General features: G+C 39.0%; 1 protein-coding gene across 2 annotated transcripts; it reads left to right on the top strand.

Annotated features, from left to right (window-relative positions):
- Positions 1-47,255: 47,255 nt before the first annotated feature.
- BARD1 (BRCA1 associated RING domain 1) lies at positions 47,256-129,402 on the top strand. 2 transcript variants are annotated; one of them, XM_058532949.1, is made up of 11 exons: positions 47,256-47,451; positions 58,277-58,333; positions 65,437-65,585; positions 78,197-79,158; positions 87,402-87,482; positions 89,385-89,557; positions 102,801-102,909; positions 109,198-109,330; positions 109,889-109,981; positions 125,690-125,787; positions 126,837-129,402. In XM_058532949.1, the coding sequence occupies exons 1-11, from the start codon at positions 47,309-47,311 to the stop codon at positions 127,167-127,169; spliced, it is 2,331 nt and encodes a 776-aa protein (XP_058388932.1). In that variant the 5' UTR covers positions 47,256-47,308; the 3' UTR covers positions 127,170-129,402. The 2 variants fall into 2 exon arrangements, with proteins under 2 accessions (XP_058388932.1, XP_058388933.1); XM_058532950.1 differs by lacking the exon at positions 47,256-47,451 and adding an exon at positions 53,568-53,626.
- The last annotated feature ends 14,777 nt before the right edge of the window (positions 129,403-144,179 follow it).

Below are 144,179 nucleotides of genomic sequence, written 5' to 3'. Positions count from 1 at the left end.
TATGAGTGAAAAAAATATTACTTGCTCTTCCTGTGACCTGTAATAATTCACAGGCAAAAATTATTGAGATTTATTTACAGTCCTGTTATTTGCCAAGAAAGGGCCCCCTTCTTTTTTTTTTTAATATAATTTTATTTATTTATTTTTTCCCCAAAAGCCCCAGTAGATAATTGTATGTCATAGTTGCACATCCTTCTAGTTGCTGTATGTGGGACCCGGCCTCAGCATGGCTGGGGAAACGGTGTGTCGGTGCACGCCCGGGATCTGAACCCTGGGCTGTCAGTAGCGGAGCGCGCGGACTTAACCGCTAAGCCACAGGGCCGGCCCCCCCTTCTTTTTTTAACACATCAGGTAAGGGTCTTTTTAATTTTGCTTATATGGTGTTATCGTTTGAGTTTACCATTTCCGTAGCATGACACAAAGATATCACCTTTACTTGAAGCATAGTTAAATGATGTCAAAATCTAATAAAATTAATGGCCCAATTCTTTCCAATTGCTCCAATATATTTCCTTTTTTAAACTAAAATTATGAGTAAAAATACCATTTCTTTTTAAAATGATTTCACATAATAAAAATATGAAGTCTAGATTAAATTGATCTTTCTACAACCATTCATTCTGCTATATTCCCTTTAGAAAATTGATGTTTCACATTCAGTTGTTTAATTTCAACTGAAATTGGAAAACCATAGCAACTTAGGCTATATAATAATAGAATTACCTCACACTGGTACAGTTTCATAGTTTTCAAAGCACTTCTCATTATTGAATTTTGTCTCAAAGCAAATCTAGCTATTATTATTTCCCTTTTGATGTATGAGGAAAATGAGGCACCAAAAGGTTAAATGACTTGTTTTTAGTTACACCATTTAATTAGCGATGGAGCTAAGACTGGCACCGAGTGTTTCTGCATCTGTTACAGAGTTCCTTCCCTCTATGACTATTCCTCGAGGCCTCATATTGCCATGGAACTGAGCCAGGAGCGTCCCTTCATCAGCTAAGCTCTAAGCTCTTCAAAGCATGGTTCAAGGAGATTATCAGTTCTTGGAATACCCTTCCAAATTCTGCAAGAGACTGTGGCAACTGTAATGAGATTGGCAATCTAGTCTTTGGGGGAATGATGACGGTTCAAGACTCTATCGGTCCAAGCAGGAATCAGACAAATGCAGCATCAGATGAATGGGTCAAGGTTAAGTCCAAGAAACAACCTCATGAAGTAGCAGGCTATAAATTCATGGTTAACGCAGTCTTTGTGGATGTTTTTCAGGAAGTGGGGTGTTCCTGGAGGAAGATCAGAGGTCTGAAGAAGAGAGAAACATTCTAATTCAGGGCCTTTTTCATGCTTCAGGAGTTGAAATAGGACTATGCAGCAGGTTCCTCTCAATGAAAGCTACGTGTGACTAGAAAATGTAAGTATTTTCAAGGCAATTAGTGCTAGGGACTAGAGGGTAGGATTTTAGATTTGTAGGGGAGGAAGAACTATTCTTCTACCCTCTAGGTCCTTCTGGCTAGTGTAAGAATTAAATTACATAAGACAGAATAACAGGAGAAAGGCAAACAAAGTTTCATTACATGGACATGGGAGAAACCCAGGAAAACTGAGTAACTCACCAAAATGGCTGAAGCTATCACCTTAAATACCATCTTCAACTAAAGACCAAGGAGGATGTTGAGGGAAATGGTTTGGGACTTCAAAGGGGAGGAAAGCAATTAATATGGAGATGGAAAAGCAAATGTTTGATAAAAAAATGTTTGCTGAGCCATCTATAGACAATGTAACCAGAGGGAGAGAACTTTGATAAAAATAGGTTTAGTAAGGATCCTCCCAGTCTATTATACCTAGAGTTATCTATGGTGATGGCCTGTCCTGGGGAGAGGCCTTTTATCTTAAATTCTTTTAGGCAGTTAAGGGGAAGGTCAAAGTTTCTTTCAGAGTCTTTTGTTCTTAAAAATAATCAAGCCAGGGACTGGCCCCATGGCGTAGTGGTTAAGTTCGCGTGCTCCGCTTTGCGGGTCTGGGGATCGCACTTTGGGGACCCAGGGTTCACAGGTTCAGATCCCAGGCATGGACCTATGCACCATTCATCAAGCCATGCTGTGGCAGCATCCCACATACAAAATTGAGGAAGACTGGCAACAGATGTTAGCTCAGGGCCAATCTTCCTCACCAAAAAAAGAAAAAAAATCAAGCCAAAGAGACACATTTTGGGGTGGCAAACTCTGATCTCCCACAGATTAAAATTAAAATTTCAAGGCCTGGCATTCAGAATTGTACAAAGTTTCAAGGCCTCAAATGTCTCTTATGACCCAAAACTGGTACCAGGAATACAGATATCCGGGAATATAGAGATTTGTGAGGGCTGGCATATCCATTCTGCTCATACAATTACAAGAAGGAGACAAGGCCTCCGCTCATGTACCAGGACTAGAGAGACTGTGCCAATATGGATCCAACAAGATGCTCTAGGCCCAAGTCAGCAAGATAATCCCAATAGCTGTGGGTAGTTATAAGAGCTATTTTCAGTAAGATTTTTCTGGAGAAGCTCAGATAGCTAAGGGACATGGGCAAGATGGGAAACAAATTTCCCAAAACTGGTGGAGATAATTTAGGAGGAGGAAGAAAGGGAGAGATTTGGCTGCTTTCAGGTTATGGGTAAACCAAAAGGGAGCTTGCATAGGAAAGTACCAGTTCAAACTTGGGGAACTCAAGTTGCTTGAAATGATTCAGCCGCCCAGCTCCAGTTGAGTTCTCCACAGGAAGATTTCCCAAAGAGAGGAAAGCCCAGTCCCCCACAGAAGGATGCACAGGAAAAGCTTCAGGCTCTGGTTAGACTCCACTCACTAATGTACAGGTGGTGCAGGCTGCGTCTTCACCGACAGGATAGGTGTGACCACCTGAGCACCAATCCCCTTGTATTCTGAGGAAAGCAGAGGAGTGCCTGGACTCTGTGGGGTGAAACAGCTTTTTTTTCTATTGTGGTAAGAATAGGTGAAGGGGAGGAAGACTATCCTCTACCCACTCTGGGTTCTTTCTGGCTGGGCTACAAATTAAATTGACATGAGACCGAATAGTGGGAGAAAATCAAACAAAGCTTTATAACATGTATACACGGGAGAGACCCAGGGAAACTGAGTATCTGGACAAAATGGCGGAGGTTTTCATCTTACATAGATTCAGGTGAAGACAAAGGAGGATGTGGGGGGTGGAGGAGTCAGTTATGGGAGATTACCAGAAAAGCACAGTTTTATGTTATTATGGTTATTATGCAGATTTAAGGTCTCACCTTCTGCATTGATAAGAGTTTCTAGAGATGAAGTCATTCCCCTCTCCTCTCAGTACAGAAAAGGAGATACCTTTACAAATGGAGATTTCCCTCACAAATGTAAATGCTTGATAAACAGAACTTTTATAAGAATGGGCTTAGCAAGGATCCTCCCAGTCTCTTGATACCCAGAGTTATGTATGGTGATAGCCTGTCCCCAGGACAGGCCTCTTATCTTAAATTCTTTTAGGCAGTTTGAGGGAAGGTCAAATGTCCTTCTTGATTCTTCTGAACCTTTATTGTCTTCGGCTTGAAATAATCCACATATCAGAGTGGCACATCTTGGGGCGGCCTGCCCTGAACCATGTCATAGGCATCTCAAAGTGGAGTACATCTGTGAGGTAAACTCTACCTTGGTCCTCCAAAATTTGAGACCAGGAAACAAGGCAGGAAGGTATTCTAGCTGGTTAGGTATTCATGAAGGTATTCATAGGTATTCTAGCTGGTTAGACTTACCTATCTTCCCAGCCCCCTCTCCCCTTACTGAAGCCAGGGAGCTTGAGGGAGGGACTGACAGAAGCCCAAGATAGCCCCTAGGGACAATGGGAGCAGTGGTGCGGGAAGAAAGCATAGAGTCAAGTGTCCAGGCTCTGGGTAATTAAAGATCCAGAGTGGGCTTAGCACCTATTCTTCCAGGCAACTTTATGTCCCCGAGCTCTTGTAATGAAACAATAAAAATGTACTGATTACCCACTTCTGCAAGAACCACTGAATACTCCAGACTGCAAGGTGGGCTAGGGTGGGGAAGACGTCCTATGGGAAGAAGTGAAAATATTTCCTGTATCCACTCCCTCGCCCATCCTAGCATAAGTGGCTGAGCCTCAAGGCTTGAGAACCACATATAAATCTTGAGTTTTTCTCCCATTCATTCAACCTAAAGGGAGAGAGTTTGCATAAATGATTTGTCAGGATAGAAATATTTTCTTAGGGGAATATATAGTACCTGGAAAAAATATTCTTTTCTTTGCAGCTGGTAGAATTCCTTTGTAGGAAAAGACACAGATTTATTGAAGAGATACCTATAGCAGGGTCTAAGGAAGTTTCCTGTTGGCCCCCAAGATTCATGAAGAAAGAAGCTAATTCTCATATTATGAAGGGAAGGGAGGGGTGAGCATAGGTGTTGGGAGTGGTGAGTTTTCAGAAAGAAAAGGACAACACATTTAGTAGCCCAACCTAACAGGTTTGGGGAAAAGAGATATTTCTAAGGGGATATTATTAAATCGTTGGCTAAATGACATAGGGAGCAAAACTCCTTCACCTCTGCTGTGAAAGTACTTGTAAATCTTATATTTCTTATTAATGCCTTCATGGAGGTTTTATTTTGTGTTGATTCTTGTAGGAGGAGCACAGAGGAACAAACTGTCTTCCAGACACTTGAGGTACCCCAGGAGAAATAAAATGCTTCAGAAACCCAGCCATTGATCCTTGTTTCATCATATGTTTATAGAATGTCTTGTAGTTTAAAAATGTCCTCATAAAATCATTACCTTCTATAAATAGGTCAGTATCATACTTTCCATTTTCCTGATGAGGAACTGGGCTTCACAGGGAATAAGTAACTTGGCCAAGAGAAAAGTCACTTGAACTTTGATTCTTTTCTCATTTAAGGCATTGCTGATTTTTTTTTAAAAGACTTTATTATTCAGAGCAGTTTTAGATTCATAGCAAAATCGAGAGGAAGTACAGATATTTCCCATATGCCTCCTGTCCCCACACATGCATAGCCTCCCCCATTATCAACATCCTCCACCAGAGTGGTACTGATACTGACTGAACACAAGGATGACATGAGGGAAGCCATGTTGTAGAAAAGAAACCATATTGTAACTTTGAATGACCTCTGACAAACTAACCCAGCTGGGTATGCACCCTCCAGGGGATCTAATTGCTCTGTAGATATTATGACCCCTGCTTGTGCATGTACCTCCCAGTTGCTATAAATTGATAACTTTGTTCTTTTGAGTTCATTAGGAATGTGATGACCCCCAGGCAGAGAGTCTATGCTGATAGCCATCAGGACAACTGAAAGATTAGGGTATAGGGTGTTGCTCTGGTCTCTGCTGCATATCCAGTAAAACCAAAGACTATCAGGAACTAAGACTAGATGTCTGCCCCCACCCTGAGACCACATGCCTCCCCCACCTGGAGACCAGCCCCTATACAACCGGCCTGTAGTCTTTGTTCTGTAAGATGGTTCTTTCAGACATTAGTCAGCCATCTTCCCTTTTGCTAGCAAGCTGTAATAAAAAGTCCTTTCTCTCCTGCCACCTTGCCTCTTGACTATCGACATGTCTTGCAGTGGGTCGCTGATCTCTCCCCCGTTGGGTGGTAACAGTACATTTGTTACAATTGATGAACCTACATTGACACATCATAATCACCTAAAATCCATAGTTTACATTAGGGCTCACACTTGATGTTGTACATTCTATGAGTTTGGACAAATGTATAATTACAAATATTCATTGTTATAATATCATACAGAGTATTTTGTTAAAAAAGAGAAAACACACCCCAAAAGGAGTCACTTGTGCTAAGCCCCACATCAGCATCAGTGAACCAAGATTTAATACCTAACCTAATTGCAGTTTCAGCCTCTCCCGGAGTGGAATTTTAAACCAATCACTCTGGAGTTTCCTGATCAATGATCCCAGGTAATCTGCCTAAGACCCCTGCTGTTCTGGCTCCTAAGGTAAAGTGACCTTACCTGAAATAATCAACTCTTTGTTTTTATAACTTCCTCATTCTGCCTGCTTCTGCCTATAAAAACCCATTTTATACAACCCCCCACACACACCCAGCCCCCTTCTATTTGCTAAATGGGATGTTGCCCACGTGATTCATGAATTGTTTAATAAAGCCAATTAGATCTTCAAATTTACTCAGTTGAATTTTCATTTTTTAACAATTTTCACTGCCCTAAAAATCTTCTGTTCCCTCCTATTCATATTTCCCCACCCTGCCTCCACAACCGCTGATCTATCATTGTCTCCATAGTTTGGCTCTTCCAGAATGTTATATAATTGAAATCATACAGTATGTAGCCTTTTCAGATTGGCTTCTTGTACTTAGTAATAAGCATTTAAGTTTCCTCCACGTCTTTTCATGGCTTTGAACTTTGATTCTGTTTTTTTTTTTTTTTGTGAGAAAGATTGGCCCTGAGCTAACATCTGTTGCCCATCCTCCTCTTTTTGCTTGAGGTAGATTGGCCCCAGCTAACATCTGTGCCAGTCTTCCTCTATTTTGTATGTGGGATGCCGCCACAGCATGGCTTAATGAACAGTGTGTAGGTCCATGCCCAGGATCTGAACCTGCAAACCCCAGGCCACCAAAGCAGAACATGCAAACTTAACCACTATGCAACCAGGCTGGCCCCTGATTCTTGTCAATTTGTTTTTGGTTGCAAGGAACAAAAACCTACTCATACTTGTTAAATAAAGGGTCTCAGTGGTGTGCTGGGAAATGTTTAACAACTAGCTTTCCAGGGGGAAAAAAAAGACCAGGATTTTTTGCACTTGCTAGATTTCCATGGTGCAAATACTTTTCATCCATGGCTGATTTCAAACTACCGGTGGTGATGTCACTGAGTGCAGAGTTGGGACAAGATGCACACAATTGGCAAGAGCAGGTAAGCACGGACTGCACACCACTAAGAGTTTTATAGTAGGGATGCAATAGGCATCTCAGGACCATCCAGACAAGAAACAAATGACAGCTAGGACTCCTTTTAGAGCATTTGGTGAGGAATCTTGGACCCTTTTTTTGCTTTGCTTTGGACAGATTCGCTGATCTTAATCATGCCTCTGGCAAGTTTACCTTGCTAAAGTACGAGAGTCCAAAACAAAGCAGGGAAATCGTGTGCAGAGTCATTAACAATGTTATCTTTCTCTTTATAGAAAATGAGTAGGGGCAAGTTGCCTCTGTTAATGGAGTACAGAGGTGGAACATATCAATGCTGTCCCATAACTCAGTGGTGTGCCACAGGAGACAACCATCTGGTGGACCACAATTCAGAAACATGCAGCATGAAGAACTAAAATTCATGGGGCTGCCCCGGTGATGAAAGTGGTTGAGTGCGCACGCTCCGCTGTGGCGGCCCAGGGTTCGCCAGTTCGGATCCCGGGTGCGTACCGACACACCGCTTGTCAAACCATGCTGTGGCAGTGTCTCATATAAAGTGGAGGAAGATGGGCGTGGACGTTAGCCCAGGGCCAGTCTTCCTTAGCAAACAGAGGAGGATTGGCAGATGTTAGCTCAGGGCCGATCTTCCTCACAAAAAAAAAAAGAAAAAAAAAAAAAAGAACTAAAATTCACAGTAGAGTATTTCTCTTTTCTAAGTTCTGGAACTTCTGTCACAGCCCAGTGACAATTCTTTTGAAATCGCCTGAGAAGGGACAATTTCCCTATTAGAATGATGCTGTGAGGCAAAACCAGAAATAGGATTAACTATCTTGGAAACTTCCATTGACAGCAATTCTGAGAATTAATTTCTGTTAACCTAGCATACTTTGGGACAAATAGTAGATACTCAATAAATACATTTGAATTAATGATTTTTCAAATACTAGCACATACAAGTATAAAATTTATTTCATTTATGACAGGATTTTAACATGGTCAATTAAAATATTTTTAAATTTCACATATAACTTGAAAATGGTTTTGTCTGTCTAATATCTACCTTCCCACACCTTTTGAGGATAATTAATTTCTCCAGTCAATGATGAAATATACACTATAAACCAGGTTAAGGGCTAGCTGATGCAAAGACAAGGGTTAATAGAACAGAGGCCTGTAGGAGCTCATAGACTAACTTGAACTTTCCGAATTAAAACCAAAAACACAGGGTACATGTGTATGGTGATGGATGGTAACTAGTCTTTGGGCGGTGAACACGATGTAGTCTACAGAGAAATCAAAATATAATTATGTACACTTTAAATTTATATAATGTTATAAACCAATGTTATCTTAATAAAAAATATTGAAAAAATATTATTTTTTACAAAAATAAATTCAAATAAATCCAAAAGTTGTGTTTTAATCATCTTAATTTTCTGTCTTTAGAAGTAAATATCTGATGGTAATGCACTTTCTATTGGCCTCCCTCCCTTATGAGGACTATAGGAGTAATTCTTGTAACGTGCCTGGCCTCTGATGCATCTGTACATCTTTCATTTGACACCATTATAAGCAGGTTACTGTTGTCAGCAACCAGACTCAATCTTGTTGTGGATGCTCTGAGACAATGTGTGGAATACACTACATAATTGTGACACTAAGTTGTGAGTCCCAAGCAAGTCTCTTCCTTTAGTTGTTGAGGATTTGGTTGCTATTACTGGCACTAAACCTCCAGCATCTCTGGGTGGCATGAGCAACTCCCTCCCTGTTGCTTCCCATTGTCTGGGGCTCATGCAAAGACTGACCTCTCCTGAGGCAGATGCCTCACAAAAGGACCCTTCTCCTCCTTAAGATCTGCCTTCACCTTCCCTCATTGCTTCTAGACCAATGACTGGGGTCAAGTCTCAGCATGGATCAAGTGGGAGATCACTGTATCTTTTAATTAAAGAAATAGATAATTTACCCAAAGGTCTTCAGAACCTGGTTAGTATGTGTCAGTAAGAACCAGGAGGGTATGCATGATATGAATTTTGAGGGTGTTGTATGGGGACTGGGGATGAGGTAGGGATAGAATATAAACTTACTAGAGAAGTATTTACTGATATGGGACACTCTCTCATGACTTAGAATATAGCACCTTGACAAGGATGCTTGGAGTCAGTCCCAGCATGCTGCTGGAAAGACTCCTTGAAGTTTGGAGGACAGGATGGTCTATAGTGGAGATGCCATCAATTCCTCAACAGACTTATTGAGGAAAGAGTCCTGATGCTCAGAGATGGATTTATCACTTAAGTCTGGAGAACCCACCAGCTGACTCTGTTACCTAGAAGGGCCTGGGCAGGCACTCTTCACTAAAACCATAAGGATGTGCTAGTGAAGGGGTGTTGGCATCATTGAAAAACTAAGTGATGGATGTCATCTCTAGGCCAGGGTTGACAGTAGGGGAGACTGATATGAAATTGAGCTTCCTAGTGATAATAGAGATGATAACATTCTGGAATAGCAGAGGCCAGGTGGCATCACTTAACTATCAGAAGTAAGGTTGACATAATCACTATAACAGGCACAGGCCATAATGGTAACCAAGGAAACTTGACCCACAAAAGATTTGTAGTCATGGTTAATTGACCAGGGTGTGTCTTGGAGCTAGATAAGTAGGCAGCCAATAACAGTTATTTCTTGGTTTGCATAAGCAAAAATAATCAAGAGCTGGAAAGCAAATGGTTGATGTCAGCCATTGCAAGGGAAGATCATGATCATTCACCTTATGTCCAGATCAGAGCCAGTTCTCAGACGTAGGGCTCATCGATCAAGAAGAAGGAGGCCAGGTTCCCTTTAAAAAGGGCTTTGCAATGCAGTAGAAGGTATATAAAATTGATATTTCACCAATCCTTCTCCGGAAGAACCTGAGGCCTTTTATCATATTAATTGTCCGCTGGAGAAGCGGTAATACCCAGACCGTTCAAGCCTGCTTTAAATAGGGTCAAAGATGACACTAACACTGAGGGACACAAAATATCATCATGGTCTATGTTAGACTGGGGATGTATGGAGGCTAGATAACAAATGGAGGTCCTATGCCAAGTCTGTCCCACAAGGAGTCCAATGAGTCCGAGACTCCCCAGGTGACTGATCATTTCTCCATTATAAATGCAAAGTTGGATATTCTTAGCAGCTAGCAGAACCTCACATCGGTTCCTTGCCTTGTTAAATAAAAGCCATGATGGCAGGAAAGGCCACATAGATGTCTCTGAATCTGCCCCGGCGACCTGGCCAAGAGAGTAAATGAAAAGCAATCTATATATCAGTTGGAATAGCAGAGATTTGTGCCATCCTCAAAGTCTTAAAAGATGGACTGCATCGTATTCTCATTTAATTCACTGGTACTGCCCCTACAAAAATCAGGTTGATCACAGCAAATAATAGTGGACCACCATAAAATTGACCAAGTGGCAGCCTTATTCACAGCTCCTGTGTCAGATGTGGTATTGCTACTAGAACAAATCAACACAGCTGTTACTGACCCAGAAAATGAATTTTTAAAAATCATTATTAGGAGAGAGGATCAAAAGCACCTTGCATTCACCTGGATGGAGAGCAGTGCACGTTCAGAGTCTTGACCCAGGTCTTTGTTAACTATCCCACTCTCTGTTGCAGTAGAATCTGAGAGGACACTCCACAGAACATCACTGTGGTCCACTGGGTGAATGACATCATATTAATCAAACTAGTAAGCCTGAAGTGGCAAATTCTCTGGATGCTCTGGTAAGTCACATATGAACTGGAAATTAGACAAACGCTAGAAACATTCATGGTACATCAGTGATATTTTTATGGTCCACTGTTTTGAGGAATGCCAGGACATTTCTTCAGTGCTAAAGGACAAGTTATTACAGCTTCTACCACAAAGAAAGATGCACAGTGCATTAGTGGACTTTAGATTTGGGAGATATTCTATTAGTTGGGTTAACTATCTCAGGTTTCTTGCTCCTTGGCGGCAAAATTCCGAGACGTGTTCCACTCAGTCTCTTAGAGGATACCCAGTAGGGCTGAGTCCCAGTTGTTCACAGTGGTAACCTACTCATTAACACTAAATCTTTTATTGGCTTTACTCCTTACCCTTCTCTCTGCACCACTCCTTACAATGCCTCCTAAGATCACCTACTAAATAATTACATCCAAATTCTTGCTCAGGATCTACTGATTGAGGGACCTAAACCAAGGTGGCCCATAAGGGTAGAAACTGGGAAAGTATTTACCAAGTTATTGCAATAATCCAGGCAGGAGATGAGGATGGTTCAGTCAGAGTGGCAGCACGGGAGGTAACTGTATGTGGTCAGGAGTGGTTGAATTCTGGATGTATTTTAAAGTTAGATGTGTGATGTTGGATGTATGATATGAGGTAAAGAAAGAGTTTATAGTAGCTCCAAAGATTTTGCCTGTGTTAACTGGGATGATTGAATTTCTTTCAAGTGAGATGGAAAAGACTTCAGGAAGAACAGATTTTCTGAGGAAGATACAGAGCTCAGTTTTGATCACTTAATTTTGAGATATCTAGTAAATATTCAAGATAGGCTTTCAAAGGCGCAACTGGATACTTGACTCTAGAGTTCAGAAGGAAGGCCCACAGAAGACATATAATGGGAGTCATTGGTATATAGATGATACTTCAAGCAATGAGATCACCAAGAAAGTGAACCTACGGAGAAAGAAAAGAGGACTAAGGCCTGAGCACTGTATCCCTCCAACTTTAAAGGGCTAGAGGAGAAGAGAAGGAACAGACAAAGGAGATCAGAAAGAAGCTATCAGTGGGATAGGAAGAAAACCCAGGAACAGAGCAACAGGGCAAAAAAGTGGTATATCAAAGAGGGTGGAGTATCAGTTGTACCAAAAGCTGCTAAGTCAGGTCAAATAAGGACTGAGCATTTACGAGTGGATTTAGCAATGGGAAGATCAGTTTAAGGCTGATGACAAATTTTTGGTGTCCAAAGCACTTAATGAATCCCGAGTTTTAATGGATATCTGAGCATTCCTGAGAAATCCAGGCTTTCTCAAGAAGATGGGGAAGGTATGCATGAAAAGAAGGAAGAACTCATAAAATGAAATTTTTCTACTTTCCAACTTTGCCTAGGATCAGCCATGCCATGTCAGCCATGTCAATTTTGCCTAAGGACAATGAAACATTGGGAATAATATGAATGACAGATGAACAAACTCCTCCTGGTGCTTTGGGGGGAAAATACAATAACACGAGAATCTCCTGGCAGTCAAGCCAGATTAATTTGCTGAATGTTTTTGTGATAGATTTTGCTGTAAAATAAATTGCATAGTAGATTCTATTGAGCAGTAGTACCTAAAATTTCCAGTGGCAGAGTATTTTGGCCTATTATAATCAATGGGAGGGCCCTAGATGCCCCGGAAATGATGGCTAGATCTGGGAAGGTGCAGCCACCTAATAAGGCAGGAAGTCGTCTGGCAGTAAGCCTTAATTGTTCAATGAGAACCGAAGAGGGATAATGCCAAAAGCCTTACACACAAAAAGCCTTACACACTCCCAGAAAGTGGAGGACAAAATAAGTCCATATAATCATTACATCCATTCTCAATGTGGCAAAAAGTTGTTCTGTGTCTAGTTTTAACTTTGGTACAAATGATGGATTTTTTTTTCTCTTATGATAGCATTTGAATTTGGTCCAGGAATTACATTTAGCTTTCTTCATCAGTGTGCAATGTCATCTTCTCTCCTCATGGAAAATACTGCCTACTTGGTTTGCATTTCTCCCTCCACCATCATTCTCTTGGCAAGAGTAACACTTGGGATAAGAATAGTATCTGCCTATAGGGTGGTTAAGAGGATCATGTGACTTAATCTAGCTAAATCACTTAGAATAGTACTTGGGAAAGAGCTTGTGTCATGTGTATGAGCATTACTTCTTATTTTTACCTTTACATGATAAGGGTTCTACCTTTGCAATGCCTACCTTTATATGGATTTCTGTTACATGTGACCACGACAATTGTAAAATATAGAACTTATCAAATCATTTTGAGAATGAATACTTCTAATTCTAAAATGTACCAATGTGCAGGAAATGATGATCATGAAACCTTCAGAAACTCTACAAAATATGCAGACAAAGGTTGAATACGAGCCACTCATGTTCGAAAGGCCTGGATTAGATCTCAGAGTCTTAAGATCTCTGAGTTTAAGATAAGCAATTGACATATCCTAAATGAGTATTTATGGCAACTGCACACTTTGGAAAAAACCAAGACACATATACCCCCGCCAACCCCACCTCCATCTCAGATTCAGCAGGTCTTGTATTTGACCCATATAGGTCACTGCTTGTTGTCCAAGCCTGGACTTTCTTTGTGAAGAAGCTTTGTTGGTAACATGAGCACTGAGATCCTTGCAGATGCTGGGAGCTTCGGTGATTGTGTAACCACGGCCCACTAGGACCAGTTCGAACTGACCCCATCTTATCAACAGAGTGATTAAAAGTTGTTTTTCAGGGGCCAAAACTGCAATTCACGTAGCCAGAGCATGCACAGATGAGAAAACCTTGACTTGACATGACACCAGAACCAAAGATTCTCCTCCATGGAACCAAAGGACCGGGACACAACCAGAACTTAAAAGTTGACTCTTATCAGAAGTGAGGGGTGTGTTGTCTAGGAAGATCCAGTGTTAAAGCCCCTTCCACACCTCACCATAAATGTTTAAAACCTTACCAATCTTAAATGCGTAAAGCCCTCCAATCAAAACCTGCTCTGCCAGAGTTTCCAAGGACCAGCCTGTTCTCCCTAACCTCTTAAATTTTGCCCCAAACCCTGAATTGGGGAGACAGATTTGAGAGCTTTGCCTCCTGTGTCCTTGTGGGCCAGCCTTGCAATAAAACCTTTTCTTTTCTCAAAACTTGGTGGCGTAATAATTGGCTTTTTAATGCTCATCAGGTAGAGAACCCTCTTTTTGTGAGGTAATAATTGGGTACAGCCATTCTTCTGTGAGCTCCTAACATCTCCCTGGGATACAGTGAGGAGGTGGAGTACAGGTCTGATAGTTCCAGAACCCCTAATCAGCAACCCTCCTGGGAGCCTCTTTCAGTTTTTATCATGTCCAGTTCCTGATCTTAGAGTCTCAGAGCCAATCCGTTTCCTTGGACTATCTTTTACAAAACAAAGTTTTCTTAACTCTGTAAGACAGCTCCAGGTCTCCCTTCAACTGAAAGCCTAGCTGGGATTGAGAAGGGTATTAGGGAGAGAAAAAATAGTTCTTGTGTTTCTGATGCATCTACAGCTATGCAAACAAAACACAAATTAATATCTCAGTGAATTATTCTGGCACATGGTAATAAAATGGACCATACGACCTCTTGCCTCTGACCTTCACACATGCTGCTTTCTCTTCCTGGAATATGCTGTTTCCCCTTCTTCTTTTCCTGGCTAACTTCCACTCACTCTTCACATCTTAGTTTAAACATCACTTAGCAAATTTGAACTATGCCTTGATTCATTATTCTAAAAAACCAACACAGATTAAAAATTTCAGGAACATAAATCTACTTGCATACGTGAAGTTCACTAGCGTAGCTTAAACTGAGGACAGGGTGGCCTCAGACAACCTGTGAGTAAGGCCAGGTTTCTCTTCAAGGGCTCCTACTTCCTTCCTGAAACCTCCTCCACTAAAGGACATCCACCTTTTAGGGAGCTGTGTGCTCCCCTCCCCTTTCCTTCACTCCTTCCCAAAGTCTTCCCACAGAAAAGAATCTCATTTGCATCTTAGTGGAAATGCAAATTGCTGTGCTGTCTCCCAGGGCCTTTGCAGGTTAAACCTCAGCAGTCTAGTGGAATAAGAGGCTCTGTTCCCAAGAAAAGTGATGTTAAGCTACAGGGAGGATTTTACTTATTTCAGTACAGCACTAAGTGACTTTGGGCCTTCCCTAACCTCTCCCTATCAGTAAAATAACACTAAATATATTCTGATTTTCCCAAAGGTTATTTTGAAAACCAAATGAGATAATGTATTTGAAAAGTGTCCATAAACTATAAAGTATTACACAAATGTCAGTGCTATTGTTAGTAAGTTCTATGAATTTAACATTCATTGGCATTCAAGGCAAATCTGGAGATTCCTTATTCATAACACCCAGGCCTCTCAGGCAAAGTTGCTGTATTCTGTTCTGCATTCAGCAGAGGCTGTAATTCCACATAGATTTAGGGACAGGTTCTGAATATTTTCATAAAGCAAGAAAGCATTTTTCTTTCAGAATAAAATGATACAGGTGTCTTACACTGATTTCTTTTAATCTTTTTGAATTTTCTCTTTTGCCTCAGTGGGAATCTTCTGAGCCTTCCTTACTTTTGTTCCAGAAGAGCATTTTCTTTTCCTATATGACTTGAAATATTTTTTTCTGTCTGACCCAAGAATTTAACTTTGATATTTATTAAAATAATTCATTTCTTCATTTTTTGTAAAAATTGATTAGATTCTCCATTATCTCCTATTTAATTAGGAGAAAAAGATTTTATTATTTCTTCTTCTTCTTTTTTTTTTGTGAGGAAGATCAGCCCTGAGCTAACATCCATGCCAATCCTCCTCTTTTTGCTAAGGAAGACTGGCCCTGAGCTAACATCTGTGCTGATCTTCCTCCACTTTATGTGGGACACCCCCACAGCATGGCCTGACAAGTGGTGCGTCAGTGCACGCCCGGGATCTGAACCTGGGCCGCCAGCAGTGGAATGCGTGCACTTAACCACTATGCCATGGGGCCAGCCCTTATTATTTCTTATAAGTGAATTACACAGGTCTATAGAGACTTATCTTTTAAAAAACTATGTTTTTCTGCCAAACCAAATGTATGTAGTTCAAATGTTAGCATACGTTACATATTTCCTGCATAGCACTCAGGCACTGTATTTTTCCTTTGATCAAATACTATGAATTTGCACGACTAAAAATGATCATTGTCTACCCATATCAAAAGTTTGTTTAAAGATTGGTCTTTGTTTAAAGTGATCTTTGTGAATCTGTTTTTCTCTGAAGCCTGAAAATAGTTTCAAAAAGCAGGCAGTGAATTATGCTAGGAAAAAAGAAACAAAAGAATCTGTTAGCTGTTTTTCTGTGAAACTGATATATACTAGGTACGAGGATGGCTGCTCATGTGGCTAGGTCAGAGGCAATGCCCTCTCAACCAAAATCCAATGAGCCACTGAGCATCTCACAGTGATGCACTTAAGCACAATCAACAAACAAACAAATAAACAAATAAATTCATCCATCCATCCACGCGTCCTCAAACTCAACTATGCACACCATCAGACCATTTACGTACTGCATAGCTCTGAGTGTCAGAAAAGAGAGCTGCAATGTCATGAGTCAGCACATTTAGACTCTGAGGATGTTGGCCATTTTTTTGTTTATTGTAGTTCATTTACTCATTCACCCACCCATCCAATGAATATTTTTTGCCACCTATTATTTGCCAGGCACCCATTTAGGTGAACAAGTGCCTGACCCAGGCTTTCAGATGAATAAGAGAGAGAGGATCTCCTGCTTTCAGGGAGATTATGATCAAGCGGGTAGAAGCAGACAATAAACAAATATACAAAACAAGATCAAGGAGCAGGAGGGCTGGCCCCGGGGCTTAGTGGTTAAGTGCGCGGGCTCCGCTACTGGCGGCCCAGGTTTGGATCCTGGGTGCACACGACACACTGCTTGTCCGGCCATGCTGAGGCCGCATCCCACATACAGCAACTAGAAGGATGTGCAGCTATGACATACAACTATCTACTGGGGCCTTGGGGAGAAAAAGGGAAAAAAAGGAGGAGGAGGATTGGCAATAGATGTTAGCTCAGGGCTGGTCTTCCTCACACACACACACACACAAAAGCAGCAGCAGGGTAATGAGGGAGACTCATCGGCATAGGATTGGAGGGCGACTCATTTAGATTAGACAGCCAGGAAGGGCTCTCTGAGGTCATGAAATTTGTTTGAAGATCTGAGGAATAAGAGGAAGCCAAGCATACAAAGAACTAGGGAAGAATGTTCATGGCCCAAGGAACAGAAACGCAACGGCCCTAAAGAAGGAACAGATTTGGACTTCTCAGTGTTTCTGCAAGAAGCCAGTGTGGCTGCAGTTTAGTGAGCAGAGGGGAGAGCGGTAGGACATGAATTAGAGATGGAAGTAGGGGCTGCATCATGAAGCTCACGAAGACCGAAGCGAGGGGTTTGAGTTTTACTCCGGTGGAAGAAGGAGCCATAGGAGAGTTTTAAGCAGTGAAGTAACAGGGTCTGTTTAGGTTTACAGTGTCACTCTGGCTGCTGTGCGGAGAATAAATTGTAAAAATGCAAGAAGAGAAACAGGAAAGCTAACAGTGAGGTTACTGCCCTGGTCTAGGTGAGAGATGGTGGAGGATGAGGGTAAAAGCAGAAGAGATGGAGATAAGTTAATGGATTTGCGGCATATTTGAAGGTAAAGCCAACAGTTACCAAAGTATTGATTAGATTAGACATTGAGGAGGAGATGAGGGAAAGAGAGAAATCAGGATATCTCTTAAATATTTGAACTGAAGCACTGTGTTGATGGCCATGCCATTTATTGATATAGGAAAGCTAAGGGAGGGATATGTTTCTGGTGGAAAATCAAGAGTTCTATTAAGAATGTGAAACCCAGGTAGGAGAAAGTAACATATCAGAACAATATATCTACCAGGTTGGAGAAAAAATATATCAATCAACGTTAGCTGAACTACAATTAAGGAGGAAAGAAACGTCGTTCTTTTAGAGTTATCTTTTTTATGCACAGAAGTCTAACAAATAGGCACAAATAATTTAATGGACTGTAGCTTGGGAAAGGCAGTGATTGTGTTTAGGTCAGAACACATGGATTCACAGGTCTTTCTATAGAACATTATAAATGTTATATTATATATATATTTATTTTCATCATGCAAGTTAGGAAATACTTTACTGGCAGAAATATATATATATTATAGAACTTGAAAAGTGCCTGATAGATAGTATATGCTCAAGAAATATTTGCTGAATGAATGCAAATATGTATAAAATATAAAATAATTATGAGTACATGTGCTTATGAGAAAAGCCACTAACTAAGCATCATGAACTATTTATAAATGTGTCTATTGACACTTGCTTGTTAGGCAAATGGTAGCAAAAAGCAAACGTGAACATATAACAGTAGGGTTCAAGTAGGCATATAGTTTGAGAACCGCTGAGATAGTAGGCTCCATTCTGAATTGGAGCCCAAACTAGATCCAGTTATCACCTTCCACAGAAATTATCTAATTTGGGACTCTCAAACACAAACATCTACAGTAGCTAGGAAGGAAACAGATAAACAAATGGGCCTAGAACTCTTAGGAGTGGTGAGCATGGGATAAACTAGAGGACACTTGGTTGGTTCCAAGGGGAGCCCTTTCTCAGCCTTCTAGGTAGTTCCCACCATGCTGAAATAGGAGTCCCATATTGCCAGATTTTTCAAGACTTTTAAATGTTGGCAAATTCCATTTTTTAGAAAATGCTGTGTGAGCCAAACAAAACATATCAACAGGCCAAATTTGGCTCTTGGACTCTTAATTTTGACCTTGGACTTAATCTTTCTGGGCCTCAAATGATATAATTAGGTGATAGTGCTATATAAAATTAACATCATTTTTTCAGTGGTTCTGAACATTTGGGGTCACAAACCCCTTTAAAAATCTGATGAAATTACGGAAAATTTCCTCAGAAAAATATTTGTATAAATGATATTTTGCATAAAATTTCAGGATGTTCATAGGCCTCCTGAACGTTGTTCATGAACTAAGTGTTCCATGGACCCAGTTTAACAATCCCTGACTTAAGCAAATGCAAAAATGAAAATATTATAAAGATGTCTCTTCTTTAACTGCCAGACCCAGATCTGTGGCTCAAATATAATAATAACGTAAAATCTTATACTGTCTACTCTTCTGTTCGGTTTTTCTCCTTGTTCTTGACCTTCTAAAATTCCTTCTATCTTTTGAAATGATAGATTCTTTATTTATGTTTTGATTTTAGTTTTTTATTTTATTGCCAGCATTTTTTTGCAAGCTACCTAAAATTCTTTGAGAAATAAAGAAAGAAATAACAACAGTAAGTTGCAATTTATACGTATAATTCTGTACCAAATAAAAAAGTAAGAGTAACTGTGAGCTGGAGACAGTTTGTCTCCAATGTCCTCAGACCTCTTTTCTCTTTGTTGGTGATTCCTCTCCCTGTCCTCCTGATTATGCTTAGCTACCTTGCTCAGAGTTCTCCACAGCTGTCCCTACCCAAGTCTCTTGCTCATAGTAGAAATCTGCGTCTTGAACCTGGCTTGGGCTGATGTCCTTAGACCCCTGCTAACGTCTTTCTCTTTCAGCAGAACTCAGAAACACTTCCTGACTGTATATCTCATTTTGACATTTATTCATACTCTGCTTTATAATGTTATTAAACATTTCACATGACTGTTCCGTATAGTTTAGGGTCTTTATAAGCCCCACAGCATTTAGCAAAGTGGGAAGCATAGCTAAACCCTTAGTAGATGTGGATTAAGTTCGATTGTACTGCTGTTGATTTCAAAGCCCATTTTTCCATTTTTTTCAAATAGGGCAAATCATTCAAAGAATGTGTCATTTTTACAATAAGCTTTCACCTGGCGATGGAATGAAACCTGGATCCACAAGGAAACATGAGGATTTGGACAGATGAAGGATATTCTTGTTTGCAAGCTCTAAGAACTAATGCTGTAATTGATTTAGCTGGAGACTAGGGATGATTAAGTGGCCATAGATCATTGAGAAATAGAAGATTAACTAGAAAATATGTTCTTTGCCATAGAGTAATAAGCTGGGAGTTTATGGTTTTTGATAATTTCTCAATCCATTTTACGTTTTTATTACATCTGCGTTATTAGAGTATAAGTTAGCAGACTTTAGCAGTAGCCTGTTATTCATTGCAAAACACAGCCTTCAAATAAATGCAAATATTGCATCTAAAGGTTACTGTTGCCAGTGTCAGATTTTTCTAGGCAACAGTTTAAAAGGCTTGACACTTGCTGACTAGCCCCTGAGCAATTTTCTCTTATTAAAAGTGCTCCTCCTCCCAGAACATAGCATTTGTGAGAGCTAGACTCATTCAACAAACATTAATTGAGTGCCTGCTATATACTAGGCATGCTGGTATGGAGGAAAAGGAGGGCCTGCCTTTGAGACAGTAGAGATACAGAGATTAAATAAAAACAAACACCTACTCCCCAACTTCTCCCCATTGTGTAATGGGGAAACAGCACAGCAAGGACAGGTACCCTGAGAGTAAAAAGGAACAGCACTATGGCCACTAGTGGACCCTGGGGGCCCAGAAAGCCTTCCTGTAAGAAGTGACAAAGCAGGTGAGTTTTCAGAGATGAGTAAGACTTAAGGCATTTAATTTTCTGACATCTATCACCCCCATCTATTAACTGTGTGTTAATTCTTGTTGAATTTATATTAGGTAAACTGTCATCTAAGGACCAATATCATCTTACCTGAAACTTTTCGTACTCAGACTACAATAGTTCTAACTGAAGTGGGTATGGAGTTATTCTGAAAACTATGCTTACCTCATCCAATTGGTGAATTTGTTGTAAAGACTACACGTATCAAATTACATCCCAGAGCAAAGATATCTGGGAATACCTTCAACCAGAAGGTGTACATGGGTATGAGTGCTATAAGGTTTCTCAGGCTTCAAGAGACGTCTTCTATTACCAGAAGCTTATTGAGAAAGACTTGTTAAATTAATTAAATAAGGAGGCCGTCAGACTGAGGAGGCTCTAATGCTGTAAGCCTATGAAAGCAAACCAAAAGCTAGCCCTGTCAATGCCGTGAGGTTACAAAATCTGAACGCTGAGGACAACCAACCAGAAACAGCCAACTAGGGGCCAGCCCCGTGGCTTAGCGGTTGAGTGCGCGCGCTCCGCTGCTGGCGGCCCGGGTTCGGATCCCGGGCGCGCACCGACGCACCGCTTCTCCGGCCATGCTGAGGCCACGTCCCACATACAGCAACTAGAAGGATGTGCAGCTATGACATACAACTATCTGCTGGGGCTTTGGGGGGGGGGAAAAAAAAGGAGGAGGATTGGCGATGGATGTTCGCTCAGGGCTGATCTTCCTCAGCAAAAAAAAAAACATTAGAAACAGCCAACTAGGTTTTAAATGTAGCCAATCAAATAATTTCTTTTCTTTTCTTCAGCACTTTCATCGTGTTCTGCATCAGCCTTTCCCTTGGCTCCTGTCAGCGGAGTGCTCCTAACCACTTCTGGTTTGTTGCTGCCCAATCGGAATAGATGTTTACTCAAATGAACTCTTAAAAATTTTAATATGCCTGTTATCTTTCAACAGTATGGAGTAATAGAAACCTATTGCCCAGCTAAGCCTCGCAAAGACTTTGAATAACGTTTCTCAATCTGGCAGCATTTAAAAATAGTAGCTTTTAAAAGAAAAAAAACTTTCCGAGTCTGATGTTGATTTAAATATATATGAAAATAAGACTAAGCCTCAACTCCTTAGGCTAATGGCTCTTATAAACTAAAATAGATACCCAAATAAAATCAACAAATTTTCAAGTTAAAGATAAATCAAAGTACAAAACTAATGCAATTTAAATTAAAAACATTAACCTAATTTGATTTGTGCTACTATTTTGGTAAAACTAGATAGAGAGATTTGAAAGACGTAGACTCAGTCAGGTTTTATATTTGCATATGTATTTTTTTTCATCTCAATAATACTAATACAGAGAAAGGCAATTCACATTAATGTATTAATACTGCTAATGCACTAGTACTAATGTATTAGTACTAATACATTAGTATTAATAATTTTAAGAATTTACTTGGTAGTTGAATACAATCAGACCTCATACTTAATGAAAATTTTGCCAGGAGCAACCCTTGAGTGTCAAATTATTGAAAATTACATTAAATAAGTACCTAAATCCAGTTATTGTATGGAAAAGAAAACATTCTTTAATGAGTATCTCCTATTCTATTTAGTACACACAGAGATGGAATGTGCACATACATCTCCATATTAGTTTCCTATGGCTGGTGCACACATTACCACAAAATTGGTGACGTAAAACAACACATATTTATTCTCTTATGGTTCTTGGAGTCAAAAGTCCAAAAATGGTTTCACTGGGCTGAAACTAAGGTGTTGGCAGGGCCAAGCTCCCTCAGGAGGTTCCAGGGGAAAATCTGTTTGCTTGCCTTTTCCAGCTTCTAGAGCTGCATTCCTTGGCTCATAGCCCCTTCCTCCATCTTTGATGTCTGCAATGTAGCCTCTTCAAATCTCTCTTTGCTCACCACCTTCTCCTCTTCTGTCTCTATAGTCAACTCTCCCTCTGACTCTCTCCTAAAAGGATACGTGTGATTGCATTTAGGGCCCACCCAGATAATCCACATAATCTCCCAATCTCAAAATCTATACCTAAATCACATTTGTAAAATCTCTTTTTTTATGTAATATAACTTTCACAGGTTCCAAGGATTAGGACCTGCATCTCTTTGGGGGCTACTATTTAGCCTACCACAATCTCCTTGTAGTGCAAGTGTAGTCGTACTGACTGTTGTGGCGAAGGGATTTTTGAGCCCAGCATGTTGTGTGATCACTCAATATTTCCAACACTTCTCTCAAATTCCCTTACTGAGAAACTGGTATTGACTTTAGTTGGCCTTTACTCGACATATAAAATGTAAGCGCAATGTAGACACAAGCATGAAATTGCATGATGGCACTCAGCTATTGGGTGGCCATCCCAGTGATCCAGGCATGGATCCCTTTATTTTTTCACACTATCACATTTTTCAGCACAGAGTATCTCTCTGGTCTATTTGTCCACCATCACGGCAATTTAGCTCCTCCCAGCCTGAGTTTTGACTTCGCCCACAGTAAGGATCCAAGTGGTCAGCCCAGCAACAGTAGAATATGTTATCTCCTTTGGACAGAGCTCTCATGCCAGGCTGCCTAGCCCGGTCTAACAGTCACGGAATAAGCATCAGCAGGTCCAGTTATTCATAAAGCACTTCCTACAGAAGCTTCTCTCAAAAGGGGGGTCCAGGCACGGTAAGCAGTTTCTCAGAGGTGTGAGTTTAGTTGCATAATTTCTTTAGTAAACGCATTCCATGATTCTATGAGCCTATGAAATACTGAGGGTCATTAAATAGCTACAACTGAAGAGATATAATAAATTCAGGGGAGAATACTCAAATTCATTAAATCTTTTTCATTATCAGTTACAGCTGTATACAAGGCTAAAAGGCTAGCTAAGTGCTTAGGGTAAAGAGGAAAGGGGGTTGAATTGAGAAAATTGTCCATGAGTTGTTATATCTTTAATGATTTCTTGCATGAGGAAAGGGTCTTCTCTTTAGAAGAAAGGAAGGAAAAAATACTTTGGGTGTAGGAATAAACGCAGAAGCAAGTAAAAGTGAGAGAATCATGTAGGAAAGACCAAACTGCAATTTGTCTGACAAGCAGACCAATTAAGTTGGAGAAAAGCAGATGAGGGGATGCAATAAAAACTTAAATTTATGAATATTGTGACTTCTGTAGTGAGTGGGAGTCTACTTTAAAATCCCGGCATCCAGGCACACAATTCAGGGTTCTTCTATCATAATTTGATGTGTGTCATTTATATTGTCATGAATTCCAAACTTCAGAGAAATAGAATAAAATGACAGATGATGTTTGCAGTTTCCATAGAGATTGTTTGGAAAAAAGACACGGCAGTTATCACAGTCCAGCATTTTCATAATCTTTTTTTTTATGCACTTCTTATGGTAATATATAATTTTTTAAAACTCCTTGGGAAGTTTTAAATCATTTTGTAATTTTTATGTACTGCTAAGTTTCTAGGAACTTACTAAATTGTGATATGCATCAACTAAAATTACTGTGTAATTGAGTTTACCGAGGAATTTAATTCAAAGCAAGACTCACAATCATTGAGAATCATCTTAAGACGATTGTTTGTAAGACGTTGTTTGTATTATTTCCCTGACCTATCTTTATATAGTTAATGCTTTTTTGTTAACCATTAGCTGGAAATTGAGAGGGACATGTGCATGAGACGTAGAATTTTTTGCCCCTGCTGGGGACCAAGATCTAAAAACTCTAATGGCCACTGTCCTTCTAATATTGCTAGAGCAGGTTTGTGGCCAAAAATATGGGAAATGTGGAATCAATAAGTCTATTGTCAGAAGTGGTCCCCATTGTTGAAAGCAATGAGAAGGTCCACAGAATATTTCTTTCTAAATAAAGAAATGACACACACACAAAATGCATGTTTCAAAAAGAGCATAATATGGACCAAATTACTAGAATAGAAAAGCATTAAAGATGGCAGAAAGCAGGTGCATCTCATCTGTATCTTTTCATTTACTGATTACCTGTTGGCCAGCAATGGTTTGGTTTCTAATGCAGCCAAATGCAAAGCAATTTGGCAATGAAGACGCTTCTTCCAAAAGCAAATCTTTTTTTGCAAAGCCAAACAAATGCATTTTATGATGCAGTATAGTGATTTTTCCTACGTCAGTTGTAAAAATAGAATGTGGAGATTTAAAATTATAAATGGGATTTTGCCAGATTGTCCATTTTAATTATTTTTTGAAAAGCAAAAGATAGACTTAAGTTTGGTTTATATTTTTTATCATCTTAATTAATTGCATAAACATGACTTGAACATTCAAATTAATCCAGAGAAACTTTCAAAATGAATCAATACATCCCTTTAATAGAAAATTTCCAGAAATGCTAATTGGTAGAGTTAGCTTTACTTCCTAGCAACAAGTCTCATACCAATGTTATATTTTTCTGACTGCAAATATGCATTATATCATAAGGTTATAATTGCATTTCAAATTGTCATAATTTACAGTTATTTTTTTCCTATGTGTACCAACAACTTAACAAAGTTAATGTCAAACCTAACAAACTGACTAATAATTTTAACCAATTTAAACTATTATAGAGAAAAGCCATTAAAATAGAGAATCTTTAGTTTGTTAACTGCTCAGCAGCTATACTTAGACAATGGGCAAGCAACAGCTTTTTCTGCTTTATTTTTTATAGTTAAATTTTGAGAAAAACAATTGACTTTCTAATGACTAGGTTTATATTCCTGAAATATATTATTATGACTTAAGGATAGCATAAAAAGATTTCCAAGCGTGCACTGGGAACACACTTCTCAATTATATTTCCTTTGTATAAAAATTTAGTCATTTATAAGATGTTTGAAAAAAACAAGCCATTCTTGATTATTCAGAGATCAGAGAGGTCTTTCTTCTGAGTTTTCATAATCAAATTCCTGCATTCATATAAAACTGTACAGAAAAGCAAAATACAAAATACTTACAAATACGTAACACAAACCTGGCCATGTATAAAATTAGTCACCACGGAAATGACACAGAATTCTCAATGCCTCACACTAGCCTCTATACTCTCCAGGGCTTAAGACATCAGTATCTGGACAATATGATGTAAAATACAATGCAATCAAAGTCAAAGTGAAAATGCAAATATTGCACAAGGTGCAAACTTTCTTGAAGTCTCTGAAAGTGATGATGGAGAACTGCTAGAATCGCAGGCGAACAAGAATTAAGCCATTCAACCACTGGAGAAGAGAAAAGCAACAAACATGATGACAAGGTAGAAGCTTCAAATGGGAATTATTTGAATATCAAAGGATTCAGAGAAGCCCTTGGGAAAATGTGGATTGAGGAGGTCACAACTTAGTGTCAAAAACGTTTCTTTGCCATGTTACACCCAAAACCAATGAATTTTTGGCTCATTCTTTGTTCCTTCTGAAAATGAACACATAATTGCAGTTACAAGCTAAATATTCTTAAGTATAATCATTTATTTTCACAATTTTTATTTCATTTTTTTAAGCTAAAGATTCATCAAATCTCTTTCATCTTCCTGTTCTTCCTCTTCCTCCTCTTCTTCCTTCTCTTTTTTTCATTCTCCTTCAGTATTTATTATGAACTTTTGGCCCCAGGGTTAAGAGGATCCCCCTTAAGCGGACTTTCTTTAGTACCAAATGGTGTCAGATCATGAGGACCTTCTGGGCAAAAACAGGGAAAGGAATGAGCCAGAGCCAGTTCACATTTCAATATTATGAAAAACACGAAAGAGAAGGCACCTTTGGGACAGAGGTAATAACGCTTATTCTGCATGGTATCATCTTTTCGGGGGTAGAATATCCAAAATCTGTGGCATTTTTCCAGTCCTCAACCCTTGACCTCTGTTAGCACTAGAGGAGAGTCTTCAAAAAGAAGAATGTGAGCAATAATATTTTTCAGTTTCTCCCTCCCTGCACACATCGTACTCACTTAGAATACCAAACTCTTCTTCAAAATAAGGTTTTTCAAGCTGTTGGTGTAAATAATCCATAATCAATCTATAAGTCAAAATTGGGATGAGTTTATTGTATGAGCCAGTTTTGAGGCCTACAGCCCGGGCTGTAGGGGAGGAGAACCTTCCCCAAGGAGGGAAGCACTTCAAAGAAGTGAGGTGCGCAGCATAGCTATGTATCATCTTGGAACAAGGACTATACGTCACATATGATAGGAATATCTCTTTTACTATAGTCACAAGATGTTTTGCGGGCACACAGGTCAGTGTTCACAAGATGAGCACAATATGTCAGTAATTAATCTTTAGTTTCTGGGAAGAAATGCTTATCTTTAAAGAAATGCCACAATGGGAGGAGGTATACATCCCCATCCTTAAGGGCATCATTCTTGGCTTTGGGACACTGTAAATGTTTAAAGCAGACATAAAATGTGTACTCAACAGGCCACATCAGCCTTTTTGGAAAAACAAGGTCAGGCTGAATTAGTTTTAAACCAAATGGCTTCCTCATACCTTGATATATCTTATTGCTTTTCATTTATTCATCAAAGCTTAAATATTAACTCCATGCCTTAATTTTTTTCTTTTAATCTCCTGGATCATCTTCCTTCTCCTGTCTCCTGAATGAAGGCAATCTCTAAGGTGCTTGTCTTTCTTTTTATCTATCCTCTTTTCTTGAATGTCCTGGAAATTAGGCATCATGTTTTTGAGTTGCTTTATTTATCACCTGGTAAACAGGTATATTTTAGAGATCTTTCTAAATACTTTTCTGACCAAAAGAAAATTGTTTTCTACACAAAAATCAAGTGTTAACAAATCAAGCCTGTACAATATGCAAAATCTCCATTCCTGTTGTATTATTATTCTTCAGTGTGTGGAAACAAATCTCTCACTTTCTTCCCTTTCATTCTGGATTTGAAATCAAATCTCTTCCTATTCAGTGTATTCTTTTTGTTAATTCTCAGTATCAGAGAATACCACCACCAGAATAAATATTCAGACTCTTCTTCACTTGAGTAATTGAAAAAGGGGATATGACTGAACAGCTCTGCTCGTCATGATTCAGGCAAGACCATTCATACAGTGAGGAATAAGAAATATTGGTACCTACCCTGCTGGTACATACTAATGAACAATAGGTAATTAGTACTTGATCTTTAGGTCTCCTCTGGTTCTAGTATAGATACATAATAAAAGTGAGTATTAGGCATAAATTTTAGGTTGAGTTTGAATCTTAGGAGGCTATCACATGTGCAAATTATATTCTTTGGATATCTTACAATTGATCTTAATAGATTATTTTAAAGAAAATCTTACCAGAGATATAGGTCCAATGTAAAATGTGAAATGATGAGGAGTGATGTCAGCACCATGGCAGAGGGAGTTGTTCCATTTGTCTCTCCCCTGTAAGTCACAACTAAATGGACATTCACTAACCAACAGAGGATTCGCTTCACAGCAGAACAGGACACCTGAGAGATCCACGCAGCCATACATCTGAAGGCGGGAGGACTGGATCCCTGAGAATTGATGGAACTGGGTGAATGGACCCCTCCCCATCCCCCACAGCAGCGATCCAGGTCACAAATCCTCACACAGTGGCCAGTATGACTGTAAGAGTAGGCAGAGACAGCCTGGCTCATGTGAAAATGCTGTTGGAATGGTGGCCCTGCTTGCAGGAGTGCTCACTGTGCCTCAGCAGCCCCACATGTGGGAATGCTCCCTGCCAAGTGGCAGCAGCTCAGTCACTATGAGGGATCCCTGCCCACCAAGCATAGTGGCTCAGCTGAGCTGCCCATGAGCAAAGAGCTGGCCCATGCACCAAAGAAAGCTCCTCTCCCATCCTGCCTAGTGCAGCAGCTTGGCCAGTCCCCCGCCAAACACAGAAGTCCCACCTGCATGAGAGCAACCTGCTGGTGGAGCACAGAGGCCCTCACCTGTGCTTGCATGCATGAGCCACCAGGCAGCTGTGGCCAGGTCATGCAAATGCAAAGCAGACTGATTGGCACAACTTCCAGCAGAGCGGCTGGGATCAGAAAACACAGCTCCCTCTTCCCAGCAGTGGCAGGGGGAATCAGCGACCTGATACTACCAGAAATGTGCTGGCAAAGGATCAATTCATCAAACACTACGAAGAACTATGGTGACACTTCAGAGCAGAAGGAAAATGACAAGTTTCCAGAAACCAATCCAGAAGTCACAGAAATTTACAATATAAATGACAGAGAAATCAAAGTAGTTGTCATAAAGAAACTCAACGAGCTACAAGAAAACTCAGAAAGAAAGTTCTATGAGCTGAGGAATAAAATTAATGAGCAGAAGGACTACTTCACCAAAGAGATTCAAGCTCTAAAAAAAATCAAGCAAATTCTGGAGATGAAGAGCGCAATTAATATGATAAAAAATAATCTAGAAACCTTAAAAAACAGAGCTGATGTTATGGAGGACAGAATTGGTGATTTAGAGGATAGACATATAGAAATGCTTCAAGTGGAGGAGGAGAGAGAACTAAGATTTAAAAAAAAAAATGAATAAATTCTTAGAGAAATATCCAACTCAATTAGGAAAAACAACATAAGGATTATATGTATTCCAGAGGGGGAAGACAGGGAGAAAGGAACAGAGAACTTGTTCAAGGAAATAATAGCTGAGAACTTCCCAAACCTGGGGAAAGAACTGGATTTACAAGTACATGAAGCCAATAGAGCTCCTAATTACATCAATTTAAAAAGACTTTCTCCAAGGCATATAATATTAAACTGGCAAAGTCAATGACAAAGAACAAATACTAAAGGCAGTAAGGCAGAAGAAAATAACCTACATAAGAACCCCTATCAGGCTTTCAGTGGATTTCTCAGCAGAAACCTTACAGGCTGGGAGAGAGAAGAATGATATATGGAAAATACTGAAAGACAAAAACTTTCAGCCAAGAGTACTCTATCCAGTAAAACTATCCTTCAGATATGATGCAGAAATAAAAGCCTTCCCAGATAAACAAAAGCTGAGGGAGTTCATCGCGACATGGTCTGGCTTACAAGAAACATTGAAAGGAGCCCTCTCATCCAAAACTAAAAAGCAAAGGTTTACAAAACCTTGAGCAAGGAGATAAATAGACAGATAGAATCAGAAAATTGCAGCTCTATATCAGAATAGGTTAGTAAACACTCAAGTATAACATAAAAGATAAAAGGAAGGAAAGCATAAAAAATCACTGTAAACACTTCAATTTAGTCACAAACTCACAACACAAAAAAGAATAATTTGTGACAACAATTATTTAGAAGAGGAAGAAGAAAGGGATGCAACCTGCTTAGGCTAATGGAAACAAGAGGCTATCCGAAAATGGAATATCTCATATATGAGAGCTTTTATACAAATCTCATGGTAATCACTAAATGAAAAATCAGAGCAGAGCCACAAATCATAAATAAAGAGAAAACTGAGAAAACCATCACAGAAAACCACCAAACTGAAATGGCAGTCCAAAATATAAGGGAAAAGAAACAATGGAAATATAGAACAACTGGAAAACAAGAGATAAAATGGCAGTATTAAGCCCTCAATAGCAATAATCACTCTAAATGTAAATGGATTTAATTCTCCAATCAAAAGACACAGAGTGCCTGGATAGATTAACAAACAAGACCCAACAAGATGCTGCCTCCAGGAAACACATCTGGGCTCTAAAGACAAACATAGGCTCAGAGTGAAGGAATGGAATATGATACTCCACGCAAATGGCAAGCAAAAGAAAGTAGGTGCTGCCATACTTATTATATTAGACAAAGCAGACTTCAAGATAAAAAAGACAATGAGAAACAAAGAGGGACAGTATATAATGATAAAAAGGACATTCCACCAAGAGGACATAACACTTATGAATATATATACACCTAACACACGAGCACCAAAGTATATAAAGCAATTAACATACCTAAGGGGAGAAGTTGACAGCAACTCTATAATAGTAGGGATCCTCAACACCCCACTTACATCAATGGATAGATCATCCAGATGGAATGTTAATAAGGAAACAGTGGCCTTAAATGAAACACTAGACCAGATGGACTTAATAGATTTATAGAGAACAGTCTATCCAAAAACAGCAGAATACACATTCTTCTCAAGTGGACATGGAACATTCCCAAAGATAGACCATATGTTGGGAAACAAGGCAAGCCTCAATAAATTTAAGAAGACTGAAATCATATCAAACATTTTTTCCAACCACAATGCTAAGAAACTAGATATCAACTACAAGAAAAAGGCCACATGCTACTGAACAACCATTGGGTCAATGAAGAAATGAAAAAATATCTGGAGACAAATGAAAATGAAAATACAGCATACTGACTCTTACAGGATACAGCAAAAGTGGTACTAAGAGAGAAAATTATAGCAATACATGTCTGCCTAAACAAACAAGAAAAACATCAAATAAGTAATCTTAAACTACACCTAACAGAACTAGAAGAAGAAGAACAAACAAAGCCCAAAGTCAGCATAAGGAGGAAAATAATAAAAATCAGAGCAGAAATAAATGAAATAGAGACTAAAAAGAAAACAATAGAAAGGATCAACAAAACTAAGATCTGGTTCTTTGAGAAGATAAACAAAATTGACAAATCCTTAGACTCACTAAGAAAAAAAGACAACTTGCTCAAATAAATAAAATTGGAAATGAAAGAGGAGAAATTACCATGGATACCTCAGAAATACAAAAGATTATAAGAGAATATTATGAAAAACTATATGCCAACAAATTGGATAACCTAAAAGAAATGAGTAAATTCTTAGACTCATACAACCTCCCAAAACTGAATCAAGAAGAAATAGAGAATCTGAATAGACAAATCACAAGTAAAGAGATTGAAACAGTAATCAAAACCTCCCAAAAAACAAAAGTCCAGGACCAGATGGCTTCTCTGAAGAATTCTACCAAACATTCAAAGAAGATTTAATATCTATCCGTCTCAAACTATTCCAAAATCCTGAAGAAGACAGAATACTTCCTAACTCCATCTATAAGGCCAACATCACCCTGATCCCAAAACGAGACAAGGACAACACAAAAAAGGAAAAATACAGGCCAATATCACTGATGAACATAGATGCAAAAATCCTCAACAAAATATTGGCCAACCGAATACAGCAATACATTAAAAGGATCATACACATGATCAAGTGGGATTTAAACCAAGGATGCAGGGATGGTTCTACATTCTCAAATCAACCAATGTGATATACCACATTAACAAAATGAGGAATAAAAATCACGTGATCATCTCAATAGATGCAGAGAAGGCATTTGACAAGATCCAATATCTATTTATGGTAAAAACTCTCAATAAAATGGGTATAGAAGGAAAGAACCTCAACATAATAAAGGCCATATATGACAAACCCATAGCCAACATCATACTTAACAGTGAAAAACTGAAAGCCATCCCTCTGAGAAGAGGAATAAGACAAGGGTGCTTACTCTCATCACTCCTATTCAATATAGTACTGTAGGTTTTGGCCAGAGTAATTAGGCAAGAAAAAGAAATAAAAAGTAACCAAATTGGAAAGGAAGAAGTGAAACTCTCACTGTTTGCAGACGACATGATGCCATATATAGAAAACCTTAAAGAATCCACCAGAAAACTATTAGACATAATTAATAACTACAGCAAAGTTGTAGGGTACAAAATCAACTTACAAAAATCAGTTGCACTTCTATACACTAATAACTAACTAGCAGAAAGAGAAGTCAAGATTACAATCCTATTTACAATTGCAACAAAAAGAATAAAATATCTAGGAATAAACTTAACCAAAGAGGTGAAAGATCTATACACTGAAAACTATAAGACATTATTGAAAGAAATTGAAGACATAAAGAAATGGGAAGATATTCTATGCTCATGGATTGGAAGAATAAACATAGTTAAAAGGTCCATATCACATAAAGCAATCTACAGATTCAATACAATCTCAATCAGAATCCCAATGACATTCTTCACGGAAATAGAATAAAGAATCCTAAAATTTATATGGAACTATAAAAGACCTCAAGTAGCCAAAGGAATCCTGAGAAAAAAGAACAAAGCTGGAGGTATCACAATCCCTGACTTCAAAATATACTACAAAGCTATAGTAATCAAAATAGCATGGTTTTGGCACAAAAACAGACACACAGATCAATGGAACAGAATTGAGACCCCAGAAATAAAACCACATATCTATGGACAGCTAATCATTGACAAAGGAGCCAAGAACATACAATGGAGAAAGGAAATCTCTTCAATAAATGATGTGGGGAAAACTGGACAGCCACATGCAAAAGAATGAAAGTAGACCATTATTTTGCACCATACACAAAAGTTAACTCAAAATGGATTAAAGACTTGAATGTAAGACCTGAAACCATAAAACTCCTTGGAGAAAATATAGGCAGTACATTCTTTGACAACAGTCTTAGGAGCATATTTTTGAATACGATGTCTACTCAGGCAAGGGAAACAAAGAAAAAATAAGCCAATGGGACTACATCAGACTACAAAGCTTCCACAAGGCAAAGGAAACCATGAACAAAAGGAAAAGACATCCCACCAACTGGGAGAAAATATTTGCAAATCATATATCTGGCAAGGGTGTAATTTCCAAGATATATAAAGAACTCATAAACTCAACAACAGAAAAACAAACAACCTGATCAAAAAATGGGCAGAGGATATGAGCAGACATTTTTCCAAAGAAGATATACAGATGGCCACCAGGTACATGAAAAGACGTTCAACGTCACTAATTATTAGGGAAATGCAAATCAAAACTACAATGAGACACCATCTTACACTGTCAGCATGGCTATAATTAACAACACAAGAAATAACATGTGTTGGAGAGGATGTGGAGAAAAGGGTACGTTCATACACTGCTGGTGGGAATGCAAACTGGTGCAGTCACTGTGGAAAACAGTATGGAGATTTCTCAAAAAATTAAAAATAGAAATACCATACAACCCAGCTATCCCACTACTGAGTATTTATCCAAAGAACATGAAATCAACAATACAAAGAGATTTATGCACCAGTGTGTTCATTTCAGCATTATTCACAATAGCCAAGACGTGGAAGCAACCCAAGTGCCCTGCTATGGATGAATGGATAAAGAAGAGGTGATATATATATACAATGGAATACAATTCAGCCATCCAAAAAGACAAAATCGTCCCATTTTCGACAACATGGATGGACCTCGAGGGTATTATGTTAAGTGAAATAGGCCAGACAAAAGCAAACAAACTGTATGATTTCACTCATGTGCAGAAGATAAACAAACACATGAATAAAGAGAACAGATTAGTGGTTACCAGATGGGAAGAGAGTGTGGGGTGAGAGAAAGGGATAAAGGGGCACATATATATGGTAATGGATAAAAATTAGACTATGGGTGGTGAGCATGATGCAGTCTATACAGAAATTGATAAATAATAATGTACACCTGAAATTACACAATGGTATAAACCATATGATGTCAATAAAATAATTGAAAAAATATATATTGATTTTTCCAAACTTGAATACTTTTACCTTTCTTTTTTTTTTGGTGAGGAAGATCAGCCCTAAGCTAACATCTGATGCCTATTCTCCTCTTTTTTCTGAGGAAGATTGGCCCGGGGCTAATATCCATGCCCATCTTCTTCTACTTTATATGGGACGCCGCCACAGTATGGCTTGACAAGCAGTGCGTTGGTGCGCGCCTGGGATCCGAACCTGCGAACTCCAGGCAGCCACAGCACAGCGTGCACATTTAACTGCTGCGCCACCGGGCCAGCCCCAATGTTTTTAACTTTTACTGTATTAAAAAGCAAGCCAAACCTTGTAAAATAATAAGTACTATATTTTTATTTAAACTTTCTTCTAGGCATTTTATGAATAAACTGTTTGCAGTAAGTAGGACATGAAGAAGAAAATAACACATGAAGCTGCTTTAAAAGTACAGAGGCTGCAGTACAATCTACTTGGAATATGATTGTACTTCTCTTTTCTTCCAACAAGCTTGGTGCCATTTTTCACCTTAAGTTTTTCCTTTAAGAAGCACATTGTTTGGAATTCATACTGCTCTCTTAGCAAGGTTAGGTTCTTTGTTGCCTTGACAGGATACGGAGGTCTCAATTCATGCTTGCATAGAACTGAACTACCACAGTATAGCATCCCAGCACTGAAACTATTTTGCAGGCTCTCTGTCACACTACAAATTGATTTTAAAATACATTTGCCTTATAAAGGCAAAACGGCATTGCTTGTGCTTAAACACTGCATAAACCAAATTTAGTGACCTGTTTATTCTTCACGCTTGCATGGACCAAGTCGTTTGCACTTCGGAATGTCCAATTGTCTACAATAATTTACTGCAGAAAAAAATAGTTTCCTATATTTCTAGAATCTCTTACTCTTTAACCTTACGAATTTGAGTGAGTCAGTTTAATCTTATATCCTTCTACAATAATGCATTTGTGTGTGTGTGCTATTACATGTATATACATTTGATCGTAGTTGTAATGTGGAGTGAGTGGCTTGTTCTACGCTTACTTAGTTGTAAAATTTAAGTAAAGCACAACAGAAATGCGTACACATTCTGACTTATTGACAAAGGCTGCAAATGTATTTCAGTTTGTGGAAAAGAAGACAATGTATTTATCTACTTTATTGGCTTATGACGGCTATATTGGTAGCCTTTGCTTTCAAAAATTAATGGCAACTTTGTTTAGAAGACCATTGTATCAAATACTGTTTAAAACTGGTATTACCGCTATTTCAAAACTGGTATGCTTGTCAACAAGTAATACTTGAAATACAAGAAATACTCATTTCAAGTAATACTTAACAATTTTTGAATAATTATAAAACACTTAGCAGAGCCGAGCTTGTCAAGATTGCTTGATCTGTGTACATGTTAGTGCTGTAATTTTATTCAAAGAGACATAGTATACAAATGAAAATAAGAGGAAACATAGGGCTATGGTTCTGTTTGATTTGATATTAAATTTATTCTCTGAGTGAGCAGATTAAACAGTTATTTTAATTCAATATTTTTAAAAATTATCTTTAGGTATGGATTTTTTTACTATATTGTACTGATGTTGTATAACAAAAATTTATCTTAAGTCTGAGGATATCTCTATTCAAATTACAGGGTTTTTTTGTCTGTGGTTCAGGTACCAGGACAGAATGAGTTAGATTATGCGATTCTCGCCCAATGCTTCAACCGTTTATCTGGCATCCTATAATTCAAGAAAGGAAATTTAATTCCTATTTGGAAATGAAACAGAGAGGAGAAATTTCAAAGCAAGTCACATTGTCTACTGATCATAATGGGAATTGTACAAAACCTTGATAGGTTTTTTAAAGAAGGTATTTTCTTCTACAGAGGCAACTGTGGTCTGACAATTGAAGTTAATAATTTTGTTTTAGTTTAAACAAATGTGGGGTTGACTGAGTACCTCTTATTTTGAGTTTAGACTAAGAGAAGTATAGTAATAATCTCTTACGTGTATGGTTTACAAACTGCTTTTACATAAGGCATTCTCATTTAATCCTCACAGCCACACTATGAGAAGGCAATTATCACTTTCCCCATTCTAGAGTTAATAAAGGGCAGCAGAGATTATAAACTCTATGAGATCAGAATTAGGTTGGTCTTAGTCATCCCTGTATTTCCAGCACCTAAGATAGCGATTGGTATATAAGCTCTCAAGAATCATTTGATGCATGAGAATAACTGGAAGGATACATTAAATGGCTTAACTAGGGTCAAAAAACTAACAAACGGGAAGTCCAGAGCTTGAACATATATCTTATAGCTCCAAGAACACTGCCCTGGTTTTGTTTTGTTTTGTTTTTTCCCACTCAGTAGTAGTTATCTCATCCCTTCTCTTTTCCCCTTACTGCTCTCCATCAAAAAAATAGATGCTCATGAATTCTTTTAAAAATATGTATACATTTAAAGTATATTTTTCCTTTGAGTTTTAAATACTCTTACCCATTAAAAATAGCTGGAAAACAAAAGGTATTTTTCCTTTTCCTGTTCTTTCTCTGTTTTAATAATTACTGCTATCACAGCATCCAAGTTCACCTAAAGCAATAAGCCAGAAAGATGTGAAAATCTTTGACATCAAGGCACTGAGTGTGAAAATAGAACTCTATTGAGAAGATAATATGATCAGAAAAATTTCAGGTAATATACTTCATCCATAAGATGGTAATTTCTTGCTTCTGCAAGGATAAGCCTGCATTTCATGGGCTGTTTGGACAGTTTTGAGAGTGGGCCCATAGAAAAGAAACCTGAAACACCTTCTAGCACCACAGCCTTTGCCCATCTTGTTCTGGTAGCAAAATGTTTCCCCTTGGTGGTAGAAAGTATGTGATATTTAAAAAAACGAAACAAAACAAAAAACCCAGAAGCCCATTGTTATCCAGCCCTACTGAGATAAAACAAACGATTAGGTTTCAAACTAGACTCACACAAATCTGAGGTCTTACCATCTTTGCTAACAATTTCATACTTTCCTAATCATTTCAAGGTCTCTGATTGCCAGTTGCCCGGCACCTTTTTTTGGGCACATGATGATGTGCTCTGGCCCTTATCTGTAAACAATAATGTGTGTAGCTACTTCACCTTCACAAAAGAGACCTACCTGTTCAAACATGAAATATCTTCATCTCTACCCTCAGTTACATAGCTTACATGGCATTTTCCAGGGAGCCAGGCCCCATAAATCCACAGATTGCAAGTTTGTTTCCATAGCAATCCTATATCCAGCTAAAAGCATTCCATAGTTAAGGATTTGTTCTTAAAATTCTCAGCCACCCAACTCCTGGGTCTTTTCACTGGCTGTCTTTTCTTGTTGCAACTCCAATCACATGACAATGTCGTTGGCTCCTCTCTCTGCGCCTTCTCATTCACCCGTCACTTCCTTTTCCCTGGCCCCAAATCTAATTTCTCTCTCCGTGTCCCAAGGAAAGTAGTTTAAACATTGCCTATAGCTACTTTGGCTTTTGTTAATATTGTCACAGCCAAGCCTCTTATCAAGGATTTTCAGAAACTACCCCACGAAAGAAATCTGGTCTGAACTATTAAGAAACTGCATTTTTTATATTCTGATTTTACACACTCATAGGTTTTATTTTTCTTCAGACAATTAGGTTATATTATAACGTTCCAGTTACAACTTTATTTATAGTTGGGGGTTGGTGTGGGAGGGAAAACTAAGCAGCACTCACCAAGGAGAAGAGTTTGGTCATAGTTAGAGAACTTGTAGGGCACAGATGATTCAGGAAGTTCCAGGAAAAAACTTAAGTAAAGAGAAAATAGAGCAAGTTTAGTTCAGAAACAATGCCCCCAGCATCAAAGGTTCAAGCTGACTTTGACTAAACCATAATATCTCTCACTTTGTCCTCATTCATTCACTGGTTAGAATACCTACTACACCCTTGGTGCTGTTCTGGGTGCTGGGGATATAGCAATAAACAGACAAAAATCCCTGCTCTCTTGGAGCATGCATTCCATAAAGAAATACAGATAATAAATTAGGAGACTAAGTTAAATACGTAATGTGTTAGCTAGTGATAACTGCTGGAAAAACATAGAGAAGGTAGAGTAGAGGAGGAAGTGTTCCTCCAAACCAGCCCCTCATGGACTTGTGATGTGAATGTAAAAAGCACAACAAAACCAAAAGACCCAATTTCATTCAACATTTCTGAGAGATACTGAAGGCACAAGGTAAGACTCAATTAGTGCAAAGTAGGTACAGATTGGGGAAAAGGGATTCCCCCTATTTGAGTAGGTCAGTGTTGGCATGGAGGACCTTCCAAGGCAGCAGCTGGAGACAGTTTTGGATGTTGTAGGGCCCGAAGGAGTGAGGATCTCAAGACCTCAGAGCATGCCAGGCTTCTCAGACAGGCAGCAGAAATCTCTGTGGGGCTCAGAATTAGAGCCTGAGAATAGGGAAAATCTGGATGCCCTATTGTAGCCAATAACACTGCGTTTGTAAGTGTGAAACACAGCCTGAGACTTCCACGGTGGGGGCAGCTGGGGGAGACACCAGATCTGAGACAACGGGTAGACTCACTGATGTGCTGGGAAATGTCACACAACTCGCTTTGTGAGTGTAATTCTGACACTTATGTTGGTTGATATTCGTGTTAAGTTGAGTGAGACAAAAGTGAAACTAGTTTGTCAACGACGTGAGTGAATTGTTTGTGGAATCAGTTTTGAATATTGAAAGAGTAAGTCATCAATTTTTTGTGCCTATTTACAATACAAGAGCTGCAGACATGACATACTAATATGTATCATTAGCATCTTCTTCATCTAAGTCTAGAATAAACAACAAGCAGAACAATATATCAAGCCCTAATTTGTAGCATTGACGAACCATGGTGTAAATACTCTTACCATTGCTGATATCAAGCTACCAAGGTGATGCTACCAAACATGGAGTTGGCAAGAATGTGCAAGAGCTTATATACTATAGCATTTCCACTATAGTGATAAAAAAATGTAAATCACACCAAGAGGATAGATAAGAAAAAGTAGTAAAATACTTAGGATGTGATGAGATTTGAATATTCTTATCTTTGCTTTAAGAAACAGTTCATTTAATTCTAAATTTACATAACATGATTTTTAATAATGGCTATGTTTAACAACTAGTATATTTCCTGCAAATTTAACATTGGCTCTGTGAGCCTGTGCAAGCAGCTACCACACACCATTGGTGGATGCCAAAACTATATAAACGTGGGTTGTTATTATTAATAATGTGACAATTATTTTCAGGCTCAGGTTGCCCTGAAAAGGCAAGTTTTTTAAAAATAATATTTCAGTCTTTTAATTTTACTCTATTTGCTTTGATTGGACGGGGGCTTTTCTTTGAATATCTAAGCAACGTATTTCCAAATATCTCTTAGGGTGCATACATGGGCAGATAACAATCTCAGCTATTATTTGTTGATTCCCTCTCAGAAGGTGATTTTTCACTGATTCCTCCCCAAATTCTAGCAGTTCCTATTTCATTCATCTATCTACTACCCATAATCGCCGCATCTAATATGTATTAGTTTGAGCCAGATAAAATTGCTGTTATCTGACCATTTTTGACCTACAAAACCAGTAATTTCATATGCTTCAGTCTAATATCTTTGCTCTAGTCAAACTGGTGCTGATGGTACCCTATAATTTGTGTCTCTGTTCAGATGATTTTGCCCATCTGAAATAATCTGCCTCCTCCCTTCTACTACTTCAAACCTCTCTGTCTTCCAAGACAACTCCCACCTCCACCTCTCCCACCAAGACATCCATGCTCACTCCAATCTTCATTAAGCAATTTTAAGCATTCTCTCCCTTGGCCTTTTGTGATACTTATATGCGCACCACACCATTGAACACTTAATTATAATCTGTCTCATATTATTTGTATTGTTTCTTATATTAGTCTTGTCTGTAACTAGACTGTAAAGTCTCTGAGGGGAGAGACTATAAGTTAAACTTCTATAACCTTACAATGCATAATTGTGCTGAAAATCAGTATGCATTCTGGTATTTCAACTGATTTGGCCCTAAACAACATCCTTTGAAGTTGAACTTAATTAAAACTAAGTGTTTTATGTTTTAAATGTAGGTGTTTAAAACTTGGGCTTTGAAGTTAGGCAGACCTGGATCTATTTCCTTGCTCAGCCACTTATAAGCTGTGTGCCCTGAGAGAGTTATTAAAAAACCTGAAGCCTCGGGGCTGGCTCAGTGGTGTGGTGGATAAGTTTGCGTGCTCCGCTTCGGCAGCCCGGGGTTTGCAGGTTCGGATCCCAAGCACAGACATACTCACTGCCTATCGGGCTATGCTGTGGTGGTGTCCCATATAAAGTGGAGGAAGGCGGGCGCAGATGTTGGCTCAGGGCCAATCTTCCTCAGCAAAAAAGAAGAGGATTGGCAACAGATGTCAGCTCAAAAAAAAAAAAAAAAAAAAACCTGAAGCCTCTTTTCCTCTTCCGTCAAATGGAGAGATAATGGCTCTATACCATTGGTAATTGTTAGGATTATATGATAAGTCTGGATTATATAGACTCTTTTCTGGAAATTTAAAACCAATGGAATGTATTTTTCTCAGTGATTTGAGTCATTCAGGGGAAAGAAAGATTATCATTGTGTATGTCTGGCTTAAGCATGAAAAGTGTTGTCATAGTTATTTTTAAGATAATGTTTTTTTGGTTTGACTCAACTTTCCAATCTCTCAATTTAATATGTAAAAATGGCACAGACATATATATTTTTGGGGGCGGGGAGACATAGATATTTTAAAAAGTTGAACCATACTGGATTCCTGTCTAGTTGAGTATCCAGAAGGATATTGTGGTTCTTATTACCCGGGAATAAATTTTTATTATTATTCTTGAACCTAGAGCTTTTTGTACAGTAATAAGTGCTAGCATTTATTCAGAACTTGTTACCAGGTAATGGCCCACTGCCCAACAGGCATAGAGGCCAATACTATGGCATCGGCTTTTGAGAAAAGAAAGGGCATTATTGCGAGGTTGACCGGCAAGGAGACAGAGGGCAAGGCTCTCAAATATGTCTCCCCAGTCCAGGGTTTGGGGTAAAATTTAAGGGGTTAGGGAGGGCAGGCTGGTATTTGGAAGTGTTAGCAGGACACATTTAGGTTGGCAGGACTCCAAACAAGACCATTTATAGTAAGGTACAGAAAGGGGCTTTACCACCAGAACTTCCTGGACAATGGACCTCTCCCTTCTGGAAAGGGTCCACCTTTCCAGTTCCAGTCGTGTCCTGGTAGTTTTGGTTCCCTGGGGGGGAATCTTTGGTCCCAGGTGTTATTCCAGGTCAAAATTTTCTCTTCTGCTCATGCTCCAGCTACACGACTTACAGTTTTGGCTCACTGCCCCTGCAAAACAACTTTAACATTCTGTCGTTGATAAGATGGGGTCAGTTTAAACTGGTCCTGTAGCTATAAACTTACTATGTTTCAAGGACTTTGCCTAAGTGCATTAGTTTATTTTATCCATATAACAGTAATGAGGTATTTTCTGTTATCCCTACTTCACAGATGAAAAAAATAGACATTATCTTTTGAGAAAAGTAACTCAACAAAGGCATATGCAAAAATATTGAGAGATTTAATAAACTATCTCTCACAGTGATTTTATAACAGTAACTAAATTTTAATTCAGCTTTCTAAACTCTAAAATGTATTGCTGAAGGGCTATTAAGGGTTATTACCAATATTAGTAAAATGAATCCAATACAAACATGACATAATTTCCAAAACAATATATATGGATGGAAAAAAAAAGCTGAAATGCACTTTGTCATTGATGATTGCTTTCAGGGGTAGTGTTATCTAGTCATTTCCTCACTTAGTCCCCTATTTATTGAACATATACTGTGGAGGAGGCATGCTTACATAGACAGGTTACCTCTCACTTGTCCTTTGAAAGAAATTTAAATTATTGCATGAATTTTGATTAAACTGATTACAAAATTTTGAAACACAATAGAACCCAAACTAGGGCCAACGCTCATTTCCGAAACGAACATTTTATGTGCAAACAAACAGCTGCTGGAATTCAACAGAATTTAAAACAAGCTGTTTGTAAATTTTACTGACAGCTGTTTTTGGTGATTTTTGTCAACAGAATTTTCCTGCTTTGCATCACAGCGTTCTTTTATTATAGTGTCCCCTCAAAGAATAACTTGCTTGCTTTAATCATGTTCGAAGAGATTTATGACTTGTTGCTTATTCAGTGGTAGAGCTTCTCAACACAAAATGTCAGTGAGCCTGTTATAAATTGCTTCTGGCATCCCTACTCTATCTTTTATTTGGCTGGGAGTATTTCCACCTGAAAGAGATAAATTCCTGCTATAACCACTTTATGTGCTTCAGTAATTACACTGTACAGAAAAAGGGGGTTTCTACTGAGGTGTCTCCTTAAAAATAGCAAGCAATAAAAGGCAGTGGAATGGGCTGAACTCTGCAGTGTGTTGCACAAAAAACAATGACCAATGAAATATCTGTGTCAGATAGAACTTGATAAATGACCAGGAAATACAGAAGATACCAAAACCTTTAAAACCACTGCTGTAGGGACATATTAATGTAACTATGTCCTTAGATTTGTTACTTTTTATCCTGTGACAGAAATTTGGCAGATGCCCAAAAGAATGGAGTTAACCTCCTTTCAAAAGCCATCTCAAAATATCTAGATTCTTCTAGAGACTTGGGTAATTTTTCAGGATATGCCAAGGTCTCTGTGACATTGAGACTGTGTCTCTATGGGCAGGTCAAAGAGACTGCAACATGTCAAAACAGTTCAGTACAATCCAATGCAGCCAATAACTTAATCAATACGTCTATGCACAACTGTACTGATCAAGAGGGGGTCCACATTAATCATTATGGCATCCATGGGTGGTGGGTACTGATTAGTTTTTTGCTGAGGTTGTTTTTTGCTCTTAAAGGAAGAATGAAATGTTGTAAATAAAAGCTCTCCAAGAGGCTGGCCCAGTGGCGTAGTGGTTAAGTTCAACGCTCTGCTTTGGTGGCCTGGGTTCGTGGGTTGGGATTCCAGGTGCGGACCTACAACACTCATCAAGCCATGCTGTGGCGGCAACCCACATACGAAATAGAGGATGTTAGCTCAGTGCCAATCTTCCTCAAGCAAAAAGAGGAAGATTGGCAACAGATGCTAACTCAAGGCCAATCTTCCTCACCAAAAAAAAAAAGCTCTCTAAGTTAACTGAACAAAAACCATAAAGCTTTTCAATATCATACCTGAACATCATGCCAAGGATGGTGTTAGGAATCCAGTGGATATTTTATTTGAGATGATACTAAAAGAAATTATGAACATTAGACAGAATTCAAGCTTCCTTTCAGAGTTATTCCATCATATTTGCAAAGGAATTTCTATAGCAGGTATCTCTGTGCCAATAGTCATGGAATGACTGGCTCCTTCTTGCTCAGAATATGTACGCTTTCATAAGAGAATTTTAAAGCAAGTATAACTGGCTTAGTGCAACTCAACAATGCTAAAACAAGTCCCCAAAATGGAAAAACGTATTGAGGGCTTATTGTGAGTTAAGCTTTAATCTATGTATTAAAGTTCAGTACAGCCCATTGTGAAGGGATTCCCCTTGGTTGTGCTGCACTACTGGTTTAGAACAGTTTCATAATTTGTAATTCTTTTCTTGCAACCACCCTAGGAGTGTGAGCTTGGTATACATTAATCCTAAATTTACAAAAGAGGAAACTAAGTTCCAAGATAGGTTAAACAACGGGCCGATGGATGCAATCCTAGGAAATGGCAGGGTTTGGTCTACAACCCAGTTCTGCTTGACTCCGGAGCTCTATGCACTTAGTCATTGTGCCACATCAGATCCCAGAAAAAATAGTACAAAGCTTATGGCTTTAACTTAGGTTAATAGCATTTTCACATAGGAAGGCTAGCTCAGTCACATGCAGAGAGCGGCCACCACACTCCTAGATGCTGTGATTTGTTCCACTCCATCAAATACCGCATTCAATTGCTCTTCATCAATTGTTTTTAAACTGCATTTTTAGGGGAGGGAACTCTAGGTCTCATAGAGGTCCTTGCAAATAAAATTTATATCTGACAAAGAGAATGCACTCAAAAAAGTCAAAGTAGTTGATCCCACCGCACGACACCATAATTAAAAGCCAGAGAAGAATGAGTGTATGGGCTGAATGTGGGAGATATCTTCACCTTCCATGGGAGCAAAGTCTGGGTATTATCTATGCCCCATTCTGCTTGTTATATATGTTTATCCAAGTGAATATGAGAAAGATTTACTAGTTTGTAAAATACTTCACACAAGACAAAAATTAGCATTTAGACTGCTTTCAACAAACCATTATACTGAGGCAGTAGATCAGGAAAGAGATCCAGGTCATCTTTGAATAGTAACACTACAGACGATAATCAAAGCAATGGGGGCAGAGTATGGAGAGAGAAGGATGGGTAAATAGGATAAAGCAAGACAATTTGTAGGCCTCAGAATCCCCCCAGGACCGCAGCGCTCCCCCAGGGTACAATGGATAATTCTGAAAGAGTCTAAGGTACTGGGAAATACTGATTAACTGAAAGAAGAGAATAAAGTAGGAGTGAAATGGACAACAAACCTAAACTTTGCTGTATTCAGGTGGTCCTTCCAGGGAAACCAAAAGAGAAATAAGATACCATTTAGCCCTTTTTAAAGTGGGGAGAGGATACTGTTAATGCTCTAAGCTAGGGCTTTACCAAGACCCTATAGATGGACTGGATTTCCCTGGGGAAGTTTTTCTCTGGGAGCAGACCTCCAGGATTTTACACTGTTGGTGTACCTCATCCCGGATGGCTTGCCCATCTTTCACCTGCACACATAAATGGACATGGGAGAAGGAACTGGCTCTTGAAATTCAGGATCCAGGGCCACGAGGAAGAGTTGGTTCAAAAACACATATCCCATCTCCACTAAAAGCAAATCATCAGCCACCTGAGCTGTAGCAGAGCAGGGTGGGGAGGAAGGAAATGGACGGGGAAGCTGCAGATGGAGAATAATCTTGCTTATGCTCTTGATGAGTTTGCTCTGACCACCATCAAACTGCTGCCGAGAATTTCATGAGCCTTGGAGAGAGGTAAGGGGGCAATGGCGGAGGAAAGGAAAAGAGGAAGCTAATAGGAGAAAGAACTTATTGTGCCAGCATTGTAATTCATTTAATAGCATGGTACAAATAGACCAGTAACAATTGTCCTCAAAGCATTTTACCAAAATGTGAAATTTTCAGTTATTTCTATCACAGAATTATGCCCTAATAAAAAAGTTCAATATTATTCTATGGTAAGTAAAGCATTAACAGTACTGATTATATATATAATCATCTTTATATTAGCTGCTATTTATTGAATTCTTCTGATGTGAGTGATTTAACATTTATCTCATTTAATAATCCCCCAAATCTACAGGATAAATATTGTTCTCTTCGTTTTCCAGATGAGGAAACAAATGCTCAGAGAACTTAAGCCTTGACTTAAATCACACAATTATTTAGTGGAGAAAGTGGGATTAGAAGTGGGACTGTCTGGCTCTTGAAATCCCCAATTTATTCCATTGCACACCACAGCATCTCTCCAAGTTTTATTTAACATTTTAAGTTTACTAGAGTTTGACTTCTCTGAGGCTCTGCAAAGAGTAAGCAGTGGCTTAACAGGGTTAATAATCAAGGATTAACTTCTTGGTTGCCTCTGAGTTTAAAAAAATATTTGATTAGTTTAATAGGTTGGTTAAAATACTCTTTAAGACCTTATTTAGTTTTACTCATTCTGCTTCTACTAACCAACTGTTTGATTTGGAAATGTTTTAGATGGCTACAGCGTGGCCTAACAATTGGAGGGGACCTGGGCGGACACAGAAATACAAGCCAGACAGGGATACCAGCAACAAGCCAGGTAAAGATGAGGCAACGGGCCTCTTGTGGAGTGGAGACAGAGAAATGTGGGTCGATTTGAAAGAAAGGGGAGAAAATGCAAGGATTTGACAATGGATTGGATAGGGAAGGTGAAAGGCTGCTCAGTAGATGCTATCTGTAAAATATGGTGATCAACGAAAGATCTTTATGAAGAAAGTAGACACTCTTTAACAAACAAAAGTTTTTTGAAATTTTACTCCAATCATATTTTGGGGGATCAGAATTTGCCACCCCAAAATGTGTCTGTTTGGCTTATTTTTAAGAACAAAAGACTCAGAAAGTACTTTGATCTTCCCCCTAACTGCCTAAAGGCCTGTCCCAGGAAGGAGCTATCACCATAGATAACTCTAGGTGTGGTACACAGGAAAGCACCTAGCAAGGCCTATTTTTATCAAATTTATCTCTGTGATGGCCCAGCAAACATTTGTTTACCAAACATTTGCTTCTCTATTTCCATGTGAATTGGCTTCCTCCCCTTTGAAGTCCCAAACCACTACCTCCTTCATCTTCTTTTGTGTTTAGCTCAAGATGGTATTTAAGATGGTGGCTTCAGCCATTTTGGAGAGTTAGTTTTCCTGGAGTTCTCCCATTTATACAGGTTATCAAATTCGTTTGATTTTTCTCCTGTTATTCTATCTCATGTCAATTTAATTCTTAGACCAGCTAGAAAAACCTAGAAGGGTAGAGGAATAGTTCTTCCTCCCCTACAATATTTTAAAAATAAACCAGAACTTTTTAAACATGCCTTTGAGCAGACATGTGTAACTAGTTAAAATTAAGAGAAACCTTCCTTATTTTTACTCAACTCTAACTCTCCACAGCTGGGGAGAAGAGCGGACAAAAGAAGGTAACTTTCTTAGGAATAAAGAGCTTGGTATCTGAGTGTCATGACTCAAGCTTTGCCAAGCATAGCACTCAACTAGAAGCTTCTGGGTTTGTGATTTTCCATCGTTTAAAGTCAGCTGAGGGCCCCTAGAATTTTTGCACCGGGAAAGCAAGGACTTGTTTTATTTTTCTTGCATTTATCCTTCCCAGCGGCCCCACAGGGCTTCCCGCCAGGAGGAAGGGGGCGTCCCCCGGACCCGCCCCCTTTCCCGCCAACATTGGGCGCGCTACCGCGGCCCCTAGCCCCGCCCACAGCCCATCACGCGTGCCACCTTGGCCCCGCCCCGCCCACAGGCCCCGCCCACAGGCCCTCAGGAGTGCCATCGCGGCCCCGCCCCTCCCGGTCCCGCGCGCCAGGACCAGGCGCGCTTCTGCGGCCGTGCCCCGCCCACTCGCGCGCGCCCCGCCCACTTGCCCCGCCCCCAGGCGCCCGCGGGCCCAGACGCGGGAACTGCTGGGCCGGGCCGGTCGTTGCCGGAGTCCGCCCTGCCTGCCGCCCTCCCGGGAGCCTTTCCCGCGGCGGCGAGGCGATGCCGGGCAACCGGCAGCCGAGGGTCCGCTCGGGGAACGAGCTGCGTGCCGCGCCCGCCGCGGAGCCGGCGGGGCCCGGGGCCTGGGCCCACAGCCGCGCCGCGCTCGCCCGGCTGGAGAAGCTGCTGCGCTGCTCGCGCTGGTAAGGAGCGACCCTCGAGGGGCGGGGGCGCCGGCTCTCGGGGCGGGCATCTGTCCAAACCCCCGCTGTCCTCCTCCCGCGCCCGCCCGCAGTCGGGCCGGCGAGCCCAGTTAGGACGATCCGCCCCCCTGCCCGGGGATCCGGGGTCAGTTATCCCCTCCCGGCCCCCTTCACATCCTTCCGGGGCGCCCTCTAGCCTTTTGCTGCCCCAAACCCATCCAAGATGGTCGTTCTCGAACCTGAGCGGGCCTGGGCATCGTCGGGGGGTGCGGTTAAAAATGTCCACCTCTGGGCCCGCCTCCGCTTTGAATCTGCACGGCTGGGGTGGGGCTAAGGCGTCTGCACTTTTTACTGGCTCCCGGGTCCTTGTGATGAAGCTAATTCCAGAACCTCGCGCCAAGGACTGCTGTCTTTGAAGAGGCCTGCAAAGTTGGAAGCAGCTGTCACTCTTGGCTGAGCCGGCCGCTTTGACTTTTCCCCGTAGTAGCTTTTTTTTTGGGGAGAGGGGAGAGCTTTGGGGACGCCTGTTGGGGGCAGATTCAAGAGATGGCAGTGTGATGGACACTGCCATTCTATTTCTCGTTCAGTTTCTCATTTCCTTGTTTTGGTTAAAAGACTGGAATGGCCTGGGGTCCCAGCTCTTAGAGATGCTGTTTATTATCATTTTTTTCCTTCTTGTTTTCCTTCATGCTGTTATACACCATAGGAGTCCTCTCGGTTCAGAATTTTCCTTACGTCTGAAGACATCATTTTCATGACTGGTACTCCTTGGCTTCTCTTTTTCCTGTAGCTCTTCCTAGTACAGAAACCAGGAAGGTTTATAAAACCCAAGAAGGGCTTGTCTCATTTTTCATTTCTAACAAAAGCTTTTATTCAGCACCTGCTGTGTGCACAGATCCCTGTTTCTGGATCAGTATCACTCTGGCAGGTTTTCTTTCTGTTTGTCGCTGTCTCGCCGCTATTTCTTTTTTGGACTTTCTTTTGATTTTTTTTTTCCCCCATCTGATTTTAAACTTGCAGAACTTAGTTGTACATAAAGTGTAAGTGACATGACAACTTTTTCTTTAAAAATGAAAAGGACTTAACTGTCACAGAGTTTTGCACTTATACTTTGTTTTCCAAAAAGCTTAAAACCTGTGACAAAAGAACATCATCTCACTACTTAGAAAAGTGGCACTTTTGCTAGAATGAGTTCATGAAGATATTCTGATTTGTGTGTGCTTTCCCATGGCACGTGGGTCATCCCTTTGAGAATAAGGAATTTGAAACGGGCTCTGTTAGTTGCTATAATAGAAGCGATTGTACTCCCACCTTAATAGTCAGTTCAGCAAAAGTTAGACGTTCAGATGGGACATTTCTGTATGGAAGGCACTAGGGCAGCAGCATGGCGCTTCACTTAGGCTGTAGGGTCAGACTGCCTGAGTTCAGCTTCCAGCTTTGACACTATCAAGTGGCCCAAGTCATTAAACCTCGCTGTGCCTCAGTTTCCCCACCTGAGTGATGGTAGTGCTGAGCTCATCCTCCTGTGAGGATTCGTTAATAATAACCAGAAATTACTGAGCACCTACAAAGTGCCACACGTGTTCTAGGCATTGGGTATTGATTAGTGAACAAAGCAGACAACCCCAATCCTAAGGAAGCTAACATTCTGTGGGAGGGAAGAAATTAAATGAAATTATACATATAAAGTGTTGAGTATGGTGGTTGTTTTAGAATAAGTGATAAATAATAGATGTCTTATAAAAATTTAAAAAAGCATCATCTGTTTGCTGAATGGTTTGGGGGGGACAAAAACAGGTGATCTGTATGAACAATTTATAGGTTGGACTGAAATCTAATAAAGCCAGGTTCATGTTTTATCCCCTCCCAAATATTTTTTCAGTTTCTGATGGAAGTGATCAGATAATAAGAGCCAAAGGACTGAAAGTCAACATCAGTAACTAGGTCCAAACTTTTAATATAACTCATCCAGTTGCCTGGAGGAAGGTATTGAATTCCAGTGATTTTTTTTTTTTAAGAAAAATATTTGAACCGGTGCTGGATGAACTAAATCTCCACTGTTTTGTTGAATGCATATTTTAACATAGGGCTCTGCAAACTTTCTGTAAAGGGTAATATAGTAAATATTTTAGGCTTTGCTGACCACGAACAGTCTCTCTTCTCATTATTTTTGTTTTTTACAACCTTAAAAATGTGAAAAGCCGTTCTTAGCTCAGGGCTGTGCAGAAGCAGGCCGCTGGCTTGATTTGGCACATAGGCAGTAGTTTGCCAAATTTCATTTTAACAGGTAAAATGTCTTAAGTTTAAAAATTCTTTTCAGTGTATAATCTTCTATCACATGGGGTATAATATTTAGAAATGATTTTGTGTTCCTCTTCGTGTCTCTCTGCACATTTGGCACTGTCTGTAGTGAGTAGAGCATGGCCATTGCTCCTTACCCATGGGGAAAAAACAACATTCTTTCCACCTCTGCCTTTACCTTAGCTGCCTGACATCATTGCTTGAAAGGAGCAACTCAGGGTGGTCTGCTTCTTGCTTTTGCTACCCACTGTTCAAAGCAGTGTCATATTCTTTGAAATTGTCAGTATGTCCTTTTACAGAGTTTCAGAGTTCTACCCAGGGGGCCAGTGATTGCCCCGATTACCCTCACGTTCAGCTAGCAGCTGTCACCTGTCTTGTGTGGCACACTGGGTCTGTTTCACAGCAAGCATTGCTTGCGGGTGAGGGTGATTGGAGACGTTACAGGGCATCCTTTCTTGACCTTTAACGTAAGTCTAGCTCCAAGGTGAAGGTGATGAAATTGTTCAAGAGGCCGCGTGTGACATTTGTGTTTAGGTCCCAGCCTCACAACCGGAGAGAAGCTATTTAAAGATTTGGAAAAAGGAGACAGGAAGACGGTATTGTTTGAGAGACCGGCAGAAAGCATAGTAATAATGTGTTCCTAAAGGAAGCCGGGAGTGATAATAGGAGCTGTAGGTAAAAGCCCAGCTGTCATATGACACTATGTTGTGAGTTACAATAATTAGGTACGTCTTCGCATATTTTTTGGGAGGGAGGGTTGGCATCTATGACAGTTGTAACTTGGAGTTCTGGCACCTTTTAAATCAACTTTTAGTAAGAAGTCAAAAAGTAATCTTGTGATTTTTAGGATAGGTGATTTTATTTTTCTGAACTTTCTCTTGCCATTTAAAAGGCCATCAGGGTTAATATTTTCTCTTCTGTTTGGAGGCAGCATAGCTTCGTGGTTAAGAGCATAGATTTTGGACCCTGACTTCAAATCCTGACTCTGATTTTGGGCAAATTATCTCATCTTTGTATGTTTCGTTTTCTTCATCTGCAAAATGAGTTAGTAGTAGCTTCTACCATATAAAGTTGTTAGGGGAATTAAATGAGTTAATATTTATAAGGTACGTAGAATAGTGCCTGTTATATTCTAAGTGCTATAGGAATGTTTGTAAAATAAAGGATAGATTTCCTGACCCCAGCCAGCGTTCAGCTTTTGCCCTCAGGAGTTTCCAGTGTTCCGAGGCATTCGTCTAGGCCAGTGATCCGTAAATGGGTTGATTACTCTCTTCGGTTTGCTCTGGTGCTGGTTATTCATTAGGACAACAAGCCATCACTGAGGCACTTTGTTAATCGTGAGATGGTGAGACATTTTCCACTCTTAAGCAGCCTACGCTTAATTATAAGGGATGAAATGTACACACGGTTCAGGGTAAATTATCGTGAAGGCCAAGGGGCTGCAGAGGAGGGTACTTGGGTGGAGCCAGTGGAGGAAAGCTTCGTGGGCTTTTGAATTGGGCCTTGGATAGATTTTTATAGATGGAGCCAGGTGAGGGATTATTAACAAATAACAATATGCTAAAAAGTAGGGCCGGCCCCGTGGTTTAGCCGTTAAGTGCGCGTGCTCCGCTACTGGCGGCCCAGGTTCGGATCCTGGGTGCGCACTGACGCACCGCTTCTCCAGCCATGCGGAGGCCGCGTCCCACATACAGCAACTAGAAGGATGTGCAGCTATGACATACAACTATCTGCTGGGGCTCTGGGGAAAAAACAAGGAGGAGGATTGGCAATAGATGTTAGCTCAGAGCCGGTCTTCCTCAGCAAAAAGAGGAGGATTAGCATGAATGTTAGCTCAGGGCTGATCTTCCTCACAAAAAAAAAAAAGAAAAAAAAAACAATATGCTAAAAAGTATTGCATAATAAAAGGGGAGCGGGTCAGGTGGGCAGGGAGTTAAGACAGGGTCAAATCATAGTGATTAGTAGCCTAACAACGGACCTTTCAATTGGTTCATATAGTTGCTTCCTAAGGAGAGCAATTCGTGTAAATTTCCTGAGACTTCAATTTCCTCATCTATAAAATGAAGGAAATGGAGTGATTGATTTTTAAGGCTCCCTTTAGTTCTCAGATTCCATAATTATTAATCCATTGGATGCAAAATGTTGTTTAAAACTTTTGATTAAAGTTTAACATGTATATGCCAGCCCTGGTGGTCTAGTGGTTAAGAGTCACTGCTCTCACTGCCCCGCCCTGGGTTTGTTTCCAGTCAGGGACCCACCACCCCTCTGTCAGTTGTCATACTGTGGTGGCTGCGTGTTGCTATGACACTGAAAGCTATGCCACCGGGATTTCAAACACCAGCAGCGTCACCCATTGTGGACAGGTTTCAGCGGAGCTTCCCGACTTAAGACAGACTAGGAAGAAGGACCTGGCACCCACTTCCAAAAAAATTGGCCATGAAAACCCTGTGAATAGCAGCAGAGCATTGTCTGATATAGCGCCAGAAGGTGAGAGGACGGCGCAGAGACTGGGCAGGGTTCTGCTCTGCTGTCCACAGGGTCACTAGGAGTCCGAATCCACTTGAGGGCACTGACAGCAACATACATACAGAAAAGGGCACAAATCGTTGGTGTTCAGCATGTATCATATATCCCTCCAAATGGTGGGATTTATTTACTTGTGTGGTATTTTGATTCTTTGACTGATGTCTGTCTCTTTCAGTTATACCATATGTTTCATAAAGACAGTTTCACAGTTGTAGCCACAGTGCTGGACACATGGTTTCTTAGTGTTTGTTAAATTAACACATCAAAGAATTTAGGTTAAATTAGGATCTCACATTTAAGGGTCCTTTGCAAGTGGACATACCAGAAGGACCTGGTTAATTCACTGAAATCACCAAGAATCCTCCATGGGTTCCTGGGGTTAATTACCCAGAGTAAACAGTGGTCAAGTCTCAGGGCAGATGTAGAAGGTACAGGTCTTTCTCTCTGGGATTTAGGGCTTGAGCCATGACATGCACAGTCCCATTACAGGCCTACACACAGCTGGTGTTATCTAGGGCTTTTGACTCTCAGAGAGACTTGCCAGACACTTTGAGCACCTTTGAATACTGTCCCCTGTAGCATAGGGGATGGTATTGAAGTTATTGGGAATAGAAGACACAATAACCAGAACTATTTGATTTGGGTATACATGATAGCTGCTGTGGCTTATCTGTCTCGTGTAGTAGATTCTATTGTAATTAGTCATTAATAATTAGATATTAATAGAATTCTATTGCCCATTTGACTTTTGGGATATTTGACTCATTGATTTATTCAATATTTATTGACACTAAATAATTAGACATGGTTTCTTCTGTTTCCCATGTGATTTACTTGAATCTGGTCTATAAAATAAGTGTACAAAATAAGACACTTCCATGTCATTATCCATATCCCTTACTTGTTAACAATTTTGTTTATTCTCCTAAAGATAAATGCAAGAAATTGTTTAATTGGCTTGGAGAGCCTGTGCATTTTGGTGTTAAATATGTTGCTCCACACTTAAAAATACCTTGGGGATTTTCTCAAATATAAGAGCACCGTGGTAGCTATCTTGCCTAGTATTAAACAGCAGTTGATATCTCATGGAAGCTTAGGGAGCCATTCAGTTAAGAAACAGGTCTGCCTCAGTATTGTAATCCCAACTGAATTTGCTTTCCTTTTTTTCTTTGCAAAGAAAGTTTTATTTGAATAGGACCTTCTTTTAAAAAAAATTGTTTGTTCTCACTACTTAGTTCTTCCCTAAGTTATAATCCTCTGACTGCACTGATCTTTCCAAATCAGCTGCATGTACAGTAACAGAAATATGACTGCAGATGGGAAAAAGAAGAGTAGCTGGATTTTCAAGGTTGGGGAGCTCAGAAATGAAAGTCAGAATCTCTTGTCTGTAGGGCTTCAATCTATTTTGAGACAAAAAAATAAAAAAAATAAGGAATCAAGCAGATAAAATATAAAATATTTAGTTTTCAACATTGATTTCCAGAGCCCCCAACTAGATACCATCTCTCTGGAACTTGAGAGCATTTTGTACCTCTCCTAAGTCGTATGTTAACTTGGTTTATAAAACTACCTGGCGATACTGTAAGCCCCTTAGGAAAGAGTGTAACACAGTAACTTTGTGTTCTCTACATGTCTGGGGCGGAGTGCAGATTTTGCATAAGTGATGGCATGGAAACTAAAATCCAAGAATTCTTGTGCTTTTTTATTTAGTATCATTTTTTGTTATACCATCTTGTACAGTATTTGGATCATGTGTTGGGCTTGAATAGTTTTTGGGGAGGAGAAAGTGTTTCCTAGGCCGGGAAGAACAGTCTGAGCAGTCGTGGGCTTGGAATTAGACCTGGGGTATTTGAGAAATGTGACAGACAGGCCTGGTAAGCACACGTAGTTTCGTAGTTTTTTTTTTTTGTGAGGAAGATCAGCCCTGAGCTAACATCTGATGTCAATTCTCCTCTTTTTGCGGAGGAAGATAGGCTCTGGGCTAACATCCGTGCCCATCTTCCTCTACTTTATATGGGATGCCGCCACAGCATGGCTTGACAAGCGGTGTGTTGGTGTGCGCCCAGGATCCTAACCTGCGAAGCCTGGGCCTCTGAAACGGAGCGCGTGCACTTAACTGCTGCGGCACCAGGCTGGCCCCGTGCACGTAGTTTTTGTTGAGTCGTGAGAGAAAAGGTTGCCTGGCTTGGGAGTTACCAGATTGTGGTACCTTTTAATATTAAATTTTAAAATATTAATATCAATTAATATTAATGGTTAATTAATCGATATTAATATTAAGTTTTTTAAAATTGGAAGTAATATATGCATATGTGAAAGAACTAAAACACCGTATATGGTCATTAAATATTTGTTAAATAAGTAAGTCTGAATCGTCTTCTTCACGCACCCACTGTTTTCTTGTGTATCCTTTGAGAGTTTCTCTCTATAAGCATGATATACCTCAGATAAGAAGATACCATACATCAGGTAGATGTATCGTGATTTATTTAACCGTTTCCTTGTTGGTAAAAGTTCAGATTGTTTCCAATCTTTTGCCGTAATAAGCAGTGCTGGAGTGAATATCCTTGTACATGTGCTTTTACATTTTTAAAATTTTTTATTAAAATTACACATGAACATAGTTGGCAAAGTCAATAGGACAAAACTGTCATGAAGACATTCTTTTGCCTCATCCTTTCTCACCCTTGAGTTCTATACTCCAGACACAGCCTATTTCATCTTTTTTATTTCTTCAAGTTTTTACTTCTACATTTCCAAATAATATGTTTTTATTGCGATTTCTTGATTTTTTTCATTTAGACATTATTAACTTTCTAACTTCCTACTCTGAAAGATGAGTTTTTTTATTACTTATTATCTATTAACTTTCTACCATGGAAGATGACTGGATACAGAATTGGAAGTACAAAATAATTTTCAATCATTATTTTGAAGGCCTAGCATCCTTTGTTACCCTTGAGATGTCTTATGCTATTCTGATTCCTTTAAAATAAATAAATATATGAAATTTTAATTTTATTATTTCTTAATCTTTGGAAGCTTTTGGTATCTTGTCTACATATTTTTGTGGTTTTGAAGTTTCAGTTTTGCAAGTATCTCGAGTGTATCTCAAGGAGAAATTCCTGGCAGTGGAATAGTTGAGTTAAAGTTGAGTGCATTTACAATTTTGGTAGATATTGCCTGGTTGTAATAAAAAATCTTTTATTCCAGTATGTCTTCTCAGCTACGCTCTCGACATTGTCAGAAAGTCTGGCTTTAACACAGATCAGTGCCACCGTCTGTGTGGTGTATCTACCCTTTGAGTGCTCCCAATAAAATTCTTTTGAATTTGGCGCTACCCTCTCCCAGCTTCAGCTATAAGACTCCTCTCTCCTCCTTCCCCCACTACACACACTGCACATGCTTTTCATTCACTCTTCTGATGTCTTTCTTCATCTATTAACATCAACGAAAAATACATTCTAACTCACTAATTAGAATAATTAGTGCAAGTGATCAGTTATTCATAGATATTAGATTCATTGCCAGTTACACTATACTACCTTATTGCTAAGGTGAAGGGTACAGACTGAAGATAAAGGGTTCAGAGTCATCTTCGGAAGGAAATTTAAGTTTGGAAACAGGAGAATTAAGGCATTGAGTCAAGTATTGCCAGAGAAAGCAGAAAGCTGTGGACTGTATCCTGGGAGTAGGCCTATATTGAGAGACAGGAAAAGAAGCAGCTAAGGAAAGGCTGAAATAAGGAGATAAATATGCCATAAGAAAGTTAAAACTCAGTGGAAGGAAAAGTTTCAGGAGAGAACGTGAGGTCAGTGTTATTTCACAGAGACGTCAGGAGAATGAGGACCAAAAATGCTTTGGAGAGCAGTCTCAGCAGAGTGGTGGGAGTTAAGGCTCGCAGGTGAGGAGATGGATTTAGCTGGTGTCGAGCACTTATTTCAGAACTTATATGTATCTGCAAGAAGGGGAAGAGCTGGGGCAGAAGGTAGAGAGGGAGGCATGGTCTAGGAAAGTGTTTTCATAGGTCGAAGGAGAGATTATCTGTGCATTTTTAGGTGCAGATGGAAGAAGAAAGGTGACCATAATGATGAGACTAGACTACGTTAGGAGACAGAAGATGTGAGATCTAGGGACAAACAAAGCAGCACATCTTCAGAAGAAAGAATGACTGAAGGAGGTCTTTTCCTCTAAACCTGGAGAGAGGGTAGATTATGGGTGAAGAGGTAGGAATGAGTCAAGATGGTGAAAAGCTCACACCATTGGCTGCAGTAAGGTTAATGGGACTTAGGAGCTTAGAGATTGTTTTGAGTAAGCATCTATTCATTTGTTTGTTTCCTCATAGAACATCTAATACATCACTTTGGTGGAGGTACAAAGGTGAGAAGCTACCAAATAAATGTTTAGACACATGTTTGTTTACCTTTCTGTCTTTTTATAATGGTTATTCATAGCCTGAGAGCAGACAAAGAAGGGGTGGACTCTGGGGCTTATCCAGCATTATAGATTGGCATCCATGCATATCTAAGAGGTCAGCGGAAGTAGGATGGTGGTGAAGATGGTCCTGAACTAGTTAACTCTATGGCCTCCGCTGGATAGGGAATCCAAAAAGTTGATGGACCGAATGGAGTTCTCTCAGGGTGGAGAGCAACCGGAAGGTGGAGGTTTGGTCAGGGTGATGGAATAAAAGAGACAGAGGGAGGATATTTTGATAGGAGGAGGTGAGATAACACCTCTTTTGAGATCTTAGAGACAGAGCTTGTAATGAAGTAGAATTCAACACACTTGATTGAGAGAGAAGAGATTAGGTTTGGTAGGTCAAATAATTAACTGAAATTGTAGAAGCAGCATGAACACTGTAACAGAAATCATCTTAATTGCCAGAAACACAAAAGGTGCTGGCACATCACAAGTCATCTTTTTATCGCTCTGTTCTGATAGAAAAATCAGATATTGTGAGTTTTTAAAAAGTAATGGGTTTTATAATGTCAGCACCATTTTCGGTATCTTGAGAATAACATTGTGGGTGTATACTCTGTTTTCAGCACTTTTTCTGAAAGCTCAATTTCACTTTAATGTTCATATCTATTAAAATGTGCGGTGTGATACTTTTGATCTTTCAAGAAATGTGGAAAATGTTTTTATTGATATGTAGTATGTGTACAGAGGTAATTGGATAATAATGGTGTAAACACCTAAAGGGCCTAGGGTTAGTGTAATAAACCAAGCACAAAAAAATGTTCATCCTTTAAAAGCTTTGCTTCTCCTGTGCTCTTGCTGTTACACCCTCTGAGTATAATGACTTGGTATGTGTTTATGGGTAAGTACCATTTACCATTACCTTTTTAGGATTATCAAATGTAGCAGGTATTTTGATGAAAGAATGACTGTATTTTTGACAAGGCATCTATGAAAAATAGATGACTACTTAACAATAGCCGGAAACCAATGTTTTCTTGTGGGAAACCATAAATTCTTATGGTCCAGGTGACAGATGTCCTGACTTTCCTGGGGCCGTCCTGGTTTACACCTGTTGTCCCAGCATCTTCTCCAGTTATCTCTTCCCTTCACTCTCAGAAATGTTCTTATTTGGATGATACATTATATGGTCATTCTAGTTGTGGGTCTCGTTTTGGGATTTATGGTCTGCCCTTTGAATCATTAGGTGAAGATGTATCTTAGTAGTTGAAACAAGCAGCCAGTGGGTGGTTTGCCTGTAAGAGGTTTAGAGATGCTTGAACAAAATTGCTGCTTTCTGTGACTTCCCAGTATATACATTATAACAAGTGTTACAATTTATACTGAGTTTGGTAGTTGCTATTTGAATTCAGCAGGTGTATGATGATACAATATTTAACTAGGATGAATACATCCTTAATTTCTACTTTGAGGAAGAGAGAAATATGGCAGTGTTAGGCCTTGGATTTATGAAATGTTGGGTATAAAATGTTTATCTAACAACGACCTAAATCTTGATTGTTTTCTTTTCTTCAAACAGCACTAGTATTCTGAGGGAGCCTGTGTGTTTAGGAGGATGTGAGCACATCTTCTGTAGGTAAGTAATTATATATATATATGGTATGACTATGTTTTTACTAGGTCACAGCCATGTAATCATATTGGTAATAATATTACATTATGTTTGTGTAACTCTCATAAACTACAAAGTAACTTACTGTACATTATCTCAGTTTGCTCCTCGTAGCTGTCTTAATTGACAAATAAGAAAATCGGAGCTCAAAGAGGATGACTTGTCCAAAGTTACAAAGCTTAGTAAATAGTTTTGCTAAGCTTGGGGGAAAAAATTTAATATCTACATGTTGTATAATTCAAATATGTCTTTTTTATTCTTCCACTTAGTTTTGAATGTAGACTTTCCAAATTATGAAAGTCTAGTTCTTATAGTTATTGTATTAGTTTCCTAGGGCTGCAATAACGAAGTCCCAAAAACTGGGTGGCTTAGGGCGATAGAAACTTATTATCTCACAGTTCTGGAGGCTGGAAGTCCGCGAGCAGGGTGTCAGCAGGGTTGGTTGCCTCTGAGGGCTGTGAGGAAGAATCCGTTCAATGCATCTCTCCTACCTTCTGGTGGAGAATCTTAGCTTTCTGGCAATCTTTGGTGTTCCTTGGCTTGTAGATACATCACTCGGGTCTTAGCCTTCGTGTTCACATGGCATTCTCCCTTGTGTGCATGTTTGTCTCTGTGTCCAAATTTCCTCTTTTTGTAAGAATACCACTTATATTGGATCAGGACTCACCATGATGATCTTATCTTAATTTGATCATCTGCAGAGACCCTATTTCCAAATAAGGTCACATTCACAGGTACCGGGGGTTAAGACTTCAGCATCTTTTCAGGGGACACAATTCAAGCCATAACAGTTATTGCATGTTCTAATATGAAAGCCCTGGCTTACAGGTTAGAATATTAGATTTTCATCTCAGCCTATTTCTTACTTCAGGAGAAATCAATTAAAGGACTGAATGTCTTAGTTTAATTGTCTGTGAGACAAGGTTAATATAGCCTCCTTTGAATCAGTCTTTTAATTATTTCAAGTTACGACTGTGACTGTCTGGCCTGAGCAAGCTGCAGTATGAAGTTGAGGCACACAGGAACATAATTCACTGTGTGACTTCAGTGGGCTGGGGATGTGTGCGAGGCAGCTGTGCTTGGGGCCCCAATTTTGTTTCTAGAAATATAGTCTGTTGTATGGGGGCATACCAGCAGAAGATGGGGTAGGAAATAGTACCCCTGCCATCTCCATTTGGGTGATGAAAAGGCATCTGAGACTTGATATGCTCAGAGCAGATCTGTGGATCATCCTCCCCTTCAGCCTGTGCCTGCCTTGCTCATCCTCATAGCAATAAATGGTGCCACCGACTGCAGCGGGCTCAAGGCTAAACCACAAGGCATACCTGACTGCTGTTTTTCTTATCTCACGTCATTAAGTTCTGTCGGTTCCACCTCAAAATGTGCCCTGAATCTTGAATTTTCCCCATTTTTCTGTGTTTTAACTGCTGTTTACACTTTGGTCCAGGCCAACATCATATTCTCTCTCCTCAGACTGTTGTAGTTAGTTATACCTGGTCCCCTCCCCTTTTTCACATTCTCGTCAGTGTTCTTTTAAGAATGTAAATCACATCGGTATCATTACCCTCCTGAAAATCCTTCACTGGCTTCCTGTTACATCAGAATAAAGTCCACACTCTGCACTGAGGTCCACAAGACCCCGTACAGGCACACCTTGGAGATACTGTGGGTTCGGTTCCAGACCACCACGATAAAGCGATTATCGAAGTAAAGCGAGTCACGTGAAGTTTTTGGTTTCTCAGTGCATATAAAAGTTATGTTTATATTGCACTGTAGTCTGTTAACTGTGCAATAGCATTATGTCTAAAAAAAGAATGTACATACCTTAATTAAAGTACTTTATTGCTAAAAAATGCTACCTATCATCTGAGCCTTCAGTGAGTCGTAATCTTTTTTGCTGGTGGAGGGTCTTGCCTCGATGTGGACGGCTGCTGACTGATCAGGGAGGTGGTTGCTGAAGGCTGGGGGGCTGTGGCAATTTCTTAAAATAAGACAGCCATGAGGTTTGCTGCATCAATTGACTCTTCTTTCCTGAACGATTTCTCTGCAGCATGCGATGCTGTGTGATAGGATTTTACCCACAGTAGAAATTCTTTCAAAATTGGAGTCAGTCCTCTTAAACTCTGCCACTGCTTATCAACTAAGTTTATGTCATACTCTAAATCCTTTGTTGTCATTTCAACAATCTTCACAGTGTCTTCACCAGGAGTAGATTCCATCTCAGGAAACCACTTTCTTGGCTCATCCGTAAGATGCAACTCTTCATCCATTAAAGTTTGATCGTGAGATTGCAGCAATTCAGTCACATCTTCAGGCTCCGCTTCTAATTCTAGTTCTCTTGCTGTTTCCACCACATCTGCAGTTACTTCCTCCACTAAAGTCTTGAACCCCTCAAAGTCATCCATGAGGGTTGGAGTCAACTTCTTCCAAACTCCTGTTAATGTTTATATTTTGACCTATTTCCAGGAATCACGAATGTTCTTAATGGCATCTAGAATAGTGAATCCATTCCAGAAGGTTTTTTTTTTTTTTAACAGCCTTAGAACTTTTTTTTTTTTAATTAATTTATTTTTTCCCCCAAGCCCTAGTAGATAGTTGTATGTCATAGTTGCACATCCTTCTAGTTGCTGTATGTGGGACGCGGCCTCAGCGTGGCCGGAGAAGCGGTGCGTGGGTGCGCGCTCGGGATCCGAACCCGGGCCGCCAGCAGCGGAGCACGTGCACTTAACCGCTAAGCCACGGGGCGGCCCCAGAAGGTTTTTAATTTACTTTGCTCAGATCCATCAGAGGAATCACTATCTATGGCAGCTATAGCCTTACAAAATGTATTTCTTAAGTAATAGGACTTGAAAGTCGAAATTCTCCTTGATCTATGGGCTACAGAATGGATGTTGTTAGCAGGTATTAAAACAACATCAATCTCATTGCACATCTCCATCAGAGCTCTTGGGTGATCAGGTGCGTTGTCAATGAGCAGTAATATTTTGAAAGGAATCTTTTTCTGAGCAGTAGGTCTCAACAGTGGACATAAAATATTCAGTAAACCGTGTTGTACACAGATGTGCTGTCATCCAGGCTTTGTTGTTCCTAATTCTTAAGGGCCCTAGGACTTTGAGAATGGTAAACGAGTGTTGGCTTCAACTTAAAGTCATCAGCTGCATTAGGCCCTAACAAGAGAGTCAGCCCATCCTTTGCAGCTTTGCAGCCAGGCATTAACTTCTCCTCTCTGGTTATGAAAGTCCTAAATGCCATCTTCTTTCAACATAAGGCTGTTTTGTCTACATTGCACATCTGTCGTTTAGCGTAGCCACCATCATTAGTGATCTCAGCTAGATCTCCTGGATGTCTTGCTGCAGCTTCTGCAGCAGCACTTGCTGCTTCCCCTTGCACTCTTATGTCGTGGAGAAGGCTTCTTTCCTTAAACCTCATGAACCAACTTCTGCTAGTTTCAGACTTTTCTTCTGCAGCTTCCTCACCTCGCTCAGCCTTCAGAGAATTGAAGAGAGTTAGGGCCTTGCTCTGGGTTAGGCTTTGCCTTAAGGGAATGTTGAGGCTGGTTTGCTCTTCAGTCCAGACCACTGCAACTTTCCCCATATCAGCAATAAGCCTGTTTCACTTTATCATCATTCGTGTGCTCGCTGGAGTAGCACTTTTAATTTCCTTCAGGAACTTTTCCTTTGCAGTCACAGCTTGGCTGACTGTTTGGCACAAGAGGCCTAGCTTTCAGCCCATCTTGGCTTTCGACATGCCTTCCTCACTAAGCTTCATCATTTCTAGCTCTTAATTTTAAGTGAGAGACATGGGACTCTTCCTTTCACCTGAACACTGAGAGGCTGTTGTAGGGTTGTTGGCCTAATTTCAATATGGTTGTGTCTCAGGGAATGGGGAGGCGCAAGGAGAGAGAGAGAGATGGGGGAATGACCAGTTGATGGAGCAATCAGAACACACACAACGTTTATTGATTAAGTTCACTGTCTTATACAGGTGTGATTTGTGGTGCCCCGAAACAATTAACATAGTACAGGCCCCAATTCTTGCCCGCCTCTCAGATCACACTTCCCTCTGGTTCACACCATTCGAGCCACCTTCTCCTTTTAGTTCATTACATACATCAAACTCACTCCTGCCCCAGGACCTTTGTACTTGCTACTTCTTCCATCTGGAATGTACTTCTGCCAAGTTTTTCTGAAACTAACTTTTCATCAGTTACATTTCAGCTCACGTCACCTCCTCCAAAAGGCCTCCCATGATCCCATTGTGAAATGATGCCCACTCCCTGTTCCCACTCTGTAGCAGGCACATTTATTTTGTTTCAGCTTATGCACTTGCTGTATGTAATAGATCAGTGACAGAGCTGCTGGACCTAACAAACTCCATGAAAGTATATGTAAAGTGTGTGTGTGTGTGTGTGTGTGTGTGTGTGTGTGAGAGAGAGAGAGAGAGGGAGAGAGAGAGAGTGCGATGTATACCTTTAATTGGATAGAGGGATCTGTGACTTACAATGGCCAAAGAGAGATGAAGAAAGGCATGAGGACGTCTTAAAAGAGAAAACGATCATCTCTGTATGACATGAACACACGAAAATCGATCCAGTGCAGTTTCGGTTCATTTTGACTATATGATGCCAAAGGTTAGGGCAGCTGTTTGTATTCTTGGCAGATTTGGAGGAAATCCGTAAGTACCAGGCGGTTTTAAAAAATGGTTTTGCTATATCCCAATCTAACTGAAGCATAGAAGTGCAGGGAGGTTGGAGGGGCACAGACCTTTATGTCACCTACGGTGTGGTGGTGGTTTCAGGTACTTTCATGCCAATCGCTGATAAAAGTGGTGCATGTACTCTCTCTAAGATAGAAGTCATTTAAAACATATGGCAGGGGAACTACAAACTTTTTGGTCTCAGACAACTTTACACTCTTAAAAACTGAGGACCCCAAAAAGCTTGTGTGTGTGTGTGTGTATGTGTGTGTGTGTGTATGTATTTACCATATAAAACAGACATTTAAAAAATACTAATTCATTTAAAAATAACAATAATAGGCCCTTTACATACTAACATAAATAATACTTTTAGGAAAAACAAATATTTTACAAACCAAACAAAAAATACAAAAGTAGCACTGTTTTACAGTTTTACAAATCTCTCTATAGACTTGCTAAATTAAGGATAGCTAGATTCTCATATCTGCTTATGTATTCAATATGTTGTGATGTTTTGATCGAAGTATGTGAAGAAAATCTGGTCTTAGACATATCTATATTTGGAAAAGGAATTTTTTTTTTTTGTGAGGAAGACTGGCCCTGAGCTAACATCTGCCAATCCTCCTCTTTTTGCTGAAGAAGACTGGCCCTGGGCTAACATCTGTGCCCATCTTCCTCCACTTTATATGGGACGCCGCCATAGCGTGGCTTGCCAAGCGGTGCGTCGGTGTGCACCCGGGATCCGGGCCGGCCCTGCAAAAGGAATATTTTAATAGCGCTTTTAGAGAATTATGGCTATTCATCTTTGATACTGTACCACCACTTGTCAAGTGCCAGTTTCTTTAGATTTGTTAAAGTATGAAATCTAAAACCGTATCAATGAACCTTTTGTACTCTGTTCCATTAAATTCTGTTTATTTATCCTGTACTGTGAATGGATCTTTTACCCGGCATGATTTTATGACATTGTGCATTGGTCATTTGGAAAATATTGGTTCACTGAGTTATGCGGATCTATTGACAAATGACATGTTTCCCCAGAATTCTGGATTAATGTATATAAAATCATTTGAGAACAGTTATAAACAAGCATTATAGAATATATGAAATAGACTGATCTGAGAACTAGTGTGGTGCTGGGTATCCTAATTAACTAGATCTCATTTTCTTCATCTGAAAATGAGGTAGTTGTTCTCAATGAGGGGATCTTGACTCTGTTTCACTAGTGTTCCTCAAATAATTAAGTGGTCGCATGACAATTGATGATTTAAATCCCTGGTGAATCAGTTTACCTATTTTATATGTTGGGGTTCCATGTTAAAAATTCTTGACTATGAGCAGGCAAACTCAAAGATTCCTTTGCTGAAGAAAGTTGACGTTTATTGAACCCAGTGATCTGGAAGGTCTCTCTCAGCCCCAGTGTGGTAAACAGATTCATTTTACAACCTTTATTCAGTTCCTTTGTGTCGAGAATTATGCCAGGATCTAAGGATACAAAGATTAGAAATGCCACAGGCATTTTCTGAAGGAAGCTCATATTGTAAGAATCCTCCGTGCCTACAGATGAGTGGGTCACGTGGGAAGGAGTGTAGTGTTTGAGAGGGATGTGGCTTCTACGATGGTCACGTTACTCAGTCCTGCTGGAGCCCAGCTCATGAGGCTGAAGAAGGGGTGGGTTTGTAGGTTTCTTATTTCAGAATTCACAAATAGGATTTGGGGGGGTTGTGAACCCCTTTTGTTACGACAGCCTGTGTATATCTTCATCACATTTGCAAAGGGCTTGTAACCCCAAAGTTAGGAAAACCCTTCTAACTATGAGACTGTAACTCCTGGACAAATAACCCGAGGTAATTTAATTGAGTCTACAGGTTATAAAAGCATCTGAAAGAATCAAAGATCTTTTCTCAAAAACTATTTGAAGGCCTTTAGACACTTGTCCAAAAACAAAACAAAAAACTTTCCCAGTCTCTCTGCAGTAATTTTAAGTGTTTCCCTGAGGCACAGTGTGAAGGTCTAGGATGGGATAGGTCGAGCTGTATGGCTGCTACAAATTAGGTACTGTGTTTGTTTATATCTTCCTCTGTACTCTCACCCTTCAGAAGCTATAGATTTACTTGCAGGGAAAGATTACGTAGACTAATGTCTGGCTAAGTTTCTTCATAGCAAATTACATAAGCTATTTTAGATTTAGATTTTGTGTGTGTGTATCATACTCTTTCAGAAACGTTATTTTAACAAATACTTTATTATTGACCATTGTTTGTTAGAACAGACTCTTCATTGACCTCTGTTCAAACTCTATTTATTTTTTGGAATTCAGATTCTGCTGCGTGTGTTGGTAAATATGTATATTTTTACTCCTTTTTAAGTAACTGTGTGAGTGACTGCATTGGAACTGGATGTCCAGTGTGTTATACCCCGGCCTGGATACAGGATGTGAAGATAAATAGACAATTGGACAGCATGATCCAGCTCTGTAGTAAGCTTCGGAATTTGCTGCACGACCACGAGCTTTCAGGTGAGCAATATCAGTCTCTCTTGTTAAATAACTGATGAATTCATATTGATCACAGAAAGTGTGTAAAATATGAATGACATATTTCAGATTTTAAGATTTATAGTATTTGGAATGATTTTGAGCAGTGACAGATACCCTAGAGATAATTAAGTCTGACTCTCTTATTTTATAGATGAGGAACCAGGGTCCAGAGGGGTTAAATGATCTTGCCTCAAGTCACACAGGTAGTTAGTACCAGAGGCGGGAGAAATGGAGCCCATTTCTTCTGATTGTCAGCCCAGAGACTTTCCCCACCTACACTGTCTGCTTTTTACAGTTGTGATAGTTTCTGTGTAACATATGTGGAATAGTGATTTTGTCCTTAATAATAGTGATTTTGTCCTTAAACTCACTTAAATATACTTTACAAGATAGAGTACAACCTTTCGTGGATCACTTTTCTAGACTGAATTAATTAACACATTTTGAAAGAGCAAAATTCTAATATTCATTTTCTTTTCTATTTAAATGGGGGTTAATGTTTTTCAAATTGTTCTTAGACTGTATATTAACTATATATCTTCCCGTTGTGCTTTCTGCTGAGAATTAATTAGCTGTGGAAAGAAAGTAAGGTGTTTTGAATCTTCATAATTACATATTAGAATTGCCTTTTTCTTGACCAGATCACGTCATTTTAGCTTGTGTTTATAGAAGAACCTTTCCTTGACTGGCAGGATGCCATGAATGGTTGGTAATGCTCATATAGAATGGTTGGATTTATGTTTTTAAATCTTTTGATCTTAGGTTTCTGACATGATGTATTATTGTCAGTTACTAAAGGTGGAGTTGATGGGACAAGAGAAAGAAACAAGGCAAATACTGTGCGTCTTATTGACCAGGTCCTTGTTTTTAAGAAGAATTTCAATCATCGTCCATCTATGAAAAGTTTTCTTCATCTAGTTATCTGATTATTGTATTAGACTCCATTCTTTTATGAGAAAATGTGCTATAGTGATAAAGTTTTACTTATTTTCCGATGTAATTATACACACACATATTTTAACAAGTACCCTTGTAAACCTCTTTAAGAGTACAATGAGGAAAAGTTTTATTATTAGTTCATCTATATTCTTTTCCTTCTTTCTCAAGGACAGTGCTGATAGTGTTTATTTTCTAGTTAAAAAGATTGGTGTGTGATCTGGCTTCTCCCCCTCTCCCCAAACACACACTCAGATGCCGTTGATGAAAGCAGGAATTCTCAATCAGGAGTCCACGCGTCTTGGGCATTGTAGGGTGGGGGTGGAGGGGAGGATTAGTAAGCCTCCAGAGTTAAGTGTACAATATGAAAGAGATCATGTCTGTGTGAAAGTGGCTTTCATCAGATTCTTAAAGATGTGTGGTCTGTTGGGAGTGTTGGAACATGCATTGAAATTTGGGGTGCTGCTTTGTGGCTGTCATGATGTTCTGATTTGATTCTTCCTCAGTTTCTGTATAGTAATATATTAGCTTGTTAGGGCTGCCATAACAAAGGACCACAGATGGGTGGCTTAAGCAACAGAAATTTATTGTCTCACAGTTCTGGAGGCTGGAAGTCCTAAATTGAAGTGTGGGTAAGATTGGTTACTTGGAGGTCTGTGAGAGAAGGATGTGTTCCCCGCGTCTCTCTTTGGCTTATAGATGGTGGTCTTCATGTTCACACATGTTCTCCCTGTATGCATGTTTGTGTCAAATTTCCACTTTTTGTGAGAACACCGTTCACATTGTATTAGAGTCCCACCTTACTCATCTTTACTAATTGCATCTGTAATGACCCTATTTCCAAATAAGGTCATATTATGAGGTACTGGGGGTTAGGACTTCAGTATATGAATTTAGGGAGGGACACAATTTAACCCATAACAAGTAATGTGACATTTTTTTAATTCAAGTGTAGTTGCCATGCAATATTGTGTTAGTTTCAGGGGTACAACATAGTGATTCCACATTTATTTATACCTTATAAAATGATCACCCTGATAAGACTTGTAACCATGTGTCATCATGTGACTTTTTTTTTTTTTAGTGAGGAAGATTCACTCTGAATTAACACCTGTTGCCAATTTTGCTCTTTTTTTGGGGGGAGGGGTGTTAAGGAAGACTAGCCCTGAGCTAACCTCTGTGCCAATCCTCCTCAATTTTTTATGTGGGTGGCCACCACAGCATGGCTTGATGTGCAGTGTGTAGGTCCACACGCGGGATCCAAACCCGCAAACCCAGGCCGCTGAAGTGGAGCATGCTGGAGTTTAACCACTATGCCACAGGGCCAGCCCCGTGATGGGGCATTTTTTTTTTTTTTTTTGTGAGGAAGATTGGCCCTGAGCTAACATCTGTGGCCAAGCTTCCTCTTTTTGCTGAGGAAGATTAGCCTTGAGCTAACATCTGTGCCAGTCTTTCTCTATTTTGTATATGGGATGCTGCCACACGTGGCTTGATAAGCAGTGCCTAAGTCCGCACCTGGGATTCGAACCTGTGAACCCTGGGGCACTCAAGTGGAGCGCGGGAACTTAACCACTACGCCACCAGGCCGGCCCCCATGATGTGACATTTTTAATGATGGAGCAGAGGAACTTTTGATGGGTTGACTGTAGTCGATTATGGGATACTGGGGTGTGGAGTACCATGGGGTGTAAAGAAGAATTAGACGACGGCTCAGGAAATTTTACTGTAGTTAGTGATGTTTGAATCATCAGTATGGTTTTCATATTTTGTGGACCATGAAATATGAAATACCTTAATATGTCATCATTAAAAAAGATATTTAGGAAAACTGAGTTTAGAACAAGTGTTTGTGTAGGACCTGAGGCCTTTTGGAATGCTGTCTTTCTCATCTAGAGTAGAGGTGGAGTCTGGGGAGAGAATTATGGTGCTTCATTTTCCAAAGGCCATTTTGTGTTCATTTTCCTTATTATGATGAGTAATAATTACGTTAGTTACCATACTTTAGCAGTGCTGGCTTCACCATTTTGGTTATTTTAAGATGAATTGAAATTTCACGGTTTGGATAACATATAATAAGAATTTGAGGAGCTGGAAAGTCATCTTTAATCCCTCTATTCTATAGATGAGGAAATTGAGGACCTGGGTTATGCAGGGCAGTCATATTGTTAGTTCTTGCTTATTGTTTTATCATTTAGCACAATGGTTTTGTTAGAAGTATAGGCATTCATTGTATTTGTTGAATTGAGTTGGAGAAAAATTGCCAGTGCTAAGACTAATTTATATCCCAGAGACCAAACTTAATTAAAACTATTTTAAAACAAATTCTTAGGTTTTGGTTTCAACAATTCATTTTATAATGGTAGCATCCTCCTTTGCTATTTTTATAGAAGATGATAATAAATCTAGAGTATAAACATATTGAAATATAAATTTCTATCCAGATCTGTAATTTCCATGGTGCAAAGCTTTTTTTATTTAAGTTTCACTGTCATCAACTTTTCCTCCTGAGGCCCCCCAAGACAAACTAGCCTTGAAAGGCATTTGAGGGTTTTTGGGGTATTTCCCTTTGTTTCTTTATAGTTTAACTATTCAGTGTATTTTGTGCAGTCCTTTATCTTAGTTTATTATGTAGCAAGTACTTGTAAAACTAAAATGGTATAAGGTGAACTAGGTGAATGCTAGAGGAAGCTAATAGTTGGGGACAAATAATGACTGATCCTCTTTATAATGAGGAAACTGGAAAAGGATCTCATTATAAAATAAGGGTATTAGATTAAGTGATCCCTGAGGTCCAGCTCCAAAATCTTATGGTTCTGTTAAATGGCCAAGTGTTGAAGATGAGGAATTAAGTGGAGTGGTTGGACATCTTTCCCGTTTTCTCTATTTTTTAAAAAAAAAACTCTGTAGTTCACAATTTATCTTCCAAATGAACCTTGTTACTTGCATTTACTATAAAATATATAATTACTGTAATTTAGTTGGGTAATTAGGAAGAACTTGTCAAATCGTGGACATAGTGTATGGTACCCTGGCAATAAGAAGCCTGATTTATAGTAATACTTTCTAAAACGAGCTTCTAAATACTTGAACAGATTTTTCTTGATTCAATGTGCTTTAAAGAGAAGAGATTGTCTGTCATGATTTTTCTGACAACCATTTATGGATAATTTTACCTTATTCTTTGTAAGATAATCTGCTTTCTACTAGTGGAGTTAAGTTTAAAAGTTTTTATTTTCTCCTGCCCCCATCATATTAAATCAGACCTTACAGGTGCTGGTCAGATTCTGTGAAGCATATGTTGGTGTTGGTGACATTTAAGAAAATGCTTTGATTACGCTTTCATAGCATCACAATTTCCTTTTCTGGTTTCAGGAGAGATGCTGGTCTTTCTGTAGCGAATGACATAGTGTTTCATATATGCTGTGACTTTTATAATAGAAGAAGATGAGCGTTTGAATAGCTGTGTTGCTGTTGTTTTTTTTAAATAGAACTGAATACTTCTTAACTTACAAAATAATCATTCTTCAGTGAAGGCGTTAATGTTGCACAGATGGTAGCAAAGTACTTTCCTTTGATTTTTAATAAGGGACTAGTTTGTCAAAGAGATTTCTCAACTTCTGTTGTGAAACCTATAATAGAGAGCAATTTGAAAGGCACACAATGTACATGATTATAATCCTTTGATGTGGATTAATGATAGCTAAATCACATTTTCTAATTGCCTCCCTTTTCTATAGTTTATTATTAAATTTTAAGGAAAAAACTTGGCAAAGTTGCTCCTTAGCAACATGTGTATCTCTGTTCCTTGGTATTTTGTGGTGTACTCAGAAATATTTAAATTCAGAGAATAGAATTCTTTTAAATGTCATCATTAAGAAATTTACTATGGGGCCGGCCCCGTGGGTTAGCGGTTAAGTGCGCGCACTCTGCTACTGGCGGCCCGGGTTGGGATCCCGGGCCCACACCGATGCACTGCTTGTCTGGCCATGCTGTGGCGGCATCCCATATAAAGTAGAGGAAGATGGGCACCGATGTTAGCCTAGGGCCACTCATCCTCAGCCAAAAAAAAAAAAAGAGGAGGATTGGCAGATGTTAGCACAGGGCTGATCTTCCTCACCAGAAAAAAAAAAAGTTTCATAGCTTCCTTTTCTCTTGCTAATATTTTAAAACATGAGAATGTTGAAAAGAAATTTATTCCCAGAAACAATAAGAACATTGAAATTAAAATTATGTTTTCTCAAGTATTAAAACCTCTCAGGAATAAGCACTCTTGACACTTTTATGTAACATCTTAGTCACATCAGACACGTTCATTTCCTACCTGGTGGATGTTTCTAGTTCTTAGGAGTAAGACACACAAGTGGCTGTTGGTTTTCTTCTTAAAGTAACTTAGTTTTAGAACTTGGTTCATTAAAATTTTTCTTTAGGTTCTGTAGTATAAGAAAAGTTTTACAGAGTTCTCTTCAGCTCGAGTGAGAAGTGACTTCTCTGGAAAAAAACCCTAATTCAAGTAGTTTCCTTTTTCTTTCTCTCCTTTATTTTTTTTTTTAATAGAACAAATAAAACATATTCAAAGTGTCCAGTTGGTCGGAGGAGGTTAGTAAGTCTGTGTTAATTTGGAGAGTGACTCCTGGGCACTGTGAAATAATTTGTTAATCCTATCAGGTATGGTGGTTTTCTCCATCTCCTTGCCTTTCCTGAGTTCTTTTTTTTTCTGCCTGAAGTGGGCTTTTGATAGCCCACTGTGTGTGGAGAGAAGATGCTGGCTTGGGAGTTCCCAGACTTCCTCGCCTTTCTTTTTTTTTTTTTGTTCTGAGGAAGACTGGCTCTGAGCTAACATCTATTGCCAATCCTCCTCTTTTTTTTTTTCCCCCAAAGCCCCAGTAGACAGTTGTATGTCACAGTTGCACATCCTTCTAGTTGCTGTGTGTGGGACGCAGCCTCAGCATGGCCGGATGGGAACCCTGGCGGCCAGCAGCGGAGCGCGCGCACTTAACCGCTAAGCCACGGGGCCGGGCCCCCTCCTTTCTTTTTAACTTTAATTCCTTGTCTTAAATGAGAGAATTGGACGAGTGATCATCATGTTTTCTTCTAACCCTTGAAATGAATTCTAACCTCCTTGTATAAATGCTTGTCAGGATTTAAGAGAGGGTATCAAATCTTCTATTCATCAGTATTTTCTGAGCACTGTTTACGTGCTCACCAGTGTGCTGGGCCGGCCGGGGTTGGTTTTATGTCTGCGTGAGGTGGGACGAGGGAATTGTACGGGCATATTTTTTAATGAAAAATGAATGAACTTAAAGGCAAAAACAAAGTAGGACAACTTGAAAGAGGAGGGTCACTGCCAGAATCAGAAAGTGGATGGCTGTACAGCTCATTCACTGACTGTTTCCTGAGCATCCCTTAATGGGCAAGCGTGGGAGGTCTAAAAAAATACAGTAGGTATAGAGGTTATAATATATACAGCACAGAGAAAAACTCACACTGCTCTGTTACAGCGCTGCTTCACCTCCGACAGCCATTCTGTGACACCCACGGGGTGTCCTGCAGTGTAACTCAATTCTGACAGTCGACCTGGAAATGGCGTCAGATCTCACAGGTTAAGGGCTCAGTCCCACAAGACTGCCCCCACCCCCCTCAGATGCCAGTCGCAAGTCCAGATTGTGCTTCTGACTGACCAGCTATACATTGGAGGTTCCCACCACCTCCTCGAGTTTGATTAATTTTCTAGAGTGGCTCACAGAACTCAGGTTAAAACATTTACTTCCTAGATTACTGGCTCATTATAAAAGGATATACCTCAGGAACAGCCAGGTGAAGAGAGGCACACGGCAAGGTATGTGGGAAGGGGCATAGAGCTCCCATACCCTCTCTGGGCCCACCACTCCTGACACCTCCATGTGTTCACCACTGGGAACCCTCCAACTCTGTCCTTTTGGGTTGTTATGGAGGCTTCATTACATAGGTGTGGTTGATTAAATCACTGGCCATGGGTGATTGATTCAGCCTCTAGTAGCTCTCTCCTCCTGGAGGTCAGGGATTGGGACTAAAAGTTCCAACCCTCTAATCATGGTTGGTTCCCTATCGTTCAGGGCTTTCCACAAGTCTCCTTCATTAACATAAACTCTGGTGTGGTTGAAGGGAGCTTGTTATGAATAACTGAAGACACCCATTTCACATTTATCACTCTGGAGCTATTTCAGCAACTGGGAACACAGCTGAATATAACAAAAGATGCCCCTATGGTTCTTATATAGGAAATGATAAGGGTTTTAGGAGCTATGTGCCAGAAGCAGTAGAGACCAAATATATATTTCTTATTATAAAACACAATGTCACATATAGTGTGTACTTAGTGAAAACAGACCTGAGTTCAAATGCCAGCTCTATCACCAACTAAGTGTATGACCTTACACAAGTTTTGTTTTCTATTTGTTTAATTTCCCTAAGAAATATAAGAGAACATTCTCTTTGCAACTGATTAGCAGTATAAAAATGTGTAGAGGAAAATGTGAAAGTCCTCCTCTACCCTCTTCCCCCAACCAAAAAGCAGAAAATCTCTTTCTTTTTCAGAGGTAGTTTTCGTTGTTTAACCTTCTAGTCTTTCTTTCATGAATTTATGAAAATATTTGGACATAAATGCAATAGAAATTTTTAAAACATAAATGAGAGTGTGCTACACATACAAGTGTCTTGAAGATCTCTGCATGTTAGTTGATATTTGTAATGTCTACATAAGATTTCGTAGTATAAATGCTCCATAGTTAACTGATCCTCAGTTTTTGAACACTGACCTCTTTCCTAATTTATGTTATTACAAATATCACTGCGATTAACCTTCTTATACATCTGTGTTTGCAGGCACGTGCATGACTATTTTCTAAGATAGATTACTAGAGGTGAAATGGCTTTATGAAAGGGTATATACATCTGAAATTCCTTGATTTGTTTGCTAATGTTTTATTTAGCAGTTTTGCATCTTCAATCATTATTGGCCAAAGGCCCATCATGGATTCCTGCACACGTAGCAGGTTGTGATATAGGAAAGGAACTCTTGAGCTTGAAATGGCCTGTTTTTTTTTTTTTGTTTTTAAGTTTATTTTTTTAATTTTAATTTTAATTTTTTTTGTGAGGAAGATCAGCCCTGAGCTAACATCCGTGCTAATCCTCCTCTTTTTGCTGAGGAAGACCGGTTCTGAGCTAACATCTATTGCCAATCCACCTCCTTTTTGTCCCCCAAAGCCCCAGTAGATAGTTGTATGTCATAGTTGCACATCCCTCTAGTTGCTATATGTGGGACGCAGCATCAGCGTGGCCGGAGAAGCGCTGCGTCGGTGCGCGCCCGGGATCCGAACCTGGGCCGCCAGTAGCGGAGCGCGTGCACTTAACCGCTAAGCCACAGGGCTGGCCTGGAATGGCCTGTTTTTGAGGGAAGCAGAAATAGGCCTGCTTTTTCTCCATGGGGAGATACTGCCACATCCCTCAAGTTGCTTGCTGCAAACACAGTCCTGAGAGATGGCCCAGGTAAAGAGCAGCCAGGGCCTTGCCTTTTTGGTGCACCCTGCAGGAACGTGCGGGGGTGCTCAGGACCCCTGGCAGATTGTCTCTCCGGGCATCAGTGTTTCTCCTCTAGGTGTGCTCAGTGATGTAAGCCAGAAACTTGCAAATCGTCCTTGTCACCTCTTTCTTCTTGTATTCATTTCATCACCAAATCCTGTAAATTTTATCTCCTAAATATTTTTCAAATCTATTCTTTCTTTGTCTATTCCCACCTCCCTAGTCTGTTATCTCCTACCTATACTCCTAGTTTGGCCTCTTACCGATTATTCTTGCATCCGCTCCTGCCTTTCTCCAGTCTGTTTTCCCACACTCCAGCCAAGAGTGGTCTTTTAAAGACGCGGATGTAGCCATGCCACCTGACTTATATAAAACATTTGATTGGTTTTCCACGCTCTTAGCGTAGGTCTTGAAGTCTTTAACATTGCAGCAAGAATTTGCGTGGTCTGGCTATTGCCTATTTTTATAGTCTCATCTTTATACCACTTTCTTCCTTGGTCTCTGCAAGGCAAGTATACTGGCCGTCTTTTAGTTCCTTAAATTATTATATGCCCTCCTGCTACTGGACCTTTAAACATTTTTATCGTCTCTCCCTTGCCTCTTGGTTTAGCTAATTAGGGTCTTTTAGATTTTGTATTTGATGCTTTTTACTATTTCTACTGCTAGAATGCTTATCAAAGCCACTATTATCTTTCTCTTGGATGATGGCCATGTAATTGGTCACTGTGACCACTCTTTTCTTTCTAAAGTTCCTCCTCCACATAGCAGCCAGACTTATTCTAAAGTGTGAAATATTCTGTCCTTTCCCTGACTTGAGTCTGAGTGAGATCAGCTTGCTTTACCTGGATTATAAGATCCCATTCATTCATCCAGTAAATATTACTTGAGCATCTGCTGTGTGCTAGATGCCACGTAGGCAATGGAGATAGGGCAGGGTAGAAACACCAACTTGCCTTCACAGAGCTGATATTCTGATGGGAAGAGACAGATAAGACACAGAAATATAAGTAAAATAAGTAGGAGGTGAGGGTATGTAAGTTTAAGTAGAGTATCAGGTCTGGTCTCCCAAAAATGTGACATTTGAGCAACGACTTGAAGGTGGGGAGAGAGTGAGCCATGCACATATTTGGGGAAGAGGCCTCCAGGCAGAGGATCAGCAAGTGGGAAGGCTCTGAGGAGGAGCATGCTTGATGTGTTAGAGGAACAACAGGAGGCCCAGTGCCTGGAATGGTAAGAAAGGAGGAGAGAACGGGCAATGAGATCAGGAAGGAGAGGGGAGGATCAGGTTGTCTCTGGCCTTTAGACGACTACTAAGATGTTGACTTTTATTCAGAGTCAGATTGGAAGTCTCTGGAGGGTTTAGTGACATGATCTGACCAATTATAAAAGGACCACTGACTGCTGTGTTCAGAATAGACTTATGGGGCAGGAGGCAAGCACATAATCAGGGAGACGACTTTGGAAAGTGTCATGATCGTCTAGTGAGAGATGAGGTTGTCTTACACCATGGTGGCAGGTGTGGAGGTGGTAGGAAGCAGTCGGATTTTGGATGTATTTTGCAGGTGGCACTGATGGAAGTTGCATTTGGCATATAGGATGTGAGAGAGAGAGCAGAGGCAGGTTTGTCTCTAAGGTTTTTGTGCAGAGCAGCTGGATTATGGATATGCCATTTACTGAGATGGGGGAAAACCGTAGGAGGAGCAGGTTTGGGAGGGTGTGGATCAGAGCTCAGTTTGAGTCATGTTCAGTGTGAGATCCTTGTTAGGAGTAGATCTGCAGGTAAAGTTGGTAAGTAGGCAGTTGAAGATTGGAGTCTGGAGCTCAGGGGGGAGGTCTGGGCTGCACAGATACATTGGGAGTTGGCAGTGTGTAGATGGATAAGGTTACCAAGGCAGTGACTGCAGATAGAGAGGTCCCAGGCCCTCCCACTTCAGAGGTTGGTGGGATGAGGAGTCCCAGCAGAGAAAGCTGGGACTGAGCTCTTTTTGGAATGCTTCTGCTCCCTGCACTTTACGCGCCTGCTCCACGCTCCAGCCACGCTGGCTTTCCATACAGCTAAATATGCTAAACTTGTTCCCATCTTAAGACCTTGGCGCTTGTTCTTCCTTCTGCTTGGGAAACGCTTTCCCAGATCCTTCTGTGGCTGCTTCCCTCTTGTCATTGAGGTCTCAACTCAAAGTGAGCTCTCCAGAGAGGCCTTCCTTGATGACCTTAGCTAAAGCAGCAAGGTGTTTGTTCAAAAGAGTGCTCACCCACAACATGTGACACCTGTCTCCTTAGGCACGACGAGCGGTGACTCTTTTTCTAACTCTCATTTTAATTCCTGACTATAAATATGTATTTTTTAAAAAACTTCTTTTTAAAGTATAACATGCTGTCGTAAGTGTATAGCTTAATGAATTCTCACAAACTGAGCTCACCCAGAGGAATTAACGGTGCTCTAGAGGCTGCCCTTGTTGCCCCCGTCCAGTTACTGCCTCCTTTCCCCACAGGGATAACCTCCATTCTGCCCTAACACATTGCATTAGTTTTAGCAATTTTTATTTACTCTTTTGTATCTTGCTTCTTTTGCTCAAGAGTGTGTTTGACTATGTAGTTATACTTCATTTATTCTCATTAGTTTTTGGTTTGCATAGTTTAAAGTTATATTAGATGGTACCCGCGTGACTATTATCTTTTATCCCCTAGATTCACTTTGTCTGAAATAAGCTGAAATCAGATAGTGTGAGTCCTCCAACTTTGTTATTCTTGGTATTGTATTGGCTGTTCTAGGTCTTTTGCCATCCCATATTATAGTTTCTTTGCTTTTCCATGTGAATTTTGGAATTAGCTTGAATCTTTTTACAAAAAAAAGCCTGCTGGAATTTTCACTGGGATTGTGTTATTGTCTGTAGATCTGTTTGGGAGAATTGACTTAACAATATTGAGTCTTCTAATTCGTGAACATGGTGTGTCTGTCCATTTGTGTAGCGTTTCTTTCAATAAATATTCTGTAATTTTCAGAAAAAAGAACTTACGTTGATATTTTGTTAGATTTATATTTAAGTATTTTATGTTTTTTTGGTACTATTATAAATGGTACTGTTTTTTAAATTTTCAGTTTACATTTGTTTATTGTTAGTACATAGAAATACAGATGAAGTTGAACTTGGTATATTGAGCTTGTACTCCATGACCTTGTTAAAGTCACTCATTAGTTTATTAATTTTTTTTTTTAAAGATTTCTTTTAAAGATTGAGATGTTCTACATAGTGACTCAAGTCAGCTGTGAATAGATACAGCTTTATATCTTCCTTTACAATCTGTGTGCCTTTTATATCTTTTCCTTACTTTTCTGTACTGTCTAGGACTTTAGTATAATGTTGAGTAGGAGTGGTGAGAGTAGACATCTTTGCCTATTATTCTTGATAATAGTAACAAGATAATAGGAACAAAATAGTAGTTCCAGTCTTTCACCATTAAGCTTGATAATAGCTGTGTGTGTTTTTGTAGTTGACCTTCATCAGGTTGAAGAAGTTCCCTTCTATCCATAATTTGCTGAGTCTCTCTTAAAATCATGAATGGATGTTGGATTTTGTCAGATGTTTTTTTTTCTGTGTCTGCTGAGAAAAACACATGGTTTTCCTTTAGTTTGTTGATATAGTGTATTATTTTAATTGTCAAAAGTCTTTTTTTAAAATTAAGCACCAATTAACAAGTCTTAGTTTTTTTGACTACTATTTATTAAATTCCATATCTGTCTGTTTATTTATTTAGTATATCTTTTCTCCATGGCTTGTATCACCACTGGCATACTGTATGTTCTACTTATTTATTTGTACATTCTGTCTATCCCCAATGAAATATATGTTTTGTGTTTTGTTCTCTGCTGTATCTCCAGTTCCTAGAACATTGTCTGGTATAAAGTCAGATTCAGTAAATATTTGTTGAATGAGTGAATATCTGCTCTCAAGGAGTTTATAGTCTAGGAGGGGAGAAAGAGGTACAAAGAGGAAAGGTGATACACCTTAGGAGAACTATAAACAGAATTCTCTGGGAGCTCAAGATGGAAGAGAATAATCATGTAACAAATTCCTTTCCTTTTTTTTTTAAATCAGATTTAAAAGAAGATACATCTAGGAAAAGTTTATTTGATGATGCAGAAAGTAAGAAGAATTCAATAAAAATGTGGTTTAGTCCTCGAAGTAAGAAGGTCAGATATGTTGTGACTAAAGTTTCAGTGCAAACCCAGCCTCAAATGATAAATGATGAAAATGCTCAGCAGGGCTCAGTGTATGAATATGTTTCTCCAAGTCCTACAGGAGATGGTTCAGAGACGGCTAAAAAGGCTCCTACAAGATCTAGAAAAAAGCAAAAAAAGAAAACTTTAGCTGAAATCAACCAAAAATGGAGTTTAGAGGTAGAAAAAGAAGACAGTGAACTTGATTCCAAAGAGGAATGTAAGGAAAAGCTGGTATCCTTCTGTAGCCAACCATCTATTATTGCTAGTCCGCAGATAAATGGTGAGATAGACTTACTAGCAAGCGGCTCTGTAACAGAATCCGAAGGTTTTGGAAGCTTAACTGAAGTCTCTTTACCACTGGCTGAGCAAATAGAGTCTCCGGAAAATAAGAGCAGGGATGAAGTAGTGACTCCTGAGAAGAATCTCTGTGAAAAGTATCTTTCGTCTAAGAAATCCTTGCCATTAGGTCATAATGGAAAACGTGGGCGTCACAACAGACTTTCCAGTCCCGTGTCTAAGAGATGTAGAAACAACGTTCTGAGCACCGGTGGAAATTCTGTCAAGCAAACAAGGCTCTCAGAAAACACACCATTGCCTGGCTGTTCTTCACCACCTTCAAGCAAACTTAAAGTTGATGACACGTTAGGGAGGAAAAGCAGTATTCTAGCGGATGAATCTGTTAGTCTTTCACCAGGTACACCACCTTCTACACTGAATAGTTCAAGTTACAGACGAATGATGTCCAGCCCCTCAGCAATGAAGCTGTTGCCTAGAAGCCTTATGGCTGTGAAAAGAAATCATAGAGGAGAGACTCTGCTCCATATTGCTTCCATTAAGGTAGGATACTTATTCTGAAATACAGTTTTGGAATGAGACCAACAATAAAACAATTTCCTTGGGGTTTGTGAAAAATGACATAAGACTACTAGGATAATTAACCTGTCATAGATGTGATACTTGTGACCCAGAGGAACAAAATTCACATGGACTGTGTCCCCACCTCAGTTAGAGTTGTGGCCCCTGAGCCCAAGGAGCATGATCTTGCAGGAGAAAACCAATATTTCAATATTTCAGCCCCTACTTTTCCAAGTGCATTTGTTTTTGTCTGTCCCATAATGGTTTGGTTCAGTTTTCACTATTTTGTTTACCCATTCTTCTCATGCTTTTTGAATATAGACAATTGCCAAGTTACTGCTGGGGGCAACACGTCTTTACCTAGCAAAGGAGCTGGGGGCAGTGTGGGAGGCCACAGCTTCCATTTACATTTGACACTCCTAGTGGGCACTGCCAGGATTCGGAAGGTTGAAAGATGTGGTCCTTACATTTCACCAATGACCTAGAAATGTGGTTGTCAGAAATGGCTCCTGTGGTTCAACACCAAGGAGCTTCCCCATGCCTCATGGCCAGCTATTACTTTTACTAGCCTGTTCATTGAAGTTAATTCTCCATATTTATTGCCTCAAAACCTGGGGTGTGGCAGGGTCCGTTGTTTGGAACCTGGCCGGTTGGCGGAGCACGAGGGGCTCTTGCAGTGGTTAATCTCTGAAACCGACATGAGCGCTGTGTGTGCAGGGCCGCAGTTAGCTCCAATAGCTTTACAGACTTTGATCTGGCATTCCATGCAAGCGTTAATGAAAGTATAATACGAGAGGGCTTAGTACTAAATTAGGGTAGCTTTTATGATCTGTCAGTAAATTCACTGGAAAATCCTTGGGTCTTTTGCACGGATAGAGAACTTTGGGAGGTCTGGAAGGAGCCCTTGGAGGCCCCCAAACGTGAGGCTGGTGAGCAACATAAAACGTCTGGGAAGAACATGGAGTAGACGTTCAATCCAGGGATTCCTGTATTTTTGTGTGGAGAAAGGGAAAAGCACAAAAATGAATTTATCCCAACTGTTAGTGTTTTATTTTTTTCCTTGCTTATCTTCTAATAAATGATGAATGTAGAATACTCTATATCTGATACCAGTGACGGGAGAACATGCATGACTGTATGTGAGGGATTACATATCCTTTGAGCAGCTTGAATTTTCGGAGTTGGTTCTGGTTACATTTTAGTTTGATTTTTGCAAAGCATGATTTTAAAAATCAGACCATATATATATTGTTTTTTTTTTTGAGGAAGATTAGCCCTGAGCTAACATCTATTGCCAATCTACCTCTTTTTGCTGAGGAAGACTGGCCCTGAGCTAGCGTCTGTGTCCATCTTCCTCTACTTTATGTGGGACGCCTGCCACAGCATGGCTTGATGAGCGGTGCGTAGGTCCGCACCTGGGATCTGAACTTGTGAACCTGAGGCCACCGAAGCAGAGCGTGTGAACTTTACACCACCGGGCTGGCCCCCAGACTATATTTTTTTTCTTCTTTGTTTTATATGTTAAATGCATAATAATGCATAATAATATTAATGCCTAATACATATATACGTTAGCCATTATAATCTTAACACTAAAATGCTATTAATGCTTCATAGACGTTAAGTAGCTAGCATAATAATTATTATTTTTTGTTCGTTTTTCTGACTATTACATAAGAATGTAGGCTGCTTTAGTTTCTGCATTTTGTTCTCTGGGAATTACTTTCGGACCACCAGGCAGGCATCCACTTACATTGGTAGAGAATTTTTTTCAACCATAAGAATAATTTGTCTTTCTTAGTGAGGATCTCGAGGACCTAAGAGTCTAGGCTGTGGTTTGGCAAAGTCTTTCTTAAAGGGCAATTGGAGTAAATATTTTTAGCTTTGCTGGGCACGTCGTCATAATCGCTATTCAGGTCTGCCTCGAATGCAGAAGCAGCCGTGGACAATCTGTGAGCCAAGAAAACCTCACGTGCAAAATCAGACGTCTGACCCACAGGCATCTGTAGGTCGTAGTTGGCCTGTCCTTGGCCCAGGCCATGGAGGAAAGCCCAGCAGAATCTTAAGACAGGAAAAAATGGTGGCGTGAGGCTGTCCTGGTGAATTTTCCCCATTGATGTTCAAGATTGCGTCATACAAGTTCTGTCAGTTTATCAATGTGCTTAGAAAGTGTCTTGCCAAAGTTAGGATTACCCCTTTTGATTCTCTTGAACTTATCAAATACTATTATTGTCATTAGTTGGCAGATTCTGATATAATACGTTTAGAAAAGTTAATTGATTTCTATTGTTTTTGAAATCACTGTTTAACAGTAGTGTTCTCTTTTAAAAATTTATTATGAGTTGAATGTATGCCCCCATCTCAGCTTGATTTTAACAGTCAGAACAAATTCTTGAAGAAAAAAACCAATGGAATTATCAGTGTATTTATCTTTTTATAAATAGTATTCATTTCATTTTCTGTCCTAATTTTTTCATTTGCAGCCAAGAATGAATAGTCTGTGTGTACTAGAAAACCGAACATTGTAATTCTGCTGTCTTATTTATGCTTTATACCCGATGGCTGCAGAAAAGGATTTGAGGTGGCTCTAGAGTTAAAACTACTATGCAGTGGACCAAGGAGCAGGGAGAGAAGACAGAGTTACTGCGCTGAGTAATGATCATAGACCTGATGACCTTTCAGGCATCCAGAGTAAATAAGGGAAAGTACCAGGGTTTTGCTGTAAAGATAGATTTTGTTGTTGTTGTTGTTGTTGTAGTGTTATTTTCCCTCAAGCATCCTGGCGGACTTCCAGTTTCCGTTGTTTCTCTCGGATTTTAAGCATGCATGGTTGCACTGTGCATGCTCAGTGTGTGCAGTGGGGCCAGAGAACCCCGTGGTAGTTTTCACTGTTCTCTTGGGCTAGTTAGCTTCCTCTCCTGCAGTTATGGCTTTGCAGAATCATTTCTGAAACTGATAATATTATTAATAGAATTCTTTAGTATCTTGTCCCACACTTACCTCTGGGCATCTTTGTTGGCCATAACCTTTCCATGGCTACCACTCGAGTGGACGCTACTTGTCTTTTCTTGCCCTGACCACTCTCAATAGCTTCCCATTGCTGTCACGACAAATTACCACAAATTTAATGACTTAAAACAAGGCAAATTTATTTTCTTACATTCTGTAGGTCAGAAGTCTGGAATTTAGTCACCAGACTCAAATCAGTCTGTCAGCTGTGCTCCTTTCTGGAGGCTCTAGGAGGGACCCCGTTTCCTCGGTTGTTTGGGTTGTTGACAGGTACTGCGTAGTTCCTGGTGGCTGTAGGACTGAGATCCAGTTTTCTCACTGGCTTTCAGCTGAGGGCCGTTCTCAGCTTCTGGAGACTGTCGTATTCCTTAGTGTGTGGCCCTCTTCCTCGGTCTTCAAAGCCAGCAGAGTGGGTAGAGTCCTTCTCACATCCATCTTTCTGATCTAGCCAGAAAAGGTTCACTGCTTTTGTGGACTCACGTGGGACCACCCAGACAGTGCAGGATGATCTCCCCATCTCAAGCTCCATACCCCGAATCGCATTACAAAAACCCTTTTGCCATGTAAGGTAATATAGTCACAAATTCTGGGGATTAGGACGTGGATATTTTTGGGGGAGCCATTATTCTTCTGACCACACCACTGACCTCGCCCTGCTTTTCTGTATGCTTCCTGCAGTCAGTTCTCTCTGTGACAGCCAGAGTAGTGTGACCTGGTTGGAACTTGTCATTTCTCTGCTCCTCTACCAGTAACTTCCTCGCCCGCTTAACGTAAAACCCACAGTCCTTCCCATGGCCTCCACAGCCCTGTGTGATCCCTCATTCTTCAGGCTTCTGGTCAAATGCCGCCTCTTCAGAGAGACTTTTCCTAACTTAACTAAAATAGCAGTCCCTGCCGTACGCTTAGCTTGTTTTGCTTTTCTTCCTATTATTATTTCCTGACATTATTATTGCAGATCTCTTTGTTTCTTGCCTCTCTCTTTAGAATGAGAGCAAGAATCCCATTTGTTCACTGTTATATCTTCAGTATCTAAACATTGCCTGGCACATAGTAGATTGATATTTTGTTGAACAGATGAGTGAATTTTCCATTCAGCTATATTCTGAGCCCCATTCTCCTGTCACACTGAACTTTAACCTTATGAGTTATTCGGGTACATTCATTAATGCTGACAATACTTTGCATGTGTTCTTTCCTCTGCCTCTTATATCCTTTCCTCTATATCTTTCTCTTTTCCCTCCTGGTCCTTTTGTATCTAACCTTCAAAATCCAGCTCACATCCTACCTTCTTAATAAGTCTTTTTCAGAATTCCCAGTTAGTTTCTTCTCTCTGTTGACATTATTTGTTCGCATTCATATTCATTTAGCTTTCTATTTATTATCTGAATCTTCAGTTAGATTTGTGGTTATCTGGAATGTATTCCTCATTTAAAATTTAATTTGAAAATATGGGTAATAACTCCACGTTTCAAAAATAAGAATAAAAGTATTTGCAGTGGAAAGCCTCACTCCCATTTCTGTCCCCAGCCACCCTGTTGCTGACAAGCCCCCTCTGCTAACCACCCTTCTTACTTTGTGTAACTTTTGTGAATTTCTTTATGCAAATATAAGCAAATGCTTTCCATAGTAGCACACAGCTTTCTGTGCATTTTTATAGCAGCATAGCTTTCCATGAATTTTCATTATTTAATTAGTCCCTCACTGAGGGTTGCCCGTTTGTTTCCATTCTTTTGCTTTTGTGAACATTGCTGCAGTAAGGAATCTTTGTTTCAGGTGTAAGTAGGTATATCTTTAGGATAAATCCTTAGAAGTGGGACTTCTGGGTTAATGTAAAGCATCAGTTATCGTGTTTATCTTCATAACCTCCATGCTTGGGAATAGAAGGCTCTTACTGAGTATCCAGGCTGCTTACTGTATCGTCAGCAGATACAGCTTATATTATCAGTTCTCAAATTCTCTTTTCCCTCAGGATCAGGGGCTTATAGGCCAGCCCCCTAGGTTTTGGACGGTCAGCACCATTTGAATGCAAACCCTACACAGGATTATTCTTGAATTCCTTATGTATACTTTTATTTTCTTACACTATGGAATTTCACACAGGCTACATATCAATACGATGCCAGGGATGTTGTGAACGTTCTCATTTAAGCAGAACGAAAGTTGACATCTCTAGGCTCTCTTTATTCTCCATGTTTATATTTGAACATGTTTGTCACCTGTGGTTAAAAAGCTACTGAGAACATTGTTATATATGAGACATTTTATGAGAAAGCATCATGCCTACGTAGAAACTGAGATAAACACTCATATGATTTATTCTTCTGATTTAATACAAAGAAATACCATTTCTCTAGACATATAGAAAATTTTATTTGTTATTCTGTTATGTCACCTGCTTGAGAATTTGTAGGTCCTGGAATAAAACTCCCCAAAGTTCTCTAGCACAGATTCTTAAAATGGTAGTGAATACTCAGAATTCATGGCCCAGCAATGAACGTATTACGAAGTAGAAGAGTGACTTGAAGTTGGCATGTCATGATGTATTTGTGGTGCAGACATGATAGATAAGGTTTTGAAGGCAACTTACAAGGCATGATATGCTTATAACACAGCAAAGGTGATGAGACCTCCTGGGTAGAGAGAAAATCCCTTGTGAGGAGTCTCCTTCAGGGTCTGACTCTAATTCATTAAACTCTAAGGCAGTCATGTTATATGGTGTGTAAAGTTGTGTTTTTACGTATCCTTCATACTAGCTTCCTGAGAAAGGAGCAAAGGACTCAGAAGCAAACTGGCATCTGTGATATTTTCAGGATTTGAATTTCTAGAACACCTCTTGGAGTCAGAATCCATTTTTCCCTCTGTCACCCACCACCTTTGTAATACCAACAGCTTTGTAATACCAGTAACTTACCACCATGATCACTAGGTTGTCAGAATCATGTGTGAAATTTTACTTAGTAAACTCTGGCTAAGAAGCCCGGGAAGTGTTTAATATATTTTAGGTCTCCATCCCAGATGACTGAATTTTTTTTAATGACATCTAGTTGCTAAAAGGAGAAGTTTTAGGTACCTGGTCAGTTAATTTATGTAGAAAAGCTTAATCATTTTGGGTAAGTCATTATTATTGTACTTAACTATAATGTCCTGTACTATTTTTATAAAGATGTTTATTCTTAATAGTATTTTAGAAGAACTAGCCTTTATAATAAAGAAAAAAGAATTTTGTTTTTGTGTTTTTGGAAAGTAAATTTGTATTGCTGGTAATATACACAAATGTGTGAAGAATCTTTCCTTTGAATGAAAGGTTAGCAATGAGAAAGTTCAGTATGACACACATGCTCCCTTATTTTCAGCTTTTAAGGTTTTACTTGAAAGTACCAAATCCATATAGAATTTCTTATAAGCCTTGGTAAATACTTTCCTGAGATGATTTTTTTTTTTTCTTGCTGTGGTTTAAGGAAATCGCAATTATTCTTTTAAGTTGTGAGGAGCCTAAATGTGAGTGCTTATTACTCAGAAAATATTCTGTTAGGGAAGAAATAAATTTAAGGAAATCAGAAGCAGAAGTCAATTTATTTCCTGGAAACGTCATCTTGGTTCAGGCTTACCCAGTTACTGTGGACCCTATGTAATTATCATAATTTTATTTATGTGCATGACACTACATTTACATAAAGTAGAACGATAAAAATATGACAAACTTTTAAGTATTAGGGAGGAGAAAGCAGATTGGGTGTAAAAAGCAAGCGGTTTGCATATCAGCTAACATTTCGGGGAAGTCTCGAGGTGGAATGTTAACAGAAGACACCTTTGATGATATGAAGAGGTGACAGGAAAGAAAAACACCACTGTCTAGCAGGCTTACAAGAGATTCTGCTTTTACTCTCTGAATTGTCACTGTATTCCTGTGTGACTGTTCCCATGTGACTCTTTCATTCCACAGATGTTTATATTATTTTATGGACTTCTTTAGGTTAATATATTTTTGTGATTACCGCGTAGAATTAGAATGGGGAAATTTTTGAGAAGTGTTTTGTGGATACTTTCATGTTGAGGGTTGGGAATATGTGGTTCCGGCAGTTCATCTGCCCCAATACTCATGAGATTGTTTACAAAGTTCAAATTTGTATCTTGAGAGATGTTCCTGACTTTGTTTGGAACTGAGTTGCATATAGAGCAAATGTTCCTAAATACGTGTTAACTTGTACTTGAGGTATAGAATTTGCACCCCTAAGGAACTATGAGAAAATGTTTTTAATTGGAACTGGGGCAATTGATTTGAAACGTATATAATGCTTATTTTTTTGTCTCATTAAGTATTTAAGGTCATTTTGTTAATTTAGGAACATAAAAACGTATGTTGCATGTGGATTTGTTTTTTTAGAAAAGCAAGTAAACTACCATCTTAAGATTTGCTGTATTTGAGAGGTAGCCCAAACAATCAAATAAAAGAAAATGTTATGGTTTTTAGGGGACTTAGTTCGACATTTTCAAACCAATAGAGGAAAAAATTCGTGTCAGCAGATTGTTGGGGCTGAGTGGGAGGGGACAGAGTTCCTCCTCCCTAAAGAAGCGCTTCACAAAACCAACAGAACACAACGTTGTCATTTGTAGCTTTTACTTATTTAGTCTTAATCAGAGTAAGCTCTGTCAGTTATTTTTGGAGAAAATGAGCCTTGCTTCTGCCTAGAAGAATATATTTGAGCAAATAAGGTGAATATAGACTAAATTAATGTATACAATGTAAGTAGAGTGATTGCCGACGAGACAACACCTTTTGGCGGCTTTAACCTTTGTTTCACTGAGTAGCCTTCTTGCCTTTATTCTGTTGTAGACAATACTCAGAAACCATCTTCATGTATGCCCGAAAGTTTTCCACAAATGAAACGACGACTTGAAAACCTTATTATGATCAGATGATCTTTGGCTAGTCTCCTTTATTTGGTACTTTGAAACGAATTTTGATATGAGTGGCTAAGAGCGGAGGTCGTGTGTTCAAGGATGGACCTATAACTTCCGTGACTTGGTACCTCAGAACAATTCATACATACATAGCTTAGTATTTGTTGACTCCTGAGCAATAGGTGTAAGAGAAAAGATTTGTTTTATTCTATCTTGAAGAAGACGGAATCTTAAAAAAAACAACAAAACAGAATCTCAATATCTTCTTTTCCTGATGATTTTTAATTTCTTTTTCTTTTTTCATTGCTCTGTAGGGTGACATACCTTCTGTTGAATACCTCTTACAAAACGGAAGCGACCCAAATGTTAAAGACCATGCTGGATGGACACCATTGGTAGTTTTCTATTTTTTTTTTTAATTCTCATTCTGTTTATGTTTTATATCGTTGTTATAGTTTATAGTTATGTAGTTGTCTGTATATCATCTTCTGCCAGATACACTCTCCTTTTTAATCTGAAGAACTTCTATTTTCACCAAGAGAAAATGATTATTTTTCATCTAGCTTTTCAGTTGTGACAGGCAAGAAGTTGGTTACCTTTTGCCTGACTACCTTTAAATTTAGGAATCCAGTTACGCACTATTGCTGAATCCAGCTAATGTTTGGAGGTAACTGCTACAACCATCAGGCTCCATTTGGCAGTACTGCATGTCACTGGAACCAGATTTCTTGGAATAAAGAGAGGTCAGAGGAATTGGGTATAAGAATGTATCGCAAGAAAGTGATTCTTATTGATGTTCTATCCTAGTCTCACTTATATCCTATCCAATTGAAAATATACAGAGGCAGTAGAAATCTTTGCTTACGTTAAACATTTTAAAAAGTCTATGCTTATTATTACAGTCATGCGCCACATTTAACAGTGTTTCAGTCAACAACAGACCACATATATGATGGTGGTCCCATAAGATTAGTACCATATAGCCCAGGTGTACTGTAGGCTGTACCATCTAGGTTTGTATAAATACACTATGATGTTCGCACAACAACAAGATCGCCTAACGATGTGTTTCTCAGAATGTATCCCCGTCATTAGCGACGCATGACTGTACTACAAATGCAGTGTGAAGTATAGTCTAGAAAAAAGAATGGCACAAATACATGGGAACAAGTTAGGACAATAAGCATGCGGTTTGAATGCAGCTGTAGAAGTGTCAACAGATGAGGTGGATGCCCTTATCCTGTGAACTGTAGATTCAGCCCCAAAATTGGGAGATTCTCATTAGGCTGGGTGCAAAAAAGGTTTAAAGTTGTATATAATGACTTCTGCTTGCCAGATTTTTAAGCTGGGAGGGTTTAGTCTGGATCAGAGTCGCTTTGTTGTTTTGACTCCACAGGCTAACTAACCTTTTCAAAGAAAGATTAACTTCTTTTTTTTAAGCCACTTAGGCAAATTGTAGTAAAAGTTGGTGAATGATTTAGTTGATCTGATGCCTAATTTGGATTCCTTTCTCCTAGAAATAGACCTACAGATGTTTAGTGTGGTATTGCTTATTATGAATTGAATAGATGTACTTAAAAAGCACAGTAAGCCAGAGATTTATTAGAATACAACGTAGTGGCGTTGTTAACAGTTCACTAGACATAAGGAAAGACTTGCATGTGTGGAATCTGACTATTCCACTGTTACCAGTTATGTCATTCATTCAGTAAGCTCTTTTTGCCTGCCTACTCCGTGTTATTTCTGTTGTCATTCACACCAGCCATACAGTAGTCTGTAGCTTCAGCAAATAGAGAGGCTTGTCTTGTAAATACTCTCTAGGATATTCACTTTGAATGGTTGTGTATAGGCAACACATCACTTAGCATGTGGCTAAGCAACTGACTAGTGAATTCTGTTCAGCCTTGGAGAATTTCCGATTTTATGCAGGATCTGGTTGTTAAATACTTTCTAAGTTTTTTCTTCTTGTTGTTTTTAATTTCTTGTTGTAGATCAATTTAGGAACCAATATTGGTTTAAAGCTACATTTTCTTCTTAAAAAAAAGAGCACTTGATCCAAGGCTGAAATGAATAACATCTTTTTCCATGAATTGCATAGATCTTGATCACCGTGCATCTTGTCACAAAGATTGTTGATAGTGGCTTTTACTCTGTCAGCAACTTAGGTCTGTATGAGTCTTTAGGGAAGAACCAATTTACTGACTGAGGTCACATTTATTTTTTAGAGTGCACTTTTGTTATGACATCCATCACTCTTTCTCATCAGTCTCCCACTCTTTTGCCTTTTATTTAATTAGCATGAAGCCTGCAATCATGGGCATCTGAGGGTGGTGGAGTTGTTGCTTCAGCACAAGGCGTTGGTGAATACCACTGGGTATCAGAACGACTCACCGCTTCACGACGCAGCCAAGAATGGACACGTGGATATAGTCAAGCTGTTGCTGTCCTCCGGAGCCTCCAGGAATGCCGTGTAAGTGGTTCAACTTAAAAACGGTTTTTTAGTTGACTTGTATTCCTGAGTCAAGGTCTGTGATGAAGCAAAGACTTTAATACCCGAGTTGATGGCTCTCTTTCTTCTCTCTCCCAACTGAAGTTAGATGTGACCATTGTGTTCCGGATTTAAAATCAGCATTCATGCCCTTTTCCTTTATGACACATACATATTTGCTCTTAATTCAGAAACAATTGTCAGATTCATTTTGGAAGCTTTGATTTTTCTGAACAAATTCACTTAGTTTTTATATTCCGTAGATTGATTTGTGCTTATTAATAAGAAAAGAATTAGAAACATAGAAATAGCTATTTTGTATGCTTCCCAATACTTTAGAATTGTTTTAAATATTCTATTCCTTTTATGCTTTTTTCTGTATATTTAGTATAACAACAGTTAAAATATGTAAGAATTCAGATGTTGGGCAAGTGCAGTTGAATTATTTCTTAGATTTTTCACATCATTCAAATGAAGCTCTGGGTAAATTGTTTTGCAGTGTCAGGGCTCAGAGACGCATTAGTAAATGCTGGTGGCTGCATTTTAAAATTGCTATTGTCAAGAGTGTCACAAGCAAATGCCAAATGTGGATTTTATATCTTTAATCTATAAGTTGGTTCATGTCTCCCTGTATATTATTTTACCCTTTTCTTTAATGAAGTAGTTGAAATGAAAATGCAGGAGTTACCTCTCTGTGCCCCCATTGCTTCTCTAGGTTTAGAAGGAGCACACGCAAGTCAGGCTGACTCCAGTTACAGAGGCAAATAAGAATTACAAAGTGCTTCTAGGTTGTAATTTTTTATAGGTAACGGTGTAACATAATTGAAAAACAAATTAATATGCAGGACTGTACCATACTATATGGTGCTGTTAGTTTCAGTGTGTCTAATATCCTTTATTTCCCATCACATGTGATGAGATAGTTGGGGCAAGCTCAAGGGATACATATTCTTCTGTTTGTTTTTTGTTTTTTTACATGTGCGCACACACACACACACGCGCACACAAACACATACAAATATTATATTAGGTCCGTGTGTGTGTGTGTGTGTATGGACCTAACAGATATGACCCTCCTGTGAGTGTCGCAAGCCGTTTGATAAGGCAAATGGTTGTTTGGGTCAGGTGAAACTGAATAGTTTCCCTCCTTAGGTTCTTAAGTCAGTCATGACTACTGTAATGAATGTAGCACTGGTCAGGGGGCATTATGGAATCCAGCTTTTATTTCTAACTCCGTTATTGACTTTATAGCCTCAGGCAGGTTAATTTCTGTGCCTTGATGTCCTCACCTATAAAACATGGGTGATGCCTGCTGCTTGTCTATAGCAATAGACAAGCCTAACGTAGGGATTAATGAGCCAAAACACAGGGCCCGCCTTGTGATTGTACACCATGATTCTTCACCACACTGTGACGCTTATTAATATACAAGGTGTGGGCCCGAGACAGTGAGCGAGTCTGCCCTCACAGTGCCTTCTCAGATGGATGTGTTGTTTTAAATCGGCTGACCTACTGAAGTGGCAGGTTTAGGTATATCTATAGCCTAGCACTGTTCAATAGATCTTTCTGCAGTGATGGAAATGCTCTGGATCTGTGCTGAGTGCTAAGTAGCCACTAGCCATCTGTTGCTATTGAACACTTGAAATGTGGCTATTGCTACTGATGAACTAAACTTGAAAATGTATTTTATTTTAATTAATTTAAATAGGCACATGTGCCAAGTGGCTACCATATTGGACAGCTGGTCGATAGAGTTAGGATCGTGGGAAAGGAGGATTCATTTGGTGAAAGGGCTTGGGAATGAATGATGTTGGATAGAAGATAGTAAGGCAGTGATGGGACAAATGCAGGAAGCGATTTAATCTAGGGTGTAACAGTGTGGGAGCTGTTCCTAAATTTGTTATTGCTCCTTTTGCAGACTGTTGGTCATCATACTTAGGTATTTGCTGTGTTTTTTGCTTTCTGTTTTATTTTATAGTAGTTGTTGCTCACCTGATAGCCTTCACCAGTTTTCTAACTGGTCTCCTTTGCAGATCACTTTTCTTTGATTCATCCCCCGTACTGCAGCCTAAGAGCTTTCAGAAAATACAGGTTTGGCTAGTTACTTATTTGTTTAAAACCCTTCACTGGCACCTCTTAATGTTTTTAAAATAAGAGTCAAACTTCAAAACATGGTTTGTAAGGCAGTGGACGGTCTGGTGCTGCTTACCCACCAGCACCGTCTTTCCAGAGTTCCTCCTGTCCCCCTTTCCTTCAAGCATTCTTTGCACTAGCCTTTCTAAATTTTTATTTCCTTAAAACGTGCTAGGCTATTTTGCCTTCTAGCCTTTAAACAGGCTTTCCCTTTGTCTGGAATATTCATGTTTGGTGGCCAGTTCTTTGAGTTTCATCTTAGGTGTCATTTCCTTTTGGCTGGCTTTCCTGATTCCTTTGTCTGTCTATCGTGCTTCTTCCCAGTCATAGAACTTAGGTGGTAGTATGTTTGCTTCTTAGTATTTTCTGCTTAGGTTGTACGCTCCGTGTAACAAGGGTCATGCCTGCCCTCCCAGGCCCTCCCGAGTGGTTAGCACAGTCTGTACCCACATTTATGTGTAGAGTGAATTAGTGTTTGAATGCGTGAAAAGAGGGTATATTTTTCCTTTCTTTTGATAAAAGGTCAGATGAGATGAAAACAGGAATTGCCCCTTTCTGCTCCCAACTTCACTGTAAGTGTGAAGAGAGTATCCAAAACCAAGTTTCCATCAGCTGCTCCTTTTCTAGGGTGGTGGAGCTGGTTCCTGGTAGAGTTTGAGTGAATGATTCTAGCGTGAATGATGTCTGCTCCCTGGGCGGAGTTCTTAGTCTCTTACCTGTCAGGCATCCATAGTATGTTACCTTTTGTAGGATCATGGCTACCCAGAGTAATTCCTACAGCCTTGACATATTTAAGGTCTATTTGTCTTTCTGCCAGTGTTCTTTATTTTGTCTTTCTAGAGTTAAGTACTGACAGGCGAGAATAGATGAAATTCATTCCTGTGCCTTCCTCCATTTCTTAAGGGGAGGATAGGGACTCTATAGGGTTCTATATGGGGTTCTACTCTTCTTTTTGTGCCTGAAGCTCTTGTTCCATTTAAACCGTTAATATCTCAGACTCTGGAATCTGAGTTGGCAAACATGTTTTCTTTTATCCCTCTGCTTATTATATCACTTTTACTCTTAATGGAACTCTTCTCTCAATAACCAGGACTAGACTCTTCTCATCCCCGGAAGAAGGAAGAAGGGTAGGAACCAAAAAGGGCAAAAGCTGTTCTTCTGTCCTTCCTCCTTTAGGGCTTGGTACTTGCATAACTGAAGTTGTAGCTAAGAGGTTCTTTTGCTTATTCTGAATTTCTAAATGGCATCCCTTAGCTCTAGAACTGACATTTTGGCAGTCTTCATCACCTCAAGGTTGAAGTCGTGTCTTTACTTAGATGCCTTCCTTTTCTGAGTCTCCAGTGAAATTCTGTTTGGTTTCCTCCTACTGTCTCCATTGCTCGCTTCACTTCATCATTTCCCCATTTGTTTTATCTGCTGCCTGTATTCTAGTAGGCGTGAACAGACAGCTTCAGCACTGATTACAGACAGCGTGATACATGCCTTCGTAGCTCAGTGCCCGAGATTCTGTGGAAATCTGGAGTAGGGCCTGTAAATATGACTACAGGGACTCCTGAATGGCTTTCTAGAGGAAGAAGCACTTCAACTGAATTTTGAAGGAAAAGAAGAGGAGGATGGGCTTTTGAGAAAGAGGAGATGATGGCTTGTCTAAGGCCAGACTGCCTGTCCGTTCGTTCTAGGAGCTTCCATTAGTGATATAAGACTGGAATGAAAGGGAGGAGGAGGAGCAGGTAAGAGGCCAGAGAAGGTGGGCAGGGCAGTGAAAGGCCTTGTGTGCTGAAGAGTTCAGGTTTTAAGTTGAAAACTTCCTCCCCCACACTGGACGGGGAGCTCTAGGAGCTCAGTGAGGAGGTGTCCAGGAACCCCGGGGAGGTGGGGGGAGGTGGGGGCAGGGGTTAGTGAGACAGTCTGAATGAAGTAGTGACAGGGGGTGGGGCCGGTGGAGTGGGGAATTAGCTGTTTTTATCAATTTATTCCTTCACATGAAGTTTGATTTACTGTGTTAATTTTCAAAAATATCCTGTTAGGATTTTGATTGAAATTGGGTAAGTGTATAGATTATAGTGGATTGAATAAAGTTGATTTCTCTCTCAGGACCATGGTATGTCTCTTCGTTTATTTAAGCTTTCTGTTATACATCTTAGCCAAGTTCTTAATCTATTTTATATGTGTGTTTGTATATACACATGCACTTAACTATTTATTGAGATTATTCTAGGTATTTGATTCTTTTATTCCTCAGGTGAACTGCATGTTCTGTTAATAAACAACTTGTTATTCTTGATGTGTAGGAAAGCTGTTTATTTTAATACATTTCTCTTATATCTAGTCAACACCTAATTCTGAGGATCTAATTATCATTTATTAATTTTCATTTCTTACTGCATTTGTCAAAGTTTCCAGAACGATATTATCAAATAATGGTGATAGTTGGCATGCTTATTTTATTCTCATTTTTTAAAAATATTGACTGTAAGTTTACAGTCAATATTAAAATAAATATTAAAAATAAAAGATCTTCCTTTCAGTTATTTTGCTTTTTTTTTTTTTTTTTTTTTTTGTGAGGAAGACCAGCCCTGAGCTAACATCCAATACCAGCCCTCCTCTTTTTGCTGAGGAAGATCAGCTCTGGGCTAACATCCGTGCCCATCTTCCTCCACTTTGTATGGGACACCGCCAGAGCATGGCCTGACAAGCAGTGTGTCGGTGCAAGCCCGGGATCTGAACCCGGGCCGCCAGCAGCGGAGCGCTCACGCTTAACCACTACGCCACAGGGCCGGCCCCGATTTTTACTATTTTACTATTTTATTAAATGATTTTCAGCTTATACTGAGATGATCTTAGACTTTTTGCCTGTTGATGTCATTAATAAATTTTTAAATATTAAACCCTGTTGCATTTCTGGATAAACTTGACTTAGTGTAGTGTGCTGTTCTTTAAACAAACACTTTACGTCAGTTTGTTGGTGTTTTATTTAGGATTTTTGCATTTATAGGTATAAGTTAGAATGATTTGTGGTTTTATTTTTCATTTTTGCCCTGAGATTTTGATATTAAAATTATACTCATGGCTTCTTAAGGGCTGGCAGGATGCTTTCCACCTTCTCTGGCCTCTGGAACATGAGTGGAGTATCTTATAGAAATAAACTCCTCCCCGCCACCTGGCACAACATTATCTACTTTGATTATTTGCATATTGTATAATATTTGGAGAGTTCTCCAATTTTGGTACTAGTAGTTATCACTCTGCAAAAGTACTGTGTTAATAGTCGAATACAGATAGTAAGGAGAAAATGGACTTTTTGTTATCTTACTAAGTTTATTTTTTTTTTTTTTTTTTTTTTTTTTTTTTTTTGTGAGGAGATCAGCCCTGAGCTAACATCCGCCAATCCTCCTCCTTTTTTGCTGAGGAAGACGGCCCTGGGCTAACATTGGTGCCTATCTTCCTCCACTTTATATGGGACGCCGCCACAGCATGGCTTACCAAGCAGTGCGTCGGTGCGCGCCCGGGATCCGAACCAGCGAACCCCGGGCCGCCGCAGCGGAGCGCGCGCACTTAACCGCTTGCGCCACCGGGCCGGCCCCTTACTAAGTTTATTTTTAAATCGTCCCTGTGGACTATAAAAACGAAGTTTACCTATTTCACACTTTTATCCGAGGCTGTGATTGTTAGCCTCGATCAGTAAGACGATGCCCATGAACATCGTCTTACTGATGCTTAGCATGGGGCATGCCAGGGAGCCAGGGTCCATGAGGAAGTGCTGTCCGTACTGTGTTTCTCATATGTGTCTCAGAGAATCTCAAACCCATAAAGCTTCAGGTCTTCCTTTATATATGTTTTAGTTAAATGTTGTGATAGTCTTTGTGTACTGAATGCTAGAAACTGCTGTCTTTGTTCCCACATACTTCAGGGCCCTATAAGCTACAGTAGGCCTATAAGCCAGCACTGTACATATCCATTGATTTTCATTGTGCCGAAGACATAACAAAGCCATGGTTAATGGAGTTCATGTTGAAAGCGTGTTTGATGAAAGACCTATGTCCTCATGCCAAACGTAGATTCTTCTTACTCAACATCTGGTATATTTTGATTGACTTAAACCTTTTCTGCTACTGTAAGAATTTTAGTTTGAATTATTGCACTTAGGGGTAAAGCAAACTCTTTTCAGTAGTATTTATAAAATGTAAAGATAGTCGCTAGCCTGGTGGCGTAGTGATTAAGTTCGCGCGCTCAGCTTCAGTGGCCTGGGGTTCGCAGGTTCGGATCCCAGGCTTGGACCTAGGGACCTCTCATTAAGCCATGCTGTGGTGGCGTCCCATATAAAGTAGAGGAATATGGACACGGATGTTAGCCCAGGGCCAATCTTCCTCAGCAAAAAAGAGGAGGATTGGCAACAGGTGTTAGCTCAGGGCTGATCTTCCTCACCAAAAAAAAAAAAAAAAGTAAAGATAACCAAGAACCTTTTTATAGCCCAGGAGGTAGGGAGAGTCAACAACTCAGAAATATAATTAGGTATTGACTGTCTGTGGAAGACCAGGCATAGGAAAAGAAAGAATGGAATATTATTTACTGCAAAGCCAGGTGAATTTAAAAGCATCTTATTGAATACTGGTGAAGGAAAATCTTAAAACCTTATAAGGCAAGGCATGATAACTAAAAATCACATACATACTAATTAAGGATATTATGGATGCTCTTTATTTTCTATCGTCATTATTTACTTTAAGAAATACAGGGACTTTCATAGGTTCCCCAGTGAAGTCTCCTAATCCTGTTTTTTCCCATGGAGACTATGATCTTCAACTATGAATTTTCCTACCACAGGGAGTTTGGGTCCTAAATCTTTATGATGATGGAGGGAATGTATACAGTAGAAGGCTATATATCTACTTCAGACTTTATCTTTTGTTTGGATTAAATTTTAATGTTCTAACATCTTATTGTTTTTTTAAAGTCACATTTTACTTAGAATACTTTCTAATATGCTTTGAGCTTTTGCTGTGCAAGCTGGCATTTTTAAAATGCGTCGTGCATTTGAATACCATATTGATTCATTTAACTCTGAATTTACTTGTGTTTTGCATGAGAAACTTACCTCTTACGAGCTAAAATAAGAGTCCATTACCCAAGAGGGAAAATTAGTTCTATTTTAAACTCGGATAATGAGAAAAAGGTTCATGTCTTCTATGCTTCTTTGTTGCCTGAGACTATTTATATTGGTAACTGTTCAACACCTCCTTGGCTATCATTCTTCCCCAATGCCTCCTGTGCATCCCAGTGTGAACCTAAAACGAAAGTTCCTGCAGTCACATCAGAACCATTTTGAGTGTATGGACAATATCATTTGCCTTTTTTTTTTTTTTTAACAGATACCTAGAGTTTAGGATTTACTACTTGGTCTACCATTAACAGAGTTTTCCTTGCAAGGGTATAGCTAATTCTTAATTAGAAAATATTATATGGACCATTGGACCTATTAATTGGCCCACTGCCCGAGTTAATTTCTTAAAAATTAATCTCCTATAACAGAGATAATTTACGTTTTATAGCTTTTAAAAAAACAAGTTGCTCTTTTGAATTTCTGTGTTTTTTCCTGTTTCACAGCAAGCCAAGTGACTTAAAAAATTAGAATCTATGTGTTTGCAATTTCATAGTCATTCATAAGAGATTTCATTCACGGACTGAGTTGATACCCTGTCATGCATGATGGGGTTAGCATTAGTAAAAATTCCTTTTTGCATGTGTTTTTGAGATTGAATGATCTGTATGAGCAAGTGCAAGTTTAAATTTGCCCATCTCTCCTCCTCCCCTTTTACTAGTGGTAAACTCACCTTGGGCATCGTTGTAGGCAAGTGTCTACCATATCATTCTCAAGGGGAAAAGGACATTAAAGGCTTATACTAAATTCTGAACTCTGCCCTTGGGGTGAAGCTCAGACGTCAAACACCACAGTTTAATCCTTTAGTAAGTGCTTCCTTTTCATCAGTCTGAGTGATTGAAAAGAAACCTGGTGGGGAAAAGGACTTGCAAAGTCATCTGGTTCATACTCTTTATCTTTACATTGTACCATACAGGAAAATGAAAATCCACTCCTATTTTAATGTTGCCAAGAAACAAGGCTTCTGTACTTTCCCTTCGTCCACATCTGAATTATCCTTATTACACATCATGCATGAAGTGCATCATCAAATTGGGGAAAATGAAGAGAAGAGGGCAACACTCCAGATGTAACTTCTGTTCCCTTATCTTCATTCTGTATCTGTCTTCCAAAAACGCAAATATCATAATAGCAAGCATTTACTGAGGTTTTACTATCTGGCAGGCACTGTTTTAAGTGGTTTTGCTGTATTAATTTATTTGGTCCTCACAACAATCCTATGAAGTGGGTGGTATTATTATCCCCATTTTGTAGACGAGGAAACAGTCACAAGAGGTTAAGTAACTTGTCTAAAGTCACACAACTATTGAGCGGCAGAGCTGGAATCTGAATTCAGGGAGTCTGATTCTGGAGCCAGAGCTCCTAACTACCAGGCTATAGTGATGCCATCCCTCCTACTTACAGCCATTTTGGGAGCTGTTCAGGGTTTCCTGTTGCCCTTAGGAGAAAGTCCAACTCCTTAACACTATCCTTTTATTCTTAATCCAGCCACAGCTTACATTTCCGGAATACCGCATTCCCCCGTACATTTTCTCTCTCTCTCTCTCTCTCTTCCTCCCTCCTCTTCTTTTTCTATCCTTCTTGTTCCTCTCTCTTACTTTTCTTCCTTTTTTGGTGTTTCTGACTTGTCACACCAGCTCACTCAAGGCCTCTGCACAAACTTGTCTCTGCTGGGACGCTCTTACTCTCCCTGTCTGCCGCTTCTTTTCTTTCTCTTTCATGTCCGAGATGCTTTACCAGACTTGGCAGTCCTTCCCATTCGCTTCCTCTGCTTTGCCCCACTGAGCTCTGCGAGGACTGAAACTACCTGTTGTCTCATTGGTTCTTTAGTGACTAAACTGATTCAGGTAGTTCTTAGAAGTACTTGTTGAGTGAATGACTGTTTGCCAGACTGAGTACTAAGTGATGTTTGTAACTTTCCCCCTGCGTGTATATACACGTATACTCATTCTATGTGTGTTAAATAAACAAATGATTTTGCTAGTTGTGATATATGTATATTATGTATATGTATATTCATATGTATATACATTTTTCTGTAGGATTTATTAACCTGTATCAGTAACAGTGATCCTCCAGTATTTCTTAGTAGCTTTCAGATAGTAAAAAGCAATAACTTATGGCGCTTAGATCTTCTGTCAGGATTTTAAAGTAAATTTAAAATCTTCAGTCATGTCTTCAAGAATTTCATATGACACATTTTCAAAATTATGATTTGAAATCACAGCTAAAGGAATAGAGCAGAAATACATTAGAGGAAAAAAACTTGTAAAATTTGCCAATATACCGTGTTGTGAAGGAACAGAAAAAAATTCAGAATCAAAAAGATATCTTCTTAGTGATCATGTAAAATGTTTCAATAACCAGAAAAAAACAATTTTTAGGATTTAGTATAGGTAAAAGCATATTATCTTCATGTAATTATTTTGAATTCTCTGAATTATAAGGGGCTTTCTTCAGTAGGGCATTAAGGGAACTGACTGTCAAAAGTGGTGCATATGAGAGGTACTAATATACTGTCACGCACTACGTGTACATTCAGCAGTGAAGATGTTGATGTTTTCCAACATTCTGAAAATAGTTTTAATTATATTGGTGTTTCATTGACCCATATAGTTTAGCTAGACCCCTGGGCCTTTCCGTTTTCACAGCTACGTACTGTCTTTGTCTCTAATGACCATTGCCTTATGCTGGATTATTTCATCAATTTTCCGTATTATATTTGGCTCCGACACATGAGCATGCACTGATTAGACTCTTCAGCCTTGATAGAAGGCCTTCTTCCGTTAATTCCATCCATTTCAACAATCACGCTGCCTATTCCTGCCACAGGCCCTTCACATTCATCCACCAAATTCAGGTTTTTAATCTCGAGCTCAAGGCCATTTTGTTTGCTAATGCGTATTCTTTACCTCCTTGGAAATCCGTCTCACAAAGCACCTCATTACTTGTGCTTTGGTTTATACTTTGTCAGTTTTATACTTATCTGTTGAATGAGTGTTTGTTCTCAGTAGGATTACGGGCAAGGACAGGGTTTTCTAAGTCTGTGTTTCCTTCCAAAATACCTAGTTTAAATGTTAAAGCTCTAGGTTAAATTATGTCAGAAAATAGAAAATATACTATATTTAAGAACATGTAGAAAAAATCATTCTATAAGCTCCCTTGGTAACACATTCGAATAAATAGCAAATTAAATTATTGATTTTATCCTGAATCCATGGTGTTGCAGTAAATCTAAAAAAAAATCTTCTTCCCTGTGTAGTGATGGAGAATAACTGACTCATCACTGTCTTCAATTAATAATCAGTCACATTGATTGTCCCTTGTGCATGTGACAGCATGTGACTTTTCCTCTATGTAGTACCCAGTTTTAAAAAAAGAGAATAAGTTTAATTATGTACATTTTAGACTGATTTTTCACACAAAGTCTGTAAGCATAGTATTAGTACATTCAAATATGTCATTATGGGGAAAAAAGTTTTATGACTTTTTGTGCCTACATAATAGAGGAGAAATCTTACATATGTCCTATCTTCTCTTGCTCTGGTTTTTTGAAGGTGCCACGTAAAAACTTGTATCTAATTCCAAATTTCAGTGGTTCACAACAAAGCAGAAATATGACAAGATTTAATAGGCTCCGTCTCCCATGATGCAGGACTGGGGTTTAACCGATTGTCTTTCAATCTGTAGCTTTTGTGACGTGCAGTTCTCCAGTCCATTAGCAATACAGGAGGGCTAAGGGTTTAGTGAATTGTGTGTATAAGCAGGAGCCGCCCATAATCCAAGTAGAGAAACCACATGTTTAAAGACCGTATGAGATAGTATGCTATGTGTAATAAGGATGCTAAATGTAAATTAGAATCCTGCTAGTCATTTTATAAAGCTGTTCTTTAGACAGTAAAAGCATCTTACTTGTTCAGACCATTGTTTTATTTATTATTTTTTGGTTTAAAGTCCTCACTAGCTGATGTTGGTGCTTTTGCCTAACAATTTTTCACGTTGTCATAGTGGATTTTTATGTGTATTTGTGTAAAATAACTATGCTGCAGTTACTGTGCATTACAGTGCATTTGATTGGGCTCTTAAATTTTATTTCTTTGAAGTGTATAATCTATGTTTATCTTTGTTAAAACGTCCTCATGTGTGCAGTGATTTTTTTTGATGGCATATGGTGTGACATTTTTTATTGTTTATTCATCTTGGTACTTGGTGGTTTAAGATCTAGAATATTGATTCTTTAACTTAGATTTCTAATTTTTGATTGTCACACTTACAGCATACATGTGTGAGATTGTTTATGGGCACGTGGGCATAATAATTTAGAGAATGAAATTGAGAAGTAGCGAGTGTAGTGAATGAACTCAGCTACCTTTTGAAATAAGCTAAGATTGTCTGCTCTGAATGTATGGTAATTTGGGAAGGCCCCAATTCCAGCACAATGACTTGTCTCGCTTTGTTGTAAATCAGAAAGCTGAAATACAATTGATTGTATTATACCTTGGCTGGAGAAAGACTGTTGCCAGAGGAAGGGTTCACGTTATTGGACCTGGCTGAAAGGGGAATCTGAGAATATGAATTTTTCAGTGTTTACCCAGCACTGTCCCCAGAAGAAAGAGTGGCTGAACCCAGTAGTTATGAATAGCAGTCATTAGAGAAACATCTGCCTGGGGTTCATTTCTTTTCTTAATCCGCTAGTTTTTTTTCCCTACTATGCCATCAAAACAGCTTTCTCCAAGGTTGTTAATGACCTTGTGTTTAAACCCAGTAGATGCTTATATCCCTCATCTATATACGCTCCATGCAGCATCAAACAGACACCTTTCTCCTTCCTCTTCCCCTAATGTTTCACTCTATTTCCTTCCAGATCTTTTTCTATACATTCAACACAAATTTAAAAACTGGTATTGTACAATGTTTATCATTTTATATCCTGTTTAACGCATTGCATTTTCACATGAACTGTAATGGCCATTATATGGATATACCATAATCTTAAAACCGTAAAAGATTATAAATGAAATGCTCATTTTAGAAAACTTTCTGGCATAGTATAATATATTAAAATCATTTTCAAACCATACATAAGGAAGTGGAATAGTAGACCAAAGTCGTATGATTTCAACAGTTTACTTATAATTGAAAGACTCATGATGGGCAATATTGAATATTATTGGAATAAACAAGGAAAACGTGACCTTTGTCAAGTCATTGGACCGTCTGTCTCTCTGTTTTCTCATCTATGAAATAACAGGGCTGTGCTGTGTCTCGAAAGGCTCTTCCAGTGTAGTATTCTGTGGCTTTTGGATTAGTCCATGTTGAGAGGTCTGCATCAGCTTGTTCTCTGAACCGTACCACTTTGTTCTGTGATGGCTGTGATTATTATAGATTGTAGGGTATGTCCATATTAAAATTAATTGTAAAAGTGCTCTCTTCACTACTTTATTGTTTGTCATGTGGCATAGTTTTCCTTCTAGTGGATCTAAATGCCTATCGTATGAATTATCTAATTTCTGTATTTGTTTATATAGGCTACAGAGCCTATGATAGCTGCAGTAAATGGTTTTTATTTGCATTTGAAAGCATCTCACCCATAGTGATTAATGATTATGAAGCTGTATTTTAAAATGTGAACATGAAGACAGAAGAATACAAAGTTGTGAGAAAATTCATGTGTAAGTAACAATATATTCAATTAAAAATACTGCCTATAATGGTCTGATGTCAAATTGAAATTTCACATCTTTTTTCCATTGAATTCAGCAGCTTGTGATACTTGATCCTTATTATGCCTTATGTGAATTCAGAGTCATTTATTTTAGGGAAAATTGTATGTTATTAAGGAAGTTGAAAAAATTGTTCCACTAGTGCATCCATTAGTTAAGAATCAAGTCACACATTTTATTTGCTTAAACCCATCTGTACTTGTTTTACCAGTAACATATTTGGTCTGCGGCCTGTGGATTATGCAGACAGTGAAAATATGAAGTCGCTGTTGCTGCTACCAGAGAAGAATGAATCATCATCAACTAGCCGTTGCTCGGTAGTAAGTATGGGTTTAGCTTTGGGAAATTTATGTCTTTTATTGAAATTGGTTATGAAAGGAACATAATGGAAAAATTTCCAGTTAGCAAATTGCTTTCATTCACCAAACAATTATTGAGCACTTCCTGTGTATTAGCTATTGTGAATTCAAAGACATAATCAGAATAAATCTATCAACAAATATTTATTGACCCTGCTCCATATCTTAGGCAGCGTTTATACTGCAATAAATATGACTGATAGAACTCTTATTCTCAAGGAGCTTACATTCTAGTGAGAGAAAGGAGAGAGACAGACTGTCAATATGTAAACTAACAGAAATAAAAAATTTCAGGAACTTATAAATGAGTGCTCTGAAGAAGGTTTGGTAGAGTGTAATTGAGCTCAGGTTGTGGGCTCCAGTAAAAGCACTGCTGTAGTGAGGGTCCTTGAGGAGAGACCTAAAGAACTGATATTTGATTTGAAACCTGAATGATGAGGAGGAGGCGTCCAGGGGAATATCTGGAGGACAAGTGTTTCAGGCAGAGGGAGCAGCAAGGGTGTTGGCCCCTCAGTGGATGAGCTCAGTGTGTTTGAAGGTTAGAGAGAAGGTCATCATTGCTGGTGACTAGTGAGTGTTGAAGAGTAATGGGAAAGCATCAAAAGGATTTAAAGCAAGGGAATGAAAGGATATGATTTATGCTTTAGAAAGTTCATTCTGGCTACTTGTAGTAAAGAGACTGTGCGGTCGGGGCAAGAGTGGAAGCAAAGAGATCCCTTGGGACTGTCTCATTGTCACAGGACAGAGATACCGTGATGACCTGGATTAAGGTAATAGTGGAGATTATGAGAAGTAATGTGGTTTAGTATATGTTTTTGAGCTAGTGCCAACAGAACTTTCTGATGGATTATATATGAAGTGTGGAGACAGAACAGAGTTAGTATGACTTTAGCAGTGGAGGAGATGGTAGTGCCATTTGCTGCCATGGGGAAGGAAACCAGTAGTTCTCTTTGCCGGTGTTATGTCTATAAGGCACCGAATGGAGATGTTGAACAGGCAGTGGGATAGGTGAGTCTGTAGCTGAGGAGAGAGGTACACGCTAGAGATAAAGTGCAAAGAACGCCTATTCCTCAGAAACCTAGAGTTTGTAAAAATTTATTACACACTGTCATAAATTTATAATAGAAGCCCTAAAAATGTACAGTAGAATGATAGAGAAGGAAGAAGCTGACTTCCAGAGGGACCAGAAGAGCCTCACAGAGAAGGTGACAAAGAAGGTGTCTAAACCTTTAAAGGTAAAAGTTTATCAGAGTATCTAGAAGAATGCTATTGGCTGCAAATGACAGAAATTTTTTACGCAAACGCTTAAAGACAGTGTACTATGTTATATGACGATAATCCCAATGTAGGATAACTCTCCATTTGCTTAGTTCAAAGTCTGAGTTTCTACTTGGCCGTCTGCAGCTTGTGGCTCTGTCCTCAGTAATCTCCCCTCTACTGGTTATACGATGATTGCCACAGTTACAGATGTGACAGTGTCCAGCATCACAAGAAGGACGAACACCTTTCCCAGAAGCCTTCCAGTGGACTTCCTCTTGTGTCGTATTGGTCAGAACTGGTCGCACAATTGGTTTGGACATAACCTTTGGTTGAAGACAGGGTCAGACCTTAAAGAGTGGATATCTGGACAAAAGTGGATTCTGTTCGCGTGGGGGAAGTGAGGAATGGATTTTCAGTGGACAACCAACATTGCCCACTGCAGTTTACAAAGTGGCCATGGCAGTCCAAATCCCAGCAACAGCTGCTCAGAGACAAGCGTACAGGACCTTAGTAATTTGAGAAACTAAAGTTCGGTGTGAGAAGAGTGTAAGGCGTGTTAGAGAGGAACTGAAGGTAAGAGCTAGGTTGGGATCAGGTTGCGAAAGGCCTTGAATGTCCTGGGGAGAAGGTTAGACTTTATTTCCCTAGTTAACGGGGCACCCCGTATGTTTTTAAATGGAATGGGACTGTGCAGAGGATAGCTGGGACTGGGACAAGAACGAAGACGGGCCAGGAGGCTGTTGTAGTCGAGTCCAGGTGTGAAATGGTGAAGACTGAAGCTACAGGTGGTGGTAGTGATGTGGGGATGGAGAGAAGAGGGGTTTAGAGAGAGAGGGATGGTGGATTCACTGTATCTTAGAAATTGCTCAGAGGGGGAAAATAAGAGCAAGGGGTGAGTTGAGGTCTAGGACCATTCAGAGAAGATTTCTTGTCTTGTAAGGGCAGTGGAGTAGTGATTGATGCCATGGTTTAAGATACGGAGGCCACCTAAGGTGTTGACAGCTTGATGTGGACATAGATGTTGTCACAGGTAGTCACCTTTATGCTTTGAAAACTCTTCGTCCTGCTCTAGACTTCAGCCCGGTACGTGTGCCCCAGGCTCCAGTTTTGGTAGTGAACTGGAAAAGAACCTAGAAATCAGCAGTTTAGTTTCCTCATTTTACAAATGAGAAAGCTTAGACCTAGTGTGATTTGCCCAGGGTTAACCAGCCTAAAAAAATTTTTTTTTTGAATGGATCAGTTAGAACTCAGTTTTCTTAAATCTTCCGTCCCACCATACTTAACAACTGTAACTTGCCACTTATTTTATGCATTTAGACTTCAACTCTCCCGGCAGAACATAGCCTAAGTAAGTTGTCATTTGCCAGTGTTCCTTTTATGTAAAAACTGGAGAGGATTATTTTAAATGTGTCAAAAATAAAGATATCCTTATGGTGTTCTTGGAGGGTGGGGATGGCAAAGCCTTCAGAGAAGAAAGTGCTTATTCTTCTCTCAATTCAACTATCTGATTACTATTGCTTTTTATTAAATGTGAGAAACCTATACTTGCTGCATGTCACGTGGACATGGCCTGTGAGTATCATTATTTACTATTTTTTTGCATGAGGAAGATTTGCCCTGAGCTAACATCTGTGCCAATCTTCCCCTATTTTGTATGTGGGTTGCCACCAAAGCATGGCTGACGAGTGGTGTAAGTCTGTGCCCGGGATCTGAACCCGCGAACCTGGGCTGCTGAAGTGGAGTATGCGAACTTAACCGCTACACCATGCTGTCGGCTCCTGTTTACTATCTTAATAGTAGATAATTGGCTAAGGGAAAGATAATGAATGATAACAATTGCTAAGTGGAAAGGGTCCTTTCTTTATGCGTAGGTCTTAAGATCTAAGCTCTGGGATCTGCCTTTCCTGAGCCACTAACAGACTCCCCTTCACTCATTCTTGTTCAGCCTGGTGGGCTGCCTTGCTGTGTCTTGAAGCCACCAAACATGCTCCCCTTTCAAGTCTTGAGCACTAGCTGTTTTCTCTGCCAGGAGCAAATGGGGGAGCCAGATGTACACGTGGCCAGCTTCCTCACTCCCTGCAGATGCGACTCCAGTGTAGCCTATCAGAGAGGTCTCTGCACTACTGCACTGCTCTGCACTCTGTACTTCCCTGCTTTAGTGTAGCATACCACTTTTCATCTGACCTAATACTTGGTTGTTTTGATTGGTTTTCTTCCTCCCAACTAGAATGTAAGCCCTGTGAGGGCAGGGACCCCCCTCTCTTGTTTACTGTGGTAGACCCAGCACTGAGAACAGTGTCTGGCAAACAGTGGGTGCTCAGTAAGTGTGTGTTGAATCCGTGAGTGAGGCCGGGGGGCCCTTCCTGGTACCTGCTTGCCCCTGAAACGAGCACAGGTGCTTGGTGGCTGAGTCTGAACTCCTTCCGCTCAGTGGTTTCCAGGCTCTCCTCGGAGCTGCTGCGGGGAGAGCATCATGCAGAGAGGAAGGGGTGCTGAGTGGGTGGGGTTTGAATTCCTCTACTTCCCGGTTGGAATTTTGTTTGTCTCAAGTAAAGATTTATGGTTGTTGGAAGGCGCTGCTGTAAATTTGAGAAGCAGTCTCCAAGCTGAAAGACGGAGAGAGCTGCTTGCCGTGCTCGTTGTGTGACTTTGAGCCCATGGGCCCTTTGAGCAGCATGTTTATCCTTTCCGTAATTTTTTAAATACTAATTTTGATAAACTCAGAGTAACTAATTTATCTATGAAAAAGTTCCAGATCGAATTATTCCTTAAGTAAGAGTTTGTTTAATGCCAGTGTACATAGTAGCTGATCTCTATAAAATCAGGGTGTTGAACCCTTGGGGTGTTTTCTGAACGTCTTTGGAAACTTATGGTTCTGAGGCCACTGCTTATTCACATTAAATGCCCCCCCTTCCCGCCCCAAATCAGACGTGGCGCGTCGGCAGCTGTTTGCTTTATGTTTTTTTTATAGCGTTCCTCAACTATGAGAAATTAGTGCCAGTTTCTATGTTTTATTCAAATTTAAAAAGTGATAGGAAAATGCTTGACCCACTTTGGTGTTTTCCTTGGGTTAGTGCAAATAGTATCACATGCTGTATTTAGAAATGATATCTTTTCATCATTTTGTGCAGAGAATTAATTTAGCTGAAATGGAGTTACATAAATTGAAAAGTTATGTGTTCCATCTAGAGCTGTTTTTATGGCATTTATTTGCATAACTGATAACAATGTTTAAAATGCTATCTTTTGATATTATCCTGCTGTAGTAATTGAGCGATCCATAAAGTACACTGAACTATTTTCATGTTATGGAGTGTTCACAGTGTTTGGGTTGGACATGGTTACATCAGTTATAATTTAGTGACTAGGAAAGACACACAGACAGAAGTGCGATGTGATGTAAATATGTGTGCGGCGTACATAGCATGACCAGTAAAACCTTTGGAGCCTGAACCTTAGAGGAATAAGTAATTCAGGAAGCTGAACTTGTAAGTAATGAATATTGCCATGTAAAAACCTTTTTATAAAAATATTTTTTAAAAATGTATGCATACTAGGGGCCGGCCCGGTTGCGCAAGCGGTTAAGTGCACGCGCTCCGCTGCGGCGGCCCGGGGTTCACTGGTTCGGATCCTGGGCGCGCACCAACGCACTGCTTGGCAAGCCATGCTGTGGCGGCGTCCCATATAAAGTGGAGGAAGATGGGCACAGATGTTAGCCCAGGGCCGTCTTCCTCAGCAAAAAAAGAGGAGGATTGGCGGATGTTAGCACAGGGCTGATCTCCTCACAAAAAAAAAAAAAAAAAAAAAAAATGTATGCATACTAGCTTATTAATACATAGTAGAATCTCATTTAGTATACTTTGAGTGAATGACTACTGAGGTCAGTCTGTTTATAGATGTAGCCAGCAGTTTACATGTAATATTGCAAGGCACCAGACCGGCTAAATTAAATTATCTCTACTCTGATAATGTGAAGTGAATATTTAAATACCAATCTTCCCGAATCTAGTTGCTAAACTATATTGGTGATTATACCTTCAGTGTTTCACTCATGTTCTTCAGCGCTTTTGAGAGCCCATGTGTCCATACACATACACACACGCGTAGGAGGGCCCTGTGTCTTGTATTTGAAAATTAAAGTATTGTGTCTGGCTTTTTATCTTTCAGTACAGTCGTGCTGATTTACCTCCTCTTTCTTCTCTGCTGGGTCGCTGCTTCTCTTTTATCAGGCGGCTTTTGGCTAACCCTTATTCCCGTTCCATTTATTGAATTTCTGTTGACTGCTGTTGAAAACACTGCCCCATTGTTCCTTTGAATCTTTCCCTTCCGGTCTCTGATACTTTCCATTGCTACCTTCTCTTTGTTTTTGTCTTTTTTGTCTCCTCTACGTTCCAAGTCTTTCTATTAAAGTGAAAATATGTTAGTCTTGGTTAATCAGAGCACTGCTTTCCTTTTCATGGGCTGCATTGTTGGTGGGTCTGATTTTACTCTGATATTCTCTTGTCTGTTTTCATTTTCTTGGTTCTGAGAGGGAACTGTTTTGATGTTAAAAATGTGTTTTCTATCTTTGAGATCAGTGCTGTTCTAGAAGCCTTAGTGTTCTTTGATGTTTTCATATAATCTCAGTTTAAACCAAACAGACCAAGTCGAGTTTAACTGTATTGGAATAGTTTACTGGTGACAGAATGAAGTTGTAAAACCCTAGAGAGACTCAGTTTAGAATCAAGGAAGCCAGATGCCCTGGGTATAGAGAGCTATCCCAAGTAGCATTTTATTGGGGGGAAAAGAAAGAAATAGAAAAATAATTATTCAAATGCATTAAGCAATAAGGTTCTGAGTGACGATTCAATGGAGATTATTGAGAATTACTAGATAGAATAAGCTAAGTAAAGAAATTCAAGCTTCTATCAAGTGAAGGCCAGTTTAATTATCTATTTTTCTAGTCTTGAAGTGTTTCTAACACTGTGGCATCTCCTTTTTCATTAGCAGATGAACACTGGTCAGCGCAGAGATGGACCTCGTGTACTTATAGGCAGTGGGCTTTCTTCAGAACAACAGAAAATGCTTAGCGAGCTTGCAGTAATTCTTAAGGCTAAAAAATGTGCTGAGTTTGACAGTACAGGTGAGGATTTTTATTTATTTTTGATAGAAAAATTTTAGAGTACATAATCCCTTTGTAGAACTCCCTTTGATAATTTATACGTTTTAACCATTAGCATATAATTATATATTGTGATAAATCTAAAATGTTTTTACAGTTATAAACTACTTTGAGGCTTAATTTAGTTAGGAAATGTAAAGTTGAAAGCTTTGCACGTATTTTAGGACAGAACAATATGTCAGAAGAGCAATTTTATGAGTTTGCTAATGACAAATAAATTGTAGTGCAATGTAATGCTTTAATTCCCTAGTTATAATTTGAAAATAAAAGGAAAATTTGTATTTGCTACTGTGGCTTTAAGATATATAGTTGATGATCTGACTTTTTATGTTGGTGGTCAGGTTGAGAATGATACTAAATAAAAGAATTCTTATACCTAAGTATAAAAATTGTTGCTTTTGAAGAAAATTCGTATATAATTTTATAAAATGTAGACTAACTGCTTATAAAAAGCAGACTAGTTAAAAAATTATTTTGGTTTATATCTCTATTTCTCTTACTTCTTTGTTTGTATTCTAGTAACTCATGTCGTTGTTCCTGGTGATACAATTCAAAGTACCCTGAAATATATGCTTGGGATTCTCAATGGATGCTGGATCCTAAAATTTGAGTGTAAGTGTTGGATTTGAGAGAATTACAAAATGAATTAAGTGGACTAATTTCATTTTTCGTAGTGCACTACTGCCAATAATTATTAAGGAAGTTATGCTAATTTTCTTAGCTCTGGTTAGTCACTGCATTTTGAAAAAGCTTCTCATGTTAATGGTATCATTTAGATGTTCTTAGTAAATGTCCACAGTATGTTCTGGTTTTAAAATATTTTTTCTACAATACCATGTATTTTAATAAAAAGTAAATGGATTATATAGTAGGCTTTTAAGCTTAAGCAATCCGTATTACTATTATGATATATTTAACTTAATAAATGCATGTTTTAAATATACCACTGTGAAATGAAAGTAGTTAATTGCTTTCTCTTTATGATGTCTAAAAACTTACCTGTATGACACCCGTTTGGTTTCTTTGCTAATCCAGTATATTTTAGGAAGCTGTTGGGAAATTGAGACTGCCTCGTATTACCTGATTTGGGGCAATTACTCCAGCTATTATTGAAACCTCCGCTGAAGACGTGTCCCCATCACCCTCTTCCTCTCAACAGTCAGCCACCACCACCTTCAGAGCTCTTCCCTCCCAACTCCCACCCGTTTGCTTTTCTTAACCTTAGATTCACCTAGGACTTAAAGCAAAATAAAAAGAAATCATACAGGGTTATTTTCTACTCCTCAATAACTAAAGTATCTACTTTTGATATGATGCTAAAATAGGACAGTAAACTAACCTTGTTTGGTAACTAATAGTTTTTAGAAAGGAAGAGTGCCTGTAAACACAGGGAGTCTTGTGAGGATACAAGTGAATAACTTGATCCTAGTGGTGGTTACATTACACAGTGCTACATACGTGATTAAATTTTATAGACACACACACACACACACACACACACACACACACACACACACACACAAATGAGTGCGTGTATAACTAGTGAAATCTAAATAAGCTCTGTGATTGTATCACTGTCACGTTCTTGGTTTTGATATTGTGCTCTGGTTGTGTGAGATGTTAACCCTGGGCACTGGAGGAAGGGCGCATGGGACTTCCGTGTACATTTCTATGCAAGCTCCTGTGAATCAATAATTATTTCATATTAAATAGTTAAAGAAAAAAATAGTATTTTTAATCAAACTTTCCTTTTTAAGAAGCAAATGATGAGTCTGAGTTAGTTTTAAAACACTATTTCATGGCTTTCTGCTTTGAAAGTTTTATGGTAGAAATGCTTGATTTATCAAGACCTTAGTTATGTTATTAGTTTGATCTGTAGTTTGACGTTAATTTGGTTTGTAAAACAGCTTCCTTTTAGCAGTTGATATTCACGTCCTGTAGAAATGCAGCTGCCCCTTTCCTTGTGATGCTTGTCTTCCCTGATGCGACCTCATCCAGCTAAGTGGCTGTGACTGGCGAGGCCGCTCCATCTGTCCTCATCAGTCTCTGTCATTGGTCTCTGCCAGTCATGACTGGTTTAAGAAGTATGATGAGCAATTGGACTGATTGGCCATTTACATAGAAAAAAACATTTCTCCTTGTGCCTCACTCATTTTTGAACCTTCTTTTTCCTTTCAAATCTGTGGCAAGTTTAATTGGGCCTCAATGTTCAAAAAATTGATTTGAAAATGGTTCCACGAGCAGAGATGCTTTTGTACTGAACTTGTGCCAAAAACCAAAAACTTGTGGTTATAGGAAGGAATAGATTTTCTTTTTTTTTTTTTTTTTTAAGTTATATAGTATCTTATGTTTATTTATTTATTTATTTTAATTTTTTGTTTATTGCAGTAACATTGGTTTATAACATTGTATAAATTTCAGGTGTACATCATTATACTTCTATTTCTGCATAGATTACATCATGTTCACCACCCAAATACTAATTACAACCCATCACCACACACATGTGCCGAATTATCCCTTTTGCCCTCCTTTCTCCCCCCTTCCCCTCTGGTAACCACCAATCCAATCTCTGTCTCTATGTGTTTGTTTATTGTTGTTATTATCTACTACTTAATGAGGGAAATCATACAGTATTTTACCTTCTCCCTCTGACTTATTTCACTTTGCATAATACCCTCAATGTCCATCCATGTTGTCACAAATGGCTGGATTTCATCATTTCTTATGGCTGAGTAGTATTCCATTGTGTATATATACCACATCTTCTTTATCCATTCGTCCCTTGATGGGCACTTAGGTTGCTTCCAAGTCTTGGCTATTGTGAATAATGCTGCAATGAACACAGGGGTGCATGTACCTTTACAAATTGGTGTTTTCAAGTTCTTTGGATAAATACCCAGCAGTGAAATAGCTTTTCATAATAATAAGTTCACAGTAATAAAGAAGCCATGTGAAATTTTGAATGTTAAGGCATTTACCACTTAGGTCTAGTTCTTGTGAATATGCTGAACTTGCATCTGGTTACATATAGAGACTACATGATTTATTTCCATAAAATCTGCCTGCTTTCAGAAATGGAAGTTTTGTCACTTTAATGCCTTGGCCATGTCATTTTTATAGAATCGCTGATGGACTTAAGCTGACTTAATAGTGTGCTGTTTGGTGATTCTCACAGTAGTGAACAACATACTCTAATATCAGTGGTTCTTCTAGGATAAAAGATGGATGGGATCTCTTATTGAAGTTCATATCCTCATATTTTCTAATACAAGGTCCAAAGAGAAATAGGTTCAGGGTTTGAGACAATTTAAAGTCACTGGGTTTATAAAAAGAACGCAAGAACTCTCAAATACCTTCTTTCCTAATATATATTTCTCACAGTTTCTATATTGTTCTTAGTGTCAGGCAACTCAGTTTTATTTTAACAAGTGTTCAGAGCTATTCAAAAGTAGTTGAAAACCATCTCTATTAAGGAAAGATGGGGTGGACCAAAGCTTTCAAAATTAATTGTAAAGATTTATGACTTACTAAAACTAGATCTTGTATTGGAGGGTATCTTTTAGCTTGCTGGTAGACAAAACCTTTACTGGCTTAACTATATAGAAACTTTCATGTTAACTTTTTATAGTGTTTTCCATAAATCAAGTATATTTAAGAGAAAATTTTATCTAAACTGTCTCTGTAGATAATTGACTCATTTAACAAATTAATTCAACAAATTTAAACAAATTTAAAAAAGAATTATACAAAACAATTTAGATCCATTGGGTCCAAGTTTAACTATTGGACGTTTTGTGTTTAAAATGCTTTGTCTCAATTGGTTGATCTGTCATACTCGCCTACATTGCATGTGTCGAGTGTCTCACCGTGTTGCTCTTAGTGAACTTAGTGTGAGCATTCTGAGGCTAGGCCGCAACTGTACTGTTGTGCCAGCCATTCTGGCTCGTATTTATTTTACAGAATGGTGTTCATCTGTATTTTATAGAAATGGGTGACACACACAGAAAAAGCTGCTTCTTCAGGATTAAATTTGTGGCTGAGATTCTGCTTTAGTCCTAGTTTTGGTGCTCATTCCTCACAGGCAGCTGGTAATCATCCCCGTACAGGGTGAATTTTGGTAATGAAAGAGGCGATTGGAATGAAAGGTGAGGCGGCTCCGTGGTGCGATGGCGAACACTCTGCGCTCTGAATCCAGAATGAAAGATAGAAGATGCACAAATAAGTCATTTCCTTCATCTCTTAGAGTATGAATAAGGTGAACTGCGTCCTACAGGCGTAGACTCGCCTTCAGGAAGATAAAATATCTTTTATTGACCTGTTCTTTTAGTACACTGCTTTCAAAATTTCCTCTAGCCTGACCTTTTTCAAAAATCTTAATTCTGCCTCTTCGTTTCTCATCTCATTGTGAAAGGGAGAGCAGATGGCTGTCATCTTGTCTCTGATCATCTCTCCCTCTTCCCCTCGCTCTCCTAAGTTTAACTAAAGTTGCTGGCCTGGAAGTTTTGAAAGTCCTCGGCACCTGAGGGAATTGCTGTGGGAATGTGCCAACATTTGACAGTGGGCTTGTGCCTGTGAGGCGAGGAAGGGCCAGATAGGGTTTTTTTTCGTTTTTGTTTTAGATGAGGAGGATGGAACCTGAAAGACAGTTATTACATCAACATGTTATATGTAACTTCATAACCAGATTAACAAACTTATTCTTTTCTGTTAAAATTTGTTTCTTCAAATGGGTATTGAGAGTGCTGTGAAATTTTACAAATAAATATAATTTTTATTCTATTTAAACTTTGCTAATTATCAAAAAAGATACATTAAACTATTTCTATCAACTAAGATTTATTAAGCAACTTCATGCTTATACAAACCTTTTACCAAAAATTCACGAAGAATAAAAAACATGAACATCCTTTGATCTAATAGTCCCACTTCTGAGAATTTATCCTAAGCAAGTAATATAGATGAAAGAAAAACTATTTGCATTGTTATTTCTAATAGCAAGAAGTAGGAGGAATAACCTAAATATGAGAGAATTAAGAAAATTCTGGAACGCTTAAAGATATTCTCTAAAAGATTCATATTTTTATATGATAATTATTGACTAAAGTATTATGAAAAAACAAGATTGTTTAAATTTTTAAAAAGCATAAAACAATTATATCTTTACTTTCAACAGTATATAAATGTGTGATGCATACAGACAAAGAAACAACCAAAAGAAATTAGTGGTAAGGGGATAAATTGTATGATGATGAATGGTAACTAGACTTACAGTGGTGATGTGTATACAAATATCAAATTATAATGATATACACCTGAAATATATATAATATTGTATACCAGTTTTACCACAATTAAAAAAAATAGTGGTGGATTGGTAGGTCCTGTTCATTTAGAACAGTCTTAAAAGCAGTGTGTGTCTGTTAAATGAAATTCATGTTCTCCAGGAAGAAATTCAACTTCTCAAAAGTTCTAATAAGAGTTAGAATGTATATCTTCTTTTTAGTCTTTTTCAAAGATTAATTGGATAGGTAAGGGCTTCGGTCTTAAACAGGGAAATTGGAACTTGTGTGCATATATTTCTCTGATCTGATACACCAGATCTCTTATACCTGTTATTCAGACCTCACAAATACATTTTAATATGGTGATTGTCCTAATCAAAATGGAAGTTTTTACATAAATATTTGAACTTTAAGTATATGACTAAAGAAGAACACCAAGTATGGGTATTTAAATTATTAGAAAAATTTTTGGACATTAGAATTGAGTTTGGTCTTTGACTACATCTATAAAGAGAAAGATTATTTTGATATTATTATTCATCATACAAGGTTTTAGAATTGATAATCAAATTTTCCCTGAGAAAATTTTATGATACAGTAACATATTTTTGTAATAGAATTTGATCTGCTTCTCAATGTGCATTAAGTAAAATAAGTTCAGCATGCTATCCTATGAGGAAGCATGTTTTTATATATAAATATGCTTGTAATTAGAATATTGGCCTAAAACTTACCCCAAAATAACCAGTTGTTAAATGGTATTTATATGGAATCACAAAATCTAATGATCTGTGACAGTATTTTCTGTGATATCCCAAATCTAGATGTTTATGATGGCATGAGTGGGGCATTCAGCTGTTATTTTACATTTCCAGCCTTCATTTCATTGTCCTTTCACTCTTTTTTTTTTTATAAATGGATTTATTTATTTATTTATTTTTATAATTTTATGTATTTATTTTCCCCCCCAAAGCCCCAGTAGATAGTTGTATGTCATAGCTGCACATCCTTTTAGTTGCTGTATGTGGGACAGCAACAGCAACTCTCAGCATGGCCGGAGAAGCGGTGCGTTGGTGCGCGCCTGGGATCTGAACCTGGGCCGCCAGCAGCGGAGCGCGCGCACTTAACCGCCAAGCCACGGGGCCGGCCCAGTCCTTTCACTCTTTACTCTGGAATTTCATAATACTGGGCTTATTTCTTTTTTTACTTGCCACCCAGTTTTTCAAAACTTGCAACAAGAGTATGAGTTGTTGTTTTTCCATTTTTGTCATTGTTGTAGATTTCCTCCTGTGATTTCCTTTTTTCTAAAGTTTGTTGATATCATAGCCTATTTAACTAAAAAGCTTAATATCAAAGCACTTAGAAAATAATTTCTTTTGGGGCCAGCCCAGTGGCGTAGTGGCTAAGTACGTGCACTCCGCTTTGGCGGCCCGGGGTTCACCTCTTCAGATCCCAGGCGCGGACCTACACACAGCTCATCAAGCCATGCTGTGACAGGTGTCCCATATACAAAGTAGAGGAAGATGGGCACAGATGTTAGCTCAAGGACAATCTCCCTCAAGCAAAAAGAGGAAGATTGGCAACAGGTGTTAGCTCAGGGCCAATCTTCCTAACCAAAAAAATAATAATAATTTCTTTTGTTTTTACATCCTGGTTGTTCATTTTTAATAGACTCAGAAGGAAAATTCTTCAAAGTTTATTTTAGTAATATGCTGTTGTTATCTTGAGTTACATAAGTGCCTAGTTTGGATCTAACAACATATTTATTAGGACTTTTGGTTTTGATGTAGAATTATGTTTGATTCTGTATTTTATTTTTTTTTAGGTCATTTGATATTGGCAGAGTGATATTTAATTCTGATTTTCAGTGCTATTTCAGTTACAAATAGCCAGTAGCCCCAGAAGAATAACAGTTCTTTAAAATATGGAGTTATTTACTGCTCTATCTTTTGAAGAAAATGAGCAAGTTCTGTGACCTTCCAAGGAGGGGTAATATCCCCTCCTGGACATTTAACCGGTCTCCATTTTAAAGCTTTATTCTGTCTTCACTGGATTCTATAATCATTTGTGTGTGGCTATGGATTCAGGAGCCCCTTTTTTTCTACTCCCTTCCATTAGTGTGATCCTTTTTTTCTTTCTAAAACTAGCAAAAGTGACTAAGCTTAATATAGATCCATGAACGTCATCAGTGGTTTACGCAGCTAAAATGAAAAATGTACATCCATTGATGTATGTGCTTTTATGAGGTAGAAGGTAAGAGTGGTTACTAGTGATTTAGACTAAAGGAATTCCTTTCTGTATAGTACAAGCTCCTTTTTAAAAAATTGTTATAGCCTAGAATTCATAAGCTGCATTAGTATGCAAAGATTCTAGGCTTTGCTTAGGTAGCCAGAGCTGCCTTAGTGACTTTGAGTTGATGACTTTGAGCTAAGCAGTACTTTGGCAGTTGTGCTGCTCACCTGTATATAGAATAATAAGATCAGGGCAAAAGAAAAGCTTACCTGAAATGGTAGGCATGATCAGGAATATATCTGGGCTAAAAGAATCTCTTAGTTTTAATAAAATAGGTAATTCATGCCTATATTTTTGCAAAATGATAGCTGCAGTCAAAATCTTAAAATATAGTGGATCGTGTGAAAAGTACAAAAGATGAAACAAAGCATGCATTTTATAAGGCTAGTGGCTTGACACGTTTTAAAGTATATTTCATTCTGGCATATGCAGAAATCACCTGTGTTTACATAAATAACATGACTTATTCATGTAAAGTCATTTCAGTTTGGAAATTAGCTGAGAAAGCTAAGAAGTGGTCTTGCATATACTAATTATTTCTTTGAAAGAGAGAGTAAGAGTCCGTCTTTCTGCTAAGCTGTTTTAGTGGCAGATGATGCAATAATATGGGCTCTATTAAGTACATATTAGAAACATAAAATATATTTGGCTAAATTTTACAAAGTATCTTTAAATTGGTGGAAAATGGTCTATTTTAAAATCTTGATGTATGTATAGAGATTAAGGATTACAGTAGAAATTATATTTTAGATGAGTTTATGACTAGGAATGTTGTGCAAGTTCTGATACTTCGTTTAACATGGAAAGTAGGTTTAAGAACCCTGGCTGCGGTTTGCTTAACTTTTGTTGAGTAAATAAACCTTAAAATGTCATCTGTTATTTAGACTTGTTAATTAGGTAATGTTTTGGCCATAGTCTTCCATTTCATTGATGATAATTAATGTATCACCATTTAAATTGCTGGAAGTTTGCTTTAAAGTATTTCATTCATGTTTCTTGTTTAGTAAATCAGTTCAGTGGTTTAGCTCAAAAGAGGTTCACTAGGATGTTGATATGCATTTGTAATTATCGTAACTGCTGAGAGGGACCTCTTCCTTCTGAAACTCATAGGTTACAAATTAGAGAGTGGTAACTTTGGCATCAGTCAGATGAAGTAAACTCATTGACTCACTGAATACAAAGCCCAATGCATTGTTCTGCCCACACACACTCCCCCAAGGTAGCTGGCAGTTTTTGCCCTTTGCTATACTTTTTGGCTAATCTCTTAAAAGGAAGGATCCTCGTATTTAGTCGTCTGTTAAGTGGTTGTGTGATTTATTGTAAGGTATAATATATTAAATCTGAGTAGTAGAGAGTGCCTGCCATTTCCTGCTTTGTTTTTTACAACTAAGAATAAAGACTTAAAAAAAACCTGATCTAGGATGGAGGATATCCGAGTTCTCATCTCAGTTGTGTCACTGAGAAAGCTGCTTGAATCTCTGAGGACTTAGGTTTCCTTGTCTATGAAATGAGGAATTGATTAGACAAAGCATCAGTGTACAACTGGCACTGTAAGGGCCAAAGCAGATACAGTTCATGTGGTTTAGTCCAGCATAACTATTTAATTTTTGTGTCTTCAGGTATCATGTGCATTTTCCTATTTGTTACAGTCTCCACAACTTCCTAGCTTGTAACCACAGGTTTCTCACGTGTTTGTAACCTAATTGGCTCTGTAAGCATTCGAGTTACAACTCTTGGACTAGATATCACTCCCAGCTTTCAAAAAATTCTCCGTGTTTTCTGTGCTATGACAGCAACTCTAACACAACACTTTGTCACCATTCGAATGTGTTGTTATAGACCTGGAAACTGTTCTTTAGTTTTTAGGGGGAAAAAAAGCTATATTTTCATTCTTTTTTAGTCGGTATTAGGTGGCATAGGGAGTTGACAGATTGTTACTTGGAACAAGAGAATATCAGGAATGTATTCTTCATTCAGCTTAGTAATTGTAATTAGAGCACTGCATTTTTCTACCTTACTTTACAGAAATTTACTGAACAACTGCTATAGAGATAGAAGTTTTATGACTTGAGGCATGTTTACACTGTAAAAGCACTGGCATCTTCCCATGCAAGTGCCATGCTGCCCTCCTGGTGTCTGCCACCTCATTTCTCCTGGGGCCATCCTTATCTCATTCTGGTTAAGGCTGCGTTCTGTTGAAAGGCCAGCACATTGTCAGGATTAACAGAGACCATTTTTTTGTTTTGTTTTTATTTTTGTTGAGGAAGATTCGCTCTGAGCTAACATCTGTGCCAGTCTTCCTCTACTTTATATGTAGGATGCCGCCACAGCATGGCAGATGAGTGATGTAGGTCTGCGCCCAGGCTCTGAACCCGGAAACCCGGGCTGCCAAAGTAGAGCATGCCGAACTTAACCACTACATCATAGGGCCAACCCCAACAGACACCATTTTAATGTGCTTTTTTTGACATTTTAAATAATCAGCCAAATAAACTGAGCATAGGCACAGCTTGTTTATTTATTTCCATAGTTAGATATTAGCTATTCACTTGTTACAGTAGGCCTCATAGGAGTATTTAGTTTTCAGTCCTTGGCTTTATATGCTGCCACATTCACTCATCTAAAGATGCTGTTATGAATGCTCTGTAAATAGCATTAGGAAATTTAGGAAGGGGACTACATACTTAAGTGATTTAAAAAAGTATAAATAGTGATTTACATGTAAAATAATCAGTTTGAGCTAAGTCAGTGATTTAGCTAATTTGCTAACGTTTTTTGGATTGGTGTTTAATATGGAAACAGTATATGATGTGATGTGAGCACACCGGCAGTGTTTCTGGTATGATGGTTTGACCGAGTCAGAAACTTTATTTTGACACTCATTTTCAGTAGACAGTAAAGCTCATACTTTGATATTAGCTTCATTAGAAATATTGTTTTTATTCAGTAGCAATTATTAAAAATTATATTTTAAAAATATAATTTGCAAAAAGCCAACAATTTTTGTAGCACCATTATATTTATGATAAGTTAGTGAGAGGAATAAGATTCAGAAATTCAGCATAGTGAACTTGGCTAAATATGATTCTTGTATTAAAAACACAGGGGTTGGTCTGGCCAGGTGGTGCAATGGTTAAGTGTGCACGCTCTGCTTTGGTGGCCCGGGGTTCGCAGGTTCAGATCCCGGGTGTGCACTGACGCACCACTTGTCAAGCCATCCTGTGGCAGCGTCCCATATAAAGTAGAGGAAGATGGGCATGGATGTTAGCCCAGGGCCAATCTTCCTCAGCAAAAAAGAGGAGGATGGGCATCAGATGTTAGCTCAGGGTTCATCTTCCTCACAAAAAAAAAAAACAACACAACACTGGAGGGGGCCTAGTGGTTAAGTTCGGTGTGTCCCACTTCAACGTCACAGGTTCGGTTCCTGGGTGCAGACCTACATCACTCGTCTGTGGCTATGCTGTGGCGGCGACCCACATGCAAAATAGAGGAAGACTGGCACATATGTTAGCTCAGGGCGAATCTTCCTCAGCAAAAAACACACACACACACACACACACAAAAAACACTGGGGAAAAGGACACCAAGGCTCAGGCAAAACTCACAAATTCAGAATCCCATGCCGGGGAATGATAGATATTCCAAGGTTGAATGTGAATACGCATTATAACAGTCCCAAGTTAAGAAAAAATCCAGTCTCTTGACAAAGCTCTGCTTTTGGAGAGATGGAATATTCAGTTGTTAACATCTTCTGACTTGCATATATTTGGCAGCATCTTGGAACATCTCAATTGAAGCAGCTCTAAAGCATTTGTAATATTCACATCATGCCTTTTCGAGCCCAAGGTTTATCTTGTGTACCAGAAAGTTATATTTTAGTGTAAAATGCACAGGCTTTAGAAAACTAAGCAGATTTGGGTTCACATTCCCGTTTTGCCACTTAATAGCCGAACAGCTATTAAGTAACTTAATTTCTTTGCATTTCAGTTCCTTTGCCTGAAATGGAAATAATATACAGCCAGTCCTCATTGTTCCTGGACTCTGTGTTTGCAGATCAGCCTACTCGCTACAGTGTTTTGTAATCCCTAAATCAGTACTCACTGTGGCTTTGTAGACATGCACACAGCAGCAAAAAATTTGAGTCACCCAACGAGCATGTTCCCGGCTGTCCATCTCAATGCTTGTACTGTAAACAAGTGCCCTTCTCTCCGTCTGTTAGTGCCCTGTTCACATTTTTGTACATTCACTGTTTAAAATGACCCCTAATTATAGTACTGAAGTTCTGTCTAGTGCTCCTAAGCACAAGAAGGCTGTGATGTGCCTTTCAGGGAAGATGCTTGTGTTAGCTTTACTTAGAACAAATGATTGTATTCTTGGTCATTTAAAGGTAAACAGGCAGAAAGAAAATAGAATGGAACAAATTGGGCTTTGAAGAATTTTGTTTTTCTTTCTCTTCTTTAACCCGACAGTATCGGTGTGTGATTTCCACATTGGTTGTCTGCTCTTTTAAAAATATATTCCTTCCAAATTGCTTTGATTAAGCCTTGTGATTATGAGTATTTTATTTTAAATTATGGAAAATTAAGGTTTCTAGCACTGGCCAATGTTTACGCATTCAGATTATAATGATGCATTCTGCTCATAAGATGAGTATTTGGTAACAAAGCATTCATTGTTTTTATAAAGCTAGAGTGGTTCTCCACTAATGAAAATTTATGAGAAGAGAGTTTGTTCTTAGAGGAATTACACGTATAAGAAGAATAAATTTATACACAGTCAACATAATATACTTAACAGTTTTTTGTAGATGAATTCTATTCACATTCTATTCATTTGTGCCCAGGGAAGTAACAATGAAACAGCATCTTAATGTTTCATATTTTTTTAATGATGTTCTACTTTTTTTAATGTTTAATAATTCTATTTTATATTTGATCAATATCAGAAATGTAAGGAACTAAAACTGGTTGTATACTGTTTCTCACATCGCACATGTTTTTGAATCCCATTTCACTAACAGATCTGAATCACTAATACTTCCAGAATATGTGATTGCCAGTGTTTTATGTTTATATTGGGCTTACATTGTTTTCAAAATCAACTTTGCATTTAGATACTTTTACTCAGGAAAACAGTTGTTTTTGCTCTTAACATATTTGAAATAAATATGAAGCGTAAAAGAATATTTTTCTTTGTTATGTATCTTTCTAACAGTCAGATCTGCTTTCACATTTGTTATTTCTTCAGAAGGTTAGCCATTTTAGATTGGAAGGAAGAGGAAGCTGATTCTGAAAAACATGAATCTGCCCGTATTTGTCGGGACCTCTTAACCTTTGTTCCTTCGTTGACTTAGTAGCAGAAATTCATCTCACACCAAGTTCTTTCAGTTTCTGGACCAGAGTAGGGATTTTTCCTTGCTGTCACATGACATGGCTTGGGATCGTCTCAGTGGTACCCTGAGTATCCTTAAAACATGGGTATAATCATAAAATGTACTTAAAAATTGAATTTCATAGTGGATGAATTATTTATCGATAGAGGAAAGTAAAGCAATAAAATTTCATTTAAAATTAAGCACCCAGAGGCAACATAAAGCCTTCTAATTTTAGTAGAGTTTAGGATTAGATTATTGCGATCAGGAGTGGCAAGAAATAGAAGGAATACAAAAAAATAAGACTTCCCTCCTTAGGGCAGAGGCCATGACTCCTTTTGTGCATAGTAGGTGCTTAATAGATACGATAGGGGAAGAGACTGAAGAGGAAGGCTGTTGTGTTAGGACGTGGTTGGCTTTGGCTTTGTTACCCGTGATCTTAGCAAGTTACTTTATGTTTCTGCACTTAATTTTCCAAATCTGTAAAACCAGAAAGTTGGACTAGATCTTCAAGGTCTTTTCTGTCTCTTGAATTCTGATTCTAAACGTATTCAAAATCCAAGTGTTATTTGGATTACTTTGGAATAAGCAGAATATGCCTAATAAATAGGACTCACACACTTTTTGTTTCCCAGAAGGTTTCATTTGTTTCAATTCTGTCTCCTCTCTGTCTCCCAATTCTGCAGATTAACTCGTGTAGACAGAGATGAAATATTATTGTTATGTCAGTTTAGGGTCTAAAGTGTTATTGCACAAAGATGGGGAGTCTCTGCCCGATGCACATAAAAAGCCAATTATTACGGCATCAGCTTTTGAGAAGGGAAAAGCTTTATTGCGAGATCGATTTGCAAGGAGACAGGAGGCATAAGCTCTCAGATCTGTCTCCCCAGTTCAAGATTTAGGGCAAAATTTAAGAGGTTAGGGAGAACAGGCTGGTACGCTGAAATGCTGGTGGGGTAGGTTTTGATTAGAGGGCTTTAAGCATTTGTGGTAAGGTTTTAAACATTTATGGTGAGGTGAGGAAAAGGTTTTAACACCAGATCTTCCTAGACAACAGACCCCTGACCTCTGGGGAGAGTCCGACTTTCAAGTTCTGGTCGTGTCCTGGTCCTTTGGTTCTGTGCAGGGGGAGTCTTTGGTTTCATTGTCATTTCAGGTCAAGATTTCCTCTTCTGCATGTGCTCTGGCTATGTGACTCTGCAAATTTTCAGAAAAACAACTCTTAATCACTGTTGATTGATTGATAAGATTGAACAGTTGATAAGAGATAGGGTCAGTTCAAACTGGTCCTAGCAGGCCCATGGTTACAAAAGTTTAAAAATGGTATGTCATAAATTCTGGATCAGTCAAAAGTGAACCATTATATAGAAAATCTTGGAAAGTCTTGATTTTGTTTGTCTTTTCCAGTGATGGTTTTTGCTCTCAAGATAATTTTTATAAGTCAAGAGGCCTTTTCTTACTCAGACACTAATGAATCTAATTTTATGTCAGAAATCCTGGGACTGTTCTGGTACTTGTATCAGATTAGCTGTTGGTTCTGGGCCACCTTTCAGTTCAAAGGGGTGAACTTCACAGGCACAGTTTACAGGCCCAGTACTGGTTCTTCTCCTGTGTTGGAGTCATTCCACTGTTAAATTAAGTAAGGATCAGCTAGACAGGATTTTGTCACTGCATTTTTCAAAATATTGTTAAAGCAGTATATTTCCAGCATATATGTCTAATTCTCAACCGAAAGTATATGTTTATGCAACCATAAATTCTTTCTGGTTAAGTTTCAAGCTGTTAGATATCAAGTGATAAAGTACTTTATCAAAACTAGTTTAAAACAGTTAAGAATTTGGACTGTAGCTCTGAAGTCTTCTTAGTGCTATGTAATAGTTTTTTAATTAGTAGAAATAGATAGAAATCTTTAACATTTACATCTTTAGTGAATTTTATAAAAACTTTTTTCCTTTATATTAACAACTCTAGACAGCCAGTGAGAAGACCTGAGTTACTGCCCCATCTTTGGCAGTAACCTCAGCTATTAAGCTCCGGTTCCCTGGGAGAGTGTATTAAATGCTGGAGAATGCATATGTGAATAATGTGTGGTTCCCACTCCCATGGAGTTTCCTCAGTGGTCAAACTGAGGATGAGCACAGTAATCTTAAAGACAAATAGCAAATTGTGTAAAGGGTTTGTTATAATGAAGAGAATTTAGTATAGTATCCAGTTTCCAGAACACTTCTTGCATTTTATCCACAGGAACCCTGTGAAATAGGTGGTACTGTTATTTTCCTTTTTCCTTTTTTTCCCCATAGGCAAGGCAGCTGAGACTCAGAGTTTAAATAATTATCCCAGAGCAAGTAATGGGGATAGTTAAGTCATTTGACTCCAAACCCCAAATTTAGTTTAGTTGTATACCATCAAAACAAGGGCGTGATTTATATGTACAGATGAATATATACGTGCCGTGAATTCACTGCCTTGCTGGTGACAGGCAGTATCCCAAGATGTGGCCTCTAGATTAAGCGGCCTGCGTCCTCCCATCTGTGAGTGGTCTTGGGCCTTCCTGAGGCCACGTCATTTCTAGAGCTTCGCCGGTAAGTTGGTGCTGTCTGTCAGCCAGTGGCCCTCCTTAGGGCTTCCCCACCCCGGAGCCAGTGCGTGGAGTGACACCAGGCTGGGCTGTCTGTGGTGCTCTTGCTTTTTAACCCGGAACTGTGAACACGCTTGCCCAAGCTAGCAGAAGAATGTTCTGTTTGCTGCGAAGCCCAACCAAGTCATCCCTAGACTGGTGCCTTCAGTGTACCTGTCAAATCCCTGCAAGTCCCAGGCTCCACTGACTGTTTATTTTAACAGGCACTGTAGAGCCCTGTAGTGTGGCCGCTGAGCCAGGTGCCAAGGACTAAAGCACTTTCCTTAATGTCAGATCACTTCCAGTCTGACAGGAGGTTACCGTGTGACCGTCAAAATGAGCGGTACAGACAGTAAGCGCTCAAGCTCTGATCACTGTGGGCTGAACTAAACAAGGGGCTGTGTATTCACCTTAATTTTGGTAATTGCTATAAATAAAAATTTAGATTTTTATTCTTGTATGTGAAATAGTGTATTGACTTAGGTTTTCCAGAAAGGAAACTAAAATTAATTTGTGTATGGTACTAGTCCCCCACTCAGCCCTCTGAAGGAAAGATTTCTTGTATTTTCTTTATATGGAAAACCAGTTTTATTACATTTTGTTTTGGTGTAAGTAAGGTTTCTTTTTCTATCTCATATCAATACTTAAAACAACCATGAAGAAGAAAAACCACTTAGGTAAATTGCTTAATTTCAGTGAGAAAGAAATAATGCTCACTTGATGTTTATTTTGCTTTTGTCCTTGTTTTTTGCCAGGGGTGAAAGCATGTCTACAAAGAAAAGAATGTGAACAGGAAGAAAAGTATGAAATTCCTGAAGGACCACGGAGAAGCAGGCTCAACCGAGAACAGCTGGTATTTTTCTTTTGATGTTCCTTTCCTTGTTCTTAGTATAACTTAATATTGTCACCATCAGGAGAAGCTTCTCCTGCCCTTCCAAGTACAGGTGACTGATTAAAATTTTAATTGTGCTTATTTCAAGCACTTGATTCTGAGATGAACACGATGAGCAGTAAAATCCAGAAGGTAATAATTTCATACTGTTAATGGATTTTTGGCATCTTGAGCATTCCCATAAACCTTTCAGAAGCTGAGGTAAGTCTGAGATACAGGAAGTAGCTTGAAAGAAGACTTACAGCTGCTGCTCGGATTCAGTCACCATATGTCTTTATGGCCACATATTGCGGTTTTAATGGATCATATTCCATTATCCTGTTGATATATAAGTATATCAGAAATGACAAAGAAAAATTTTCATAGAAGGAAATTGTGAAGCTTTTTTTTAAATAAAACACACAGAAGTGCATTTCATAGCTAATTGGACACCTAGCCCTGGCTTCGTAATGCATTGTGTCTCAAGGAATATATCTCTAGAACCCTAGAAGCCACTGCCACGTGGCTGCCCTGGAGACCTTAGGTTGGTAATATAAAGGGACCTGAATATGGATGGGCAGAACTGGGTAAGATCTATGGAAAAGTCATTACTCTTATGATTTCATTAAGTCTAGCTTCATATCCCTGAAGCAGATGTCAGATACACTAGGAAATCTTAGGGCTTTAAGTGCCACCAAATGTGAATAAACATTCTGATAAAAGAAGCTTGATGAGCAGTTTTTGTTTGCTTTATGTATATATAGATGCATAAAGCACACCTAAAATCTGAGGAGAGTGAAAAGGACTGGAGACAGTGACTGAGTTTTAGGAAAAACATTATAAATGGGAAACCTTAATTTGCATAAGTATTTTTCTTGACCCAAATAGTTCACTTGAAATATGGCTTGTCCCAGCACCTCATTAAGTAGCTTCTTAACTGCTTGTGACTATTTTTTTTATTTCTCTCATTCATATGCAGTGTTTTTAAATATTTTGGTCTGCTCTTAACAAGCTTTTTCTTGTTGTTTCAGTTGCCAAAGCTCTTTGATGGATGCTACTTCTATTTTGGGGGAACCTTCAAACACCATCCGAAGGACAACCTTATTAAGCTTGTCACTGCAGCCGGGGGCCAGATCCTCAGCAGGAAGCCCAAGCCAGACAGTGACGTGACTCAGACCATCAATACCGTGGCGTACCACGCCAAGCCCGACTCTGACCAGCGCTTCTGCACACAGTACATCATCTACGAGGACTTGTCTAATCATCGCCCAGAGAGGGTTCGGCAGGGCAAAGTTTGGATGGCGCCTTCCAGCTGGTTCATAGATTGTGTGATGTCATTTGAGTTGCTCCCTCTCGACAGCTGAATACTGCACCAGATGAGCATTTCAAATTGAACTTATACGGTGTGAGAACCCAGCCATTGCACTGTTCTCATCATTCATATTTTTACAGATAGGTAGACTCATTCATATATTTTTTTTTTCTCGAATGAAAAAGAAATTTTATGCCAGATTGGGAAATCATTCTGTGTTTACCCTTTAGACGCTGGGATTGGTTTGAAGAATTTTTCATTTTAAAACTGGCATATGTTTTGATTCATCATGTCTTTCTATTCAAATGATCAGCTATCAAAGATTAATGAGAGAGTATCAGAACTGTTGGTTAAATATGCAAGTGGTATCGTTACTGCCTCAGCCTTTTAATGTTCTTTGATGAAAAAAATCCACACCTGCCACCAGCAAAAATGCTTCCCATTTTTTGGTAAACGAAGAATATTTTCAAATAATTTGTTCTGGCTTCATTGTAATGAAAATAGTGTACCTGGTCTAAATGTGCCACCATAGATGTCAGATTCTCCTCCTGTGTACGATTGTTGTTATCTTACATTGTGTTTAGTTTCTTATAATTTGCTTCAATGTCTGTTCCTACGTTTTTATTCCTTATTTTTATCTTGTCTATTCATCAAGAAATCATGATTTAAACCTTAACATTATCATTCTTTGGTGGTGAAACTCAACATTGGGCTCATGGTACATATTTTTATTATATACACTTGCTTATTGTTAACTATCAATTTATAACTGTGTTTATCTACAATATATGTATATATACTTAAAGCATTTTCGCTAACACATTTTAGTGTCTATTCTGTGGAAGGTCTCACCAGACTAGCAAATTGTCAATCAAATCTTAATAAATTAAATTAGGAAACAGTCTTTTTCTGATAGACCTTGCTGCATGTTGCTAAAAGAAGTTTTTTGAAGTTCTTAATTTCTTCCTTTGTAAAGTTTTTTTAATTTTTAGATTGCTTTGGAGGCAAAAGTTGGGGATTACTAGAACAGGTTTTGTCCAGATGATACAAAAGGCCCTAACAATAAATCTAAAGGTAGGAGTGGGAAGGGCTTGCTCATAATACCAAGACAGTCAGGGCTGAAGAGTAGTGGATGGGACACCACTCGAGAAGGGGGAGGCTGGGGAGATTACTCTGGTCTGAGTGTTCTCGCCTGTGAATCGACAAGCTAGATTATAGATTAGATCATTTTAAGACATTTTTTTAGAAGCAGAATTCTTTAGTAAGTCTTCCTAGAAATTGACTGTACTTATAAAATTAAAAACATGGGAAGGGAGATATTGTGAGACCTGCTGGTTTGGTCCCTCCTGGGCTAAAAACAGTTTGATGACCACTGCATTAGAATACTGAGAGTGTGAAGTTAATGAACATTATTATAAGATCCATTTATTTGGAAAATTGAGATCTGCTGATTATTTCAAAATAAATTTTACTTTAATTCCTTCTTTGACATGTTACTTTTTCATATTGAGAAGTATATTATGTGAACACGATAGTATACCGCTGACCCGACCTTCAAGGGTGCATCGGCTCTGACACACTCTCTCCAACCAGTACTGTTTGTGTCCCACGTGTCATTCTAATGGAGAGTGGTGAACACCACAGCCCCAAACAAATCTAAGGGGTTAGATAATGTCTGGATCAAATAATTTAAGACTCCCGGGGATGTGGGTTGTCATTTTTATTTATAACTGACTTCCAGTCACTTTCTGTTGCCTCATTGGTCACATTCCTAGACGGGTTTGTGTCTCTTCCTCTGATCCGCATCCCTGTTTGTAAAGACACCTTTTGGGGCTGCTACTCGCTTTTCTTCATTCATTTTCTTGGTATATCCCCGTCCCTCTCTGTCCTAGTTTGTCCCCCACTATTAAGCAGTTTTATTTTTGGTTTCTCTAAATATTTGTTTTGACAGCAGTTGATTGATGTTAAGCTCTTGAAACTTGTACTTTCTGTATAGGTAAACTGGTAATTATTTTCATTTTTCAATCATAGATCCAAGCTGCCTTTTTATTTACCATAAATCATTCAGATTATTTGTGCTTCCATATCTCTGTATCTTCTATCGCAGTGGCTTATTCTGCACTGTTGAAGAATGAGACTCAGCAAGACTTGTGAGGAAATCGTTCAGCCGACAGAAGCTTATCTTTTTGAACACTAATGCTTTTTAATTAATTTTGGATAGAAATATTTCTAAAGTATATTAGATACTTTATTACCTTAAATAAATTTTTCTGAATACAATGTAACCTTGATGGTTTGGAATCATCATTCAGAGCGTCCGTTATCACACAGTGATTCCTTCGTGGTTGTATTCAAGTCAGAGGGGCGGTAGCTTTTCTGGACTATTACATGTTTTCTGGATCTAGTTCCACCCGCATTTTGCAGTTTTTTTCCTTTTTCCCTTGACAGCTGCTACTTAGTAGCTACTTATTTCTATTAATACTCTCCCCTATTTAATTTAATTTTTTCATTTAACTTGCTGAGGAATGGAAACCATAGGAAGTATATTAGAATTATGACTGAAATAAGGATAAATAATGTCTGAAGCTTTTAGTGATTCACCTACGAGTTAGATACTTAAATTTTCGTTGATAAGATTCGCCATTTAGTTCATCTGTCTTGATTTCTTTTGAGCCTGCTTTGTGAATTTGGCAATTAAGTGACCTCTGCATAGCTGAAGACTACGGTTTGGGAGGTTTGATGTTTCCTGTGGGACTAAGAAGATGCCAGGGGGTGGGGGTGGGGGTCACATTACACGTTAGCTGTTATCGCCCCCACGGGTTGGGGCAGAAAGAGTCAAGTGTGTTCTGAAGGTCCGGGGACCTCATCATAGTCACAAACGTCTGCTCTATTCTCTAACCAGAACACGTTCAAATGACAGGAAATAATGCTTATTTTATTGAATTACTATAAGCCACTGTTTTGTTTGAAGAGGGACTGACCTACAAATCATGAACTTCATGTATGTCTTTGTGAGTCAACCCTTTTCAAAGATATGCACATCAAAGCACCTCATAAATGAAAACTGAGCAGTTCTGGTTTTTTTTCAGTCACCCAGTAGGTATTATGTTTGGCTCTTTAGCTGCACACTCACTTATTTATTTATTTATCTTTCTGTGAGGAAGACCAGCCCTGAGCTGACACCCGTGCTAATCCTCCTCTTTTTGCTGAGGAAGACCGGCTCTGAGCTAACATCTATTGCCAATCCTCCTCTTTTTTTTTCTCCCCCCAAAGCCCCAGTAGATAGTTGTATGTCATAGTTGCACATCCTTCTAGTTGCTGTACGTGGGACGCGGCCTCAGCATGGCCGGAGAAGTGGTGCGTTGGTGTGCGCCCAGGTCGAACCTGGGCCGCCAGTAGCGGAGCGCGCGCACTTAACATCTAAGCCACGGGGCCCGCCCTGCACATTCTCTTAGGAATTAGAGATTGTTGATTATTTGTGTAGCTTTCTAAGGCACGGAGTGCACCGTTTGAGACCTGGACGTTTCTATCGGAACGGCGGTGTGGGAGAAGTGGGGAAGCACCAGACTGTTCTGACTCTGACCTGGCTTAGAGGGTTCATGACTAACACGCAGCCCTGAGGAGGATTCCTTTGGCCCCCGTGCTCCAGCGTCCCCCCAAGAAGGTCAGTAAGCCTCCAGTCAGCCTTGCAGATTGGATTAAGACACAGGAAGGGTGTGACTCCACACAGGCTTCGAAGTCAATCGCACCTGGGTTTGTTTACCATCTCTTCACTAGGTGAGCTGACCTGTGTCTACAGTTAGAAAGTGGGAAGAACACTGTCCATCTCACATGGACCTAAGGGTGTGTGACAGCATTGAGCACCCCGTAGGCACTCACACAGTCACCTTCCAGTACCTCTGAGCAGGGTGGCGCAGAGATCTGTCTAAAAGCAGCTCATCGAAGGGTGCCTTTTGGTAGGTGGCACAGCTCGTCTCAATCCTGAATAGTCCTGGCTGTTGTCCCCAACCCCAGCTCAACTGCTGGCCATCCTGTCTTCACTTGACTGGTATTAACCTTAACAACAGCCAGGACCCAGCCTGTCTGGCTAATTTCCGACCTCTGACTTCTCTCCCCGTCTGTGAGTGAACTGTCCCCATCTATGTAGCCTTTCCTCCCCATTCAGCCAAGATTTTGCTTAGCTCTCATCCCCTGAATGCATTTCCTTTGGATACCAAGACAGTGTGGGCCTCCACACTTAAAATACACACCTTAGAAAGCACTGGCCAAACTTCTGTCAGCATGTGTCACAAGCCCCTCGGCCACCTCAGCCCTTCTGCTGAATGACCTTGGGATAACCTTACTTTACACATCTCTAAAAAAGGAGTTGATCTTTTCTAACTTTAGTTCATAATTTGTGAGACTCTTATATTTTCATTATTAATACTATGTGTTTATCAAAATCATTCCCCATTTCCCTGCTGGTTAAAATAATATTACCAAAATATTCTGCCATCAGAGAAATATATATATCTTTTTTCTGAATTTTACCACTGTGGCTACCTTCGAGTTTTTAAATAACTCTGCTTACAAAAGTATTCAAGGGGCTGGCCCAGTGGCACAAGCAGTTAAGTGCACGCGTTCCGCTGCAGCGGCCTGAGGTTCGCCAGTTTGGATCCCGGGCATGCACTGACGCACTGCTTGGCAAGCCATGCTGTGGCGGCGTCCCATGTAAAGTGGAGGAAGATGGGCATGGATGTTAGGCCAGGGCCAGTCTTCCTCAACAAAAAAAAAAAGAGGAGGATTGGCAGATGTTAGCACAGGTTAGCAGAGGCTGATCTTCTCACACACAAAAAAAGAAAAGTATTCAAAAGTATTACATAGTTACTGTAGAAAATAGCAAAATACAAAAACACAAGGAAGACAATAGTCCCCAAATCCAAGGACCATAAACTGAAAAGTAGTTTTTTTGGCCTTCATAGTGTTAAAAAAACATTGAATGTTATTGAAGGGGCATGTATGCTTCAGTTCTTCAAAGTCCCCACTGCTCCTTACTATCTTACTCCCTTCGGTTTTATTCATTTACTTGGGCCTGGGAAATATTGAGTTAATCTGTAATCCAGAATAACAACTATTATCATTCTTGTCTTTTTTTCTGTTCAAGCACCCACACATAACTTTTATAACTAAGGAATTAAACTCTGGATGTACTTTTACTTCCCATATTTTTCCATGTAATTAAATATTCTTATACATAATCTCCAATAGTTGTATCGTCGCCTATCAACAAGATGCATTGTAATTTATTTAGCCAAATCCCTGCTATTGAATATTTGGATTATTCCCATTATAGATAAAGCCGTATAAACATTTTTGTAATAGATTTTGTTCCTAGGGGAAGGGGGAGATATTCTTTAAGATGTCAAGCGAAGTCACCATCATCTGTCATTACCATCTCTACAAAATGCAGTGCACACCCTACACATTTAAATTAAGACCTATAGTTACGCTTAAAATATAAAAATTAGAAAATGAGCTTTAATTGATTGCTATAATTTTCATGAGTTGATGAGACACCCATTGCAATGCAAAACATGTGTATGTAATGCATCTGATTCCCCAAGACACACACGTCTAAAGGGAAGGTTCGTGGGATCTGCTCTGGAATATGGCGACGCACGCGCCTTAAGTCATCACCATTCTCCTCACAATAATCATTTCCTTTTTCCGTGAGTGCTGATGTTCTGACACCTGGTGGTAAATTCGCATTATTTTTCTGGGCTATGGAAGTAATGATTAACAAGTATGACATTTAATTTATTTTAAAAGGGAATTAATACATTCTGAAAACGAAACGAAATCTGCAGATTTTTTCCATTGACCTTTCTTTGGCTGCAGATACGTGACAGAAGCAGAGAGAACAGGCAATTGACTTTTTCCATAAGTATCCTCTTATTTAAAGTGCTCTGCAAAGAGTCACTAGCAATTATACCTATGGATTTTATCCTTTTCCTTTTCAAAAATATGTCTCTGGGGGGCCAGCCCGGTGGTGTAGCAGTTAAGTTCGTGCACTCCACTTCGGTGGTCCAGGGTTCGTGGGTTCGGATCCCAAGCATGGACCAATGCACTGCTCATCAAGCTGTGCTGTGGCAGGCATCTCACATATAAAGTAGAGGAGGATGGGCACAGATGTTGCGCCAGGGCCAATCTTCCTCAGCAAAAAGAGGAGGATCGGCAACAGATGTTAGCTCAGGGCTAATCTACCTCACCAAAAAAAATATATATATATGTATATATATATATATATATATATGTCTCTGGTTTTACATTTTAAAAGGACGTTAACAAGAGTCTGACACTGATTCACTGACTAATTTGTACATTGATTCATTGACTATTTCCTGAGAAACTACTGGATGTCACTCTTTGTCGTTCACTTGGAGCAACTAAGGTGAATAAGACACGGCCACAGCCCTCGAGGGGCTTACACTCTGGCTGGAAAGCCTAACAAGTAAACAGAGGATTGCATGGGTATTGTTTTCAGCAAGACAGGCCCCTGTTACCTGTACAGGAAGAATGCCCTTGTGAAGACCTGCACACTAGTGGGCGTTTCTATGTCAGGACATACTTCCAGAAGTCTACCTCGCCACATGGGACTCACTTGGCAGAACAACCAACCAATGCTTGCTCTGGACATAGGTATTTTTTGAAAAGGTATCTAGGACTCATTCTTAGGACCAGATAAATTAATATTCCCCATGATATTCACTAAACAGTTTTTGATTCCTCTTGAGTGATACTTCTACTCTTTTGCAAAAGAAAATGACGTTTTATGAATATTTTATTAGAGGGTTTTTTTTCTTTAATTAGGAAGTCAAGGCAGAAATAGGAAATCCAGCTTGCTGAAGCCATAAATAGGAAATGAATTTTTTGCTATCAGTGTTTCATTTGCTATGTTAGCAAATTTAATCTCAAGATCATTTAAACAGTAGTTAAAGCTTTCCAGATTTATTGTGTCTACCTTTTTAAAAAATGCATCTTTTTAATATTCATGCTGGTTTTCTATGGATTCAGATGTAGTCATTAGAAGGGAGGGTTTTTTTTTTTTAATGTAAGAAAAGCTTTTTAAATAGATTGTTGGGATTTTAAAAATTTCCATCTCATGGCAAAGAAATTTGTGTACATAGTTTAAAAAGTCAAATACTGCTAAAAGATTTAGGCTAAAAAGCATCAGTCTCCTGTACTTCTATCTCAATCTCTACTCAAAACACTCACTCTGTACTCTTTTAATGGTTGACTTCGGTATTTGCCTTCTACAGAAGTAAGTATATGTGTACTGCATTCTCTTGATTCATCCATCTTGGACATGTATCGATTTCCTATTGTGGTAGACGATCATTTGGGCACTCTGAGCATACTTCTTTCCTCTCTCCATCTTCCCAGGATGTAATTTAAATCTCTTTTCAGGGTTTTCACAGTGATGACTATGGAAATATTTCCTGCTCTTCCAAGTTATTTGCAATCATTGCATTTCCTTTTTTGTAAACCTTTTTGTTTTCCTTGAATTTTTATTAGTTTAAAAAATCTATGTCTAAACTTTTGAACCTATGTCTACATCTTTCACTACATTCTGACATCTCTGGAAAAGGTCTCACAATATAATTTTTCTTTGAGACACACCTGTTTGGGTAATAGACTAGTTTCAGCTTTTCCTGGAAACATCCCTCCTGACTTCCCACTCCAATGCAGACTGTTTGACAGTGAGATCTGCCGTACAGCTCTGGTCTTGTGACTTCCCTTCTCTCCCAGATCCTGGGAGACCCCCTTGCATCTCTTGTCTATTGGAGTCCCTCTTTTCTGCTTTACACCTATATTTCAATGGAGTATATCCTCCAGTAGCTTCAAGAGAAAGAATACAATCTGTAAATATTTATATGAAAATATTTTCATTCTGCCGTCACCCCCAACTTGGGCTTGATAAATAATTCTTAAGTGGCAATTGTTTTCCCTCAGAGTGAGGTTTTGAGGGGTGAATCAGCTCCTTCCTTCTTGTCTATGTCCTCTCTGCAGGCACTTGGTTTTGATCTTCCTCCCATCTGAGAAGTCATTTTCACCCACCATATATTGTGTTGAGGGTTACATCGGGTTATGTAGTGTGGTTTTCAGGGAGAGAAAGGGGCAGGCAATGGAACAATGCCTTAAATATCTTTACTCACTCATTCTTCTGAAAATCAGGAATTCTCACCTTTTATATACAGGTAATAAAACCTTTGGGGCTTTGGATTACTTCTGCCATTTGGAAATAATTGGGTATACTCTTGTTTAAAATGGTGTAGTCTGGCCTTTTGAGAGTAACGTTTGACAAGATAAGACAGGTTAGTCACGTTGGGCTTAGGGAAACTTGCTAACAGAACTTAGTAAACAGTTTCTTTTCTGAATGATATTTGGGCCCTTGAATGATGATTTTAAGTGACTGAATCATTCCCTGCCCAGAAAAGCCCACTGATTCTATCTAATAGTATTCTATGTACAAAATATCAGTACATTCATGGTTCATGTTTTCAGCAGTGAGCCTTCCTATCTAATGTTTCCTGGCCAGGCACTTTTTCTGTAGGTGGTACTACTGAGATTTATAAATCTTGTAAGCTAGAAGTAAAGGTGGTGTTCATAGGAGATCTGCTCAAATGCAAATAGAAGTCATCTAGGTGTAGGGGAGATGATGGGGACTTTAAAAAATCATGAGAAGAAAAAGAGGTATTGGTTAAGGATGATGTGAAAAGATAAGGCCAATTAATGATGTTCAGTTGGACATTTTTGGGGCTGGACTATCAAGTGGAAAGTTGAGGAAAGAGGAAGAAAGAATAAACAATGTAAAATATATATAATAATTGCTTCATGTCTTTTTTATGTTATACTATAATTTCTTAAGAATTGGCAGGTAAGCCAGGCCTCTTCACTGAAAGATAAGCTTGTGGTTTTGTGGCTTTTCATCTGTAAGAAAATATAGTCATTCAATTTTCAATATATCTGTTCTTGGGGGAGTTAGGGGCAGTAAATCACAGAGCCAGCTTTGGGTAGTAAATAATTCGTATAAACATCATATCCAGTTGGTTACTTCTGGGGACTATCTTAAATATTGTATAATAATTTTTGAAGGAAAGGAATCCATGGAACAAAGCAGAGGAATTTAAAAGTCGAACACATCCTTGATGGGATCATCCTATTATAAAATTCTCAGCGTGTGCTGAGTGTCAGGGAATTGTGAATTAGAATCTTGATCTGAGCCATTTCCTTCTTTTGTCTTGAACTTTTTCCAAAGTTTTGTTCCTTTGTAAATCATTTCCATTTGTAGGTGATCATCAGGATCACTAAAAATAGCACCCTGCTTCAGTTGTCTTCTTGTTTAAAATGTTACATCATACGTAAGCTCAAAGGCTACAGAGTTGGAGTGCAGAGCTTTTGCCCTCTTGATTATTAGCTTTTCCTCTTTTCCCCATTTTACTCTTGGGTGTTTTCTTCTTGCCAATTCTGTCAGCAGATATTTTTAATAGATTCTTTCGTAATAGAAAGCTCTCTGCCTCCATCCCTGTCCTATGTCTTGAACAGAAGACTGATGGCGTTGTCTTTGGCTTATCTTTTTATTTCTTCTGCTAGACTTCCTTTCCCACTATACCACCATTCTCTTGCTTTCTCTGTATTTTTACCCCTCATTGACTGTTCAGTGGCATTCAGTCTCAAAAACTCTGAGCTTTGATGCTCTCCACATATTTTCTGGCTTTTTTCATCCAGGAGGAAAAAATGCTCCACAGGATTCTAGGAATTGTTTACTTTTATAAAGCCATCAGAAAATCATCCACTTTGGCGAATGGAACACTACATTTTTATTTCTTTTTTTGCTAAGGAAGATTTGCCCTGAGCTAACATATGTGCCAATATTCTTCTATTTTGTATGTGGGTCACCGCCACAGCATGGCTGATGACCAGTGATATAGGTCCGTGCCTGGGAATTGAACTCAGACCAGTGAAGCAGAGAGCACTTCGCTCTTAACCAGTAGGCCACAGGGCCAGCCTCCCCCTTTTTTTTTCATTTACCCTATAAATTATTGGTTCTCTTTCTTTCTTTCTCCCCTTCATCCCCAATTTGGCTTTTACTTCAACATTTACTCAGTGTAGCTACCAAAACGTTACCAAAATTTTTATTTCCAGGTACTGGTGAAAGTCAATGGTCCTTTGGCTCTCATTAAAGAAACTGTGGCCTAATTTGTATAAGCTCCTTAAAGCCAGGAGTACATAGTAATCATAGCAATGAATGCTTTCTTGTTGTATGCCTACCATGATCAGACACCGTTTTCATTGCTTTATGTGTGCTGAATAATTCTCACAACAGCTTTTATTTCCTCAGTACTATTTTTGTCCCATTTTAAAGAAGAGAAAACAGGCTTGAGAGTTTAAGTAACTCGACCAAAGTCATACAGTTAGCTTTAGTCCTGCTGAGAGTTGAACCCAAAGAGTCTGACTCAAGAGCCAGAACGATTGACCACTACTTCAGTCTTCCACAACATCTCTGTACCCAGATGTGGCTCCAGGAGAGTCTCTGGTGCAAAGAATCAGCCCCTGAGCTCACTGAAGCAACAACTCTGAAGAGAACTCTGCAAAGCAGTGTGAAAGAGGCAACATGCCATAGTGGTTAATAATGGGCTAACTTTAAATTATAAAAGTTAACTTGAATGATTATGGCAGGTAACTTTGTGCCTGACCCTCAGTTTCCTCATCTGTGAAATGGGGACGATAATGTCTTGAAGGGTCGTGAAGATTAAATGAGAACGTATGAAGTGCTTGGCATAAATAGAATAATAAATACAGGGGACCCGTCTCAGTTAGAAAGAGATCAGTCACATGGCTCTGAAAGGCAGCAGCCTAAACCAGGTAGGGAATTATTTTTCTCTTATGTAACATGAAATCTGGAACCAAGTGGTCCAAGGCTGGTACAGTGGGGCCCACACTCCACCTTGCAGCATTGTTACAAGGTGTTCATTGTAGCTCTGACCAGCACGTCTGCATTTTAGACTGAAAGAAAGAGAGAGCAAAAGAGCCCACCAGCTCTGTTAGCCACACCCAAGAGCTGCTTCCTTTGTGTCACTGGCCAGAAAGTCAGATGATCTGCGCATCTGCAAAGTATCGACTCTAACAGCAACAAAAAATGGAAGTGTTAGCAGGGAAGAAGAAGCTAGCTGATATACGTATGTGTATGTGCATGTGTGTTTATACATGGTGATTACACGTGTGTCTTATCTACCAGAGGCAGTAGCGGAAAGAACAAACTATCACAAAACTAGGGAAGAAGTGGAGTAACAGTAGATATAGCTGGTAGCAAACCTAAGGAGCAGCAGCTAGTAGAAGCCAAAGAGGTTAAGTTGGAGGGGGAATAAGAAGATGTTCCTGCTACATGCATTAAAATATCAAGACAGAAAAAATGAGCTTCACCCTTGCAAAACAATGGCATGCAAATATATATCTAAAAAAGGTCACATTCAGATCTTAAGAAGTTACCCTAATTGGTTAGGCAGAGGAATGACAAAGCCTCTGTATTGGGCTTGAACTCCACAGGGATTAATTAGCTGCCCCCTTATCCTCCGTCCTTGGCCAAGCTTCTCATAAATGAGTGTAGTCCAGACAATAGTGAATATGGATTTTTTCAACCTGTGCCCACTCCCAGAGGAAAAGCAAACTCAAACCACAAAACATTCACTTTGTAGATAATGGGCTGATAGCATCGTCTTTGCTCTAAAAGACAAGAGAGAGTCTATGATGATGGACTGCACATGTCTGGCTTAGAGCGTTGTGGCCATCATAAGGAGCCCATTTGTCATCAGCACGCTGCACACTGGATTCTTTGCTGGTGTGACTCTTTCACGTCGGAAGTCTTACCAAGATGATCCAGCGGATTATTTGGCATTTGCCCTGCAAATGGTTGATTTCATTCTGCATATTGATCTGTCACGGAAAATAAAGACTTTCAATGCCCAGGTTCCTTTGTCAAACAATTATATAATCAAAGGTTAATTTAACCTTGAATACATGATCAGATTATATTTAGGCAGCATTTTGGTGTCATTTCTTTTTTTTTTTTTTTTGGTGAGGAAGATCAGCCCCGAGCTAACATCCATGCCAATCCTCTTCTTTTTGCTGAGGAAGACTGGCCCTGAGCTAACGTCTATTGCCAATCCTCCTCCTTTTTTTACCCCCCAAAGCCCCGTAGATAGTTGTATGTTGTAGTTCTTGGTGTCATTTCTTTTGACAAAGCTTGAGTTCCTCTGAGGATATGCAGATGCAGTTATGCCAAGCATGTTTCTAAGGCTGAGATAAAACAAGGGAATGGTAACTTTATAGGACAGAGTAATTTGTGTTAGTATCACTCAAAAAATTTAACCGGTAATATTTAATCACTAAAATGATAGACGACAGGTAAATACATATTTTAGCCATATAATTTATGGATTAAATAAAAGAATCTTCAAGAGTTCCAATGCAAGATGAATGAAACAGACAGAAATATAATCCAAGAAGAATAATGTCCAGGTTCACTGTTAATGGTAAATTTCTTATAATGCTGCGAAATGGCTTAGCTGAAAAAGATAACTATAATTTTTCCCCATCTGCTTTAAAATATGAAAGTAATGTGATTTTAATATGCCCACATTTGAGAGAGGACAGAGGCCTATATACATTTCTTTTGCCTTTGAACTGATAAAATTCATTTTTACTCTTTCATAAGACAGGCCATTTCAGGGAATATTCTTGCATATTAGGTAAAATATACTTGTAACAAAAGAACGCAGAAAAGAGGCAAAATTTGTCCTGTCTAGTGAAAAAGGAACATTAAAAAATTTGGAGAAATATTTAAGTGCTGGCTGTCATTGGATTTTACCAAAAATCCAGAAGTGAGCCTGTAATGTTGCAGGTTTGAGTCATCATCGCCCTTGGAGGAAGATAGGTACATTGGTGTCCTGCAGTTATGAGTAGAGCCAATTTCATGGTGGCATTGACGGAGTTTGCTGGCTTCAGCTGCTGGGTTTTTGCCACTATAAAGATAAGAGCTGATGCAATCATACAGAAGCTCCTGTGATTTATGTAGACATAGTCTCTTTGGCTTGAAGTATTCTGCTTTACCTAATTTCAAATCACTGCCAGGCATGATTGGGCCAGTACAATGTTTCTCAATTTTTTGGAGCTTTACTACACATTCCTAACACATAAAAGTCAAAAATTTATTAAATCACTATCTCCTGATAGTAAGATCTGTGACTGCCACTCTTATATCAGAGCATACTCTCACATCCATGACTTGAGATATTGAACATTTCTGTCTCTATCAGAACAAATTCAAGTATTTCTGAACCAGGGTTCAAATATAACATTTTGCCAAATATTTGTTTTTATTGTATGTGTTAAGGACAGCATTGAAACCATTATTGTTATTATAATTTTTTTCTAACAAAGAAAGTTTCCTTTGGCTTTGTATCATTGCCAACAATGGTGACTCTGAAATCAGGATTTAGTCAGCAATATTTTTGATTCATGAGGCAGAACAGCATGCATTCTGCTCTTCTGTAGCAATATTGGTTCTGCAGAAGAAGTGGTAGTAAAATATTCTTTTTTCTGAGTAAACTAAGCAGATGTGAATCAGAAGACACACGGGAGGAAATATGTGTGCTTCCGAGGTGCTATTTTTGCAACGGCTCTTTTTGACAATAACCACACTTCATGTCCCTGTAGTTTACAATATTCCGCAAATTCTCATACAACACCAAATAAATTTACACTTTTCTGTTTATGTCAGCAGTCGTAGGTTCTGCTATCAGTTCTCAAGTTAAAGCATATTGTGTGATCTGCGTCAACACGATACATCAGCAAGTGCACCAGACCAGGAGTCGGTTCTGGATTGAGTTCCCACTGGGCCATTTACTACCTGTTGACCAGGAGAAGGCCTTTCAGACTTTCATTTTCTTGACCTATATCAAAAAATAATGATCTTTGGCTATCCCATGGGGTTGTCTTGTTAGGTGCTCCGTAGATATAAGGAATTATAATTCAGGAGGCTTTTCACACCATACTAGCCTTTCTATACTCAGGGCTTATTCTGTGAAGGGAAAAAAAACAACTGGTAGATGTTATTGACCAAAGCAGACAAAGTTATTGGCTGTCAGGAGAAACAGATAGAGTTTTTGACATCAAATAGGTCTGATATTTTAGAGATGGGTAGCATCTCCAGAAGCTCTCCAGTTCCAAGATATAGATTTGCAATAATCGTAATATTGTTGGAATATTAATAACCTACCTATCTAAATTTGAAATATTTTATAGATGCCATGTAGTCCGAGGTAAACAAAACCAATGATATCTTTAACAAATGCCTTACGATCTATTAAAATCACAGAATACTTTTGTTGTGCACCAAGATACAACCGTTATGTAGTTCTGATAATAATTCAGATTATTTATTATCCTTCCTTCATATGATTTTAAGGTAGTGAGTTATTTCTTAAAAGAGGTTATTTACATTCTTAAATAAAGGAGATATTCTTGGATGAAAACGTTTTTTCCTAAGCCTCATAATTTTTTTAACCTCACAGAATATAAAGAATATTTTCTTGAGCTATTCATAATTACATACTCTCAGTGGTATAGAAGAATCATAAATTGCAATCAAGATTAATCTTTACATTGAATTCTCAGTCATGCATAGATTCAGTATCACCTTCAAGAATTAGAAAGGGGGACTTTAATGGCATAGACTATTAAATTCACAGCGTAATCACATGAGAGGGATCTAAAAAATGTCTGTAATCTGAAGTTTTGTTCTTTACAGTGTAATAAAGATGTGTAAAATCAAAATTTGGTTCCAAACTTATAAAATTGCAGAACTCTGCATAATAGTACAGGAAATATGTTCTGAAAAATAGTCAGAAATCCAAGGTCAATTCAATATGACTAAGAGATTACCAAAAATGATTTTCTCTTTTTCCTTTTTTTGGGGGAAGGGGGGTTATTTTTGATTGAATAAAAGCACTCAATCTGTAAATGTCATTCTCCTTAAAATACTCAAAATGATTTCCAAAAGAGTAAATCTTCTCTTCAGATTTTTACATTGCTTCTCAGAAAGTCTTCATTCTTTACACCTCATTTACTTTTGACATTATAAATGTATACCTCCTGGAAAGCATCGTTTTTTGAATATTTACATGATGACCAGATGTACTACTAATCAAGATAGTATGGATTTAAAGAAGAGAAGACATAGTTTTTGATTCATGAGGAGAAATTGGGCTTTCCTGATGATTTAACAAGTTTAAAAATCATAATTTTAAAAATATATCAAATATATGATATGATATAATGAATATTTTAAGTCTAAGTCAGATGAAAACAAATTGTATTTCATCATCTCACATGAGAGGGTGTGTGTGTGTTGGTTACATAATACTGTATAACAAAACGTAGTAGCTTAAAAAATGTATCATATTTCATGAACTGTGGCTTGATTGGACTCACCTGATGGTTCAGCTGAGGCTGCAGGCATTTGTAGATTTGACTGGATTGGGTCATTCAATATGTGTCACTCACATGACTGGTAGTTGGTATTGGCTACATAAGCCCTTGTGACTTGGTTCTTCTCCACATGGCCTCTCCACTTAGACTTGGCTTAGACTTCTAAGAACATGCCAGCTGGGTTCCAAAAGGAAGTAGTATTTCAAGCAGCGAAGGAAGGAACTGCCAGTCTCTTGAGCTTAGCCTCAGAAGTTACACAGTATCACTTTGTACTGCGCTCTCTTGATTGAAGCAAATCATAGGGCCAGCCCAGGTGCAGGGCAGGGGAAATAGAGCCCACATCTCAATGGAAGGAGAGACTGAAGAATCCACTGGCGTCTTCAATTCACAGCAGGGGTAAAATTCTCTGTGTTTGGTGAGAAATTGTCATGGCATCATAAAAATTGTTTCAGATTCTGCCATTACTTAGATGATTACTTGCTTTTTCTAAACATCCTTCCTCATTGCTTAATGATTCAAAACAGAATTCATTGTGTACGTAGAACATTATGACTTTTTGATCTGGCATACAGCGTTGGAAAAACGTATGTTTATAAAATGGCAGCAGAATAATTACCATCAGCACATAAAAGAAAACTAAAACTGTTTATGCTCATTGTTTAGTTAGACTTGTGTGCTGACAGAAATTTTGATCATTGTTATACATACTCTTCATAGCAGTGATTCCTATTTCTAGAAGGGTTGTTACCTCCTGTTATTCATTCTCCACTCTTTTGTTAGTATAGATTTATAATCGTTTAGTCTAACTGAAAGACTTCATTGCAGTTAGTTGTGTCATTAGGTGCCAATGATCAGTCACAAGAAGTGTTGTGACTTCCTTCCTGTGTCCTTTTGTTTTACTGTTGAAAGTGGATGGATTTGCTGGACAAGGATCACACCCAGATATCATGGAGTGGGAAGCCAAAAAGAGTCTGGTTCCCTGATGACACTGTGGAGAGCCTATACCAATCCAGGACTGCCAACCTCAGGATTTCTTGTAAGTGAGAAAGATAAACTTGTGTCTTGTACAAGCTACATATATTTTGGATTTTTTTGTTGTTGTTTTAAGGAGCCAAGCCTAATTCTATTTGATTCACCTGCTAAGCAAGTCTTCCGTCCTGGACTTCAACTTGAAAATACAGTCAATGTTGATAGATATCTTCTCTATGGGTGATGTATTAAACTTGATTCTTGTTTTTTTGTTTGTTTGTTTTCTTTTTGGACTGGTACTTATTTGATGGTTTCAATGAAAGAAACATTGTGTGTGTGCACATGCTCCTTTACATGCAGGCCCAATTAAGGAAAGCTTATAGCTGGCCTCAGATAATATTCTGCTTTTTGTCAAAGAAAGTTGATTCTTTTATGTTTGTTTCTTTGATTATCAGTGCACTACTGAGAGTCCCAAGCAGAAAATGAGTAAATCCAATTCAAATTAAGTAGAAAGTTAAATATTTTGACATCAGTATGACTAATATAATCAATGGTTGATACAAAG

The sequence above is a fragment of the Diceros bicornis genome, chromosome 37 (assembly GCF_020826845.1).
Source record: "Diceros bicornis minor isolate mBicDic1 chromosome 37, mDicBic1.mat.cur, whole genome shotgun sequence".
Classification (NCBI taxonomy): domain Eukaryota; kingdom Metazoa; phylum Chordata; class Mammalia; order Perissodactyla; family Rhinocerotidae; genus Diceros; species Diceros bicornis.
The sequence above is the reverse complement of the archived record's forward strand: the minus strand, read 5'-3'. Positions and strand labels throughout refer to the sequence as shown.

Bases quoted from the DNA above. Each gene is read 5' to 3' on its own strand.
- BARD1 (XM_058532949.1), top strand. From the start codon at position 47,309: ATGCCGGGCAACCGGCAGCCGAGGGTCCGCTCGGGGAACGAGCTGCGT. The intron at 47,452-58,276 runs GTAAGGAGCGAC...TTCTTCAAACAG, and splicing joins CTGCTGCGCTGCTCGCGCTG to CACTAGTATTCTGAGGGAGC. The intron at 109,982-125,689 runs GTAAGTGTTGGA...GTTTTTTGCCAG, and splicing joins CTGGATCCTAAAATTTGAGT to GGGTGAAAGCATGTCTACAA.